This window comes from Chenopodium album, chromosome 26 (assembly GCF_948465745.1).
Source record: "Chenopodium album chromosome 26, dcCheAlbu1.1, whole genome shotgun sequence".
NCBI classification, from domain to species: Eukaryota; Viridiplantae; Streptophyta; class Magnoliopsida; order Caryophyllales; family Amaranthaceae; genus Chenopodium; species Chenopodium album.
In genome coordinates, this window is record NC_137859.1 from 3,671,677 (window position 1) to 3,814,970 (window position 143,294).

The window sequence follows — 143,294 nt, forward strand, 5'->3', positions numbered from 1 at the left end:
AGCTGAAGCTGAAGCTGTTCTCATCGCAACACCATTATTCTGTAAGTTTTTCTGTAAATTTCTCTTTTAATCAAACAGTAACTTGTCTCCAATTTCTCTGAATTTGTCTCCAATTTCTGTAAATTGTTTTAAAATTTTAGCATAAATTTATATGTTAGATCACTGACAAAAAATAATCGACATAATTTTACATATGCCCATGAAATTTGAAATTGAGTAATTTAGGGGATTTATGATTGCTGCTTCGAAATTCCAATCATTGTTATTGTTATTGTTATTGTGTAATATAATAATATATACATGTAATATCTGTAGAATTTCCATGCTTAATTATACCAATGTTGGCGCTAAATTGCAGACTGATCCAACGCCTCCCACTATGGAGGATATCATCTTTGACATTTTTTCTGATGAAGTTATTATCGACTCTAAACCCGAAAAGTGTTCCATTCGTGTTCCCGCTCCCAGAGTGGTGTATGAACACCCTCAGGAGGTCGAATTGCGTAAAATATGCGCCGAAAAGTCCAGGAAGCTTGGAATTATCAGGAAACCTTATACTGCATATGACTTTCATTATCTAGGAACTCCTTTGATTGAATTGTCCTCTCTTTGCATACATCTTGATGACGGGAATCCGTCTTTTGATGTTTATGGTTTTATCTGCCTTGTTGACGATGATCATCATAAGGGTGGAGTGGAACACCTTTTCTTTCACCGTGATTTCAGTGATTCGGTCAATGTTAGTAGCAAGGATAAGCAACCTGCTACCCTTCATAGAACCATACTCCAAGGCCCTTTTCTGTTACCAGACCGTTTTAAGTTGAAATTGAAACTTGTAGACAAGATTCGAGATGTTGTTATCATTGATGCTGTTAACGTGTTTGATAAAGATGACATTGTTTACGACAAAGAACATCAGTTAACGTTTTCTGGGAATGGGAGTGGGATGGTCACTCTGAATTATATTATGCTTAAGTATGGACTCTTAGCTCGTGTGGCATTAACTGTTCTAAAAAACCATGGAAGGAGCATACGTGATAAAAGTGTTATCAATGACGTTGTTAGTGGTTTAAATGTTGGGGGTACCATCTCTGCTACCACTGTCATGGAGAGTGGGGAAGAAATATCACGCGTCATATTTGATCCAGACGACACTGGCATGTTCCTTACTCCGCATACATTGCTGCTTCCTGTGGCAGTACCCACATATTCCTTCCTTCGACTTAAAGCAGATTTAGTGGTTGACGGTCAGCCATCTGTTAGTGACTTTGCTTTGGAATTCATACCCACCAGCACGCTTGGAAGGAAAGAAATTGCAGGGCAGAAATGGCGTATTCTAGTGGTGGTGGATTGGCAATATCCAAATATATTTAATGATATGGACGAATGCTTTAGAAATTTTCAGATGATATCAAGAAGTTTAGTTGACTTTGAACCAGTTCCACCAGGTCTTCTCCAAAAGGACGTATTTTATGACCCTGATAAGTGTAGTACTGATTACCCTCCCGAACAAAGTCTACAACACTTTAGCTGTGGAAAAAAGACTACTGATCACTCCGAGCAAGGTTGCTTTCTTGAGTTGGACACTAAAGAGGATAATTCTGAAGGATCATCCCATGATAATATTGAGGAGCCTCAACGAAAGTGGTCCACGGTTGGTGCATTTGTTTCTTATTGCTGCTTCACCATAATTCCTGTTTTTATGTAATCTTTCAGTGTATGCAAGTCACCTAACCATAGCTTTTTATTCTTTTTTTTTTTTTTGGTTTCAGCTACTTCATGATGAATTACTGTCAGATGAGAGCAATCAGAGGTAAGTGACACTTAAATCCTATTCCAATTTTCTCCAAAACATTTTGTGTTTCTTCAATTAGTCTCTATTATTCATCAAATAAGCAATATAATTATACCGTTTGGTAGTGTAATTTAAACTAGTGGTGTGACAACTATAGTAGTTTTCTAGTTCTAATGGAAATTGGAGGTGGCTCATGCATTTACTGGTAGGAATGAGCTGAAAAAGTGTTATATTTTTTGGATTTAAAGATTTAATATATGAAAACATGGAAGAAATAATATTAGGAGTAAAACATAGAAGCAACGAGGGCCAAGGAGGTAAGGAGTATGTGTAAATATCTTTTGGGATCACTATAATGTGATCTCAAAACCATTGTTAACATTAAATTTGATATAAGAACTTTGAAAAGATCATATTAGGAATTTAGGATGCTTCGTAAAAATGTTTGATTGTTTGTTTAGATTTTTTGATGAGTAGTAAAGTGTGACTAATTGTTTGTTCTTCCTTAATTTTTCAGTATTCAGCACATTTTTAAGATATTGAAATATAATCGAAAGCTTGTGGAGGTTTTCTCGATTTATATTGGTTCTTTTGGTCGTTCTAGCGATGCTTTGCAACTCTGCGGGAAAATCTCAAGTTATGATTATTTTAACGTATATGAGATCTTTAAGAGAGACAAGATGAATCCTGTCAAGTTGCATCCCCATACAAGTGTAGTCCCAGTAGAGCAGCCTCATTGTAATGAAGCCTTTAGTGCACATTTTGGAATGTTTTTTGACCTCAAGGATGTTGAAGGGCGTGAAATTAGCAGAGGTTTTGTGGAATGGAATGCTCATTCGATTTATGGAATGAAAGACCAGCGGATCTGTTCGATTGTACGAGGCAGGCATGGGTTTGCAGCTGTTCATTATACAATCTTTGAGCATGGTGTATCAGCTAATCTGAAGGTTACTTTGCTGTCTGAGAAAAGTAGTGATGTTTGTCGAGTTCATGGGAAGATATGGGGTAGTTATAGCACCTACAAATACAAGAAAGTCTATGAAAAGGAATACTATCGAAGCATGATTTTTGAAAAGGGCAGGGCTGAGTATGTGGAGGTAGAGCCTTTGAAAGAACAGTTTGTGGAGGCAGGTGGTGGTGGAGGAGTACCGTTGTCGAAACGTAAAGTTGCTGTGCCAGTGAATGCTTCCTTCATTGTTGAAGTTGACTTAAATGTTGAAGGTGAGTATGGCGAGGCACTAAGAGGTATAGCAACTTTTAAGTATTTAAAGCCTAAACGTAATAAGATACGTTCTGAGGTGGTTAAAATTGAAGGCTGGAACTATAGCTTATTAGTGTGTGTGGGTTGGCATTGACAATACAATGTTAGTTATGGATATGATGTCTAGTGTTATATTGAGTCTAGAAACAGTTGGGACTAAGTTGTGTATGAGTTATTATTAATATGGATGTCAAGTAGATGGTTTCTTGTGATGCTTTATTTTGTTTGGAACTATTAATAGAAGACACTTTGCATCTTAAGTTAAAATTCACGACAATTATTGGAAAATCTACACATTTTGTGTGGAATCCAGGGTACTAAAGCAACTTTGTTCTGCTCAAAGTTTTAAGCTTCAAATTAGTACGTTATTGCAAATATTAATGATTAAACAGATTTGTTTTGCATCTGTTTGATTTTTTTTAGTCAACAACTAACGTCTTTGCCAAATTATATTTCTCAAAATAAATAAATTATATTTCTAATTTCATGACTGGTAAAATGCTGAACTGAATAGTGCAGTATAACACATGAATGAAGCAAGAAGTTTGCAAATATAGAGTATTTCATTGAATTCGATCATAGTTGTGTATGCTTAGTAATTAATTCGATCATTGTTGCCCTTAAGCAGCTATCAAATTTGATGGATCATGTAAAGGTTTAACCTATGTAGTAGGTGTTGGTAAATTAATCCATAAAGACTAAGTATAATTTTTCTCGACATCTTACCTGTGTAGTATAAGGATAGGTTTTTGTCTTGGATCAAATCAAATGCAAGCATATCTTGTTAACATTCATAAACTAAAATATGGTTGGACCTTCCATCAAAGGCTGTTTTGGCAACCAAACCAATCCCTCTAGTTGGATTCGATTGGCTTTGCCGCTCTCTATGACATGTAAATGTAATTTCCATCGATCGATACGGAGTATAAACAGCTAATCCATCAAATAAACTAATCGTTTTTTTAAATAAAAATATACATGAACGAACTAAGGAGCAAAAGCTATTTCAAGAGCTGCTCCTCGTTAGCCGCCTCATTACAAATTGCATCATATAGAAAAACACCAACATCAGAATTTTGTTGCGATCATAATCCACTTTCCCTAATCAACCGTCAACGAAAGATCGCAAAATGCTCATTGCAGTTTCATCGATACGGTAATCAGTACCTTGTCATAAAAATAATTTAACATCAATGATTTTTTAAATTTTAAAACAAAGTACAATGTAACATTTATATTGTTTATAAAATTACTAACTTACCGTAAAAATCAAAACAGTAAGACAGATCTTGTGAAGCTACATAAAAATCAGAATTTGCAACAATCAATTCGCAAATGTAATCTTCGGGCTCCTTCAAAGCTCTAAATATGTTGTTCCAAACATCTTACAAAAAAAAAAAAAAAAAAAACAGAAATCTTTATAAAATCACATAATATTCAAATAATACGTATGTACGGATCGGAATAGTATAAACCAATCACCTGGTAGACCGCCCGAAAGAATCAACATTTCTTCTATTCGATATTGTTGATCGTATAAATCTTTTTTAAGTCTCATCAAATTATTTTGGAATTGTTTACCCCTTGATGAACTAGTCCCCAATAATATTGGCGGTCTCCTTCTAATTCCTGTCCTTATCTCACCTTCATAACATTTATAAAAACAAAATTAAAATAAGCAAATAAAACAGACAAAATAAATACTAAGCACAGAGTAAGAGACTATGAGACTAATACACTACATAAAATAGAGACAAACACAAATAAATAAAAGCTTACGTTTCCCATAGAAATTTCGAGCGAATTCACTCCTCTTCTTCTCCTTCCACCGTAATTTTGCATTTGGATCTTCCCTTAACAACATTGATATTTTTGCTCTGAAATTGTCCTTATTTATTTGTAAACGTCGTAGATCATGTAAATCTGCCCGTTTAAACTTCATTTTCCTTGAGAAAAATACCACATTTTTCGATAAAGTTTCCCATGTAGTAGGATCTAAAACATGTGATTGAAGAAATTGGGAATCGAAAAACATTTGTTCTGCAATAGCTTGATAGAAATCTGTGAACCTAAGCGGCTCCGCAAACGAATGGCAGATAATCATAAAAACATAATTTTTTTCTTTAACTTCAATATGTATAATGCTCTTAATATACTTTGAGGACCCATATTCTTCCTAAGTTCAGGCAAAACGTCAGTGGTATAATCCACAGTAAACCCAGCCATTTTTACCAGATCTTTATCTGAAAGTGACAACTCTACTCTACTACCATGACAAATAAACCAATCAACTTCTTCGCTTCTTATATCCATACTTATATCATGATGTGCATAACCAGAAAAATAAGAATCGAGTTTATAAACTAGGAAGGAGGTGGTAACGTCAATATTGTTATAACTTCCCACTATTGTCAATATAAATATTGGATGATTAGGATCATGGTAAGTAGAAGGTATGCCCAACACCATAGTGCCACCTCTACAACAAGAGGTTCTAGCTTGATGTATAGCCGATCGGTAATTCGTTAGCCAAGGACCTTCGCCTTGAAGATCCAAATAAACCCGGTCCTCTGCTTTAAGCTTCGTTATATCATATTTTCTACATAAAAAAAAAAATAATAATAAAAATAAAAAACATTTTTAAGTCAAAAACTTTAAAATACCAGTAAAAAAGAATACATCAAATTGAAAACATATTATACAAATCAACAAATTAGAGGAAAAAAAACGGACAAAAAAAGAACTTACATTCTTGTAGACGAGCTTGCCATCTAGTTGAGCAATTTTTTAGTAGAGTTGGATGGAATAAAAAGAGGAGTGAGAAACAAAATGAAAATATATCTTTGAGGTTGTATTTGTTGCTCAGAAGAATAAAGATGTATAGTGTATTCTAATCATAAATCGCTACTCCGTATTTATGAAGGAGGAGGTCTGGGAATCAATTAATTGTGAATGTTGTGTCTTTATGGGTGGTCCAACAACTGTCAATGAGTAGTAATTTTCACTAATTTGTCTTCATCGACTTACTTTGCCAGCGGTACAAAACATATGTATTTGAACAGTTGATAGACAATTGAGTTCTCATAAATAAATGAGTCGCGTGATTAACGAATTATTGTTACAGTTAAAGATAACTCTCCTGTACTCAAACCTACAAGCTAGTCTTACTAGTCTTAGTCATTATTACGAGTAGTGTCTTCCCTTCAGCAATAATAAGGTCCCAAAAGTTTCACAGCCATTGCTAGTACGTAGTAAAAGATTCTTTAACCATAGGTTAAAGACTTGATTTTCAAATACTTATTTTTTTTCTTTTTTTTTGTACTCTATACCGAATTCATATATATGAGTGGTCAATTTTTATTATTATTAAATAGGTGTAGTTATAATAACCACTCATGTTTGACTAAAGGGTCCTAAGTTAAATGACACTTGAAATAAATCCTCGTTTAGCTAAGACTTATGTACTATGAGTTATATTACACATATGTTATATGTATATACCATTATATATGGTTAATTGTAGATTTGTAGCGTCTAGCTTAATGATGTACTCCTATATTAGATTATCTTTCAATTCAACAAGTACTAAATGAATCATAAAAGAACGATTATGTATTCGAGTTAGTAACTGTGTTAACCTAATTATCTCTATCTTGACTTGCTAGCTTGTAATAAAAGAATTATTTATGAAAAGTAGTGCACGAACAACTTAGCTAGAAAATCGCCCAATGATGGAAATGTATATACTTTGAGTAGTTGCATTCTTGCATATGGATGTCTGTCGCTATTAGCATATACTTACCACCATGTCATCTCCATTCACTTCATCAAACTCTCTCTCTCTCTCTCTCTCTCTCTCTCTATGCATATATACCCACACAAACTTAGCTAGAAAATCATAAACATATGTACAAATACAAGTAAAGTCTTCCTTAAATTATTTATTTGGTTTGTTTTTAAAAAACCAATTATCTATTTGGTTTTAATCAGCTTTAATTTAGTACTTAGCATTACTAAATACTAGATGTATAGAATGTACGTACGTGATGTACATCATAATAAAAGTTCACTCACAAAAACCACCTTAGTCATACACTTAATTTGTGTTTTACACACGCTTTACCAATACCATGAAGTCATTAAGCTAAGGCAAAAGCTAGAACGCCCCCAGAATGTTGGTTAAGATGACTAAAAGTAGAAATATTAAATTTAAATAAACACTAATAATAACACCGTCTACGTCATGACATGCATTCTCAAATTAGTATCACTTTAATTTAGGAAGTACTTTAAATTAAATGCTTATTTAACGCCACGGCGATGTTCATTAGCAACGTCCAATTATTAATTAGAAGGGAAAATATAAAATTAACATATGATATCTTTTGTATCTCGTGCATAATAACCTCTCTTGTATCAAAAAAATTAAAAAAAAACCCTCTCAAAATCATGCTATATTATTAGCTTATATAATACAAGTACAAGTAGACGTAATAAATATAAATTAACCTCAGAAACTCTTTGTTAGCAAGACTAATGCCGGTTTTTTTTTTTTTTTTTTTTTTTGAAAGGAGAATAATATACTTCCTCCGTTTCTTTTTAGTTGACACGTTTCTTTAGTCACGTTGTCAATGCACAAATTAAATCATTAATATCTTTAATTATAGATAAGCAAAAATTATGAAAAATTGATATTAGTAAAATATACACTGTGACTAATCTAACAAGATCCCACTTGACTATATTTTTTCTTGCATATAAATCACAAAACATGGTCAAAGGAAGGTGTGTGAATAGTGCTAAAGTCAAAACGTGTTAACTAATTAAAAACGGAGGTAGTAGTTCTTTTTAAAAACTACAAAGCTAAGGGCCTGTTCTCTTACGTTGAAATTCAGTTCAGTTCAATTCAGTTCAATTCAGTTCAGTTCAGTTCAGTTCAATTCAGTTCAGTTCAGTTCAGTTCAGCTCCTAATTTCCTTCTCTTATAAAATATTCATTTCAGTTCAGCTGAGTTCAGTCAATGAGAACAAGCCCTAAGTATATCATTATATGCTTAATCATATCAATTTGGTAATGAGTATCATAAAAATTGATTAAAAAAAATGGATTATAATCTTAATAAGAAGTTTTGAAGCTAATAATGTAAATTTTAGGGTTCAACTTTTCCCCACTACTTAAGATTATGATTATAATACATTGATAAGAATCTGGTGTTAAAATTGCAGTTTAATTATTACTCCAAAGAAAATTATAATACTTTGTTATTACTTATTTATGCTAGTTAAACAAATCTAATGTATTGTGTCTTTATGGGTGGTCCAACAACTGTCAATGAGTAGTAATTTTCACTAATTTGTCTTCATTGACTTACTTTGCCAGCGGTATACAAAACATATGTACTTGAACAGTTGATAGACAATTGAGTTCTAATAAATAAATGAGTCGAGTGATCAACGAAGTATTGTCAGAGTTAAAGATAACTCTCTTGTACTCAAACCTACGAGCTAGTCTCAGTCATTATTAGTGTCTTTCCTTCAGCAATAATAAGGTCCCAAAAGCCTCACAATCATTGATACAAGAGATGTATTAATAGTTTTTTATTAAGATCATCTCCAATAATAAGACTCAAGTTTGAGTATTAAAATACAAAATGAGTTGTTTTTTACCTTTAATGGTGATACCATACCCACTTCTCAATTTAGCAACTTATATGAACTCTAAATTCTCAATGATGAGACTCTCTAAAATATACAAATGTCATTTTCAATATATGACCCATCAATTATTATAAGATTAAAAAATAATTAAAATAAAAGTAAAAACTTAATAAATTACAAAATATATTAGAATATTAATAAGGGTCCACACTTTTTGTCAAATGAGACTCAAAGTTGAGTATTTAAACTTAGCAACTTTCTTTTGGAGTTGCTAAGTTTAGATACCAACTTATTGGTATACATTGCAAAAAATACTCCCTCTTTCCTAAAAATTCTCACTTGAGTCTTACCATTAGAGAGGGTCTAAGATTTTTTAACCATTGGCTAAAGACTTGATTTTCAATTTTTTTTTTTTTTTTTTTTTTTTTTTTTTTTTTGTACTCTATACCGAATTCATAATTTCATACATATGAGTGGTCAATTCATACTCCGTATATATGAGTGGTCAATTTTTTATTATTATTAAATAGGTGTAGTAATTAGTCTAATAACCACTCATGTTTGACTACAGGGTCCTAAGTTAAATGACACTTGAAATAAATCCTCGTTGAGGTAAGACTTATGTACGATGAGTTATACTACGCATATGTATATACCATTATATATGATTAATTGTAGATATGTGCGTCTAGCTTAATGATGTACTCCTATATTAGATTATCTTTCAACAAGTACTAAATTGTTGAAGAATAAACCTCTCAAGTGTCACCACATGTAAGTGTCCCACATTGATTAAAGAAGAGAGAGTTAAACACTTTATAAGGCTAAGGAGCTACTCCTCCTATTGCCATATAGTTTTGGGATGGAACCTCCTTGGACTTGTGAAGTGGACTCTCTCTCTTGGTTTGCGGGTGTGGCTCATGCCCGCGTTTATCATAAATGAATCATAAAAGAACGATTATGTATTCGAGTTAGTAATTGTATTAACCTAATTATCTCTATCTTGACTTGCTAGCTTGTAATAAAAGATTTGTTTATGAGAAGTAGTGGACGAACAACTTAGCTAGAAAATCATAAACATATGTACAAATAAAAGTAAAGTCTTCCTTAAATTTTTTATTTGGTTTTTAGTTTTTTTTTTTTTTTTTTTTTTGAAACCAATTATTTACTCCGTATTTGGTTTAATACAGCTTTTATTTAGTACTTAGCATTACTAAATACTGGATGTATAGAATGTACGTACGTGATGTACATCATAATAAAAGTTCACTCACAAAAACCACCTTAGTCATACACTTAATTTGTTTACACCCGTTTTACCAATAGCATGAAATCATAAGGTAAAGGCTAGAACGTCCCCAAAATGTTGGTTAAAACAACTAAAAGTAAAAGTATTAAATTAAAATAAACACTAATATATAACACCGTCTACGTCATGACATATATTTTCAAATTAATATCACTTTAATTTAGGAAGTACTTTAAATTAAATGCTTATTTAACGCCTTGTAAGTGTTCATTAGCAATGTCCAATTATTAATTAGAAGGGAAAATATGAAATTAATATATGATATCTTTTGTATCTCGTACACAATAACCTCTCAAAATCATGCTATTTTAGCTTAAACAATTAGGTTAAGTAAAAACTATGCGTTGCACGGGACTTAGGTCCTGTTTACTTCAGCTTAAATTCACTTCAGTTCAGTTCATCTCCAATCAATTCAGTTTAGTTCAGTTCAGCTCCTAATTTCCTTCTCTCTTAAAAAAATTCATTTCAGCTCTATTCAAGGCCTGTTCTCATACATTGAAATTCAGTTCATTTCAGTTCAGTTCAGCTCAGCTCAGCTCAGTTCAGTTCAGCTCAGCTCCTAATTTCCTTCTCTTATAAAATATTCAGTTCAGTTCAGTTCTGTTTTGTTCAGTTCAATTCAATTCAGTTCAGTTCAGCTGAGTTCATTCAATGAGAACAGGCCCTCAGCTCAATTCAATTCAGCTCCAATCAGTTCGGTTCAGCTCCAATCAATTCAATTAAGTTCAGTTCAGTTCAATAAATGTGAATAGGCGCTTAAACTAGTTAGGTTATTATAATATTAGAAGAACAAGTCAATGTACATTTAGTTGAAAGACTAGTCTGTAGTCACTATAATGATTTTTTGTAATACATTTCGTAATCTTAAAAGCAAGACAAAGAAATGAAAGATCGGATGCTTCATACGTACATTCATACAAAATTTTAACTAGTTTTTAGGCATGGACAATGCCCCAATTTATTGCATTTTCCTTGATAATTTTTTTTTATTAATATTTAATTATTATTGAATGATATGTAATGTGACAATAGTTTAATACATTTCGTAATCTTAAAGTAAGACAAAGAAATGAAAGATCGGATGCTTCATACGTACATTCACATAAAATTTTAACTAGTTTTTAGGCATGGACGATGCCCCAATTTATTGCATTTTCCTTGATAAATTTTTTTATTAATATTTAATTATTATTGAATGATATGTAATGTGACAATAGTTTAATACATTTCGTAATCTTAAAGCAAGACAGAGAAATGAAAGATCGGATGCTTCATACGTACATTCACATAAAATTTTAACTAGTTTTTAGACATGGACGATGCCCTAATTTATTGCATTTTCCTTGATAAATTTTTTTTATTAATATTTAACTATTATTGAATGATATGTAATGTGACAATAGTTTAATTGCTTACACGTTAGACCTTTAAATTTAAGATTGTGGGTTTTAATCTTACAAGAATTGACTAAAACCCCTAATTAAATAAGAAGAGCATTATGTGGCACCTAAAATTATTTAGTAATGCTTAAATTTCCATAGATGATAATTTGGATCGAGTCATTGCATGTAATATAAAATTAGGGTGTTTTTTTTTCTTTATCCTTATAGGTGGAGATAATAAAAATGTTTGGACAAGAGGCGATAAAATATAGCGGGGTATAGTAGCTTCAGAAAGACTTGCGTGGACCTGATCTACAATAATATTATTGTGGACTCGAGGTCTATAAACACGCAACTGACATTATATTAAACATAGTGACCCTTATTTTTAACATAGTAACCTTATTTTTAACATAGTAACCTTATTTTTAACATAATAACCTTTATTAAAACCAGTACAACGTTTAATAATATTGTGAATTTGAAATACAACGCTATTACCCTAATTTTAACATAGTGGCTTTTATTATTCAATATTGATCAGCATATAAAATATTTCATTAACAAAAAACTAACCACTTAGGCCTATATATTACCAAAATGACTTTTATTTCAACATAGTGACTTTTTTTTTTTATAATTATAATGACCCTTTTTTATTAAAAAAAAAAAAAACAACCATAGTCTCTCTCATATTAATGGTCCACAATAAATTTGTGTGAACTAGGTCCATTTAAGAATTTGTAGCTTATAGTATAGATTAACTACATACAATGTACTATTTGGTTTCAAAATAAAAATGTACTATGTACTGTATAAGTGGGGAAAGTTTGACTAGCTTAGGAAGCATTGAGGTCTGAAACTTCAGATAAATAAATTGACATAAGATATGTATTAATGAGTTTTAAAGAGATTCTTTAACCATTGGTTAAAGACTTGGCTGGTTGGCTTTCTTAGATTTGTACTGTACTAGTTAGAAACACAAAGAAACACAATAACTTAAAACTATTAGACCTCAGTCTGATTAAAACAATGAATTTGTACACCAACTTTACTCCATGAATACATCACAACAAAATAAACAAAAAAAAAAATTAACATCAACAAGAAGAAGAAAATGAAAACCAAAAAGCCCTGTAAATCTATACAGTGGCCAGATGGCTATATCTGAAAACCAAAATATCAATATAAAATTAATGGGACGTATATAATTGAGTCGAAGGGGTACATGATTTGGAATCCATCGGATGTGACAGAAACCTGAATGATGGAGGAAGATGAGGGATTGGCAAGGCTCTTGAATACTGCTGCCATATACTTGCCTTGGTGCTCTGCGAGTGCCAGCTTAGTATCAGTTCTCGAGTGCAAAAACTCCAGCAACATAAGGAGAACCTCCACGTATTGTGTCCAATCTGTCCATCTTAAACATACCAGCACCAAAGGTGTACCCAGCAGGAACAAAGAGCATCACATAGTAATTTCTGTCCAACTGCAAAATCGGATGGTAGAACGAGGTTAAATGGACAAGTAAACACTAAATAACAAGCTAATACAAAGTTCTCACAATACAGCATATGTTCTCACAGTAGAGACACGCATCAGGACCAAACATAAAGTTCTGATAATAACTATGCCGAGAAAAGCAGGATCAAACTACAGGACAACATCTTCATTCTTCAAAGCTATTAGAGACATATTATATGTCGCCTTTGTTTATTTTTCTATTAAAGTGTTCCAACTCATTTTCAAAATTCAAGATGCCCTTAAGATCTCAATATCAATCTGTCTTCTGATCTCTAATTAATCAATTTGCAGCCTTTCTTATTCTCCAATTCTTCTATTATTCAACCCCTCGTCACAATTCAGTATTCGACCCCACAAGTCTCACAGATAAATTCCACCAAGAGTATTAAAATAAATCTTAGTCATTCACAAATAACCAAAGTCATTGACTAGAAGAAGAGCCTGAGTTACAAGAAAGGTCTCTGAAACAGTTATTGGACTTGTTTATGGAGCTTATAAAGTATCAATCAGCATAGAGGGTGCACTTCAGAGAATTTCAGACAATAAAACATTTGGAGCTAGAATTGACTACATCTTCTTGAATACATGTAAATTAGTCCCAGTTGTATGAACAATAAACTTGTCTCTAGCAGCTACGTTAGTGATAAGTCTGGACTTTTCAAACTTCTTTTCACCTAAAGTAGTTGTGTCACATGATATGAGTACAACAGTCTATCATTTTGAAATAAATTCATGCAATAATTTCATATGGTCATGTCTGATCCTTAAGAGTATAAGTCCAAGTAAAAGTATCTAGCATCAAGAAATGTTTAATATACTTCAAAAAAAAACTAGTGCTGCATCCAAACTTTTAGCTAATGGTTGAACTATGTCGGCTAGGTTATTCATGTGTAGGTAGCACTTCAACTTTTGTATTGAGTGATAGTTAGCTACCTAGCTTGCTAATATGAGAGCATGGCTGCATGAGACGAATTTATCATGTCCAATTTCAAGGCAACAAGGAATACATCTAATCTCACAATTCTTGAATTTGAATCACTAACAAATCCCATCTCACTGGGAAGTGGGAACCTGACCCCTACTTGCATCACTTTGTGGTGTGCTAGCATCAGACTAATATGGGTTATATATCTATCTTCAATCACCAAGTATCAAATGCTCATAATCACCAATAAATTACATATATATATATATATATATATATATATATATATATATATATATATATATATATATATTGAGAAAAAATTAGGTTTTTTTCACATTTGCTACCAGGGAAAGCACCCTGCTTCACATTTACTACCCCTTTAATTTTTTATTTTATAAGACTACCACCCAAAACCCAATGTTATAGATATTGCTACCACTTAACGGAATCCGTTAGGATTCCGTTAAGTAGGACCCATTATTTCATTAAATAATAATTTAATTTAATATATGTAATCAAATAACTGCCGGAGTATATGCAATTTAGCAGAACAAAAGAAAAATCAGTAGTAGCAGACAAACTCATCATTCTTTGGCTTCTGATAAAACTAAACCCTTTACTTCATTTTGCAATAAAATGAAGAGGGTCAGGAGAAAAGAAAACCTTTTTTGTGTAACCACAAAATTACCAAGTACAATGTCAGCCAGAAGATACGAGTCACCAAAAGATATAAGTAATGTAAAAGAGTCATTCAATGTGAAATCAGAAATGTAAAGCAATAGCCCACAACACAAGGTTAATTAAAGGCAAGAAGGAATACATCTAATCTCACAATTCTCACACGAAAAAAAAAAAACTGAGGCATGCTGAAAGGGATAGACGATTAGTAATTTGGTATACAAATAGGAGTTTTTATAGGAGTATGATAATATTAGGAGTTTCCTTGATAGTGTGGCGAGCAGATAGGCTTTAGCACCAAAGAAAAGGTATTTGAGAATCCCCTACAGCCCAACACTGCTTTGTTTCCTAGGAACAGGACATCATCTCCATACTGGAAAGGCATGGAGTAGTATTTTGGGACAGCATCTCCATAAAGGATATGTTATTGTAGCAGTAAAGCCAAGCTTATTGATACATAAAGCCTCACATATTAAGGAATCATAGAGAGGCAAAGAAGAAAATGACATATAATACAAACAAAAGATCGAAGTTTTATTCAGGTAACCTTACCAGCCAAATTCATCAAAAGCAGCTTCAGCACAACGTTGCTGGGCTTCCCTTCTGGATATATTAGTTCCTTCAACAAAACAAGGCAAAATAGATTTCAAAACAAAACAGGGCAAGTAGATTTCAACGCAAAGCAGGACGGGCAAAACTAAATAGGCAAAAGTGAACATAATTAAAGCATTAAAATAGGAAAATAAAAACTAATTCGTAGAAAAGTAGAGCTAACTAACGACAACAGCCAACTTAAGTTCTGATTATCGCGGAGTTGGCATTGTTGACGGTGTATAAACAAATTATCAAAGACCTTTTATGATCTCTGAAGTGCTAATTACTACAAGAGAAATTATAACCCTCCTCTCGAATTTGAGCTCAGGAATGATTGGTATTTAATTAAGGATGGATAGAATATTCAATTTATCTTTCAAATTTTTATTTTCATAAAATAAATAAATTAAAAAATTAAAAAAAAATCCATTCGATTAGGATAGCCAGACTCGATAATTCTAGAGGATTTTATCATTGTTTTTTACAAGACAAGACTAAATGGTATTAGTGAAACCAGTCCAACTGTCAAAGGAAAAACTGAACATACTTATTGTACACAATTCAGATGTGCAGAGGTGTAAGGATATAATCACAACCAAAAAAAAAGGGAGGGGGGGGGGGGCAAAACACTGCAAACTTGCATCATGATGAACTCAGGCTAGTTAAATATTTGAGAAGCTGATTGATAAATAAACAAAAATAAAATCCATTTAAATAAAGACTAAGGGTCTCTAATCTGCTGTACCTCCAACACTTTCTGCATATGCTGTGGTGGAGACATGAAGTTTTCCTCATCGCTTCTTGCTGCTTTCTTGAACCATGCGTTTGCATAACATAAGATGGTAAGAACTAGTAGCTACCCTTGTCATACCTAAACAATAATAATATAGAAGATGCCAATAATAGTATGCAAATATAATCAAATGGTATTATTAATGGGAAAATATTACAGCATATTCTAATAAGTTTCATACTTTAAGCTTGTTCAGGATTAATTGACAACATATCTTGTTAGAGTATATAAAGTATACAATACTAAAAATACCTTCTCTCCTTCTGATCATATTTTAAGTCTCTTGGGGGGTTTTTTTTTTACAGTCTATAGTCCATCCAACTTCTAAATTTGCACCATCTTTTCCAAAATAATACCATTTTTCACAGCTTACTAAACTTAGATTAATTTAGAGTAGGATCATGAAAGTTCTAAAAATGCTACAGAATGGTAGAAAAGGGGCATAGTTTTGTGATGGACTGGTTTAGTAGCCCAAGTCAAAGCATAAAAATGAATTCTTAGTTCTTTATAATCCCTTCACAGTTCATCAATTGATTGCAAACACGAAAAACATAACCTTATGTTCTAACATACGCAGTACCTTAGAAAATTAGTACCTTGACAATTTAGCATACTCTCTATAGCTTTGCACATCCCGACTCTCGAGGAATAACAACAAATCTATAAGCATCGATCCCTGCAATAAATATAATATTATCTCCAAATCAATTTATTCTTATAATAATTAATCAAAATGAAATAACAAGCCAAGTCCGAGATTAATTAATTTTGTGATGTGGCATATTTAAAGCAATAATGTTTGACACTAATACGCAAGCAGCAATATATGGACGTGAATGCATGAACATAAATGTCACCCTATAACCTAAGTTATAATGTATAATCACCCGAGTCTCACATTAAACCTAGCTGCTTCAAAGCTTCATCCATAAAACTTGCAGTGTCTAGTATGCTTAAACCTTATGCAAGGATTTTTACTTATGACACTTAGACCTTCTGCACAATCAAAGCAAAGAATCAGTTACGATAAGTTCTTAGTATGCTTAATTGCTTAAATAAAGCAAAACTTTTGTTTTTTTTTTTTTTTTTTTTTTTTTGTTGTTAAACCTAGGGCATTCCTTTCATTGGATGGATTTGAATCATGCAAAAATATATAATACATGTCACATTGAAGGATTCAGACAATATGATAATTAACATCAAACTCCTTCATGTTCAAGCTTAGAGATTCTTTTATCTAAAGCATTGCAATTACCCAAAAAAATATACGAGTAATTAAAATGGACCTTTTACGATGATCAGACAAAATTGGACTCACTCGGCATCCAGATCATAAATCAATTAATACTAACATATTATGTTCAAACGGAAGTAAATTGAGCAGCAAAATCAGTAATTGAGTACTGTAGTAAACTTGAAAATGAGCATATTCCTAAATTACCTGTAATAATTACTCTTCAGAAACGAATCTCTCTCCTCTTCTTTGAAGGAATGAAGAGGTGTTGTGCTCACAAATTATGATTGAATTAGTTTCATAATCGAATTTATTCAAGTCTCTTTCAATGGCTAATTACAAAGCCAACATTACTACCGCCGTCATTAGTAGAGAGAAAGTGGGAGATAGGAAAATGAGCGAAATAAGTGGACGAAGACAGCTAAATTAAAAGAGGGAAAAAAAAAAATTGGGAATTGAAGGAAGGTGTGAAGCAGATCAGCAAATTAATTGGACCATGGCCAAATAAGTATTTTCACGCACTAGTCCACGGCCTAGTCCTTGTTGGGCTTCAGTCCCATTTTAAAACCTCAAAATTAGGGTTAAGATCAACATTCAATATTATTCGTGACAGAACGGTAAAGTTAGGGTTATGGTTTCATGGATCCTTACGCTGGAAGGCTAGGCCTAACGCTGCCGTCAGGAATGGTTCGTGATAGAAACGGTTAAGTTAGGGTTAGGGTTAGGGTTTTGAGGTTCTTTGCTATTTTGGTTTCGGGTCTTAGGTCCGAAAGGTGCTATCCGGTCTGGTCTTCTTATCTAAGTATGTTTTTTCTTGGTATTATTCATTAGCATTTCTTGGTTGTTATCATGTATCTCTAGTTGTATTGGCTATAGTATTTTGGATAGTTGTGTGCAAAGGGAGTTTGGATCCCTTGTTAACGGATTTGGTTTTGTTGTAGTGTTGAGATAGTTAATCATTGTTTGGGGGGTGGCTAAGGTGAAGTGTGTGTTGTGTTGGAATGATTGTTGCCATTGTGTTCCTTTCTTTGTAGTGATCATTGTTATCATTACTCTTGAAATTTTCTATCCGAAGCAGGCGCCCAAACTTTGTTTTGGGGTTTATCGAGCCACAACGTTGTCAAAGCTTTCTTGCCTACCATAACAGCTATGAATGAAAGGTCACATGGTCCAAGTGATCTCCTTGAAGGCCTTACTTGGTGATATGTTGATCCCATCAAGTAAGGTTAACCTAGCCATGATCGAACATTTTATGTACTCTATGCTCTCTTTGTGTTTTGAGGTAGGTATCCACTCTTGCTTTCATAAGAAGGTCTTAATCTGCAACGTATCTGGCTAGCCCCAGTTATGTAACTTTGTTTTTAGTATTAAAAGTTGTAAAGGCTTAAATGTTAAAAGTCATGTAGTGGTAAAATTTAGTGTATATTTCGTAATTTGTAAACTCTGTTTTTATTATTATAATTTACTATTGTAAAAAAATAATAATAATAAAATAAATAAATAATTTTTTTTTTTATGTATATGAGGTACAAGACCAAATAAAGGAAAAACACAAATAAAAATAAACAAACAACAATCTATCAAGGAGGAACAAGGCGTGGGAAAGCAACACCTTGAACGTCCTCACTTAAGATCCTACGAAGCTCCGGGGGAGCACTACTTAAAATAAGAAGATTGTCTGATTGAGCCATACCCCTATTAGCAAGCCAGTCAGCCGCACGATTGCCTTCACGGAAAACATGGACTACCAAGACCTCCCAATCATCCTTACGGATTAGATTGCGGCAAAAAATTGATTAGATGAGCACACTCACCGCTTCCTTGGGTTTCTGAATTCAACGCTTGAACACACGCTAGATTATCGAGTTGGATTTGCAGTTTGCTTATCAGAAAATTCCTAGCAAGCTGTAAGCCACGAGCCAAAGCTCTTACCTCAGCTCTGAAGGCAGAGCAACGCCCATAATTCGCTGAAAAACCAGAGATGAACTGTCCATCTTGGTTGCGAATAATAGCACCACCCCCTACATCACCAGGGGATCCTTTAATTTGGCAGCTCCATCCGTATTCAACGCATACCAGCCATCAGGGGGTTTTAGCCAAGAAATATGCTTCTCAATTTTAGCAACCTTAAGCTCTTGAATGTTGGCAGAAGACATATCATGGATACTCCTCCAAGTTTCATCGAATCTAATCTTCAAAAAGGCACCTACATCAACAGGGATGTCTTTACCATTCTCAAACACTCTTGTGTTCCTCCATCGCCAAAGCCACCACAATGTGATGCCAAATTAAGTCTGCCAACCTTCTTCCTCATCCCTCTCATCCACCTCCAAATTCGAGGACAACCAATTTTTTAATTCACCTTGATAAAACGAAGGAAAGTTGCTGCGACCTCCAAGTCTTCTCCAAACTGATTTAGCTGCAGGACAATCTCGAAGGATATGAATTGAAGATTCATTAGCTTGTCCACATATAAAACACGAAGGATTATTTGTCAAGTTGCGCTTGTAACGATTGAGATTACCCATCAATCTGTCATGACATGCAAGCCACATAAACCCTCTGACCCTTTGTTGAACTGGAGCTGTCCAAACTAAGTCCCAAATGTCCTCATCGAAGCTTGAATTTTCTTTGCGAATGATTTGAATTGCTGATTTTATCGAAAATTTACCCTTCGTGGAACCAGTCCAATATAGCAGATCTTCAACATCTGGATTCTCATTCACTTCATGGGCTTGAATGAGTTTTAGAGTGTCATTATCGAGGTAAGGGCTAAAGGTATCCCACTTCCAACCCAACCCTGGCTCCCACATTTCTTCCACGGTGGCACCCAAAATTGCTTTAGGTATTGGCTGCACAGCAAGATCAACAAGGGGCGTGGCAGTCACCCATCTATGATCCCAAAATAGAGTTTTAGTTCCATTGCCAATAGCAACTCTTATCCCCTCGCAAAGATGCTTAGCATTCTCAGAAATCCCCTTCCAAACATTGGACATGCCTTGACGAGGTTCAAACATATCAGAGTCACAACGACCCTTGCAATACTTGTCACGCAAAACACGAGACCACAAAGCATTAGGATTAGTGAGCAAACGCCATCCTAATTTTGCCAGGAAAGCTGCATTAGCTTGGCTTGGTTTATTTAATAAATAAATAATTGTGGGGGATGATCAAGTCATTTTCTTTTCCTCTCCATTTAATATTTAAAATTTTATTTTATTTATTATTAGCAATATGTTATCATGAGTAGTATAGATATGGCAAATGGCAATTTAATCAACCATAGACTTGTTCCTTGGTCTCAAACCTTTACAATAAGAGTATATTATTGATGCAAGTCTTTATCTTGTACAGTGTAATTTGGACCGTCTAATATTAATAATAATAATAATAATAATTATTATTATTATTATTATAAAAATATCAAAAAAAACCTACAAAGTCAATCAATTTACAAGAAATTAGTGGGAAGCCGAGATACAATCTGGGCCCCCACCCCTCTAGCTATAGGGAACCCGATCCTGCTGAAGATGTGAGCAGCTGCACGAGCACCAATATCCTGAGTCTTAGCGAATGCCTGAACCCGCTTCAGCAACGCAATAGCATCCATCTCTAATTTCCCCAACGAAGAAAAGAAGAAAGGAAGAAAACCGTAGCCAATAGCCCTGCAACGCGCCTAGGGATGGCAACGGGTCGGATCTGGACCGGGTCCAGATGGACCCGGATCCAGATCCGTTTTTGTATCTAGGATCCAGATCCGATCCGGATCCGTCGGGACTGGAAAATGAAGACCCGGATCCAGATCCGACGGGTCCACGGATCCGGGTCCAAAACGGGTCCAATATATTTTGCCTATGTTTTTGCAATAAATGTAATGTTTGGGTCAAAAAATTTATTTTAAACTTCCGTTGGGGGTTATTAATTTCAACCTTAATTAATGTTATACACCTAATCTAAAAACACAAAGTAACTAACTTATACACTTAAATTTTGTAATAAAAATTATAATCAACGGAAAAAATTACGATACTACATATACGATGATATATTCAATATGAGCATTCAAAATTTATCTCTTGAAAGGGCTAATCTTTATTACTACTAACAGCATCAACATTTTAAATAAAGAAACAAACAAATATATATTTTTTTAATATGTAAAATAAAAAACGGGTAAAAGGATCTGGATCCGGGTCTGGGACCAGACCCAGATCCAGATCCGTTTTTGTCGGTAGGATCCGGATCCGACCCGGATCCGTCGGGTCCAAAATTTGAAGATCCAGATCCGTGAAAAACGGATCTGGATCCACGGATCCGGGTCGGGTCCAGATCCATTGCCATCCCTAAACGCGCCCCATACTTGTCCCGCTTTCGCTGAACCGCCGTAGACACAACACGACCAGGAACAAAGTCAGATAACCCCGATAGTGTCAAAGGTGAAGATCCCGTCAAGTCAACACATACATCAAGGCTTCTATCCCAAGAATAAAGCAACATATCTGCTGGTCGAAGAGCCCCGTTATTATTATTATTATTATTATTATTATTATTATTACTATTATTATTATTAATGAGTTTTGACTAATTTACTCTGAATTCATATATATGACTATATGAGTGATCAATTTTAATCATTACTCGTATTAAATATGTATAGTAATAGCCACTCAAGTTTTTGAAATAATTCCTCGATAAATTAAGACTTATGAGGTATATTACACATATATATACCATTATATGGTTGATTGTAGATTTGTACTGTGTAGCTAAAAATCCTAAAATGCTTAGTGATCTATATTAGATTATCTTTCAACAGTTTATAAATGAATCATAAAAGAGCGATTATGCATTCGAGTACGTAATTGTGTTAACCTAATTATCTCAAACTTGACTTACTAGCTTGAAATAAAAGAATAATTTATGGGAAGTATACGAATAACTTAGCTAGAAAATCATAATGGTTGAACATATACACTAATAAAAATAAAGTCTTCCTTGAATTTATTTTTTTATTTTTTTTGGTTTAATTTGTGTTTTACACCCGCGGTTTTACTTAAAGCATGAAATTGTTTATCATAGTGAAAAATATGAAAAATGTCATATCTTTTTTATATTTATGTAATAATTTAAGCATTCAAAATCATGTTATTTTAGCTAATTTAAAACGAGTAATCATAAAAAACTCAACTGCTCCAATAAGATACGGTGGACGTATACCTCTGTTACATGTTGAGTGCAACTCTGTGTTTAGCAAGAAAAATACACTTCTTTTTAAAGCTACAAATTGAAGTACTCCGTATATCAGTATATGTTTATCATATCATTCTGGTAATGAGTATCATTAAAAATTAATAAAACTAAAAAAATAAAAATAAATTACTCCATATTAATTAAAATCCTAAATTCCTAATAATGAAGTAGTTTTTTTTTTTTTTTTTTTTTTTTTTTTTTTTTTTTTTTAATGAAGTTTTGAAGCTAACAATGTACAAGTAAATTTTAGGTTCAACTAATTCCACTACATGTTTCTCAAAAAAAAATTCCACTACATAAGATTATGATTCATTAGTACTCCAAAAGAAAAATACTTCGTATAATACTTTGTTATTACAACTTATGTTAAACAAAAGAAAAATATAGCGTAGTTAAACAAATCCTATTATGACTTGCTAATTTGAACAGGTCGGTCAACCAAAGCAAATGTATTGTGTTTGATGTAATTTTCTCTTTTGTTTCCTAAACTTGTTTGATGCATATAGTATAAATTAATCATTTGAGTATATTTTATTTTTCTCAAAAAATGTTTATTTATACGAAGTATATCATATTGATGGTGACATAATATATGATTCGACAAGGAAACATAAAGTAATTAGGGTATTATAATATTAGACGAACAAGTGAAATTTACATTTTGCTCAAAGACTAGTTAGTAGTCACTATAATAATTTTCTGCAATACATTTCGTGATCTCAAAGCAAGACAAAGAATAGATGTTTCATAAATTCATATAAATTTTTAATTTCGTTCCAAAGGCAATGACTCAAGTCATTGCATGTAATATAAATTTAACGAGTTTTTTTTGCGAGTACTTAGTTGGGGATAATATAGTTTCGGGACAAGAGGCGACAACATTTGTTGGGGGTTGGTAAGGAAAATGGCTCTATTAAGTCGGAATCTCTCACAGGTCCTTCTGATCCGAGTTAGCGAGTTAGGTACTTTGGGAATTTGGGGGGCGGGTGGAGGGTAAGTGAATTCCCACCCCAAAATGTCTTTAGTGGGATCTCATCTCACAACCTCTTGATTGTGTGCAAACTTTTCCACTAAATCAAATTTTACTTAAAAGGCAACAACATTTGATGGGGTATAGTAGCATATGGTATAAGTAACTACATACAATGTACTAAGTACTATGTACTATTTACTATTTATAAGCGAGGAAGGTTTGACTAGCTTAGGTAAACAACCCAATCAACAAAAATGAAAGAGGAAGTATCTACGTAGGAGTGAAACAGATGAGTGATTAGTTAAAAGCAATAATAATCAACTCTTGTTTGTAAGCATTATTCTAAGTAAAGGCGGTGTGCATGCTTCAACTTGATTTGGACTTGGAATAATAGTGCAATTAAACTAATCAAACACAAACTAGACATTTACAAATGGGGTTGTTATCTTTGCATCCATTCGTATTTTGGAATTAATCACCAATTCACCATCCACTAGTTAATTCTTTTTATATTATTTATTTATGATATATTTATGTAATTTGAGATAAATTCAAATAAAATACATTCTAAATCCAAATGTTGTATAAAAATTGTATCATTTGATTAAAATTATGAAAATTGCTTTATTAATATACTCATATAACGATGATTAATATTCCGTATTCAAACATACCAAAGCATATAGATTCGTAATTAATTAATGGCAAACAAATCCTAACATAAAGTCTATATAATCCATTTGAGAAAATGATTTGTTTTCTTGTTTGGGGTTGTTAATTTTGACTAAGTATATATTTTTTTGAAGACAGTATATTTATTTATTCATTTGCTGTCAAATCATCTTAATTTATTTATTAAAATTAATCGTTCATTCTCACACGAGGAGGATTTTAAAGGAGAATTTATTCAATTCATATATAGAAGAATTTGTGTGTTCTAGAGAATTTTTGGACAACATGACCCACCCCTCTTTGCATTGATGTTAATGTTTTTTTCCGTGGCGCATGTCCATCGTTCCCTATCAATATCTACAAGAGCATTACAAGTCGTTCCCCCACCTACACTTTTTATCACCCAAATTATTTTTCTCCGTTTGAAAATAATAATCACATACGAGTATATTAAATTATCGAAATTTTCTAAAATATAAATATATCATGATTAGATTTTCCATTATTATCTTCCTATAAGATGGAATATTGTACGTAAAAAGGAATAAGAGGATGATAATGAAACAAATTCTATGAAGGATATTGTTTTGAAAACTTCATATGCAATAATTTAAGGGCTTAGGGCCTGTTCATATTTACTGAACTGAGCTGAACTGAACTGAACTGAACTGATTGGAGCTGAACTGAACTGAACTGAACTGATTGGAACTGAACTGAACTGAATTGAGCTGAAATGAATATTTTATGTGAGAGGGAAATTAAGAGCTGAACTGAACTGAACTGATTGGAATTGAACTGAACTGAACTGAACTGATTAGAGCTGAATTGAACTGAACTGAACTGAAATTAAGTAAATGTGAACAGGCCCTTATTCACTTCAACTTACTTTCAGTTCAATTCAACTCCAATCAGTTTAGTTCAGTTCAGTTCAGCTCCTAATTTTCGTCTCTCCTAAAATATTCATTTCAGCTCAGTTCAATTCAGTTCCAATAATCAGTTCAATTCAGTTCAGCTCCAATCAGTTCAGTTCAGCTCAGTTTAATAAATGTGAACAGGTCCTAATTATCAAAGGACAAGGCAAGACAAGAACAACGACGACGTGAGTATGTGTCAACTAATTCCGAACTTAGAAATTAGGAAATATAATGAGCTTTGAGTGCAAAAGCGTTTAGTATGCTTGTTGTCTTTTTAATTTGCCATAAGGAATAATTTTTTTGGTTTGTATAATGTGTTTCTTTTTTCTTGACAATCAATTATTTGAGATTATAATTTTTTCAATGAGTAGTACGTACTAAGCTATAAATATAAGGTCTCTTTCAAAAATAAAAAATAAAAAAGCTATAAATATAAGGTCAGAAAATACTCGAATATGTTTATGAGCCTTAAGGCCTTAACCCTCCAATCTCAGAAAAATGTTTACATTGATATTATTAACTGTCATATGAAGCATGAAAGATACCATACAATGATGCAAATATAACCGACTAATTTTTGAAAATAGAAAACCAAAAAGATATTTTGTACTACATTACTCCGTAGAATAATTTCTCAAAATATCATATCACTGGTTATTAATGTCTCCAACTAATTGACACATATTTAAAATTTTGGTACTAATTGATTATTGGTGCAATAGTGATTGAAGCTGCACTTGATAGCGAAGAGCGCGTATTTGATCCCTTTATAAGTCCACAACAATAATTGTGAGGGGAATGAAACCTAACCATCTAGAACTAAACCCCCAATCTTAATTAGCCCAAAGGGTGGATCGGGTGGGAACACCAAAAAATTTAAAATTTTAGTCTTGTATGGAGTATAAAATAAAATAATTCTCAAAGTTAAATTACAAGAAATTTTTTGATACGTCTCCCACTATCGCACTATTTTTTTTTTTTTTTTTTTTAGGAAAAAGATGGGTGAAGAAATTTATCATTGCAATCCCAACATCAAATTTCTTTTTTGAAAAGGCCAAATTTAATCATTATTTTACCGTAAACAAATGGAATATAGGCCATGTACAAGTTAATCAATGATAAGGGTGTGGTAGTGCTGTGTCTCAAATAAGAGTCAGGAGATCTACTAGCAAGTTATTTACTTGAGTTTAATTTGATCAAAATTCATATTGAGTGAGATTGATATTACTTGGTTGAGCTCATACACAGCCCGCCCCGAAATGTTAAGGTAAATAATACAGTAAGTAAAAAAAAAAAAAAAAAGAGAAAAAGAAAAAGAAAAAGTGTTCTACTTCTTAAAGTTGAATGTAAGAAGCATAAATTTTAGTATCCATATACTTTCTCCGTTTCTATTTAGTTGACGCGTTTGATTTAGGCACATATATTAAGGAGAGGAGAGAGAGTAATAGAGAATGGAAAAGCAAGTCGGGTAGCTTATAAATGCAATGTAAAAATTTACCCAAAAAGAAAACGTGTCAACTAAAAAGAAACTTCCTAAAAAGGAATACGTGTCAACTAAAAAGAAACAGAGGTAGTATAATATTTTTATTACACATTATTGCTTGTTATCAAAACTCCCAACTCCTAAAATTAGACTTGAGAGATAAAGCGGATAGAATTTCCTATTCCATTTAAGGTTGAGCTTAATACATAGAGCTCAAAAATATAAGTGATCGAGCTGAGCCATCCTAAGTTCCAAGAACGTGTTGAAATAAATCCATTACCACTAACACATATATGTAGTACTAACAAAAGCTAACCCATTACCATGATCTCACACGTGTCAATATAGTTAGTTATGTTTGGCGTAGATGAAATGTTTATGTTTTACTATGTACTTTTATATCTCATAAACACAAATCCTCCGTAGATGATAAGATTGATGGCTACAACTTACAAGTTTAAAATTTTATTTCTTAAGTTCTTAACCTTAGTCTTCAAAAAAATTTGTAAGGATTAAAGAGTTTTTGCTGGTTAACTCGGTCAAGTATGGCCTTATTGAACTTTATGTCGGGGGATTTGCATAAATTAGCCAGGATTTTTAGCACATACAATAAAAATTAACCCAAACAAAGCTAGACGGTTAAAATTTATCCACGTCATCACGCAAATTCACCGGAAATGCCAAAATGAGAAAAAGCATGATAGTGAGAGAATCCAAAAGCCTGTGACTTTATTAGAAAAAACAACTGACACGTGTCAGTTTTACACTTGTACACACTTAGATATTCATTCACCTTGTGGGTCCCATCTCGAATTTCCTTTTTTCCCTCTGAAATTAAATTCCAATTCCAATTTACATTTACATTTCATTTGCATTTACATTTCAATTTCATTTGCATTTACATTTCAATTTCATTTGCATTTCCACTACGTACTAAAATAGGAATTTTTTTAATAAAAAACTAATCTTTTTTGACCATAGCAAAAGGAGGGAAGAAATTTATCAAAGAAAAACAAATTAAACGAAGAAAAGTCTTCCTTTTTCTCTCCTTTATTTTCTTACAAAAATAAAATAAAATAAAATAAAATAAAATAGAATTATAAAATTAAAAAAAATATAATTGGCGTTTATCTTTTCACTTACCGTCGCTTTCAAATGTGGGTTTGGTCTTCGTCGTTGGGCGGACATAAAAGGGAGAGAGGGGTACTAAGCTTTGAGTTGGTGAATTTGTTATAAAGGTTTTTTTTTTTTGCCCATTTATTTCATTTGCTCAAACTCTCCTAACTAAGTTAACCAACTATACTTCCTTCCTATTTATCAATTTCTTCAGGTATGTTTTTTCATCTTTCTCAATTTTTGGTTTCTTATATTGCTATTTAGTGTTTAATATTTGATGGGTTGTTGTGAATTTCATTAAAGTTTTAATCTTTATGCTTGTTTGTTCATAATCGGGTAGTGATGTAGACGGGATTTAATCCGGATTGGTGGGTCTTGTGTATAACCCGAGACTTGCCAACAAAACTAGCTGTTACTATATTGTACGGAATTTTAGGTTGTGAGATTTTATGGGTGTTGTTTGTTTTCACAAGTTGTCAAGAATCTCAACATGATTTTAGTGTTAATTTTGATTATTAAGTAATGAATTTTTAATTTTTTTGAAGTAATTGAATAATTGCTAACTTTGGTTAGTTATTGTTGTTGTTGCTGCGGTTTATATTGCAATTGGGTTGTTGAGAATGAATGATATGAGCAATAATTTAGTTACTTTTTTGCTGGATTTTCAGTACAATGAATGTTAATTTTTCTTGCTGACTAGGTGGTGTTGTCAGAATTTCTGTATATGATTATATGTTTATGATGTTTGGAAGAGAATCTGAAAAAGGGTTTTTGTCAATTTTTTTAGGATAAAGAGAACTTTCCATGTGCAGTGGCTCAAAGAGTAAAGTTTTAACTGCTGAGGAGGTGATGGAAAGTGAGGATTATAAGAAAGATTCAATTGGGGATCAACAGAAATCTGTACTGTTGCTTGAATTATCAGCAACAAATGATCTAACTAGTTTTAAAGATGCTGTGGAGAAAGAGGGTTATGATGTAGATAAAGCTGGTCTTTGGTATGGGAGGAGAGTTGGGTCTAAGAAGATGGGTTTCGAGGAGAGGACGCCTTTGATGGTTGCTGCCATGTTTGGGAGCAAGGAGGTCTTAAACTATATCCTTCAGACTGGTGGTGTCGATGTCAATCGAGCTAGTGGGTCTGATGGTGCCACCGCCCTTCACTGTGCAGCGGCTGGTGGGTCCCTATATTCACATGAGGTGATCAAGCTCTTGGTTGAATCTTCTGCTGATGTTGACCGAGTTGATGTTAATGGAAATCAACCTTGTGATGTGATTGCTCCTTGCTTCAGTTTCTCCTCGAAACTGAAGAGGAGAACCCTTGATATTTTGTTGAATAAAGGTGATCAGGGTGAAGATGCTTGTGGTGATCAAATAGAAGAGGGGCAACAACAGCAACAGCTTGAGGGTTTGTCACCCAAATCCTCGAGTGATGGGAGTGGATCAGAGCGGAAAGAATATCCTATTGATCCTTCTCTCCCTGACATAAAGAATGGAATTTATGGAACTGATGAGTTCAGGATGTACACCTTCAAGGTGAAGCCTTGCTCAAGGGCTTATTCTCATGATTGGACCGAGTGCCCTTTTGTACATCCCGGGGAGAACGCAAGGAGGAGGGATCCTCGGAAGTACCATTACAGCTGTGTCCCATGCCCTGAATTCCGTAAAGGCTCATGTCCTAAGGGGGATGCTTGTGAGTATGCACATGGCATCTTCGAGTGTTGGTTACATCCAGCCCAATATCGAACCCGTCTTTGCAAAGATGAGACTAGTTGTGCACGACGTGTGTGCTTCTTTGCACACAAACCAGAGGAGCTCCGCCCCCTGTATGCTTCTACTGGCTCAGCTGTTCCTTCTCCAAGGTCATATTCATCGAGTGGCCCTTCTTTTGATATGGGTTCACTGAGCCCCCTTGCCCTTGGTTCCCCTCCTGTGATGATGCCATCTACTTCCACTCCACCAATGACTCCAACCGGGGCTTCTTCTCCCATTGGAGGGGCTGCTGCTTGGCAGAATCACCTTAATATCACACCTCCTCCTGCCTTGCAGCTTCCTGGTAGCAGGTTAAAGGCTGCCCTGAGTGCAAGGGATATGGACATGGAGTCTGGTTTGCGCCGGCAGCAGTTGCTGGATGAGCTTTCTGGCCTTTCTCTATCCTCTCCGACCAGCTGGAATGGGGAGATGGGAAGGCTTGGTGGTTTCTCCCTCTCCTCACCTACTGGGGTGCAGATGCGCCAGAATATGAACCAGCAGCTCCTTTCAAGCTATTCTTCAGGCATGCCTTCCTCTCCTGTGAGGGGTTCATCTTTTGGGATCGAACCCAGTGGCTCACCTGTTTCAAACCCAAGATTGGCTGCTTTTGCTAAGAGGAGTCAGAGCTTTGTCGAAAGGAATGCAGTCAATCGGCTTTCTGGAGGGCTGTCATCACCTGCTTCTAATGCTAGTGTGATGCCTTCTCATCTCTCAGATTGGGGCTCCCCTGACGGTAAAGTGGACTGGGGTGTTCAAGGAGACGAGCTCAATAAGCTGAGAAAATCTGCTTCTTTTGCTTACAGAAGCAATGGCAGTAACACAGCTGGTAACACCAGCTCAATGCGAGCTGCTGGCGATGAGCCTGATGTTTCTTGGGTTCACTCTCTTGTAAAGGATGCTCCTCCTGGGAGCTCAAATCAACTTGGATTTGAAGAGCAGCTGAGAGATCAGTATCATCTTAACAGTGGTATGTCGGAGAGGATCCCGCCTTGGGTGGAGCAACTGTACATGGAGCAGGAACCAATGGCTGCTTAAATACCTGATCTTAACATTCAATTCTAGTATTAAAATTACTGAAGATTTTAGTGCTCATCTCACCAATTAGTAGGTTCAAGAAATCGAAGAACTCACCCGAAGGGGAAGTATAAGCTGAAGCTCAAGCAGAGAATAAAAAGAATTCTGCTGATACATTCAATAGGAATTCCAGGATAATTACAAGTAAAAGTATTCTTTTTCTACATTAATTTTATTGAAGTTATTTATTATTATTTTCTTCTTTTGATATATTGGGAGTCTTGGAGATGGATTATTATCAGAAAAAGGTTTTATGCTCAAGGTAGTGATCAGTATCTGCATCCCTATCTCCCTATGAAGATGGTTGCTAAGAAAAAAAAAAACAGAGATGTACTGATAAATCAATTGATTCTTATAATTGTATTATTATTTTTATTTGTATTATACACATTATATGTATCCTTTCAAGTTGAACTCTAATAAATAAATAAACTTAGTTAATTATTGTCTACTTTCAAATTTTCCTTAGTATCACTGCTAATCCTTTCCATTGCTTATTACTCATGTTAAATTACTCATCATTACTGATTTCAGTCAGTATAATGCACACAGTGTTGATCACAAGGCAGATTCTTGCGCGTTACTCATCTGTTTCCACAGGAAACACCACTTCCCGTTCATTAAAGCATGTCATATCGGAAGCGTTCATCATGAACCAGAATCGAATTCTCGAGCTGGAAAAGTAACACTCTTTAATCTATACAGTCTGTTGCTCAAGAAAATGTTGTTTCAGACAGGATATGCCTGTTTCCTAACTTATAAGTATGACAGTATAAGTTACTTGTTCCATTTGTCTTTCTTGAATTGTTGTTGTTTGATCACTTTATTTATGCAAGTGCCATTAAACATTCCTTATGACACCCAAAAAAGTTTAACTTTGATGTGTAACTTTGTTGTTAAAGGTAAAACATTAGATCATTTAGCACCTAAGGAAAACTTATAGACTTTAACTTTACATGCCCAATTTTTCCTTGTAGTGGGATGATCACTAATTGCACAAATGTTTGGTTGAGATTTTTATTTTTTTTTTTCTTTTTTTTGTTGGTTATGATGTAGTTATGTGGACCAGTAGTTTATCACATAAAAAAATAAAAAAGATTTTAGCAAGTTAGACAAAATTCCTTGGCTAATGGTCATGGTTTTAAGTGGATATATTCAAAGTTGTGATTTGTGACTTATAAAGCATAAAGCAACACTTCGTATTTTATTATACTTTTGCCTTTGTTCATTGGATTAACAATTCTACCCCTGCTTTAGATCTTGCAAATTACAATTAAAGCTGAGTTCAATGGTACTTAGATGTGTATTATATACTTCGTACTTGATTTAGTATTCCGTAGCTCAATTAGGTGATACTCGAACCAAGCTTGGTTTTTAACGAAGTGTGTGTACTTGAGTATTATGCTATAAATGGTTTTAACGAAGTGTGCGTACTTAAACATTGGGATAATTGTGAGCTTAACCATAAATCATGTTCTTACTCATAAGTTTAAACAATCTTGTTATTTTTGGTGCACAGTTTAAACAATCTTGTTAGAAGTTGTTAATCATTAATTGAAAACAAAACATAAACATGGAGTTATTTACTATTGAACATAATCACGCATGCCAACATGAATGAACCATAATCACTCAGTAGCTATAAGTTTGATAGAAATGACGTACAAGAAATTAGGAATTAGATATTGAATGAATAGCACAGACAACTTTTAGTGCTTGTAATTTGATGTATCACCATCACAACAAATACTTGTAACTAATTGTGTTAGTCATAACCTAGATTTTCTACCATGATGTTGTCTCATTGTTAGTTTGTTCAAATTCTTTTTTGAAAAATACATTTTCTACCTAATTTTGTACAATGATTTATTCATTTTTTTTTTATCAACATAAGATGATAATGTTGATAACTAACCTGTAACTAATTTTTTTTTTGTGATAGGTAACTTAGATTAATGAGAAGTGGCTGATTTAGTTTCTCATATCATTTTCAATAACCCAATTAGTTATGATTTTCTAGGTGATTTTGACTGGATATTCTTTGAATGAAATGCTTGATTTATATTCAACGTTTAATTATCAAATTTGGATACTCTTCGGTCTAAGAACACATTTTGACTAACTTAGTATTCAAAATTGGTATCTATAAATAAATTCAACATTTTCCTTCTTCAATTTTTCTATAACTACTTCTATAACATATTTATGTACACGATAGTGAAGGAGCACTAGGATAGGGAAGTAACAGGATGCTCCCCATCTTGAACCCTCGAGTTAGATATCACTAGTACAACAACGATTTTCCCTTTCAAATCCGTCCACCTAACGAAAATTTTACAACGACCAAAAAAAAAATGTATACAAGAGTCAAAATAGTTGAAGAAAAAGAAAATCAAATGTCTTGGCATTCAATTTCTACAAGTTGATCTATTAATTCACTAACCAACTGGTCAAATATTCCTTGACTAAAATCTAACGTAGTATCTTCCAACTCATCATCCTTCAGTAATTTCCTGTACTTCCAATTTGAATTATTTACCTCAGCTTCAGCTAACTTGCATATTCTCTTCAACATTTCTATATTTTCATGTTTCTTGTAATCTCTTCTTTTTAACCCAACAATTCTTTCTGCAAAAATTTCATTACTTTGAGATGAATTATTTCTTCTGACAGATTCAGACTCTCCCGATTTTGCATCTTCTTCTATCAGAAAATGAAAAAGGAAAAAAATTAGAAAAAAATTGCTCAAAATATGAAATATTAAAATTAGAATGCAAATAATATGAATATAAGAATTAATACCTGATGTTGTAACTTCAGGATCACTGATGAAATCAGTAATATGATCAAGAACAGAAACTGGGCTAGAATTATCTGAATCACACTCTACTTCATCTTTACTCTGTCCCAAAAAAGTTTCTTTCTTTTTCTTTTTTCTTGATTTATTTCCATCCAATTCCTCTTTTTTGCTACTGATCGTATCTCTAATTGGAGAAAGATGATAACTTTGCTTGTGAATGTCAAAAATGGTATCAATTTTTGGAGAATTTTGAGGTGATAATTTCAAAGTAAGCCTCTCTTCATTTGAAAATACTCTGTTTTTACTCTGTTCATCTCTGTTTCTTCTCTGTTTCTTCCCACATTTATCTCTTCTCCTTCTACGCTTGTGCCTTTTAACACCCCCTTCTGAATCTTCAACATTGGGATCTTTCTTTTTACATTTACCCCTTTTATCAAAATTCAAGATGAAGAAATCATCGTCTTCGAGCTCGAAGAAATCGGGCGTTTCCCTAAATGAAACAGAAGTCTTAACTCTCCTGTGCTGCCCCTGAATCACCTCTGTTTCTCCTCTGAAATCCTCTGAATCCATTGATTTACTTCTCGGAATCGAGTCCGTAAACTTCTGATGAAATTTTGAACTGAATTCTAATTCCGGCATTGAATCCAAACCCATTAGCCTTGCTACTACATTAGGAGTGACTGCACCATCTACAACGATCGTCTCAATCGTCGAGTAATGTTGTTTCTTGTTAATCTCAATTGGGTCAGAAGGATGAGTTGGGAGACTCTTGGAACATAGAATTCTGCTTAAAACACCAGAAAAACACCCAAAGACATTGCCTTTACTTTTGCAGAAGTTCTCATTGAAAGAAGAAGAAGAAACAGAGGAAGATGAAACAGAGGAAGAAGAAACAGAGGTTGAAGGAGTGAACTTCATTTTCTAGAGAGAGAAAATGATTAGAGAGAGAGAAGAGGAAGAAGTTTTTGCTTAATTAAGGCTTTTGGTGTTGAAATTCAAGTAAAAGGAATGGGAACATGCAGAAAAAAGAAAGATTGATGAGGGAAAAAAGAAGAAATTTGAATGAAATTGTCATCATAAAAAAAGGAGGCAAAGGGTGAAAAAAAGCAAAAAGATTATGTTGGATCAGTAAAAGAATGGTCAAAGTGAATTGGGGATTATTTTTTAATTTTTGTAAAGTTTTTTACTAGGGTTGGCAAAAAGAATAGTGACTAGGCTACCATTCTTATTCTATGATTAGTAGGTAATTATTACTTCCAATAATATTGTACTAATTTTAATTTTTATGGCCACACATTTAAAATTTTGATAGATAATTCTCATAGAAAATACTAAAATATTGTTAAATTTGCCCTAATTTGTAGTTTTTTTTTTTTTTTTTAATAAAGTCATAATTATATTATAATTATTTTTTAATAATGTTTGTTGCTAAATAATCAAATAAGATAGTCAAAGAAACATCTTAAGATTAGTAAATAAATTAATTAAAGTTGAATAAAAATGGAAAAGAGTTTAGAAGAAATTTTGAATGTTGTAATGTAACTTTTTACATGTTTGATAGAAAAACAAAGATGGCGGGTTGATGATTTGAAAAAAGTAATGTGTATAAAAAATTAAGATTCTAAAAATGCCCTTTGAATGTCATTTAATTTGTGGAGAGTTTGACTTTAATGGTAACAAAATAGGGATAATTTAGTAATTCAAAGTTGAATTGTACAGTTTGTACTACCAATTAGGAAGTATTTTGCAACAGGAAGTTGTCTCCTTTGGCTTTATTGGTAGGACCTGGACCAATTATATTCTTGAATTTTCCAACAAGCCCCTTTAAATGGTTTTTGTCTAATGTATGGGTGAGATTAGATGAGGGTTAAGTTTGTCCAATGGCAATCTGGCATGATTATTTACTCATAATCATAACGATTTGTCTAAGTTTATGACATATAGTATAATACATAAAATTTCAAAATTTCCTCAAAAAGCGTGGATTATAGCATTCAATTTTGTAATCTTTTGACTTTTTTTCGCCCGAAAATAAAAATTGCCGAGATATTTACCATGGTCCCTAATACCCTCCGGGAGTCTAATTGGGTCGGTGGAACCATCCAATATACCCTTAAACGGTCATTTTACCCGTTCACAACTTGTAATGATTTCGTAAACTCAGGTCCACCACGGACGTTTATGACAACATATTATGATCATATATGGTTTCAAACGGCATTATATGACAATGATATATATCCCCTAGGGTCTCAATACTTTTCGCCAGCGGGCCTCGAAACCTCAAAATTTCCTCAAAAAACGTGGATTATTGCCTTCAATTTTGTAATTTTCTGACCTTTTTTAGCCCGGGAAAAAAAAATTTGTCGAGATGTTTACCATGGTCCCTAATACCATCCAAGAGTCCATTTGGGTCGGTGGAACCATCCAATATGTCCTGAAACGGTTATTTTACCCGTTCGCAACTTGCACCGATTTCGTAAACTCAAGCCTACCACGGACGCTTATGACAACATATAATGATCATATATGGTTTCAAACGACATTATATGACCCCGAGATGTATCCCTTAGGGTCTCAAAGCTTTTCTTCACCAGGCCCCGAAACCACAAAATTTCCTCAAAAAACGTGGATTATAGCCTTCAATTTTGTGATTTTTTGACCTTTTTTCGCTCGAAAATAAAAATTGCCGAGTTGTTTACCATGGTCCCTAATATCCCCCAGGAGTCCAATTGGGTCATTGGAACCATTCAATAGGCCCTTAAACGGTCATTTTACCCGTTCCCAACTTGTCTTGATTTCGTAAACTCAAGCCTACTACGGACGTTTATGACAATATACAATGATCATATGTGGTTTCAAACGACATTATATGGCTACGAGATGTATCCCGTAAAATCTTAAGCCTTTTCGCCAGCTGGCCCCAAAACCTCAAAATTTCCTCAAAAAACCTGGATTATAGCCTTCAATTTTGTAACTCTTTGATCGTTTTTCGGCCGGAAATAAAAATTGCTGAGATGTTTACCATGGTCCCTAATATCCTTCGGGAGTCCAATTGGGTCGGTGGAACCATCCAATATGTCCTGATACTCCTGAAATGGTCATTTTACCCGTTCGCAAGTTACACCGGTTTCTTAAACTCAAGCCTACCACGCACGTTTATTACAACATATAATGATCATATATTATTTCAAACGGCATTATATGACCCCGAGATGTATCCCTTAGAGTCTCAAAGCTTTTCGTCACCGGGCCCCGAAACCTCAAAATTTCCTCAAAAAGCGTGGATTATAGCCTTCAATTTTGTAATTTTTTGACCTTTTTTCGCTTGGAAATAAAAATTGTCGAGTTTTTTTTACTATGGTCCCTAATATCCCCCGGGAGTCTAATTGGGTCATTGGAACCATCCAATACGCTCTTAAACGGTCATTTTACCCCTTCGCAACTTGTCTTGATTTCGTAAACTCAAGCCTATTACGGACATTTATGACAATATACAATGATCATATGTGGTTTCAAACGGCATTATATGGCCCCGAGACGAATCCCGTAAAGTCTCAAGGCTTTTCGCCAGCAGGCCCCAAAACCACAAAATTTTCTCAAAAAGCGTGGATTATAGCCTTCAATTTTACTTATTGTTTGACCTTTTTTTTCGCCTGGAAATAAAAATTGTCGAGATGTTTACCATGGTCCCTCATACCCTCCGAGAGTCCAATTGGGTCGGTGGAACCATCCAATATGTCTTGAAACGGTAATTTTACCCGTTCGCAACTTGCACCGATTTCGTAAACTCAAGCCTACCACGGACGTTTTTGACAACATATAATGATCATATATGGTTTCAAACGGCATTATATGAATCCGAGATGTATCCCTTAGGGTCTCAAAGCTTTTAATTTCCTCAAAAAGCGTGGATTAGAGCCTTCAATTTTGTGATTTTTTGACCTTTTTTCACACGGAAATAAAAATTGCCGAGTTGTTTACTATGTTTCCTAATATCTTACGGGAGTCCAATTTGGTCATTGGAACCATCCAATACGCCCTTAAACAGTCATTTTATCCGTTCAAAACTTGTCTTGATTTTGTAAACTCAAGCCTACTACGGACGTTTATGACAATATACAATGATCATATGTGGTTTCGAACGGCATTATATGGCCCCGAGATGTATACCTTAAAGTCTTAAGGCTTTTCGCCTAGTGGCCCCAAAACCTCAAAATTTCCTCAAAAAGTGTGGATTATAGCCTTCAATTTTTTAATTTTTTGACCTTTTTTGCCCGGGAAAAAAAAATTGTCGAAATGTTTACCATAGTCCCTAATACCCTCTGGCCTGGGAGTCCAATTAGGTCGGTGGAACCATCCAATATGTCCTAAAACGATCATTTTACCCGTTCGCAACTTGCACCGATATCGTAAACTCAAGCCTACCACGGACGTTTATGATAACATATAATGATCATATATGGTTTCAAAAGGCATTATATGACACCGAGATATATCCCTTAGGGTCTCAATACTTTTCGCCAGCAGGCCCCGAAACCTCAAATTTTCCTTAAAAAAGGTGGATTATTGCCTTTAATTTTGTAATTTTTTGACCTTTTTTCGCCCGAAAAAAAAACTTGTCGAGATGTTTACCATGGTCGCTAATACCATCCAAGAGTCCAATTGGGTTGGTGGGACCATCCAATATGTCCTAAAACGGTTGTTTTACTTGTTCACAACTTGCACCGATTTCGTAAACTCAAGCCTACCACAGACGTTTATGACAACATATAATGATCATTTATGGTTTAAATGGCATTATTTGACCCCGAGATGTATCCCTTAGGGTTTCAAGGCTCTTCGCCAGCTGGCCCCAAAACCTCAAAATTTCCTCAAAAAGCGTGGATTATAGCCTTCAATTTTGTAATTTTTTGACATTTTTTCGCCCGAAAATAAAATTTTTCGAGATGTTTACCATGGTCCATAATATCCTCCGGGAGTCCAATTGGGTCGGTGGAACCATCCAATATGTCCTGAAATGGTCATTTTACCCGTACGCAACTTGCACCGATTTCGTAAACTCAAGCCTACCACCACGTGTATGACATCATATACTGTAATGATCATATATGGTATCAAACGACATTATATGACCCCGAGATGTATCCTTTAGGGTCTCAAGGCTTTCCGTCACCGGGCCCTGAAACCTCAAAATTTCCTCAAAAAGCGTGGATTATATAGCCTTGAATTTTATAATTTTTTGACCTTTTTTCGCTCGAAAATAAAAATAGCCGAGATGTTTACCATGGTTCCTAATACCCTCCGGATGTCCAATTGGGTCGGTGAAACCATCCAATGTGCCCTTAAACGGTCATTTTAGCTGTTCACAACTTGTAGTGATTTCTTAAACTCTAGCCTACCACGTACGTTTATGACAACATATAATGATCATATATGGTTTGAAACGACATTATATGACATCGAGATATATCCCCTACGGTCTCAACACTCTTTGCCACCGGGCCCCGAAACCTTAAAATTTCGTCAAAAAGTGTTGATTATAGGTTAGTATTCAAACTTTTGTATTACTACGAGCCTGTTCTCTTCAGCTTATTTTCAGTTTAGTTAAGCTCCAATCATTTCTGTTCATATCTTAATTTCTTTCTCTCATAAAATATCCAGTTTAATTCAGTTCAGCTCCAATAAGTTCAGCTCAGTTCAGTTAATCAAAACAAGCCGTAGTAATATTTATGGTTTCGTGTTTGGATTGGATTTTGGTCTAATAAGTGAAATATTGAGTTTAATTTGACCTAAATATTGAAATGCTGGTTTAATCTATAAATGATATACGTAGGTTCAGGTTGGTTGAAGATGAATTTAAGTTGTAGTTTAATTATGATTATTATATTAGGCATATATATTAGTACGAGAGTTTTATATTTATTAAATTGATGGATAATTTTAGTGGTCCTACGTATTGTATTTATTAGAAACTAAACAGAATTTTGAAAACATAAAATGATAACAAACACTACCTTAATTCTTTCATTTAAAAATTGTCAAGCTTGGTGCGCAAGCAGATTTCGAATTAGGGCTAATCATTTTGAATTTGGGTCATGCTAGCCACTAGAAGTCTATAGCTATGCAGATCAATTCTAAATTGATGACGCGAGTCTATTAAGGCCCTGTTCTCTTACGTTGAAATTCAGTTCAGTTCAGTTCAACTCAATTCAGTTCAGTTCAGCTCCTAATTTCCTTCTTTTATAAAATATTCATTTCAGTTCAGTTCAGTTTAGTTTAGTTTAATTCAACTGAGTTCAGTCCAGTTCAATTAGTTGAGTTCAGTCAATGAGAACAAGCCTTAAATCACTTCAAATTTGATCAAATCGTATTCAGGTCGAGTCAAATTTTGACTATCATCTTTCATTCTATCATCAGGCCTACTAATATCACTGTGGGCTTTGCAACATATAGTTTATGGGCCGGGCCAGCCGTTAAAATTATCCTCAATCAAAAAGCCCAATAATGGCACTCGATTACTCTGTGTTTTCCTCCTCTTCATGTTTCATCATTCTGCTTCTGTTTCACTCTGTTAAACCCTAAATTGAGGGTTTAAGCCTATTTTCCCCTCTTTTCCTTTCAACAGTTTTAAAGTTCAAATCTTTTATACTTCCTTCCATTTAATTTCTAAGGTATATTACTCAATTCACCTCTTTGAATACCAATTAATCGAATTTAATTCGTACTTTTTTATATAAAAAAAAAATTGAATTTGGATTTTACCCAGAAATCAATAAGTTTCTAATTTGTGCTTGAAATTGTTTTCTTCCTTGCAGCTTATTGATTTGAACATCATGGGTTCAAAGAAAAAGGGTAATTTTAATGCAATTTGTTATCTTTCCCATGTATTAATTCAGCTAAATAAGATGTTCTAAAGCTGGATTTTGTCGTTTGAATGTAAATTGCAGTGAAGAAATCACAAAATGTTGTACCAGATGAAGTGGAGGCTATAATGGAAGCTAAAGAACATAAGAAGCAGTTGGAAAAGCTTAAGGAAACGGTTAGACCTTTTCCTAATTTTCGTTATTGTTAATGAAATTATTCAATTAGCTTAATTTGATTCAAATGAATGTTTAGGGGGTAATTGATCATTAGTTTTACTGCAGCAACCTGAATTTTATGAGTATCTGAAAGAAGTGGACAAAGAGCTCCTAGAGTTTGATGCTGATGATGTGAGTTTTACTTTCTGCTGAATACATTTTCTTGTAAATAACAATTGGTAATGGTTTTTAAAGTAGTGTTATTTGGGTAGGATGATGTTAAAATCGGCGATGATGATGCTGAAACTGATCTTGATGATACTGGGATTGATGATGAGGGGGATTTTGATGATAGTGATGTTGAGAAGGCGGTTGTTGGGTCGAAAAAGGGAGAACAATCGGCTCGAGCTGTTATCACAATGGAAATGGTTGAATCCTGGTGTAAGGGTATTCAGGAAAATGAGAAAATTGCTCCTGTTAGGTCTTTGCTTAAAGCCTTTAGGGTAGCTTGTCATCTTGCAGAAGAAAGTGATGAAAAATCTTCGGAAAGATTAACCACAATGTCTAAGGCTGTTATGAACAAAGTTATGGTAGAAACTTTGACTAATATGGATGGGATTCTTCGTAACTTGATGAATCTTCCGGCTTATGGAGGAAAGAAAGAGAAGTTGATTGAGGTAAAGAGCACAAAAAATTGGAAGAAATATCAACATTTGGTGAAGTCGTATCTTGGAAATACACTGCATGCTTTGAACCAAATGACGGATGCAAAGGATATCTCATTTACTTTGAAGCATTTAACTAGATCATCATTGTTCTTTGCTGCTTTCCCAGCCTTTCTGAGGAAGTATGTTAAGGTATACCTTCCTCATTTTCCTTGTTGCTGTTATATTTGTTTATGCTTTCGCTAGATAAATTATGAATCCGTGGTGCTAATAACAATTATGCTGCTTATCATATTCATGACAAAGGATGCTTATCTTGAAGTATCATTTGACAAATTTGGCATTAATTCAATCTAGAAATCGAATATGTTCCATACCTGAATGTTTATTGCGTTACAAGGAGTTTATTGTTCTTTAGCTTCCCTCCTTTTGGTTTAGATATTTGGAATGCAAATGCAAATTGCTATCTATAGAAAACTCCATTAGATGATGTGATCATTTCCCTTTACACTTGGGCCATCTGATAGAACCTTTTCTGTATTTTAATATAGGAAATTTCATATTCTTCTATTAATTGTTTATTGACCATGTATTTGTGAATTTAATCTTTGCAATTTTTGACAGGTTGCTCTGCATTTTTGGGGCACAGGAAGCCGAGAGCTTTCTTTTGCATCCTTTTGGTTCCTTAGAACTCTATGTGTCCAGCTTGGGTCTGATTGTTTGGATGAGTGCTTCAAAGGGTTATACAAAGCTTATGTCATGAACTGTCAGTTTGTAAATGCAACGAAGTTGCAGCACATCCAATTTTTGAGGCAATTGTTTGTTGAATTTATGTTGGTGGACCTTCCTACAGCATACCAGCATGCTTTTATCTTCATTCGACAATTAGCGATGATTTTACGAGAGGCATTGAACATGAAGACAAAGGTTAGTCTTTGTCCTATTTACTCTTGATTCAGAAGTATTTTCTATTTTTCTTTGATGCTACATGTTTCATTGTTTGTGTATTTTAAACCGTTCATCATTCTTGAACTAATTCGAAATATTTATTTTTGAGATGGATGCTTACACTTGTGTTACTTCTGCTGTTATTTTTTTTTTCTGTAGGAATCTTTTAGGAAGGTTTATGAGTGGAAGTATATCAATTGTCTTGAGCTTTGGACTGTAGCAATCCGCAAATATGGCCTGGAACCTGACTTCAAACCCCTTGCATACCCATTGACTCAAATAATTTCTGGAGTGGCTCGTTTAGTTCCAACTGCCCGGTACTTCCCTCTTCGCATGCGTTGTGTTAGAATGCTCAACTGTATTGCTGCTGCAACTGACACTTTCATACCAGTTTCTATGCTAGTCTTGGATATGTTAGAGATGAAAGAATTGAACTGTCCACCTACTGGAGGTGTTGGCAAGCCTGCTGACTTGCGGACAGTACTTAAGGTACAATATTCTTTTCTTGGGTGCTCCACACTGTGGCATGCAATTTTTTGGGTCTGTTTTAAATTGTGGATTCCGTTTTCATAGGTCAGCAAACAAGCGCTCAAGACTCGGTCATTTCAGGAGGCATGTGTGTCTTCTGTGATAGACGAATTGGGTGAACATTTGGCTCAATGGAGCTATTCTGTAGCTTTCTTTGAATTATCTTTTATACCAGCGGTTAGATTGCGTAATTTTTGCAAAGGCACCAAAGTTGAGAGGTTCCGCAAAGACATGAAAGAGCTTATTCGACAGGTATGTAGTCTGTGAAAAATAATAGTAGTTTGGAAGAGTTGGAACACGGCATATGACTCATAAAACGGAGTAGCATTTATTTTCTTATTAATTTCGGTTTCTTTCATTTTCCTTCTTTCCCTCATGTGCTAACTGTATATGGTTTCACTTTATGCTGCAGATTGAGGCAAACTCAGAATTTACAAACAAAAAACGAGCAACAATCTCTTTCTTGCCAAGTGATCCAGCTACATCATCTTTCCTCGAGGTAAGCTATTGTGTATTCTTTATTTACCTGCAGCCGAATTCATGAATACATCAAATGTAACATATATCGAAGGGCAGACTTGGGCCACTTGGCAGTTGGTAGATATTCCTATATGTTAATATTTTTTACCCTTGGGTTGGTTCAAAGATTATGAAGTAGGTAAAAGAAAGTGTGAAATATCTGAATATAGGGCACTGGGTTATTTTATTTGTCTATTGTGTCCCTTCATTTTCTACCATGAGTTTCCCATGTAATATACGTGGCTTGCTTGGTTCTTTTAGGAGGAGAAGCAGTCTTGTGCTAGCCCCTTGTCGAAATATGTTGCTACATTACGCCAAAAAGCTCAACAGAGGAACGTCTCGCTAACAGAATCCAGGTTCACCACTCTGCTTGTTAAACATGCTTCGTATATTTCTTCCATGAGAACACCACTAATTTGTCGTGTCATCCAGTGTCCTTTATGGTGCCGAGCCGTCCTTATCTGATAAAATTCTAGTAGAAAGTGATGAAGAAGATGAAGGAGATGAAGGTGGAGCAGTCTTTAATTCCTTCTATTTACAACAGAAAGAAACAAGGTATGACCTTGTATGAGTTCATTATTATATGACACATTCTCCTGGACTGTAGTGTTTTTTTTTTTTTCACCATTCATGGTTTGTTTGCATTATCAGGGAGAAGCCTCCTGAGGTAGAGAAAAAGCAGAAAAACAAGAAAAAACCGAAGAGCTTGCAACAAGAAGCAATTGATGAGGACATTGTGGAGGATTTGGTGCTAAGTTCAGATGATGAAGACGAACCCAGGGATGACTCTCCTCTTCCTGAAGAAACTGATGAAATAGAAACGGAGACCCCAAAAAAGAAAAAGAAGAAAAAAACTGCTGCTGATGGTTCAGTGAAGAAAGTACGAGTAAGCAAGAAGGGGGGAAAGAAGAGAAAGCGAGGTCATTAGTCCTGTACTGAGGCAGAGCATATAACATCTCTCAGGTTTTTGTTACTGATTCTGTTATCTTTTTTTTTTCCCTGGATGTTGAGCTTGTGGTTCTTCTGTCATTTAATAATCTACCTAGCTTGATTTATAATTATTTGTGTAAAAAAACATCTTTTACTTTCGACTGTTTAGGAGTAAGTCTGTATATGTGGGTTTCCAGCGTTTTCTTTCTTAGATTCTGTCAATGGCGCTAAAATTCATACTAGGCTGTTGTGGTGGTGCTTCTTGTGGCTTTAGTCAGTAACATTTATTTGAGTATTTTCTTAGGTGAAGGCTACGGCATGCACCATTATTATGGTAGATGGTTGACAATTTGACATGTTTTTGGTGCTGAGGGGATCACTTCCATTTAAAAAGCAATTTACTCTTCTTTATGACTAAGATGAATTTTTTTTTCTTTATCTGCAGAAGTTGGCATTTTTGTCAAGAGAAGAATTGTAAAGCTGACAGTGTTGGATTACTGAGGAAGACATTGGGGACCTGTTCCGAATTTGTGTGAAGTCACAAGCCGAATTAAGAAATTCTGGACAATTGATCGAGGATGCTGCAGTCCAAATTTGGTCTTGGGGATAAAAAACAAGAACAAGTGCTACCACTTTTAACAAGAAAACTAAACACCGGGCGTAACAAGTGCCTGCGGTACACTGGATTTCTACACCTTTAGCCAAATACTGGCATTGAGTTTTGCCTTCATCTTTTACCTGTGTACATGAATTTTGAACTAGTAAAGAGGGAAACTTGAGCAGATGTGATATTTTTTAATGAAGTGTAATTTGTTTGAATTAGTAAAATGATCAATTGATTGTTGAATATATTTCTGAGTTCTGACTTCTATTTTCTGCTGGAAAACTATTTGGCTATGGTTCCATTGCATCGATGTTTCAATCTTTACTTTTTTTCTGTAGGACGTCTTTAGGCAATTAGATTTGGCTCAAAAATAGGGGCCGTATAAGAGAATGAAAGCCACATTGATGTACGGGTCAAAAAAAAAAAAAAAAGAAAGCCACATTGATGTAAGAAGGAAACCTACAACAAATGAACAGATTTCTAGTAATACAATTTACATTGTGTATAGACAACAATTAATTATACAAGCTGTGGGTTTCACTAAAAATACACCCACTAACTAATGTAAAAATACAACAGGATACAATGAACAAAATAGACTACCTCCATGGACGCAAGGGACCGGAAATCTTGCCACTAGCACCAGATAACTGTTTTAAGTTAGTAAGAGCGTCTTGAGCAATTTTTCGTGTGTTAGCATTTCCATGCTTTAAGGCTTCCCCTAATGCCCTGACTAAAGTCTGGTTAAGAGCAAATCTTTGGCTTGTGCTTTCCCCTCTTAACAGCCTCTCCACCATCCATATTGCCTTTTCTTGAAGTTCTCCAGGCCGAACTTCATTGAAAAGAGCAACTACAGCATCTGCCACACCCATGCGATCAAGCTCATCAGCAGCACGCCTAAAACTATAAAATGTATCCGGGATGAGAGAGGAAAGGGCCTCTACAGAAGCAATCTGGACATCTGTGTGCTCATCAACGAGGAGGTCAACCAAGGGTTTGATGCAGTTGCTCTTGAGCAAGCACAGGTCACTGTCTTCTTCACAAGGTGCATTGTGTATTGGACACGTGGAGAGTTCCGGTGATAATCTACCACACATGAATACCATGGAAGAGCAGAATCCTTGTGGAGGTAGTGGGTCTGATTCTCCCTCAGAAACAAGAACTTTGCCAGATTCTGACAAGTGTTTTAATCCAAGAACTGCCAGATGTTTGCATCTTGGGTGTGAAAGGTAACTCAATTGCTCACGAAAGATCGCAATGAGGTGATGCTCCTTAACCCAAGCCAATGTCTGTGCGTTGGTATTCCTGGCAAAGTGGAGTAAAAGACCAAGAAGCCCTTCTAGCATACTTGATGATGACCTAGAAGTTCTTCCATTGGGAGTGTGCTGAATTTCTTTAAGGGTTGTAACTGTCCATTTCAGGAAATTAGCTCCTAACACTGTCCTCACTTCATCACCCGACAGAGTAAAATTTGCAAGTATACAAGCAGCATCAGATCGCTCACTATTTGTTGACTGATTGTCTTGCACTTTCTCTTTTAAAAGGACGACTTTGTTCAAAAGTCTGAGCTGATCAAAAAAATCTCCACCAGAACTTTCCGATAGAATCCTCACAAGTTTGAGAGCATAGATTCTATGTTGCGTTTCAGGGTGTTCAAGATATTCCATAATGCTTTTGATTCCATCCCCAGATTCTATATCACTTGCAACCTGGTCTGATACATGAATACAAAAATGTTAGTGTGTTCGTCTCTATCAAACTACAGGCACAATACAATTCAAAACTTCGTCCAGGAAATGACTAAGTCCAGGGAATGACTATCTATAATCAACAATCAAAGCAACGAGCCAACGATCAGTGCCTCTTACGTAGGCGGTAATATAATGCAAGAACAGCCCCATGCCATACCCATAGTAAAAGAGCTTCATCCCAAGCATGCAGTTATCTTCATAAATTTTCATTGCCACTCAATACCACCTCTGAAGTGGTAATGGAAATTTAGGAAGAAATAGAGGTTTTCCTCCAAAAAAAAAAAAAAAAAGAGAGGTAATTGAGGTGGACAGGGATTATCAAAAGCATTGGTATGAAGCTCTTCTAACTGAATTACTCCTTCCGTCTCATATTATTTGTCAAGCTTTCCTTCATTATAAATCCCAAATCAGTTGTCAAGTTTCCAATAGTAATGTAAATCAATTAAAAGCAAAGCCACAAAACAGGGGAAACACAACAACGATGTTCCCTGATTTTTTTTCATTTCCTAGATAACTAATATATGTTTGGAGCACAACATGGCAGAACAAAGTGCATAAGACTTGAGAATTCTTGACAAATTCTAGATGTAGCAATAATGCCAATTATGGGAACACATTATGAGCAGTACTTCTGTACGTGAATACAATTAACTTTACAAAACAGAAGACATGATAGCAAAACACCATAGCATTAAGCAACCAGAGTGCAAATCCTTGCAATCCTCATTTTGAGGGGAATATTAACCAAAGCACACTTTTTTGTGTATAAGAAGTCAGAAAGAACATACCACATGCCTTGGGGGAAGAAGCAATTCCACAGAGGATACGAAGAATAGACACTTGGCACTGAGGGGTTACTTGAGGTAAAAGTCGCATCAGGTGAGAAACAATGAAGGACGAAAGCATTAAATGTCCGTCCTTGTTTACCTCTGCCAATTCCCAGTGCCCCGGATTTGTCACAATATTGGCAATTATTGCTGCAGCCAGCTCCTTCTGCTCTGAAAGGACATCCTGGGATTCAAGGACAATGTCTGTGACAGCTGGAAGTACAGAAGCTTCAACAAGAATAGTTGCATTGTCATCCAAAGATGAAAGGTTGCACAATGCATGAAGACTTGCTGTCCGAGTTTCTGGTTTATGCAGCATTTCAACAAGAACTTTTCCACTTTGATTTGCAATTTGTTCTTTACTGCAATTTGTCAAAGTCATTTTTCCCAACAAAGATGCCATCTCTATTTGAATGTCACGAGAACCTGCTTCCCACGGGAACAAGATTTAATATCAAGAACAGGAGAGCATAATAGATCTGATAAAGAAAAGGCAGTAATGGAAATTAACATATTGAGCAAAGATATACGCTATCTAAGACAATGAAAGTGTGATTTAAGCAAATTTAAAAGAATACAGGTTATGCAAGGGGTGAACTGATTACAATAAGTAGATCAGGAGAAACATAGTTTCAAGTAGTATATACAGTATTATGTAATGAGGGTTGAAATCTTACAATCATACCCACCTTCACAAAGTCGACTCAGTAGAGGCTCAAATCTTCCTGCTGCAGCCAAATGTTCAACATTCTCATCAATCACTTCTAGACGCTTTAGCATGTCCTCTGCTAAGTTGGACAAAGTGGGACACTCCAAGTTCTCTGCCATGCTTGAAAGAAGCAGAAATGCACCTTTCTCAGATGCAATTTTAGCACAATAAGCCTCATTGTCTGTAAATTCAAGCAGCAACCTCAGGGCATTTTCTTTTTCTTTCTCTTTCTCTGTGCTCCCAGCAAGGCTTTTTATTGCCAATTTTGTTATGCCTTCCTCTATCATAATTGTCTAGAATTATACGATAAGTTAGATATCAGAGAGATTATGGCACAGAGGGTTTACAAATGTAAGAAAGTGAAAGCAGACAGTGAGAAATCTAGAGTTACATTGAATATTATGCCAGAATCTGAGCTCAGACTTACGAAAAATAAACCCACAAGAAGTATCTCCACTAGAAAAAGTGCAAGCACATCACATACATGAATACAGCTTCCCCGCATAGGTCAAATTCAAGCATGAAATTCCCATTCATTAAAAAATTAATAAAAGTTGCTACAAAATCATAGAAGGATTTATAAAATTTCACAAATTTCCTTTCAAATTCACAGTTGCCAAGACTTCCTTGCCAAGTCAAATCATCCAACCATATTAATTTTCTTCTTCATGAGGATATGGTGACATCCATTACTGCAGTATGAAAAGATTTTAAAATAAGACATGATGCAAGGTTTTCAACATAGAATATGTAATTATGTAGCACTCACCTTGCTGTCTTCATCCTTTGCCATACTTAGTAAAACCATAAGAGCTTTGGATTTCAAAGAAGAACTGATGCTCTTGGAGCAATTTTTGAGAAGATTAATGATTAGAAGGACGACACCAGCATTTCTAATTTTATAACAGCTTGATGGATGCTCTTCTGATATCTTATAGATGCTATCCAAAACCCGTTCAACAAAATCCACAGATGGTGGATCCTTGCTAAGATGTTTCACAGCTGACTTGATATGAATGTCAACATTTCTGTTCACCCATTCTTCAATTGCCCCAGCTAAGCCAATATTTGGTTTCTGCTCTAATGACCTAAGTACCTGACCCGTGACAGGGCAAGTGGGATCTCGGCCATCCTCCAAGCAACGCTGAAACCAGTATTCAATTGCAGTCCTCTCATAAGTCTGTGCTGACTCCAAGACCACAGGATCCTTCATAACTTCCTTGGTTAATGGACAAATGAAATTCTTGAAAGGCAAAATCTGAGATTCATCTTCCATATCAAAATCTAAGCTTAGAGCTGATATGTTTGGCTCAGCAGACCAGCTGTCAATAATTCGCTGCAAAGACATAAGAATCCGCCTCTCAGACACTGAATTAGAGCGAGCAAGATCATTCTTCAAGAGCTTAACATGTTCCAATAACTCAGCATGATTAGTGGGGTCAATCCCAAGAGCTCGAGCCAAATCCATAATTATAGCACTCTGAACTGGTTTGGCTATTGGCCTCCCTTGCCCTTCATTCTGTAGTGTGCTGTACACTCTCATTTCATTCTCTGTCACCTAATACAATAATCATATATCCAAGATAAGTTTGAAACCCATCACATAAGTATAAGGGCAAAAAATTATGTACTTGTATATTTTATTGCATGGGAAAGACACGAACAACCTTCATTCGATAAAAAAGGATCAATTTTAAAAGCTGAAGTCACACCCTTGACAACTTCTTCAGCACCCACAGACCCACGGTTCCTCATAACTACAACTTAGCTTTACTAACTTATGGTCAACCATATTCCCTCAATCCCCCCATTCTGTTTTATACAATAAAAGGACCATGTGCTAATATTAACAAGATGCTTGAGTACTCCAGACGACGACACCAAAAGCCGAAGCTTTCTTTACATATATCAGGTGGTAGGGGCAAAAAAAACAATCTTTCAGCTCAAATAATTTCCCATCAACTCAATTGAAACATACTGTCAAGTAAAATGGCAAAATGTTTGACGATTATAATACACAATCATGAAGTCCCGAAGTTCAGTGGATTAAAAAAAAATAATTTGCAACAATTTCGGAATGACTAAATATTAAATTCTGACATATTTCCACAAATATCTATATCAACAATTTAAAAAACGCACACGAGTTCAAATTATACAACAAAAAAGAGTAAACATGTATTAATCAAATCAAATAAAATTGACAGTTTTGAACTTAACATTTTCTAATTTCAGTAGAACACGAAACCTATGTATAGAAAGTTTAATAAAACAAGCATTAAATTCGCGTAATTATCAATATTCTACAAGTAGTATAATAATTGATTAATTCACAAATAAAATGATTAAATTCCAACATAAATCAATGAAATAAATAAATGATCGAAAGAGAGAGAAATTACAGAGAATTGAGCTTGCTTCATATCTCTAGAAAGATCCGAAACCTTTTTCCGAACATCGGTAACATTTTTGAGGCCATTCTCAAGCAACGCAAGCCATCCACCAATCGCAGCCGTTCGTTCCTGAAGAGAAGAACACAACGAACGGCAATTGATGAGGACAAAAATCTTACTCCTCTCCCTATAAACCGACACCGTTTCAACAGCTTTAACAAGGTCACCGGAGATTCCTTTAAGAGCAGTATGAACAGTCGGAGAAGAGAGAATCTCCGGCGAAAGACGGAGGAGGTTTCCGGTAATGCGGTGAAGGCGAGCGGCGTAGGAGGTGAAACGACGAGGAGTTTCCCAAGGAATGGAGTCGTCGGAGTTGCAGAGAGTTTGGAGTTGCCGGTGGATTGATTCCGCCGGAGATGGTGGTGGTTTTGCCGCCATTTTTACATTTGGGGGAGATTTTCTCTCTCCTAGGGTTTAGGCCGTGGTTGACGTGGTGAGCACGTTTTGTGTGGGAATGGAGTTTAGTGTGAATGTGAAAATGGCGTGTGTTTTGAGTTTGAGTATGAGAAAATGGGAGGAGAGAGAAAGTGGAGGAAGGAAGAAGAAGATGAAGAGGAGAGTGAGTCAACATTTGACTTAGTAAGTCTTTTTAAGTTGCATTTTCTATGAAATTATGGTTTTTTTTTTTATAAAAAAAAAGGGATATTATAAGTCAACTTTGGTACTTCTTTCGTTTTTTTTTTTTGGAAAAATTTGTAAATTGTAGCCATTTAAAATTTGTATTTTATTTTTTTAAAAAAAATACTTGTATTTTATAAATTGCAGCCACTAAAAAAACTGCAAATTGCAGTCCAAAATTTGTTATAAATTGTAATTGCAAGTCAATTCAATTTTTTCATCTGTTTTCGTGTCAAAAAATATTCGGTCAAGTTTTAGCAGCAATATTTTTTTAAATGACTGCAATTTACAAAATACTAACTTTAAATGGCTGCAATTTACAAATTTTCCATTTTTTTTTAAAAAAAAATAGGGTCGAGGACATCTTGACTTTTATAGTCTCTAATGTAGAATTTTAACTACGAATAAGTTTAATTAGATATGGATAATCTTTATTGTCAAAAAAAGAAATGGATAATCTTGAAAATATTATTCAAGATGAATATTATGGTAGTTTTTATTGTGGCTATGAGAGTACCTCCTTAACAAGTCTATAAATGTGTTATGGTGGTCAATTTCTATTTTTAGAATCATCTTTCATAGAATCTAATCTAATATATATACATATAAAGGGGAGTTTTTTCCCGCGTTTGTAGAGAGCCACATAGGATTTTGTTAATTTAAAAAAATTATAGAGCGCCACATAAATGTGCGATGTAGGGTTGGGATTTAATGTGTGCCACATAGGTTAAAAAAATATTAAAATATTAAAATTATAAAAGTCAAGGTGAAAAATAACAATATATATCATCTATCTTTATGTACTCAAAAAAAAAAAAAAAAAAAAATATGTGCTATACGTTTCACTGGCCCAAGCAATCAATCATATATCTCACCAAGAAAATAAATAAAGAAATAAAAGTATTGATAATTATCATCTATCTTTACGTACTCAAAAAAAAAAAAAAAAAAAAAAAAAAAAAAAAAAAAAAAAAAAACTTAAAAAATTAATCCTTTTCACCTACATGCATTATCTTTTAACAAACATTACTGACTTTGTTCCTTTAATTATGATAAGCAAATTTAACGTAAGTTAGTTTGCTCATAGTTGATATATTATTAGTCAATATGTTTCAAATATTATTATTTCTAAGGAAAAAAAAATTAATTAGGAAAAAGATAATAATGATTACAATTTTAATAATGATAAAATTTAAGTTAGGAAAAAGATATGAATTGTTTTAATTAGCTTATGATTTGTCATTATTATAAATAGGCATTAATTTAATCCACGCGCCACCAAAGAATCACGCAATACTTCATACAAAGCAATTTACGACTTTATATTGTGGTTTAAGAAAATGTACGTCTAATTCCTTAAACTCAAATTTTTTTATGAATTAACAATGAATATGATGAGGTATTCACAAATAATATTATTTTTAACTACTCCGTATTTTTTTCATTGCATTGTTTTCTTAGGTCTACTTCGTTGATTCGAGAACTTAATTCTTCCAAAAATGATTGGAAAATTAAAGTACGCGTATCAAGGCTTTTTGATATATTGAACTTTCGGAAACATAATAGTTTGATTAGTTTGGACATGGTTTTAATTGACGAAGAGGTATGCCTTTTATTTTATTTTTTTTAATAATAATATATAATTCTTTTTTTGAAAATTTATTGTGTAACTTACCATATTATTTTAACTTACAATATTTTTTGCATATGTAAGGTGATTATGTCCATGCTTCAATCAAAGGAAAATTTGTCCAACAATTTCGTTCTAAACTGGTTGAAGGCAAAGTTTACACAATTCGATATTTTTCTGTTGTACCTAACAAGAATGAATATCGTGTTGTGAGCGATAACAAGATAATGATACAATTTTTTCAAAATACAACTGTCAAGGGCGTTGCAGATAATAATAAAATTCCGTTGCATAGATTTGAATTTGTTCAATTGCAACATTTAGATAAGTTCCGTAGTAATGCTACACTCCCCGGTATATATTTTACAGATTTTCTATTTTTATTTTTAAAAAATTTCTATAGTGTTATCTTTTGCTTAACTATTTTTTATAATTATTTTTTTTGTTTCGTACATCACTTTGTCCTACAAGATGTGGTTATGGTTGTTAACGAAATTGGAGATTCAATTGAAATAGAAGATAAATGGTAATTATTATTTTAATATATTTGTATATATTATTATTATTTTATCAATTACAATTTACTAAGATTTATATTTGATTAATTTTATATTTATTAGTAAATTATTTGTATTTTGATATCATGGTTAGTGGACAACGAATCCAATTAAAGATTTGGGATAATGTATTTCCTGAATATTCAAGACAAAAAGACCTACTTGCTGATTCTACTAAGCCTTTTGGTATAGTTGTTACTTCAACAATGGTCAAATATTTTAATGGTCAGTATCATATATTAGTTATTATAATAAATTTTTTTTAAAATATTTACAAGGAATAACCTAATTTGCCATTGTCATTTTGTTTACAGGAAAAATTAATCTAAATACTTCTGCATCAACCAAAATTTATATTGAGCTTCAAATTTCCGAGGTTGATGAATTGAAATCTTTATGGAGGTATGTTATTTCAATAATTTTATTTTTTTTTTATAATATTCTTTCTAAATAAATATACCTCTTATATATGATCATTATAATGCAGTGAGAAGTTAGATAATGCTACCATTGGAAAACTTGAAATTCAGAGTATTAAGATTGGACCCGAAGAAATCAACTCTAAAAAAGTTGATATTTTAACGCTTATGAATCATGTACAAAAAACTTTAGAAAAGGTATTTTAATACATCACTTTATTATTCTTTTTAAAAAAAATACATCATTTTATTATATTTAATATGAAATATATGATAAATCTTAAATTCAAACCTAATTTTATTTTTAAATCATATAGGATTTGATCTTCTATTGCATGGCTAAAGTGGATGCAATTATGAGTGAATATAGTTGGTATTATATCGCATGTCAAAAACGCATCACTCCAAGAAAAACTGATTTTTGGTGCTTTGCTTGGGAGAAACAAATTGAAAGGCCCATCCCAAGGTTTGTTTCAAATTTCTTCTTTATCCATATTATGATAATAGATTAAATAAATAATAAATCATATACTACCTAATTTTTTCATATATTTTTTTTCCCAATCAGATATCGTTTGGAGCTTAGTGTTATCGATCACAGTGGCTCAACAATATTTGTAGTCTTTGATGAAGACACTAAGAAACTAATAGGACAAGATGCAAGTACTCTTTTTGAGGCTCATACTTATGAAAAGGTTTTCATTATTGTTTTTTTACAATAGTTTAAAGATAAAATTGTTCTATAAATGCTTTTATCAATATTGATAGATCAAAGATCATAAAGATGATGATAATGACAATGAAGATGATGATACACAAATTCCGAAGATGATTGCAAATATCATTGGAAGAGAGTTAGTGTTCAAAGTTAAAATCACCGCTTATAATCGTACAGCAAATCGACAAACTTTTACGGTGATGAGAATTCTTGACAAAAGTGTCATTAAGGTACTAAATAATTGTTACAAGTATTTAATGTTTATTTAGAAGTCATGAATTTTAAATTTTAATTTCTCAAAACTTTACATAAATAATTTTGATGTAGAATAAAGATGTCATAAAAGGTAGTGAAGATGCTTCAAAAGATGAAATTACAGTCATTGAAGAAACCGCAAAACGCCCTTTTGATAGTATCGATTCAACGAAAAAGGATCATGATTCATCCGACCAAATCACATCAAAGAAGATAAAGGTATCTATATTTTAGAATATATATAATTCATTTAGATATTTCTTACTAATTCTAATTTTATCTTATAAATTATTTAATAGTATACTAATATTAACACTTTAATTTTGTGTATGATGCAGGTTTAGTGTTATGAATCAAGGAGACAAGGATTCTCTCGAAATATAATAAAACTCCATGTTCAAGAAATAGAGATTTAGATGATAGGAACAAATAATACTTATGTTAGCCTTTTAATTTAGTTAATCATGTAACAACTTTCGAGATTCTAGAAGATAGTTTTTATTTTATACTTCGTATATGTTTTATTATTAACATAAAATCATTTACTTAATAGTTTTGTTTACCTTTATTTTTGAATTGTTATATCAATTTTAATTTTATTACGCACCCTAATAATTGCTTTTAATACAAGTATAACACCCTTGGTATAATAATAACAAACAAATACATATAAGGAATAAGCAAAGATGATAAATCGTGCCCACATTGATTGATACACATTAATTATTTAGTTTAAAAGTAAAAAATAATTTTTTAACACTACATAATTTTCTTGACACTAATAAGGGAATAAGTAAGATTTTTTAACACTACATCAAGTTTACCAAAAATGCCATGGAATTGGAATCAGTGCATATCCTTATTAAATGATGCTCAACTTTTAGCCGAAAGTTAGTCGTAATTCAATAGTTAGTCAGAACAAAGATCATAAATTATAATACAATATTAAAAAAAAAAAAATAATAGTAACTATAACAAGAGTTTATATATATATTTTTTTTGATGAGAAAAAAAGTTTATAAGATAAGATAAAGTTTTCCGTCAAAAAAAATAATAATAAAGATAAGATAAAGTTGAGAAATTTATAATAGTTAGTCTTCATCCTTTAAATTTTATTATGATAAATTCTACAACATGATACTTATTTATATTTTTTATATCATAATCTTATTGAATATAAGATAAACTTGAGAAATTTACAAATTTAGTCTTCACCCTTATAATTTTTTTTATCATAAATTCTACAACATGAGATAAGACTGATATTTCCACGTGCGTATATGAGTTCATATAGCTAATAAGCTAATTTGGAATTTTTACTTCTTTATATTTATGAATAAGCAAAAATTTGATACACAAAATACAAAACTTGCAACTTTTGTTACAAAAAACTCACAATGAATTCATAAATCAACAAAATAGTTTTGCAAAGAGAAAGAATAAAAAGGAGACGGATGATAATCAATGAAACAACATGATACTTATTTATATTTTTTATATCATAATCTTATTGAATATAAGATAAACTTGAGAAATTTACAAATTTAGTCTTCACCCTTATAATTTTTTTATCATAAATTCTACAACATGAGATAAGACTAGATAACAACTAAAAAAATGATAAAATTTAATATTAACAAGAAAAAACAAATCTTAAAAAATGATATGAATAACAATTAAAAAAGAATAGATTATAAAGAATGATAAAATTTATATAGAGAAGATATGATGGATTGTATTTCCTTATAAATATGCTTTAATTAATTCACAATACATAGAAAAACGTTAATTGTGTTTTTTTTCATAGTCAGATACCCCTCTTGTGCCAGAATTACAAAGAAACAATATACTCTACACACTACATATTTAGGGCTACAAAAGGGAATAGGATAATCCTGTCAGCGTCATTCACAGGAGACCCAAGATACCTAAATCAAAACTACAAAAAAAGAATAGAGTACTCTGTATAGAGGTGTACAAGAGATCATTCTATTTGAACATCACAAATTGTTTTTATTTTAAAAAAATTTTGATAATATAATAATAATTTTTTAATATTGAAATATTTTTATTATTCTTTTTGATTTTTGACATTATTATTATTATTATTATTATTATTATTATTATTATTATTATTATTATTATTATTATTATTATTATTATTATTATTATTATTATTATTATATGCTGATAATTTCTGGTAGCTCTGTGGACTATATAATATAATATACTGTATAATTGGTCATCGGTCCATTAATGAAAGTAATAGAGTTGTGACTTGTGTAGTTGCGTTGGCATGCATGAAACTAATATGTTCCTACGGTTCAAATCAATTGTAACACACATGTAAATTAAAGCGTTCTTTCCTCTTAACAAATTACATCTTTTGCAATCCAAATCCAAAATGAACACAAACCGCAACACTTACCAACTATCCTAATGTCTTCAAATCCTTTTAATAATATTATTATTATTAGTATTAGTATTTAATAAGACACAAATCTTAAATAATTTTAAAAATAAACCCGTGCGTCGCACGGGCTTCACACCTAGTATATATTTAAAGGGGAGTTTGTTCTCGAGTTTTTAGAGAGCCACGTAGGATCTAATTTTCTCAGAGCGCCATGTAGTATTATAAATCTTAGTATTAGCCAATTAAATAAGAGATTATTAATTTCTTTTAGAATTAAATAATTCAAATGCAAAATTGGCGAATGAGATTTTTAAGTTTAAATTATTCAAATATAAAATATTATCTTTTAGTATTAGGAATTTTATGTAAATGTATAACAAATTTTAGCTCATAAATACAAAAAAATAAAAATAAAAAAAATAAATAAATATAAAAATCAAACAAACCGTGCCTCACTGCATCGCACGGGCTTCATCTAGTATGGTTTAAAAATGTATTTTTTTGTTTTTTACTGTATTTGACAAGTAAAAGTGTATATTTATGATTTATGTTTAAGTTTTTAAAAATTGACCACCAAAAGTCAAAATGTTATACTTATAAATACAAAGAAACAAAAGAGTAATACTTTGAAAAGGTGAAGCAAAATACATAGTCATTAAATTTTGCAACATAAAAGTAAAATAAATAAATAAATAAAAATAATCTTGCTGTACTTAACACCAAAGTAAAACTTTGAAAAGAAAGGCTGCTAATTTCAAGCTTGAAACTTTCAGCGGGACAAAGTTCAGCTTTCCAGTTTCACTGGAAAAAAATAAAGAACATTCTACGAAATCGGGCAGCAGTTTCCAAAGAAAAGAAAAGAAAAAATAATAAGAAATTTACAATTATACTTAGAATCATTTGCATACATTGACACATACAGCATCTCTATCCTTCCTCAGTTTCATTTTCATTGGTCATTTGTCAGTCTATAAATGAACTGCTGAAAAATATCAGATATTACAGAAGAAGATAGTGGTAGTAACTTTCAGTAAGTATATCTTTGGTTTTGCTATGCTGTATTTGCAGCTGACTGCTAAAACCCGCGAGCAGAAGGAGAGTCCTGAGATCAATACACGTTGGTAATAGAAGTTAGACAAACAGTGCAACTCACAACATCAACAGACAAATGCATTGCAATTTAAGAGCTGTAAGGCCTGTAATAATGTAATATCCAAGAGCTATTCAATTTAACTTCCAATGTCCGAAATTAGTGCTAGTCACGTCTCAACCTCTCATGATCAAGGAATGTTCATAACTCTTTATTCATTTTAATGAGTTCAGGCATTTATAATATCAAAGAACTCAGACTAAGGGCATATTTAACAAACCTGATCATCCAGACATGTGAACATGTATGCGACGACATTGCATTATGTGAATGTACGCAGAATAAGCTTCATGAAATATATGGCTAAGAAAGGAATCAAGGGCATATTCCGGTCACAAAGCCCAGCAATTCAGAACAGCCAACACCCCCCCCCCCCCCCCCAACTCTCCATCTGAAACAAAAAGGAAAAAAGCCCCTACAAGAAGAAAGCTGCTGGTGCTCATTACACACAACAAAAATTTATTCCTCGGCATGTACACTAGGCCATACTAGCTGGGTGTTATCGTGTATGGACATATGGTGGCTAAACTCAAGTTAAAGAGACTCAATTGTTGTGAAGTTAAGACATAGTTTGAAAGGGCAAAGGGTTGAGGCAACAGAGTCTCAGCACTTTTACAAAAGACAAATGCCAAACATGTACCAGTTGTTTTTCAAAGAAAGGGGACCGCTTTATTACACTATTACCCACTAAGTCCAGACTCCAGATGTATTATTATTATGATACCAATAAACCATGATCAATCACCATCAATAAAGAGGAATCCTTTTATTATCGACCAGTAGGGCCTTCAAGCCCCCAAAGTATGGCGAAATTGTAAATGGCAGCTTGTTTGAAAGATATAATGATACATTGAAAACAAAATCAAGAAATTCATTCGAGTACTTTTTCTAGTGCTTTGATGAAACAAGGCACATGACATAGTCAAAAGACACTCAAGATCCCCTAGAGGCAATCATGCTTAAAGCCTTATGAAACACTTGCAAACATATACATAATTCTTTTGTAACATTTAAAGGACATCAGGTTAATCACCTACACTGATGTTCTATATAGAGTTATGTTCAGGAGCAGATTAGCTATAAGATATATGTATGAGCCTATATGCCTTATGCTTTCCTGAGTTAAGGCATAAGATCTAGTTCACACTCGCTGTAATCAACGAGGTTGGTCCTAACATATGTCAGTTGCTTACAGTTAACAAAAATAAAAAGAAAATATTTTCAAAAAATCAAAGTCACAATAATTTGAAAGAAAAAAAAAAAAAAAAAAAAAGAGAGATGCTCTTACAGTGGCAGGTTCCGCTATGGCAGTTTCTACAATCGGCTTATGTCACGACCAAAGAAAATAGTAGTCAACCAGTTAATGGCAACATAGAGTCGGTTCCTCCAACTAATAACACGAGTAAGATATGCAGATCGCCAGATAAAAAAACTAGGGAAACCTTTCAATGACAAGCCCTTTGCCTCCTGTAGAAAATGAGCTAATATATGAATAATGTGTTCGTAGCTCATACAAGAAATCCTATTTTATTTATACATCAATTGTATCACCTTGCTCTGCCTAAGGTCCACAAGTGCCTTGTATCTACCGATAGTTGCCATTGACCCTAGATGTTTGTATACAAAAGGATCCCCCATATCAACATTTTCTGCCTTATTTGCATGACCTCCACCATCTTTTCCAATCCTGTTCAAACACTTAGCTAAATATTTCCCTTGTCGCTCGGCTACCTGTTGCAAAAAGTTATCATCACATACTTTATAAGGTAAAACATCATGACTGGAAGTTGAAAGAGAAAGCTGGATAAATGATCTTCTTAAGATCAAGTCAAGCTACACAAGCAAAGCAAGAAAATAGCTTAACTTAAAGATGCAATACTTCTACATGGTACTTGCTAACTGTGAGTTATTAATCTAATTTTATGTTCAATCCAAAAAAATTACTGTTATCAGTAGAGAATTTCTTCCATTAGGAGTTCTTTTACTCCCTCAAGTCCCTTCTAATCACGAGTTTTTTGTGATTTAGTTTCTGGATTGACTTCATTGGATTTGGTCTTCTATGGTAGATGGTGAATCTCTTTGGCAAGAAGCTACTTCATATAAGATCAATGGATTTTTATATATATATATATATATGTTTAAAAAAAACAATTATTAAAATCTACTACTTAAAGAGTGGAGGAGCATTACACGTGGAAGCGATTAATTATTGGGAACAAAGAAACCATTTCATATATTAGAGATGAAATTTAATAATCATTACAGATGACTTGTGATGAATTTGGTTCTGATTCACAAGTTCAAACATCAAGATTCATGAGACAACACAAACTACAGTTTGAAATGTGAAGCCTCAATGTTTCTTAGGTTGCCTATGATTAAGGTCTAGTGACTTACTGGCTTGTAGAGCAGCCTTGTGTAGACACTTGATTCACATTATTTACGAGCATAAGATGCTCATAATATTGAGAAGGCATGAACACTTGGCAATTTCTGGACTAAGCAGATGACAAAAGATAGCAAGTTTAGACAAAGTATTTACACACTCAAGTTGAACATTTGTTGACTGTACTTAAAACTAAAATGGAATTTCTAAACCAATATGCAACTAAGATACAGTGTAAGCCATCATCATCCTTCAGTTTATCAAATGCATGACTCATCTTCTCAAAGTTTTTGATACCCAGATAGTAAAAAGAATAAACAAAAGTTTTCTTTTTCGCGCATAAATTTAACTTCTGTACGTTACCTGTGCCAAAGCAGGGAGAACTGGTTTGCCCGTGCTTTCAAGAAAGCCTGCACAATCACCAATTGCATACATATCTTGAACAGAGGGAATACGTAGCCATTCATCGATACCAATCCTGTGAAAATAAACAAATATAATTAGAATACTGAGTAAAATATGAAATCCAACACTCAACAACATGAAATTTCAAACCTTTAAAGGGACCAACTCAACCAAAAGCTAAATGGAGTCAACACCCTAATGGGATTCCGAGATGTTTATTATGGGATTAAAACCATCTCTTATAGCATTTGATTACTACTAGTCTATCACAACAAATTTCCAAAACATCCATATCAATGAATCAAACTTATTCTGAGGACATTATATACCTATTCTTAGGCATGTTAGGGTTCTAAACCAACTTTAATGACCCCGAAAGCAGTCAAGACAGCCTCAACATCCACTTCAATTTTGGAAAAAGAATCCCAAAATTGATCCAAAAAGCATGGATTAGAACCTTCACTTATGAATAACTATGGACTTTTTTGGACCTAAAAAAGAATATAAGAAAAAGTGTTTCCCATGGACACCATGATACCTTGGGAGACCAATTGAGTGTCTGAACTATCCACACTGCCTAGTAACTATCTGTATAGCTGGTTATGGATACGCCTCCCATTAATGACTCAAAGCCACCAAAGGCTTTTATGTGACCGACTAGTGGACGAATATGGATCCACACAACTTTTTGTTATGGTTCAGGGATGCACCCCCAACAATTACTTAGTACATGACACTGGATCCCAAAATTCTCCAGAAATGGTTTGATTTTGTGTATTATAGCCTTCAATTTAGCCTTTGCACAACATTTTGGACCTGACAAGGTTAAGCATCGAGATGCTTCCCATACTTCCCAAGGGACCCTGGGAGGCCTATTTGGTGCCCCAAGCCATCAAAATCATGTGTTAGCTCATGACTTTGTCCCCCTTCAAGATCATGTTTAGTCCCCTACTATGGCCATGTCAAGCCCTACCTCTCCTAAAAATGCCCCTAAGATGAGGACGCTACCCTTTATTGCCATATGTAAGTGTTTTGTTAGGATAAGGTAATTTATGCCTTATCCTTGGCTCATGGCTTTTGCCAAACTGCCATCCCTTGTGCCTTGGGCATCTTTGAGGATCAAAGAGTGATTTCCTAGGTCTTTATACCTTTAAACATTCAGCACTAAAATATACAAAAGACCTTATAATACATATTTGAGGCACATCGAATGAAATTCAAGAGGAAATGTGACTGACCTACCACCAGGCGATTTTTCTACTTCAAGATTTTTGACAAATGATGAAGGGCCAACACCTGTAGACCATACTAAAAGACCATATGGAACCTCTGTATCATCGCTAAGAATTATCTTATCAGGTTGTACATCTTTGACGATTCCACGGACTAGTCGAACTCCTGACTGAGAAATTATTTAATTGAAACACCAGACAGTGATAAAGTAAAATTGCTTCAGTAACATCTATGCTGTAGCAATTATGCATAAAACACTGGATTACTCTGTTTTAAAATTCAGGTATAAATGCCCTAACAAGTAAAATTAATAATCATATATATGGGACAACCAAGAGAAAACAAGATGCAAAAGTAATCATATATATAGGTTTAACTAAGGATGTGCTGATATAACCACTGGTATTCTGAGCATGAACACATGATTAACATCTTTCATAGACATATGTACGAAAGGAAGCAAGCACTTGGGCTTGGAGCAGGTATTTCATCAGATAATTTCTCACCTTAGTCAGCTGTTTTACAGCATAGTGTCTGAGACGGTCATCAAAGGAAGATAGAATTTCGTTTGCCTGCAAAGAAAGGGCAATTCTGCTACTCAGTAAATCATCATATATAAAATGAAATCAAGTTAAATAGCAAGATTGTTAAAAGGATATAAGTAGACCCCTACACCATCAGTTTGAACAGATCTAGCTTAAACTACAGCTTTAACCAAGCACATATAGGAAGCCACTCCATGACAAACAAGAAAATTTAAATTAAAACTCCATAGCAATGTAAAATACAAACCTCAATCAAGGTGACATGGATGTCATCTTTGACATGTGCATATGTTTTACGGACATCCTTCATTATGAAATCACTAAGCTCACCACTAAACTCAACACCAGTAGGACCACCACCCACAACAACGCAGTGCAAGAGCCGTTTTTTCTCCTCCACGGGGACACCTAGCAGCACAAGAATAGCCAGAAAAACTGGTCAGAAATCCCATGAAGAGCTTAAAATCAGCTTACAAAAGTCTGAAAGAAATTAAACAATATACCAGGTATATCAGACAACATCAGATTTAAGAGTAATTTTCTACGGATCTCCTGAGCATGATGAACTTCACGAAGAAAAATTGCATGCTCATGCACCCCATTGATTCCAAACGTTGAGGCTTCAGCCCCAGATGCAACAACCAATTTGTCATATGCTATCTTAAATTTCCACGGTTCCAATACCTGTGCCCCATCTGTGACAGTCTCACAATGTACCTAACATACATATCATCAACCCCAAATTAACTAACGATAAGCTCTTCTGACCACTGAGATATCATATCAGCATAGAAGAAACAAGAATACCTTGATTAGGCACCTAAAGCCAATATGCAATCAATTCAAAGCATGTACAAGTTTGTAACTACAAATGGCATGTAATTGACAAGCTATCTCATTCCCTTACTATTCAACTAAAATCTCACTGTCCAAAATCATCTGAATTAGCTACAGTTTCAACAATGATCATAAAATTTCCAACTTTCACACACTTAGCCACAGCACCACTCAACAAATACTCACAAATGAAGAAATTCTCTCCTTCAGTCCTTGTTCCTATCTCAAATTTTGTTTAGCAGCATGGTAACAACCCAATAGAATGTTCAATTCCCAATTTTCTAAAAATTGTACTCCATATAATTACAGAGGGCCTGTTATGATTTTTTGAGAACAAAACTAAACTGATTGGAGGTGAACTACACTGAGCTGAAATAAATTGTTTATGAGAGAAGGAAATTAGGAACTGAACTGGAGTGAACTTATTGGAGCTGAACTGAACTGAAATTAAGCTAAACAAAACAAGCCCATAGTCTAATAATCCATACTTTCTAAAATTCAAATACAAAATCATTCAAAATCCCAAACTATATGCTCATAACTCTAGATAAGAAAATTTATGAACTAAATGTATTCACATTTGCTAATCTATGAATGTTCCAATCTAATACTCTCACTTCATATTAAACACCCACTAGACTCTTGGGGGGTGGCACGTTACCCATTAATTAAGACCTCGGATCAAATCTCGTCTACATTATGACTACTTTTCTCGTGCTGTATACAAGTACATCATTAATCATTCACTTCACACTTAACAGTCATATTCATGATTTAAAAACCAAAAAAAATCAAAAATTCATATGATTAACATATACTAGAAATTAAAAAAAGGAATTGATCATACCACATGCTCTTTGGTATCAACAGAAGAACAATTAGCAAGAAAAAAATAAGAACCCGGTTCACTAGAAATAGCAGGCTGAATCCTCCCAATTGGTTCAGCAACCGACCTAAACTCAAGAGTCCCAACACAAGTTGAAGCTAACAATGGGGTAAACACCATATGATTCCTAGGTGACACACAAACGATGTCGTATATCTTGGTATCAATCTCCTTGATGAGCCTACACCCGGCCCAACCAGAGCCCAATACAACCAACCTGGGCTTTTGATTGGGCTTCGTGGGCTCAAGCCCACCATACATTTTCCCATTTGTAGTGGAGGTTGAGTAGTAAGAAGAAGAGAAGAGGGAAGTGTAGAGTGTTGAAGATGATGAAATTGGAAAGTGGGGTTTTGTTGATTTAAGAATTGAGGGGTTTAGAATGTTCTTTAAGATTGAATATGACATGATTTTGATTTCTATTTTTAGAAATTTTGTTGTTGTTGTTGAAGATGAAATGCAGGTTTAATGGAGTTGTTGTAGTAGTTGAGAACTTGGAGCGAAAGAAATGGAAGAAAGGAGAGTTTCCATGAAAGTAGGAAGATGCCTGGTAAACCTTGAATATTCTTAGAGCTGGTTGAAATTGTTTTAGTCAAAAAAAAAATGAAATTTATAAATGAATTTTGTTTAAACAAAAAGAAAAACAAAAAGTTTTATATGGTTGGTCCCCGTGGGGGGTTATTCGATCAATCTATAGAGGACAAGAAAATAACAACATTTTTATAAAGGGGTGTGCACTAACAAATTAGACAATGTATGGTTTAACAATTAGCCTCGAACATCAATAATCATTGTGATTATTACATCATTTTGTACATTCAGCTCATCTTCGGATTATCTTTTAATAAAGAGCTAAAGAAGACTATCAGGTCAAATGAGTGCATAAGGATGGCAAGCTTAGATAATCAATTTATACTTCACTAATTGCGATCACAAGACAATAATCTGTTGCAATTACATTAGTTTTTACATTTAAATTATCTCTAACCCACATTCTAATAGAGAAGTCTAACAAGTTAAGAAAGGTGGCTTAACAATTATAGAATACTTCATTCCCCATATCATATAAATTAATTACATTTAAGAAAAATGGAAATTTTAGATTGAATTTTTAAAATTTTCCTCATATTATGGAATGACTTAGTGGCTGATGTAATAAGTGGCGGCTATCTAGATGTACCAGCAGCTGGCCTTAGCCATTCATTGGTTTGATTTTTTATTTACTTTTTTTTTTTTTTTGTGGTTTTGATTTTATATTTTGCATAGTGCTTTTGATATTTTGGTCTTTCTGGATTGTCTAACGAATCTAGGTAAGCTCAAAGATCATGGATTATTTTGATTCATTCACACACTATCCATTTATCCGAAACTTTTACAATCGATAATTAGTTATAGATATGATATCTCAGGAGTCAGGATCGAATTCTTATCAGAATCATCGAGTTTTCTATTACAGTGTACTCCCTCCGTCTCTTTATTAATGTCCACTTTCTCTATATTATGTGAGTAATAATTAATAAATGATAGAAAGTGGACATTAATAAAGAGACGGAGTGAGTACATATAATATATAATACAATGAAGAAAAACTAGCTAGAGGGAACGAAAACATTGAGAAAGGTCTCGACGTAGACAATAGAAGGGACTGATTTACTTGTACATATAACACAACAAAGGATCCATTTCATCTTGTTTATTACATTAGACTATACGAGTAATACATGATCAAATCCAAAATCCATGCATGCTGACAGTGCAAGCTAAGTTTGATCAGTGTATATTATTATTATTTGCAAATAAAATTTGTTAAATTCTCTGCAACATTACTGTCACTGCTCACTGGTACATCACGTCATGCATGTACAATTATTAGATTACAATTATTTAGTCCACGAGATACGTACGTACATATACTTAATTAAGCAAACATTAAACAAAACAAAATTAACAGGCTTAATTAAATAATTAAGATGAAAAGGAATCAAATTAATGAATCAAAAGTTTAATTAGTGTCGTCGGCCACCCCCGTGACCGCCCATACGGTTGCCCGGATCATGCATACGGTTGGCCGATGGCTTATCGTAATCATTTAGGAAAAATGTCCTCAACATTCTTGGCTTTGCTTCTATACCTTCTTCATCTGTTCATTCAACACTAACATAGAGTTAATTTAAATGTTCATTCTTAAACACAACATTTATATAGATGCAACATTCAATTTAAGGGCTCTAGAACATTTATTTAATGTTTTTAATCTCTATTTAATTTCTTTCTTTTTTTTTTATTTGTCAAAATAATATATAAAAATTCTCAAACCCTCAAACAATTAATTATACCAAACAACAAAATGAAACCTTATCTTCTTTTTTTTTTTTTTTTTTTTTTTTTTGATGGAAAAAACCATATCTTCTTAACAGTTCAACTAACAAATGTTTATAAATAAAAAGGGTTAACTAACATTCAAATTGTTTAACTAGTTAGTTTTAACTTCACATCAGTTAATGTTGACAAATATTCCGTACATATAGCCTAAAAACCTTGGTATAAAATCTAAAATGGCTAAGAAGTCAGGTACCCGGCTCGAAATAGACATGACACGACATGACCAAACAATTTGACATATCTAACCCAGTATAATGAGCAATTGGCACACGAGAACGTCTAGAACAAAATTCCTACATGCTACATTGGAACTGTGAATTTGTTACGGTGCAGTGCATTTGCATATGAACCAAACTTGTCTTTTAGTCCCCTTAAAATCAGCTGGCCGCTTAATCAAAGTGACGGTGTTTGTTTTTATACATCAAATATTATCATATAAATAAAAATACTCACTATATTAGAGTTTATAGGGTAATATTAGCATGAATAGGATGTTGAATTTTCCTATACATTTAATGCACCTTCAATAATACTCTCGTGATCATGTAGATTATATTATAGCTCAACAATCTTGGAATTAAATTAATAAGCCCTAATTAATTTCTTCTCTCTTAAACACCTATATTTAAGCATTAAGATCATGCATATGAATTATTTATAAATTGAAGAAAGAGTCCTAAATTTACAATATTTGATATTTTGGCCTTTAAAAAAAAAAAAAATTGCTACTCCTATTATTTCTAAAGAATAAATAACAGTGAGGGAAATGATGAGTTGGAATTTGAAGCATAAGCTTATATGATATGTCAACTAATTTAATATGTATTCTCTTGCGCTTTTTTTTTTTTTTTTTTTTTTGGCAAATAATGTATTCTCCTGCTTTTAAGAGAGATTACTTGCAGAAAGATAAAATGTGATGAAATGATAAACTACTTCTTCTTGTTTAAAGAAATTTAGCTTGCTAAAATTGTTGTTGTTATATCTAACTTTGCTACACACCTAAAAGTAGCAATTTTTATTATTTTACTTTACTACGGAAAATAATATGTACAACCTTTTGCTTGGGGCTATATATAAGGATTAGTATTGAGGTAGAAAAACAATTGCAAATTCTACTAATACCACTCAACACACTTTAAGAATTGCACATATACTTCGTATATCATTACCCTTTTTAGCCTATATTAGTAAAGATAATAGTTTTATTGGTTTGGACAAATTAACAATTACATGTAATTACAATTAATATGACTCTATGTATAAACAATCAGAGTTTTCAGCTATCTTACTTCAATAACTAAACCATCAAATTTGTTAAATGCATTCAACTAATATATCATCATGCAGCTTTTACTGTCCAGAATCTTTTCAATATTTAAATTTTAGCCAACTTATATTCTAAATTTTCTGTAAATGAAGTATGTGACATTACATATATTTAAAAAGTACATTTTATGAAATTATGAAATAAAATACTGTAAATAACAGATGGATGGCATGCATGCAAAATTGCAAAGTAGCCAATGAGCGAGGCTAATAAAGAAACCACAAAATTAGGGCTCGCTATAACGTTGTTTGCAATTTGCAACGATGATTTTGGATATCTTCGAATTTTATTACTCTATCCTATGAATGACCCGTCTAGATACTAAAGAGAATCCCGATCCCATCTAATATTCGATAGATCAATTTTATCATTATAACTAACCCGAAAAGGAAAAAAAACTAATAGTAAGAATATAAAACACATTACCTGAGAGAAAGGAGGGACGAGCAGAAGCACAAAGAACGGTAGAAACCAAGAACAATAAAAACAACAACTTTGTTGCAAATACAACCTTCATCTTTTTTTTGTTATAATTATTTGTTGAAAATAATTAAGTGAATAAATCAGACAACAGCAGTAGAGGTATTAGTAGTAGAGGTTTACGTTGACGTTTAGCTCAAGTTGTTAATTTTTTAAGTTGATGACACGTTTGGGATCCGAGCTTACGGTGATAAATCTCAGCCGTTGGATCTGTTTTCTTTCACATTAGTCAACGCTTTTTTTGCCCTTTTTTCTTCTTATTTTGTTTTTACTCTCTTTTTCCTTTTTTAGATTTTTAGCTTTTAGTAGTTGGTACTCTGTTGAAGCTTCAAAGTCAACGCCTCTATAGGTTGCTCCCATTTCCTTTTCCTTCAAGAGGATATTTTTCTTTAAGTTATCATACACTAATAAAAATAGTACGTGATACATGAAGAGTAGAGATTGAATGTACTCAATATTATCTTAAAACTATGGTCATTTTAGTCGAAATTATCCGTGTATTAACTATTAATAGTATACTCGTATATTTTTGGTCTTACAGAGTAAAATATGTAATTCTTGATTCAAGATTGAGAAATTAAGGGATCAATCCCATTAAGTGCATAAGTGTTGATTTGACCTATATGTTTTACTTTTTAAGATACACTTTAATCTTCTTATTATTACCAACAACAATAAAAATAGCGAAATATAAGTGATGCAATTTTTGAAATTGATAAACTTAAATGTGTTGAATGTTATTTTGTCTAGACTTTATAAGAAAAAACATGTGTTTAGTTTTATTTTGAAGTACATAACCGATATTATTAGGCCTCGGAGTGGAATACAAATGATCTTCAATAATTGAATTGGTTTGATAATTTCCAATTTTGAATGTTATTAATTATAACATGCACAACATATTACATATATCTGTCCACATTTTTTGCTACACCCTTTGGACCTGACATAGATAATTAAAAAAATAAATTCATATCTCAAATATGATTGCATTAGTACCATGAACATAGACATAATAATCTTCTCTAGCTTGATTCAACATTTTAAAGTCATATAATGCACTTTAGGACCTTAGGTCGTCCAACCGTCCAACAAAAGATCAAGAAAAGGCAATGTTATTATGAAGATTATTTAAGCTAATAATTATCAATGAATTACACATTTATTATTTTATGAGATGATGTATTTATCAGAAATATGTTGAAAGTATTACCTTTATTTTTAGAAAAAGTTGAAGGCATTGCTTTAGGTCCACTTTGGAATAATTTTTAAATTAGATATTTTAAAATAAATTTTGTAGTTGACTACTCTATTTCATAAATATTCTAATTAAACTATATTTCAATTTTATCCTTATCCGAAGTATATGATTGCATTTGTGCATAGAAAATATAGATTTCATGTATATATAAATAAATAATACTACACTAATACCAAAATGCAATGTATGACAAAATTAGATGTTGATGAGATAAATCATGTTTGTTTTAAGCTAAACATTTTTGTTTTCAACTCATTATTACATGCAATCTTAGGGGAATTAAAGCTGCATTTAGCATTTTTCAATTTATACACGACAGAATTAAACCTAATATTTATGACATTATTATTATGATATCATATATATTAGGTTAATTATGATATTATTATTGTTCCTCATCAACTAATTAAGCACAAATTAAAGCTGTCTAGCTAATATTTATGCTCTCTATATAAAGACAATATAATTAATCATTATAATGTTCTATCGTTTACATGTATTATGTACGAAGTATAATATTAGTCAGCGCAATTGTTTGACGTCAAATTAAAGAGAATTAAGGCAAATAATAGACCACTAGGTTTAATTGCTAATAAACAGTTAGCCACAAATAAATTTCCGATCTTAATTAAACTATGAAGACAGATGGAGTTCTTCTCATGATTTATGACCATTATTAAGATCATTAACTAGTTGACTATCAATATAAACTAATCAAATTAAAGTCGGTCTAAATATTATTGAATTTGAGTTATAGGTTGAGGATCTTACTCTGAACATATCTTTTGCTATAGTTGTCACAATCTTTTTGTCTCCTTTCCAAGTAGATGCTTCTTCTAAACACATTATACAAGCTTATTCTTTAGGCGTCAAACCTTAATTATTTCAATTTAGTGAATATTCTCGGGTGTATGTGTTATGTGTACTTAATAAAGAAAATACTCCGTATGTAAGTATTTATCATTTTGAATATATTGTGAATTACGTAGTAATTAAGTTGTGATTCAAGAGTAGTATATATAATAAACAAATGATAGACCGAATTAATGAGAATAATTTTTATTTTTGATGGGACTGTGAATATGTATGTACCTTAATTAGGTGAGAATCTTTATGTTTATGATGAATGATTGAATGCCCTACTAATTACATACTTACACTAATAGGTGGTGTAAAAGTATAGTTAATTAATTTTCATTAAAGGTTACTAGTGAGAAGCTTAATAGATAGAACAATTGTAATTAAAGCGTTAGCACATGAAATAATATTCTAACAAGATCAGAAGTTGACTTTATTCTATACGTGAAATTGTATCTAATGAAGAGTAGTATGCGTGTGTTAAGTAGAAAATAGGTTGTTAACAATGTGAACTATTTAACATTCATTTTTGAGCTCTTTGGTTTTTGCTTGCAACATTGTTTTCGATTTTAAAATCCCACTTGTAGAAAGGTTTTATATGGGGGTACAACAAAGTCATGATATATACTTTTTAATTAATTAAATTCGATTATGACTTTATTAACATGTTTTAGTTCAAAAGATAATAGGTTCATGCCATATCATTGATTTCACATTATTCTCACTTATGACTTATACGTTGACATAACATGTTAGTCGAAAAGTAAGGATTATTGATACTCCATTCTTTGCTTGTATAAACTGTTAGAATGTTAAGGTTTAAATTGAATTTTCACCCTCTTTAATAACTACTTCGTACATTTTGTTTTACAAGCAATACTTTGTACATTTGAAATAACACCCTTTTATAAAAGTTTCGTCATTGATTATTTAATTAGATTCACAACAAGTTCATTAAATCAATTTTATAGAACAATACCTACTTTCATTCATAAATTCATTCCATTTCCTCTAATTGATAAAAGTATTTCGACAACATGCAAGTACACCTTGTACAAGAGTACAACATACATTTACTTCGATCGATGGCAAGTACAAGAGCATTATCAATTTGTCATTATTTATACGTACATGTAACATTCTGTTGCAATTAATTTTTAGTCATAATTCCACGTTAAGCCACACTTTGCATGGATTAATTAATGTATAATTGTATAAAAATGATGCTATATAGACAAAATAGTATATTGTTATAGTATAGTATAGTCGTCTACCACCGACCTCTTCTGAACTTTTGATTAGTTGGCCGTTATATATGAGTTACAGCATACTTCATAGTTCATACTACGTACTATGTATTTGTGTTAATTACTTAATTGTGATATAATATAAAGTTCAAGTAAAGTTTAAGTAGACCAAATTATCTTCCTTTAAAAAGTAAAAAGGGTGAGCAAAAATAGTCAAAACGTATAATCATATAAAAAAAAACAGAATCTTCATTAAGTTGAAGACGTACAAAAACCAATTAAATTGGAATTGCATGCAGCTGATGAGTTGAATATTTATAGAGCAGCAAAGTTTGCGGCTTTCATACGTACATACAGATTTTGAAACATAATTAAAACAAGTTTATTTTCTCAAGTTTAGTCAGCTAATTTTATGGGTAAGTCAAAAGTTTTTTTTAGTAGTTTTTTACTCAATGCTATGCTCACTTAAGTAACCAGATAATACAAACATAAGTAATACAATTAAATATGATCATTTTTGGCTTATATAGTTTATAAAAAGTTCACACTTTATTAAGAACGTAGATCTAGAATAAAAACAACCTAGGATTTGTGTCAAAAAAAAAAAAAAAAAAAAGGATTTGACTTTTCGATCATGTCAATATTTATCTTTTTTTTTTTTTTTTGGACGAGCAATATTTATCAATTTATCCGTGTACCTATTCTAATAAACAACACTAGTAACCAATTCCCGATGAGGTTAGAAGGTTGGCAATGGAACGGATCAATGATCACAAAATCAGCACAAATATACAATGTATGCCCATAGCCATACATTTATCTTCAGCTAAGATGTGCACAAACCAAATTGGCTACGTAGACGAAATCAAACTCCATAACTGAGCAAAATTTGCGGCTTAATCAACCAAGCTTTCCTAGCAGCATATAAAACAGCATTATATCTAGCACTCATACAAATTCAAGTTTTGTCAGCTAATTTGATGGGTAAGGCATAGTAACATAGTGACTACAACTTATACCAGAAGTATCAGAAGTAAACTGATTATACAAACTTGCAAGTTCAATCTTAAATGGCAGTCTGATAGAAGCAAAGTGATTAATCCTCTTATCATCTTTTCTTGAAACCATATTTCTTCCGTTCATAGAACAGATCTGTTTTGGCACTTCCTAGATTGACAATTTTCGGACACCCATCTCTATCCTTCTCCTGCTGAGTACATTCCTTGCAGTAATAGGCATCTGAAATGCCGACACCTCCACAGATCACACATCTACCCTGAAACGACCCGTAATTGCATTCATCGCAGACTCGCACAAGTGTGCATGGACGAACATATGAATCACAAATCACACATTTTCCATCACACTTCTCACAAAGCCGTCCAATAGCAATGCCTGGCTGCTTCCGGCACATGATAAGATCAGGATGATGCTTTGCCATGGCTTCTGCAAAGACCTTAGTATCTCAAATAGTTCTGCCAGAACCACACCCACTGTCAAAATTAGAATTGAAACCTGAAGCTAATAATCATAGGAAAATAGAGATTTGGGGATGCTGTTAAAAAACAAAACATTCAAGAAACACAAAATGTAATAATCTAAACGGTACTCCAGGCACTTGTTATAAACTCCAATATGACAGATTATATGAAACAGATCAACTACTGGGCCTCAGGCCAAAAATTAATTGCCCCTTATATATGAAGTACATACTAACAAAAAGAGCAAAACCTCCGTTTGGCATCGTTGTGGTTTTCTGTTTTTTGGTTTTTTGTTTTTTAAAAGTATATTACATATGTTACATAATGGATCAAAAAATATTTAAACTTATTAAAATCATGATAATTTTGAAAACTGACAACAAAAAAGTGAAAACACATTTTTCTTGTTTCCTGTTTTTGGTTTTTAGTTTTCAAAAAAACAGGAAACTGAAAACCAAAAATGATGCCAAACAAGCCCTTAACTATTGGTTTAAAGCACTATAAAGCTAAAATTTAACGTGTTCATCACAAGAAGGCCTCTTGATAACAAAGGTATAGATCTCCAATTTTAAGAGCTAAAAACTCTTTTCAAAAACATTGTGCTAGCATAACTTCTAATAGAATACGGAGTAGATGTGAATTACAGAGTGACATATGAATGCTAAGTTATATGAAGCAACAAATTTAAATGCAGGGTAGCAGGCTGGCAGCTTCAGAACTTATAATACCACCCTGAAGAACAAGAACAAAATCACAGGAACACAAGTACTCAAGACCACAAGTTTTTCAGACAAACATCAGAAACACTATATGTACTTATACAAGAACATGTGATACAAATTCATACAATACATCATATTCTAATCATAATATCACCCCGAATGAACAGCAAAATAGATCCTTTTACATCAGTTCCACCACCACCTGAATAAGCTTCAAGCCTTCAGAAACAGTAACATTACAACATATTGATGAGGGAAGGTTCATGATTTACAAGTTGAACAACAAAAACACATTAGTCCTTCAGCACAACTACGAAAGACTTGCAATTATTCTCCACAAGAAATGATCACTTAAACCAAAAACACAAAGCAAATTCAGTTTAACAGGGAACTAAATTACTATCATTACAGACCCGTAAAGGTGTCCTCAACTCCTCAAGATTTACAGTAACCCATAAGTCCATAACACAACTTATCACTGCCGCTATTGAACCTTTAAAACAGTAGGTCATTAGTTATTGTCTCTATTTCTATAAATGAAGCATTGTAACTCGCTCTACAACAACCCACGTCCCCACCCCGCAAGTAACAGACTATCATGATAATTCACTCACCTTAAGACTAACGATAGATAACTCACACAGTCACATGGTCCTGCAGGAAGAGGATGTTTATCTAAAGGGATCGTTGCAATCAGCTAATGGCTCAAAGGATACCTCTTCGAGCTTTGACTGGCTCATAGAAAGCAGCCTTCCTCATCATAGGTAAACATTCTAAATGAGCTAGCTATGACTCCAAAGCACATTCAGGGATTTCAGTCTGACGGGGAGCTAAATAACTCTCATTACAACCCGTCAAGATGTCCTCAAGATTAAAGTTCGCTCCACAACACAACTTATCATTCAAATATCAATCAAATCTCTTCGAGCTTTGACTGGCTTATGGAAAGTAGCCTTCCTCATCATAGGTAAACATTCTAAATGAGCTAGCTAGGACTCCAAAGCACATTCAGGGATTTCAGTCTGACGGGGAGCTAAATAACTCTCATTACAACCCTTCAAGATGTCCTCAAGATTAAAGTTCGCTCCACAACACAACTTATCATTCAAATATCAATCAAATCTGAATCAAATGACCAACTAATCAACTACTCAAGACTACAAAGTACCAATAGTACCAAATACAGTGAAATTCAATTCTCTCATATTCACAGCTAAGGAAATTTCAAGAAAACTCAAGAGAAATTACTTTATTTTACTTAATTACATAAAAATTACACAGTAATCAATTTTTCGATGAAATTAGGATAAAATTAACACTTGTAAGAAGAATCAAACTACCAATAATTAAGGCAACTCCAAGATTCAAAACAACATACCCACTCATTCATTTCAATGAACCAAATTCAATATAAAAACATTGAATTAAACTTTCATCCAAAATTCATATAAAAATAAACAGTAACTGAAGAATTCCCAAATGACTATGAAATTATAAGACTGAAATTATAATTAATTAACACAATAATGAACAACAAATCAACAATTTAATCAATTAAATGACCAAAATCATAATAAACAAAACAAATTTAAAGGTATAAATACCTTGAAGTCGAGTTGTTGGCGTCGAACGAAGAAGGTACTGGAGAATGGAGAATGGAGAATGGAGATGGAATAGATACTCTTAAAGTCTAAACCGACTTTCTAACCCGTATTTGATTTTTGAGGTCTTAAGCCCATTTTATTAATTTTAACCTATGTTTATTACGTGGGCTTTTTCATACCAAATTTCATGACTTGTACAGTTACTAATCTAATTAATTATGGATTTATTCATTTATCTATTATTTTATCATAAAAAATAAAAAAAAAAATACTCTACTTTGTATGAAGCATATGTAGTCTAAAACTTTATGTACCCATAAAAAATCTACTCAGCCACTCAGGGTTAAGGATGTCTATAATGCCTTGTCAAAAAAAAAAAGGATGTCTATAATGCAAGATAATTATGTTATGGAAAAGGATTCATCTTTAGGCTACTATAGAAGTAAAATTTAAAGGATGAAAACAACGAAAAAAAAAATTTTGAGGAATTGGTTAACAATCAACGTCATTATTGCATGTGTTTGTCACTTTTCAGAACATGATTTTCACAACAGCGCTGAAAATCATGACTTAGGTTGGATAGTGTAAAATCAATCTGTAGTTGATCATAGATATCTTCAAGAGATCCATAGATTTGTGTTTACATAAAGAGACACTAATTCCGAATAAAAAATAATCTAAGCACAAATGACTAATAGAAACATTTTGTTGTCTTATTCGTATCATGAATGTTTTAACATTTTTACAATAACAAGTGTTGTTTAGATGATTTTTACTTCAAATAATATAGCAAAGGTTATCCAGTGTATTAACTGATTTTGTCTTTATAAGTTAAAAATCTGAGATTCGATAGGTATGAAATTAGATTATTATAATTACACCGCCTAATAAGATACAATATGTATATACAGCGCCCGATAAGATTATCATAATTACATACTACTCATAAAGAGCACATAATACTATCCACATGACTCAACTCCATTACTTAATTTGGGAACCAAACTACTTATAAAGCTAGTTGATGTATTGAAAGTATTGGCACATTGAATTCATGTAAATCTCATCTCAAAAGATCAACATAACATTGTTAGGTTCCAAAAACCTTATTGGGGGCCCCACCTTAATCTCATGTCTCTATCATGGACCCAAACATTATTGCTGCCTCTTCAACCTCAGATATTCAATCCCTCTCAAATACACACAACTTTGACATTATTTTCCAACTTGTTATAAGTCTCTCAAAACAATAACCAACACTTTACACCATCACCATAGCAACAAACAGTGAAATTCCTCAGCAATCAAAAACCCAAATACACCCAATCTCTCTTCATAATATTCCCTCAAAATTAGTCATGTCAGAATCCAATATTATTAGATCCTACCCACCTATATTCCGCTCATCATCCAATGACACGACTCGAAAACTCGACCTGAAAGATGGGCAGGTACTAGTAGGGGCAGGGGATTTGGACCCCCCACACCCACCCCTGCCCCTACCCTTACCCCTGCCTATAATCGATATGCAGTGTTTGGATTTTGAAAAACTCGACATGGCATGTAGGGAGTGGGGAATATTTAGATTGGAAAATCATGGGGTTCCAAGTAATCTTCTAAGGCAACTACAGGAGCATGCCAAAACATTATTTGAGCTACCCTTTGAAACCAAACAAAGCCTTGATAAAAACTGCCCTATGAAATATTTTTGGGGTACTCCTGCTCTTAATTCTTCAGGAGTTGCCCTTCCAAGAACAACTGATGCCCTTAACATGGATTGGGTTGAAGGTCTTAATTTTCCTGTTAATCAACTTCATCAACATCAACACTTTCATCATAATCCCTTGATTAATGATTTCAGGTTCGTATTACTAATATTTTAATCATTTTTCTTTAATTACATATTTCTCCTTCTAAGGTTTGAATTAACAATAATTTAATCTTAGATGATTAGTTTGATTATTATTATTATACTACGTATCATGTTATGTTAATGATACTTTAATCTGTACGTACATGTCCACCCTGTTTGTTTACAACTTTGTTACCTACTACAGTTTTTATTTCCTTGGTAATTTGTTTTTAAGTATGTACTTCGTATATGTATATACCCCCTTCAAAAAAAAAAAAGTATATTATATAGTCAATTAACTGAACATTAGGTAGAATCTTACATTCTTAATAGTGTTATTACTCTACGTATTGTAGTTTAAACTAACTAGTATTATGAAAGGAACGTACATATGAGCCATAAAGATGTTATAAAATTTGAGTTGTGTACGGACTTGATCAACTTGATATAAATTATTAGAGATATATATAATCTATGAGGTTCTGAATCATATTTGCCGTCACAAATCATTACGAAAAGCTAATTAAATTTAATATTTGGTGATATGGAAATATCTCGTATATTATATTATAGAGACCAAGTTTTGATCTCAGCTCATATGAAAATGAGTGGTCTTTATGCCTTGACATAAAATAGACGAGGGCAATGAAACTTCATAAAAAGTTATGATTGATGAGATATTACACAGAACCTGTATTGTGAAACCGTTAACTCAATTAGTAATAACGTAAATTGGAGAATTAATGGGTAAGATTAGAGCATTGGTAAAACAATAGAACCAATTAGGCTAGCCTGGCTTAAATTTAGCTATTTAACATGAGTTCAATCATGTATTATTGGACCATGTCGGTAACAGGTAACTACATTTGTGGTGGGGCATTCTAACTATCAATATGGAAGTTAACTAAATCTTACGAGTAGAGACATTAAAAGCTTTCATTGTTGCAAATTGCAAGTGGACACTTGCAAAGTTACAAATAGACTAGACTCGTAGACTGTACTGTCTTGGCCTCGTGTCGAATGAAGGTTTGTGGTTTAACTATTGTTGACATCCAATCTTGAATTATTATCAATTTATTAGATGCATCAGTTTGACTAAAACACGTTAGTAATGATAAGGGATTGTTTTGAAAAGTTACTCTTTTAAAAAGTTGCTCCTCGACGAGTAAATTTTGTGGATGTATAATTCAATGATCTAAAATCATGCATACAAATTTAGTATAGTTGGATGGCTAATCACTTCGATGTAAGTATAGATGTTGTGTACTACAAGTATATGTTTAAAAACATGTTAAATTGAATGGTGTTAGGTAGAATTTAACTAAAGTTGAGTTTAGTTTGATACAAAGTACTTATTAAATTTAGGTCATTTTTGTCATAAGCAGCCAAGTAGAATAATTAGACTTACCATATAGAAGTCTAAAGTCTTGTTATACACTTATACATGCATAACAGTTTTCTATTTGTACAAATTCATTATTTATCATGTAGCGTTGCAAATGTACATGACTTGACATCACACAATAATCATGTGGTATTCGTGTTTAAACAACTCTTAATTTACCAATTCTTGTATTGCACTAGGAAGTTATTGGAGGACTATAGAGGACATCTAACGAGAATCGCCTCGACAATATTTGAAGCCATGATAGAAAACCTCAAACTCGATTTACAAGTACTTAAACCATGTTTAGATGAATCAACGGGAATAATCCGAGTTTATCGCTACCCTCGACGTACCATTACAGAGCATGTTAGGGGTTTGCATGAGCACACAGATAGCTCTATTATCTCAATACTGAGCGAAGATCAAGTGGGTGGCCTTCAATTTTTCAAGGATGACCGGTGGTTCAAAGTGACGCCTATCCCTAGCACATTGGTTGTTAATCTCGGAGATATGATGCAGGTACAATAACTTAATTTTGCACCTTTTCTTATTTTAATTTTATATCCGTTTGGTATCTTAAAGGATGTTCCTTTGTTCAAGTAGATTTTATAAAGACACTGCTATCAATCTAAAGATGTAAAAAACTGAGTCGACCAACTAGACTTGCCTAATTTGAAAGTGATACAATATAGAATTTGATATGCATGGGCACATTTAACATCAATCCCGACTAACGTGACCCGAACCTCACCCAGTGATCTTAAGGGCCTGTTCACATTTCTTAATTTCAGTTCAGCTCTTAATTTCCCTCTCACATAAAATATTCATTTCAACTCAATTCAGTTCAGTTCAGCTCAGTCCCATCAGTTCAGTTCAGCTCCAATCAGTTCAGTTCAGTTCAGTAAATATGAACAAGCCCTAATTCACCAATTATTCCATGTCACACTTAAAGTACTCCGGACTTAATAAAAAAAAAAAAGACAATAGAATGCCCTCCTCGTGAGGAATAGAAGTACTTCGCACTACAGTTGTAGAGATCAAGTTAAATGTTTCTTGATATTGGGCTATCATTTTCATTCTTTGGGATGCGACTTTGTCTATATAGCATCATGTGACCATTTTGGTACGATACATAGAAAATGAGGCCCAACTTCAAAAATATAAAATACCTTTAATCATCAATAGACATTAGAAATTTAGAATACTGAGGAAAAACTCAAGCGATTAGAGTTTCTTTGTCGATTTTAGGAGATCCTATAAAATTCCATATAAAATACGGAGTATAAATAATGTTAAGTATGATATCAAAATATTTGGCTATATGGAATCTTGAAAAATAAAGAAGAATTTTGCTAGTGTGATAAAAATGTAAATATTATGTCACTGAGTTGACATATATTTGATGAATCCTCTTTATTTTCCTATATCAAGACAACTGTCAAATATATTCTACAAGAATGGCGGTGAACCAAATATGGTAAATTCAATAATTCAGCCTTTATAATCGAGATTCGAGTAATTGATTTACTTTTACAGTTTTACCAATTAAATCAAACTCAATCTTTGATATTAAATTATTAATGTATAGTTTGGTTGATATTAAAGCTAAGTTTCTATAAGCATTATTTGTATTTTATTAAAATTAATTCAAATATCAAATTTCATAAAAAGCGACTAAGGGCCTGTTCACATTTACTTAATTTCAGTTCAGCTCCAATCAGTTCAGTTCAGTTCTAATCAGTTCAGTTCAGCTCTTGGGGCCTGTTCACATTTACTTAATTTTAGTTCAACTCCAATCAGTTTAGTTCAGTTCAGTTCCAATCAGTTCAATTCAGTTCAACTCTTAATTTCCCTCTCACATAAAATATTCATTTCAGCTCAGTTCAGTTCCAATCAGTTCAGTTCAGTTCAGCTCCAATCAGTTCAGTTCAGTTCAGCCCAGTTCAGTAAATATGAACAGGCCCTTAATTTCCCTCTCACATAAAATATTCATTTCAGCTCAATTCAATTCAGTTCAGTTCAGTTCCAATCAGTTCAGTTTAGTTCAATCTAGCTCACTTCAATAAATATGAACAGGCCCTAAACTCGTTTGGTTGATACGACTATACGAGTACTATACATGAAGATGAATTTGAAACCAAAATCTCTATTGCGCATTTGAATGTAAATACTACTAGTACATAGGCACACTTACGCAACTAACCATAAAGTTTTACATAGTTGATATTTATGTTCATTTGGAATATACCTACGTCTAACCAAATGACCACTTAAATACGTCGCATTTTATGAAGTTGATTTGATGTTATATATGTAGGTTTTGAGTAATGACGGATACAAGAGCGTGAAACACAAGGTGGAGCTAAACAAGAACAAGGAGAGAGTGTCAATATGCTATTTTGTGTTTCCAGAGAATAACACTTTGATAAATAGCTCAAATTACAAGCCTTTCACTTACAACGAATTTCGAGCTCAAGTTCAACAGGATTTAAAATTACATGGTTGGAAAATTGGTCTCCAAAACTTCAAGCTTTAACAACTTACTTAGGACCTTAGTTTAGATATTAAGAACAATATTAATTCAGTGTACTATTTTAAGCAATACCACATACATGATACAGTACTTAGCTTTAATCAAGAAAACAATAGTCTTGTGTTACCAATAGTATTCTTCTTTACTTCCATCATTAGTTTTGTTAGTTCCATGTGAAAATAATGCAAGTGATTTTACTTTGTCTATGATAAGTAAAAATAAAATAGGAGTACTCTGTAATACTTTTGTTGTGTCATAAATATCTGTAATGTCTTAATTTTTGCACTATTCACATAATTTACTTTGATTGTTATTTTGTAATTTATACATTATGGAAAAACATAATTAACGACTTCTTTAGTTATATCAATGCATATTTTTCAAAATGTCTACATTAATCTTTGTGGCTTTCACAGATATAAGGTTAAAAGTAATTGAATGATATGCGTAAAAGTTAAAGTGTTACAAGTATTTTACAACAAAAAAAGTATCTAAGAAAATATTTGAATAGCAAAGGGATATTAAAAGTGATAATGAAATAGCGAAATGAAATTAATAATTACATTGATGAATTGGGGGTACTAAGGACTTTGTAGGACTTCAACTATCGTAATTGCGTTCTTTTATTAGTAATATTTAAATTAATATACTTTATATTATCTTATTTAAACTTATTCGAACTATCCTGATTGGCTGAAATTAATGTGGATCACGAATGTAATATTATAGATAGTGTAATAAGGTGGGTGATTGTAAAAAATTAAATATGCATAAAAGGATAAGTTGAAGCATATGTAGTAAAAGATATTGCCAAAAAAATAGGATAACTGAAAATGTTAAGAACGTTATATAAATAACAAAAAAGCAAAGTGTTAAGAACATTATGAAACAACAATAATATGCGTTTTTAAAAATTACCTTAAAGTTTAAAATCTTAACAATATTTTGTTATCACTTAAAATGAACTAGTCGAAAACAAGAGCTAGTTACCTTAATTACAATATATGAAAAGTAGTTTTTCTAAGCAATTAAGGGTTTGTTCAGTTCAGCTTAATTTCAATTCAGTTCCGAATTTTCTTCTCTCATAAATAATTCATTTAAGCTCTATTCAATTCAATTTCCAATCAATTTAGTTCAGTTATTTTCAGTATATATGAACAAGCAACTTGATAGTTTTGATTTTTATAGTATGTATTATGTGCTTCATATATGACACTTTAAAATTTAATATAAATTATGGATGTTAGATTTCTTTTTAATTTCTTTTGAAAAAGACAACAAAAACTTAATTGAAATGACGTTGTTCACTTTTATAGTACTCCATTATATAATAATTCTTCGACATAAATTTCGCGCGAAACCGAATTTGTCCCCTTAACGTCCAATCCTTTTTTCTTTGCCATTAAAATAAACTCAAAGCAATTTATATATCTTAATTCTTAACTAACACGGAGACACCTTAAAAATATACACGGAGTACTTCTTAACATAATAACTCAATTATATAATTATTGCTATGTTAAAACAGAGACTCCCATAATATGCACTTAATAGCCGTTTTAAATGTCGCCATTAACAACTTTTTAAACCATAATAATGGGCATGTCCTACTATATAAAATCACTACTTGTACAATTCCTAGTATCTAATCTTCACCAATTTTAGACAGAAAAGTTTACAACTATCAAACAAAAGTAACAAGTTTCCTTCATCAACACATGTAACAATCTTAGCTCAAAAGAAATTCTCTAAAAAAAAAAAAAATCAAAATTAAAAATTTGAGCTTGGGGCACAAGGACTAAAATTAATTTTAGTTTTTTTTTTTTTTACAGTACAATACTGTAATTAAATTAAAAAAAATATAATTAAAAAATAAATAAATAAAAACCCTTGGGAAGCTGAGTCTGTTGAGGGTGAATTATATCTCTCCTCTGCTGCTGACTGAATAGCCGTACCATCACTTCAATGGCGGACTCTGCAAACCACAGAAAGAGAAGGCGATTACTCTCTCAAAAAAAGCTTCAATTAGGTGATCATGTCGAGGTATTTTCCATTCTAAATTTTCTTTCTTTATGTTTTTTAGATTTTCATCCTCAATTCGGTTTTTTTTTGATGAATTTTGGTTTATTTTTTAATTTTTATTTTTCTCTGTTTTTTGATACATTGGAGATAATTCTTGGGTTTTTCATTTGTTTTTTGGATGATTGTTTTTGATGATCGAATACCCTTTTGTCTAATCTTTGATGGGTTTTCTCTGAATTTTGGTTTTTCTTTATTTATTTTATTTTGATCAGATTTTTATTTTTCGGGTGAAATTATCATGCATTGCTTGGAATTGGGGTTTTTTTGTTTGTGCGTGTTGATTAATAATGTTGCATTGATGATCAGAATTTTTTCGTTGGCAATTTGATTTTTACATGCATTGCCCAATTTGAGTTATATTATCAATTTTGGCTTAATCCAATTTGATTTATATTTTTATCTGATTTACTGTTCTTGAATTTGCAATATAAAACTAGGGTTTGTGGTGAATTTTGTTTTTCTTTTTAATTATCATGGGCTCATGGCCTCATGGGATAACTTTTGATTCTGCTTGTTTAGTGAATGCTGTTGTTTGATTAGTCTATTTCTGGGTTTCATTTTATGAATTTGACAGATATATCAAATATTAACATAATATCTGGTGTATTGGTGAAGTTTGTAGATCAGAAGTGTTGCTTAGGATAATAAATAGTTCTGTGGTTCTGTCAACTGTAATTGTAGAATTCATGGTGTCTGTTCAGTGGAGAATGCAGACTGAGGTTATATGGATTTTATGTAATTTCGATTGGTATTTTTGGTTTGTTTGTTGATAATACTAGAAAGTAGTGGTATTGGAATGACGGAATGAATGAGGATCCCTATCAATATAAAAATATTGAAAGATGTTGATCATGGTCGGAGTTTGTTTTTTTTTTTTTTTTGTTTTTTTTTTTTAAATTTTTTTTTTAAAATTTTTAAAATTTTTTTTTTATGAAACCTGGTCGGAGTTTGCTTGAATGTTCTTGTTAATTGCTTTGTCTGGTTCAATTTTTGGCTTTGAAAGTAATTGTGTAACTATTAATGCAGGTTAGGAGTATAGAAGATGGATTCCAAGGATCGTGGCATGCTGGAGAAATCATTGGTTTTGAGGATGGATGTCGAGAAGTAAAATATCTACATCTTCTTCATGATAATGAGGTTGACTTTTTAACGGAAGCTGTGGAAGTTTCTAGTTCAATTGACCGAACCTCCACCACATCAGAAAAATGTGACCGAGGTAGGATTAGACCAATACCCCCCACATTTGGTAAATTGGCAAAAGAGAATCTGAATTATGGCCTTTGTGTTGATTGTTGGTACCAAGACGCGTGGTGGGAAGGTGTGGTTTTTGACTATAAACATGGTTCCAGTGAAAGGAAGATATTCTTTCCTGATTTAGGCGATGAAATAAGTAGTGATGTTGCAGACTTACGATTAACTCATGACTGGGATGAGATTTCAGGTGAATGGAATGGTCGAGGGAACTGGTTGTTTCTGGAGATCATTGAGGAGTATGAGAGGGATAGATATATCCCTGTTTCCCTGAAGCAAATATGGTACGATATGAGAGGAAGAAAAGAATATGGTGACATTGGGGAGTGGCCTTTTCCTGTGAAGGATAAGCTGGAAGACCTGGTAGCGCAGATCATTGATGAGAATTTAAGGGTAACTATAGATGCATTTCTGAAAGGGTGTATCTCTTCTGAAGCCATGTCAGAATTTCGTGAAGCCTTGTCTGGTGCTGTTGTTCCTTCTTCAGATATTAGCCTTCAAGATGTTACAAAACAGAATGATGCTGCCTTTACAATGATTGGCGAATTGTGCAAAAATGCTGAACTGGCTATGGATTTACAGGATTCTACCCCCACCAACAATCAAGTGGTTCCTGTACAACCCAAGGCTCTGTCAATTATATGTTCAGATCAGAACGAGCTTAATGTTAACAAGAAGCCTTCTGCAGAGTCCCAGTTCAGCAATAGGTCTAAAACTGATGAGAAAAAACAGCTGCGGATAAAAATTAAGCGGAGCTTGCAGCCTGATCATAGTGAAATGAACATCGAACCTGAGTGCTGCCCTCAGTCCATGTATGATTATGCTCAACATGATAGGCCGGGAGGCAATTTGACTACAAAAGCCAGGGGCTATCTCAGTTTTTTGGGTTATAAAATGGAACCGGTTGATAAACTGAGAGCCGTACGTTACTCCTCTCCCGGAGGAGGAAGAACGTTCTATAATCTTCGCCAATGTATTGACTATGAGAAAAAAAAGGCAGAGAATTCCTCCCTAGCAGTGGAAGATATTCGGAGTGGAAATCTTTTATCTTCTGGTAGTCTGAAGTGCACTCCACCGCTTAAGGTATCAAAAATCAGTAAAAAAGGCAGTAAAAACGGAAGGAGAAAAGTGTTAAATCTTAATGTTGAACCTAGATATTGCCCAGAAGCTGTACTCAAGTATGTGAGATCATTGAAGAAAAGATCATCGAAGACAAAGGACCCTTTAAGCAAGAGTCGTAGTGAATTGCAGGATGAAGCTAGGGGGCATTTATCAGCTATTGGCTGGAGCTTCTGGCCTAAAATAAAGCAAGGAGTGGAGGAGTGGCGCTATGATTCCCCTACTACTGATAAAACATATTATTCACTATTGTCTGCTTGTAAGGCGATTGTAAAAGGTACAGAGATGCTTAGCTCTGGTCCAACGGTAGATGTACAAAGTGAAAACTCCAAAGGGCACTCTGGTGAACTTTCATTATCTGATAAAGAGAACCATGGGCGAATCATTTCTCAAAGATGGTCCAAAAATTTTCCTCAGGCTCTCAGGAAGTACAAGGCCGGGAAAGTCCAGAGGAGGAAGCAGAATGGTTTTGTGAACACAATGCCCTCTTTACTGGAAAGTGAAAGGGCTGAACAGGAAGTTGGAGATAATGGGTTTGCAAAGAGACGTTCTATCAGAAAATTGAGTACCAGTTTCTTATCCAAGAAAAAGAAAGCCTTGGGTAAAGTAAGGATCAGTTCGGATAGCTGTAACCCATCTCGGGTGCTGCGATCAAGCAAAAGAGTACGGCAGGCTGGGACTTGTAAATCATCAAAGGCCCCTCGGACAGTACTTTCATGGCTGATAGACAATGGTGTGGTGTTGGGAAGGGAAAAAGTCCAATACTATCGGCAATCGGATGATAAGCCTATAGCTGCAGGAAGAGTTACTTATAATGGGATAAGCTGCAGTTGTTGCTCAAATATTTTTTCTCTTAGTGGCTTTGAAGCTCATGCTGGTGGCAACTCCCTCCGACCTGCTGCGAATATATATTTTACTAATGATGGGAAATCTTTGGCTGAACGTCAGTTGAAGATGATGAGTCAAAAAATCAAAAACATACCTAGGGAACCACTGGAAAGGAGTAAAGGGAAACGACATAAAAGCTGGAATGACCACATCTGTTCACTTTGTCACTATGGTGGTAAATTACTTTTATGTGATCGATGTCCATCATCATTCCATAAAGAATGCCTTCATTTGCAGGTTGGCTGCCCCCTCCCTCTTACTTGGCTTTAATACTTCGTCTTATCTCATCTTAATTCTAATTCTTATCTTTCTTTCCAGGATAAGGACATTCCTGAAGGTAATTGGTTCTGTCCATCATGCTGCTGTGGACTTTGTGGTGAGAGCTACTTTGATATGAATGCAGAAACCTCTACTAACAAAAGCGTGCTATCTTGTCATCAATGCGAGCGGCAATGTAGGTTTTTCTGCTATCTTTCCTTTTCCTTTAATCGTGTCTATCTCTATAGGCTATAGGTATATGAAAACAGTTTGGTTATTGGTTTTCTGTGTACCCTGCAGATCATGCTCACTGTGTAAGAGAAAGAGTGGAAGATAAAATGGATGTTCATCCTACGGAAAATTGGTTTTGCTGTACAATGTGCGAAAAGGTACTTGTCATTCTGCAATTTCTGTTGAATTTGTGCACACATTTTGCAGTCATGCATAACACTTGCCGATTATTTAGATCAGTATAAATTTAATATTTGAGATGTTTTATCAAATCTTATCCATCCTCCCTGCAAAGGAAATACAAAGAGAATAAAAGTATTATATATAAAGGTTATCTTACAAAATATCATCCTCCCTGCAATGGAAATACAAAGAGAAAATATTAATAAACATGGAATGATTCTTTGCTTAATGTGCTCCAGTTTTATATTTGAAAGGCTTTTGATTATTATTAAGATATTAGTAATTGTTGATCAAAAAAAAATTTATTACTTTTGGTATTATGATTTCCGTGGATATGTAACTGTGTATTCAGAATTCCTTTACAACGTATTTGGGTCTCAAAAGAATCTGAAGGAAAGGAGATGATGGTTTCAATTTCTTTTATATGGATTGGAAGAAGAGAAGAATTCAATTGCCTTTACTTATTAAAAATCCTTTAAAATCCGCCATTGCTAAAAGACACTTTTGATATTTGTAAATAAGGTTTATGTGTACACATACAAATTAAAACTTGCTTATATTGTCACTATGTTTTACTCTAGATCCTTCATTCCTTCTGATTTCTTTGTCCATGTCATCCTTTAAATTGTAATAGATAATTGTCTATAACTAGCTAAAAATTTAGTGTGTAGTGAGTAGAGCTAACAATGTAGGGGTGAGTGTGAAATAGATATAATCTTGACTAACTTATAGTAATGAAGACTTAAAATTTCTTTACTGTATAGAATCATTACATTTACTTGTGTGTAATTGTTGTTTCATGAAGACCTTCGCCGCCTATCTTTTCTGGACTTGATCTGATTATATGTTGAATTTTTTAGGTGCACTATGGTCTCCAGCAGCTTCTTGGCAAACCCATACTTGTTGGTCATAATAATTTAACATGGACATTGATCAAACCCATGAATTACCTGGCCTATGAGCATGATGATTGTGATGTTGCTGCCATCACAGAAAATTACAGCAAGCTTGGTGTCGCTCTTGAAGTGATGCATGAATGTTTTGAACCTGTGAAAGAGCCTCGAACTAGGCGAGATCTTGTTGAAGATGTTATCTTCTGCAGGGGGTGAGTATCTTAGATCTTCTAGAATGAGTGAATGACTGCAAATGCAACTATTGTTTTATGCTGTCTCTTATCCATCCTGTTCTCATAACTCATATTATCCATGTTTTTGGAATTCAGGTCTCCCCTCAATAGGCTGAACTTTAGAGGATTCTATACAGTGCTGCTGGAAAGAAATGATGAGTTGATTACTGTGGCAATTTTAAGGTATATACTGTTATTGATTCCCGATCGTGTATATACAGTTTCTTTGATTATTAATACTTGAGCCTGAAATCAGTTTCCACATGTAAATGTGAAGGGTGTATGGTGACAAGGTGGCGGAAATTCCACTTATTGGTACCCGCTTTAAGCATCGCCGGCACGGAATGTGTCGCATTGTTATGCAAGAACTTGAGAAGGTACTTTGCCTCCTTGCATATTAATTTCTGCTTATGTTATACATCAGTTATCTTGTAAGATCTTGATTAACACATTTCATCAGGAGCATGTTTTGATCTGAACTTGAACCGCTCCCCCTTCCTTTTTGTTTTTTTTTTTTTTTTTTTATTTGACATGAATATTGTACGACTCTTTTTATTCCTGGGAAACCCTCTGTGTCATTTTTATTTGGCCATGACCCTGATGACAGGTTTCCAATGCAGCCTAGGAATAAACTTGTAGTTTCATGATTTTTCCATCACTGCAGCATAATAATAAGATTGATGCATTTCAAAATTGTAACTAGTCATTTCTTTCTCTTTTTTAAAAATCCAGAACCTAATCGATCTAGGAGTGAAGAGGCTGGTTCTTCCTGCCGCTGCAAGTGTGTTAAACACATGGACAACTGCATTTGGTTTTATTCCAATTTCCGATGACGAGAGACGTGAATTTCTGAGTTACAGCTTCTTGGATTTCCAAGACACAGTTATGTGCCAAAAACTTTTGAGAAAGCTTCCTTCACCTCTACTCCTCATGTCTAGGGATATGTCTGGTAAGCATTTTTTTTCATTTTGATTTCTGAATGATAAAATGATACTCAGATGAGTTGTCATTCATATTTTATAATTATCTTTTGGGCTGCTGCAGGTGTCCATCATCAAACTCCGCGCAATGTAGAAGGAACCAGTGTTATTGATGATCTTGAAGGGAACAGTCCCATATCTGAAGTTTCCCAAGAACACCAACTTGAAGGAGAATTAGCAAAGTATGTCTTCCTTGCTTAATAAATCAATAGATCTCTCCATATAGAACCTAATTATAAAAGGATCGAAGTAGGATTAAATATTTTTAGATCTAAGTCAACTAGAATGTATGATTAAAATGTCATTGCTTCCATACCCTTTTACCTGTGTGCAGAATTGTAATTATTTCCTTATGATAAACCTGCCAGGGTGCACATACATGGATAGTAAAAGCTTGGCAAAAATTCAACTTCATTGTCCTGTAACAACATCCAAAGAGAAACATCAGCAAAAATGAAAAATGATAAGCTATTCATCTTGCATATCATCGTCATGAGTATTCGGGTCATGGAGACTTTTCCTTATGGAGTGACTTACTAAATTCCTAGTTAATTAGCATCATCAGTACAAAATACTGTGAACCAGCTAGATACTGCTAAGATCCGTTGAACTGGTAAAGCTAGGTTCAACTCCCAAGATTAGTTAAATTCACCCCCCCCCCCTCCCCCTCTACACACACACACACACACACAAAAAAAAAAAAAAAACAAAAAAACAAAAAAAAGTATAGGAAGCATATGAAATATCCTAATTAGAGTATTGGAATCCAGAAATTTTGTGTTTCTTTGCTTCTGACGCCTGACTAGTCTGTTTGTTATTTGTATTTTTTGATATGCCAGTGACCAGTATGAGGAATCAAATGGTGGTGATAATGGTCAAGACACCCCTGTTGCTATGGTAGAACTTGATTTTCCTTCTTTCGGATTTGTTAAACCTTTGTCCATGGGATGTTTTTACACAGTTTTGTGCTTACAGGTGACTGATCCGACCAATGAAGGAGGTGAACCATGCAACTCCTTGGAGTTTAAGGAGCAGAAAATTGAACGCGATAGATGTGAAGGAAATTTAAAGTTTTACACAAGAAAGAAGGCTGTTGAACTAAGACCTCCAGTGCCTCAAGCTAACTGCTCCAAGGTAGAAGTAAGTTGTAGATAGTTTGGACTTCTGGAGACTGCTAGTCCTCAAATGCTTGTGCCTTACACAGGTTTCAGTAAAACCCCAAGAGGCATAATCCGGTAAGAGTGTATTGTGATGCCGGGATTTTGCTATAAACCCAATTTTGTAACCTCTCTATGTATTAGGATAGTTTATCAAGGCGAAGCTGAATCAGAGGCATTAGGGGTACCTTTTTTGAATAGTTTCTTGTACAGCTTCTGTTTGTTTTTCTGACAAAATCCATAAGAGCTTATTTTGGTTAATCTTCTGTCTGTAAAATGCTCTTAATGGAAATTAATTCTACAGTGTAATTGGAATGCTATCTATAATATTTATTCGTAATTCATCTCCATATGTTTTGCCCCTTATTCAACATCAAGTACCATCTTAGAGGACACGCCCAGTTTCGGGCTGCCAATTTCTGGCCGAATGTTGACCTGACCTTATTTCATCGGATTCCGCCTGATATGTTTTTGACTCTAGCAATGCGCCACCGGCTAATCGGCTATCCCGTCCTTGATCAGGTTTAAATAAGTGATGTTTTTAGCATGCAGAACAAGAAAAGTAGGAATTCCACATTTGTGGCTCATTGATATACAAAGGGGTAAAACACTAATCATTTCCTAAGCATGTAGGTGAAGGAAAGTAAAGAACATCTATAATTAAATTCCCCAAAATTACCTTCAAAAGTAATCCTTTACTTTCTTCAACAATCCAGCAGCTGTTGTTCCTCGGATCACATTTTGTGCCTAAGTTGAGATTCTTATTATGCATACCATTGCAGAATCTAGAAAAACAACATTGGATATAATAAATTGAATGGTTTACTATGGCCCTGTTTTCAACTTATTAATTTGGATTATAATATTTAATAAACAAAAAAAAAAAATTTGTAAAAGAGAAAAAATAAAATAAGATAATTAAGTGCAGCAAAAATGAGCAAATTCAAAGAATATAATAGCAAATATGTAAAATTAAGCTTTAAATTAACTTATATTGTCATACACCAATGTAAAGTTCAAAAATCACTTTTCCATTTTAATTTTTTGATGCAACTCTAAGGAAAAGGTTAGATACTCAACACATGGACAACTCTATACTATAACGTTTAAATAATTTAATTTAATTTCATTAAATATAATATTCAATATAATTTAAGTTTTAATAACAATCAGGTAAAATGAACAGAGTCTATGATAAATTTTAATAAAAAATTAAGAGGTTGTTCTCCTAATATTTTTTTTACCCTAAAAGTAAGGTGAATTTAGTAAATCTTTAGCAAAAATAAGGTAAGCATTTTTCATAAATTTAAAATTTAGCAACATCAAATTTATCTCAACAAAAATAAAGCATAAGTTCAACAAATAACGACTCAAGAAAATAAAGCATAAATTCAACAAAAAACGGCTCAAGAAAATAAAGCATAATTTCCTTTGCTACACACACCTATCACAATTTTCATTTGTTATGACTAGTGAGTCAGTTTCCGAAACACTACCCATCTGTTATCATCTAATCACGTTCTATTTGTGATAGTCAAATTTTCACCCAAAATCGTACTTCGTATTTAAATTCTTAAAACTCTTTTATTGATTAATCGAGTTCGTTCTCCTTAACTTACATCGTACCATTAGATTACTCGGAGAATCCAAAATCAACCTTTTTGGGACAACTAAAAGAAACAAGTGAACATAACATAACTTGATAAGCAAACATCTCTTGCAATCCTTCCTTGTTCCTCACGTGTACCTTTATATTGTGACATGCACAAACATTTTCTTCTATTCCTTCCCTTTCATTACACTCACTAATCTCATAAAATTCTCTCCATCTTTTTTTCCAAAGTATCTTTTTTCTTTTTTTCTTTTTCTTTTTCTTACTAATTTCCACCTCTTAAAAAGCTCTCAACAAATCTCATTAACCAAGAAAAAGCCTCTCCAAATGGCTTTTTCTTCATCTTCATACTCTGTTTTTCCCCTGTTTTTGTGTATAATTCTAACACTTACCCTCCATTTTAGGCCAAATTCTTCAGCTTTATTAGTGAAATTAAGACACCATTATAGAAATCATCACAGATTACAAAACCCAGTTGTTCAAACTAATCAAACTTATTCATGCAATCTTTTTGTAGGAAGTTGGGTTTATGATAGTTCTTACCCACTTTATCAATTTCATAAATGTCCCTTAATTGACCCTGAATTTAATTGCAAATTATTTGGTCGACCTGATTCTAATTACCTCAAGTATCGTTGGCAACCTGCTTCTTGTACCCTCCCTAGGTACACTTTTTACCTCGGTCTGTCCGAGGGAACTTTATTTGAACTAGTAATGTGACAACTAAATTCAGACAATCGGGTTTTGTTTTAATGGTGTTTTTGGGATTTCAGGTTTGATGGGGTGGAATTTTTGGAGCGAATGAGAGGAAGAACAGTGATGTTTGTAGGAGATTCATTAGGTAGAAATCAATGGGAGTCTTTGATTTGTATGATTTCATCTGCATTGCCAAGAAGATCTTCTCCTACTCATATTATCAGAGGGGACCCACTTACCTCCTTCAAATTCTTGGTAAGCATTTTGATTAAGAAATTTTTAATTATTTTTTCTTAGAAATTTAGCTAGATAAATCCTAATTATAATTAAAATGCAACGTTTACACTAATAATACTTCCTAGTTCCTACATTAGTTCCTTGTTATCTACTCGTATAAAGTGTTAAAATTACCCCGTAATTGACTCGTGTCCTTATTCATACATTAATATGATTATACGAGTACTCATATAGTCATATGCACTTTGTGGTCACACAATATTGTGATTTTATGTATTAGGGCAAAAAATGTTAATGTGAGGTTCAATAATTTTATTTTATTTTTTGGACACAAAGGTTCAATATTTTTGTATATTACTAAAGTTTGTAAAAAATTGATTTTTATTTGGAACAAAGTTCGAAAAATTTGTGAGCTCGGAGTCAAATTTGGTTCAAAAAATATCCTAGAAGGCTAAAATAGTTGGGGGCCAGCTTGAGTGTTTTTATGGATGATTGTGATCATGAAAAGCACAATATTTTTAACCCTTTTTGACGTGAATACTTGTATTAACAAATTTTCTTCATTTTGGGGCACTAAATGGACCCACTAAAACTAGTGATAATCAATTTTGTTGTAGTACATGAATAATTAATGTGTCAAGGGAGAAAGATGACAGTACTCCATTCATTGAGTTTGTTTCATACTTTCATGGAATTATTACTTGGCAATTATTTGCCATTTACATTATTAATACCAATAATAATAAGGCATAATTCTAATTTTAAGTTCTTTGCGTATGTTAAATTTGCCTCAATTATAAAGGGAGTATTATTGTATTAAAAACTTTTGTTTAGTTATTTATATGTAGGTCGAATTCATACGAGATTACTACTTGATTCTAAACAATAATATTTGGAAAATTATTTTAATAAATATTATTGATATTGTTAGAAATTGAACACAACGAAATGCTTAAACTTTGTGCTTTGAGCCAGCATGGAGTGTTGGTGTAACATGTTTTCCTAGGTTAACTTAACGATGTATTCCCATAAGTCAAACATTAATGTGATAAATGTATCTAATCTTCCACTATTAATTATTGTTTATTTGGTCCTGTTCAATTTAAGGAGACAATAATATTGAATTAAAGTAGAATTTATGTCAAAAGATTCTTATATTATGGTTTATGATGCAGGAATATGGCGTGACAATATCATATTATAAAGCAACATATCTAGTGGACATAGATATAGTTCAAGGCAAGAGAATTCTAAAGCTTGATGAAATTTCAGGCAATGGAAATGCTTGGCTAGATGTTGATGTGCTCATTTTTAACACTGGTCATTGGTGGACTCACACCGGATCTCTTCAAGGGTCAGTCTCAATGCATTTGTTTAATATAAACCGATAAATTTTTCGAGTTATATGTTAAATCCCAATTTTAAAAGGTCTAATGAATTTCGGAATCCAAGAAGTTTCAGTCTACGTACTTTCTTTGTCCTAAATTTCAAAGCATTGTTCCCGTTCTTATTCTATGTTGAAATGGTTTTAGGCTAAAAACTACTCCGTTGTAAGATGTTAGATGCTTCGTGAAATATTTTGAATAATACTACTCGCCAATGAGGCTTACGCGCGCATTGTGCGCATAATACACTCATTGGTGGATTATTATAGGTACTCCTAGGTCATCAGCCAAGAGCACTGTATGTCTGTATATAATTTGAAAAATGCCCTCCACAATGTGAACAAGCTATGGCTTGTTAGTGATACAGCTAAGTTGTCAGTATTGGTGTGTTTGTTCAGAGGGAAGACAACTAATAGTACAAACAATAAGTTGAATAAATACAAACTTGTATAGTTTCTGAATGTGAAAATGTTATGGTGGCAGATGGGATTATATGGAATCAGGAGGAATGATGTATCAGGATATGGATCGGTTGGCAGCCTTACAACAAGGCTTGACGACGTGGGCTAGATGGGTCGACACCAATGTGGATACTACAAGGACCCGGGTTTTCTTTCAATCCGTCTCTCCGACCCATTACAAGTAATATATCCTCAATCTCTCTGTTTTTCCCACATGAACCTTGAAAAAACTATCATATGCCAAATGACTGTTTTTTGAATGTATGTGGCAGCCCAACAGAATTGAGTTCTGGATCACTGGCAATGACGAGAAACTGCTACGGGGAGAAGTCTCCGGCTAATGGAATCGTGTATGCCACTGACAGGTATCCAGCAGATGATGCAGATCAAATGAGAGTGATAGATACAGTGCTTAGCGAAATGAGCATCCCCGTGTATCTGCTTGACATTACAATGCTGTCAGCTATGAGAAAGGATGCACACCCTTCCATATACAGCGGCGATCTCACCCCACAACAGAGAGCTAACCCTCAAAGATCTGCTGATTGTAGCCACTGGTGTCTCCCTGGCTTGCCTGATACTTGGAATCAAATATTTTACACTGCACTGTTGTATTAGTTCTATTTTTTTCCCCTGCTAATATTAGCACTAATTTGTTTATACATTAGCCAATTAACCCAGAAAAGGGAATGAATTTATAGTTTTAACTGTAAATTTTACAGTAGCACTACAGAATGAAAAGTAGACTTGACAATTCTGTTTAACTATACAAGAAATGTAGTATAAAAATTTACTTACTCTGCAAGTGAAAATGAAATCCAGTATTCTCTAGAAAAGGCACAGAAGAAAAGCCAAATATATTGATCAAACTCAACTTTACAAACTGTTAGAGATGCATCCACATCTGATCGACGAGGAACCAATTGAGCTGAGTAAAAAAATACTTTCTCAAAAGAAAAATTCCTCTATGGGTGAAAGAATATTGGCATGTTACAAGTATCTATTGAGTATACACCTCTCTTAATACATTTAAATTCAAGTAAGTTGAACCTTGGACTCAGCATGACTTCTGAACCTTCCCAAAATTCTACAGGTTCAAATCTACGAAGACATCCTCTTCAGAAAATTGATAAACCACTTTTGTAATCACAAAAGGCCTGTTTAGAGCTCCAGCCCCCTTGATTCAATCTTGATGATATACAAAAATCTCACTATTCCTACACCACATTCAAACCATGTACGTCATGCCTACTTGCATTAGATGAGAATGAGGCACACTCAAGTTTGCAGTTCCTCTGCGGCTGTTCTTCCGTAAGAAGGCGTAAAAGTAATTTACAACAAGCTTTTTGACAAACCAAGAATCTTTTCTTGCCCTAATATCACCATGACCTAGCAGATAAACAACCCCGGATTCCTTAGCCTGATGAATGAAGGACAGCTCCCTCTCAAGACTTTGTTCTGGATCAGATGTGTCTGATGGAGTGTCTGGCTTCATCCCTCCAGAAGTGCTTGGCTCTGAAATGCGCACATTTGTGTCATTGAAATCTGTTAGAAGAGGAACGCCAAGTGAAAAGGCACTTCCATTTTGGGCAACAAGGAAATTTGAAAAAGATTCTTCCTCGTAATCTGTATAGTCATCGCCGTCACCATCACTTTCTAGAGATCGTTCTTGCGCTTCTCGGCGAATAAATTTCTCAAGGCTGTCAATAAGTAACTGCTCGAAAATCTGATGAGTCTCTTTGCGAACATCTTTATACCCATACCTGTCCATTATCAAACCATTTTAACTCAAACTCCAATGACATAGCAGCATCTGACCATACTTTTATAAATGAAAATGCAAGAGAACATATCTTCATGAAAATGCAAGAAGCATATGTTCAACTAAAAAAAAACCTTACCGGGCAATGCAACGAAACATGTGATAGCTCTTTGAGCACACACGTCGGAAGAGGAATCTTTCATTCTGTGGCACCATCGACACTGGGACATACTTGATGCAGACAAAAATAATCATGGAGTGAATAGCAGGAAGGGTGGTTATAAAATGACCAAATATGGCTGGTATTCCTCTTACTAGCTCATTGTAAACCAAGCCTATACCCGGAGCTCTAATGGTCCCAAGATTAGGGCCCAGCTGTCGGAGAAGATCCATAGACATCTTTTGCTTGACTTCAGTCTCATATTTCAGTTTACTCCCATAGTTCCATACACACATCATAAGAAACATAACTACAGCAAATAGCAGTATGATCCAACTTCCATCACCCACAAACCATAAAACTGAGGAGAAGAAAGTTAATTCTATCCCCATGAAGACAACAAGAAAGGCCACAACAGTAACGATATTTATCTGCCAAATAAGAAGCATAACAAGGGTTACCAAAATTGTGGTCATCATCATAACTCCCAGCTCAGCAATGCCTGCCATAAAAAAAATAAAACATAAATAAAATGAAACACTATTAGAATAGAATTCGCAAATTGGATTTAAATGGAGCTAAAAAACTTAAACTTGAACACTTAGAGATAAAATAAGCATAGATACAGTTCATCTTCATTGATTGCTGAACCAAGATGAAATGGAATTCCAACGAATTGAAGTATACATAAAATGGAGAAATAGTAGAATAAACAAAGATGCAAGCACTACTAATATGAATTATGACATTTAATCATGATTCTGCTCCATCAACAAGATCTTGTATAATTCTTGTAGAAATGTCAAAAAAAACAAACAGCTACTTGTGCCCACTTATATTTTCAAAAGGTAAGACAAACAAAATAGGGACAATTTTAGAGAAGAAAATATTATTTTTTAAAACGTCACTGGAACCACAATTGAATCCACCTTCTGTACACTTAAGGAGTAAACGCTATGCCACATAAATTCTATTGAGACATACACTGATTATGTCGGGGGAGGAAACATTATCAGAAGGAAAAAATAAATAAATAAAAAAATAAAAAAATCTGTACAAACTACAATCAAACCAAGACTGAAGGGAAACATTACTTGAAACAATTTTTTTTGCTGACTTTATATTCAGGGAAATTAAATTTTAGAAGCAAACTGTTCCAACAACCAAGCATACAAATAAAGCAAGTGAAAGCTCACAGCTTGGCTAAGGTCCATACAAATCTACAATAACAGTCCCATTAGGATGACACTTATTAGGCCCTAATCATTAGCAAAGCAAAGGATACAACAAAATTCAAATCAGAATATTAAAAGTTAAAAAAAAAAAAAAAACACATAATTACAAAAATATACCACCATAACAAGGCGTGCAAAATAGAAGCAAATGACATGCATTTCCCCTTTCCATAGAAAATTCAAACAAAGATGGAAACAATTGGCTTTCTCTCAGACCAAATCATTTATGGAACTATTAATTTAGGAGACACATGAAGTAACAAACTTATTCTACATTGCTGTCTCTACCAAAGCAACATAAGCTCCAAAAAAAGCATCATACCATGCCACCAAATAAATGACTCGTCCACCTAATTACCATGACCTAGACCACTGAGTAACTGGTCAGCCCAACGATAGATGGGACTCTCAATACTACTGATCTATTCATTGCATCCTTTCTGAAAACAAGAATAATTCACATGACCCCTTACCAATCTTTGGGTTACAAAAGGTTGTGAAAGAAGGAACAGGTACTTCTTTTCAGTTGATAGCACATATAACAGGCTTGATCAGCTTTTAAGTAATAGAAACTACATATAAATAACACAAAATCAAAACACCAACCGTGAACCCCTTATTCTCACTCGATAGGCTCAACCAGACAACCTATTCTACCCTATTCCAACATGACTTCTTACAAGAATCAAACTAAGATATCAATAAAACAAGCACTTTTTCTCAGTTGATCAAGTTTCACTCTCAGTTCAGCTCTTTGTCAGCTTTCCTCCATTGCCCAACTTTTCTACAATTACCTAAATATCTGAACTTTGGTGCACATTACTTGTATTTTATTTTTTAAATGTTTAATCAGCAAATATATTATCATTTCTACAGTTACATTCACAAAGACATTTTTAAACCAGTGCCAGAGAAAACATATATAGCAGGCCCTAATACCCATAGCTATTTCATCACTTTTTCAGCTCAAAGAAAGACAAATAACAAAAGGAAAGCAATTTGAGAGACCATGGAGTAAGAAATTACCATATGAATTCCCAATCTCTGTAATACTTGGAACAGAGCAGACCAACACCACACTGGCTGCAAGCAAAAACCAGTTCAGAACAGGAATGTAGATCTGGCCCATGAACTTTCGTGATGTATGGATGATTTTAAGTCGAGGAAAGCAGCCAAGTGCAGTTGATTGCTTTATACACGAAAATGTAGCAGTAGTCATATCTCGACTAGCAATCAGTGCAGCAATGTTAGCAATAATGAAAACAGGCCAAAAGGCGCCACCTGAAAAAGCAAATGAAACATTTTTAGTTAGTGTTTCTTTTCCCAGTAATATGGATAGAACAAAAGAAAGTGCTTTCTAGTTTACAGATAACACCCTCACCCTTCATCCAATCCCAAGTGCATAAAAAGAACCTACATTGTTCCAACTATCCCATGCTATCAAAAGGTACCTAGGGTAGTATAGTCCTAGTGAAAGCTTACATATTGAGTTGCTAATCAGCTGCAAAGAAGTAAGAATGGAAAGAACAACCAAAGGGACAAAAAAACAGTTTCACACACGCGCGCGCGCGCACACACACACACATATACAACACTAGCGCCAGCTGATAGGAGCATTGGGACAACAATAGCTTCTCCACCTATAAAGTTCATCGAATGAAAATTTACCAAGACCATTCTTGCTAACAAAGGCCATAGAATTTGTATTTCTAACTAACAAAGGCCATGGAATTTGTATTTTAGTTGCTCAAATTGAGCAAACACAGGCAAACTTACTAAGGAGTAATATTGTAACACCCCAATAATTCTCTCTTTAAACCTCTGAGGACCCTGAACAATATTCAAGAGAATTACTGGCGTGCTACCGCCACGTGTTCAAACGTTAAGGCTTTATCAGAAAATAGCAGCGGAAAAACTAAATCAGTTATAAATAAGTTTCAAAACCAACGAATGAAACCAAATTAAGTCATACAACTTGGAACCATTAAGGCCCTTATTCAAAACCCAATAAAAGTAGTAAGTGATTAAATTCAGTGTTCAAATAAATTCAAACCCAAAAGAAATAGTGTCGAATAAAATCGAATTAAAATAAATTCAAACTTGCAAAAGAAATAAAATGAAACAAAGGAGGATGGAAATAAGACTAACCTTTTTGTGTGGGAAATTTTTTGGAGATTCATGGGATATTTATAGGAGAGAATTATTGTAGGGTAAAAAGAAAGATTGGGCCTCATAAAAATAATGGGTCGATTAAGTAAACAAATGGGTTAGGCTTGTATGATTGGACATAAATTGTAGAATAAAGGTGCATAAAATAATTTGTTCAAATAATTTTCGACCCAGATTAATAATTTGAAACTTTTGAAATTAAATTATGAAAAATAACAAATAAATATTATAAATAAAATAAATTTTCATTTATAAAATATTTAAAAATACGGGGGATTACAATCTACCCCTCTTAAAAGAAGTTTCGCCCTCGAAACTTAACCCAAAAGCCATAAATTTTTCAAAACCATTCAAACTTTTGTGTTTTATATTGCTGTAAATTGATTGATTCTCAACATGCACACTCAACAAACTGAACTTTATGCTTAATAGACTCATACTTGGCCAAAGTTTACATACTTTAATTGCATGTAAATACAACAATAGTGCATATTAATAAGCAAAATAATGCAAACTCAAGCAATAAATAGCATAATTGAGGTAAAAAGCGCGAAATTACATCGCATTCTACCCCTCTTAAAGAAAAGAGTTACGCCCCCGTAACTCACCTCAATAATATCATTAGGCATTTCTTTTTCATTTCTTCTTTCTGTAATAATTTATCCATAACTTGTTATTCTATAATTTCCTCAAATTTGAATAGTTCAATTCATAGGCACTCAATAGTCCCTTTAGTTCTCCTTAGCTAACAACTGAAGGCTATTAAGAGCTGTAAAAATCTTACAGGTGACACTGTATTTCAAATGAATCTCCAATGTAAACAATATATACGCAATCTCAAGATCATGGTAGGGTAATTGGTCTCATAAGATTTGCCTTGGCAAGAAGCATTATCATTTTTTTTCCATTTTGTTGCAACACACATCCATTAAGTAAAAACTTCAAGGCCACCACTCCTATTAGGCAAGACTAAAACAAGTGCAACGATTAAATGTTCTTTAAGAGTTAAAAGGCTTGTTTACACTTCTCATCTCATTCAAACTAACTCTCTTTCATCAATGTATATACAACAATCCTCAAAAGTCCTTTACAGCCCTCTTTAAACATCTAATCCCAATAAAAAACTTATATCGGTCACATTGTTAGGTGTAGACCACTTACTCACCACTTGAATTTTTTTGTCCCAAAATGAAACTTACTTTCATTAATAAAAATTCACACTTTGAAAACTGAGCATATTACAAGTCGTCCCTAAAATGTCACAGAATCCTCAAATGTCTATTATAATTCTCCTCACTCTTCAAGTATAGCAAGATATCATTAATAAAGCCATACATATATCGAATTACTGTACTCATGGAAATACTCGATTCATTAAATCCATAATGATTGTTAATACATTATTAACCCAAAAGGCCTGATTTATATTTCCATGTTTATGAATCCATGGGCTCCTCAAAATTTTTTTCTCTCCAGCTTGGTTTTCAAATTCTCCTAACGAAAGTCAATTGTCTTACGAATCGTATCCCTATTCTCTTTCCACCAAAGTTATGCTCCTCAAATTCTCATGGCAATTCAAAACAACAAAAACTCATCTTTCACTACCTAGTTCTACAAAAAAGCAGGGTCTCCACTCTCCTTAAAGTATGCGGCTTGACCAAAGCAAAATTCATACACTCCTCTCGCGTAGTTTATCATCACCAAATATATATATTCATCAATTCTCCAAGTACATTCCTAATTTGATCATAAGGTTTCTCAAATAAACACTCATTGGTTGCAAAAATTGAAGGAGATATTAAATAATAAAAATATAGATCTTACCAATAACCTAAAGCACCAAATAAATAATAAATAACATCATTAAATAAGCATAACCAAATAGTCACATAATTACATGCTTCATATAATGATCATCCATACATACACATTACATTGCACAAATCATCACAAATTAATCTATATTGTATTCTTTAATCCTTACACATGATTCTAGGTGATCACAACACCCAAATTTGCATGATTATATAAAACATATACAATTAAATATAACTTGCATAAAAACTACATTCAAAATAAATGGCACCAAGAATTAAATTATAATGCACATAGAAAGAAATCATCTGTCCTATATGCCCTTATTAAGACTACCCAAATCTCACACATAAAATAAAATAAATAATACTAAGGATCAAAGAATAAAATAAGTACGTAGATTCAACTAATTTCAAAAATAATTCATAACATAGTAATTTATAAAAATACATATATTTTTATTTAAACTGCCGAATTATTTTAATTAAAATAAAATAATTTTTTTGAAATTAAAGTTTAACCTTAAATCATGTCATAAAATCCAGAATCATAAGATTTAAAACATTAGGCGCCCAAAAACTTTTAAAGTAACTTTAGTGGTAATTAAATCGAACCAAAGCTCTGATACCACTTTGTAACACCCCAATAATTCTCTCTTTAAACCTCTGAGGACCCTGAACAATATTCAAGAGAATTACTGGCGTGCTACCGCCACGTGTTCAAACGTTAAGGCTTTATCAGAAAATAGCAGCGGAAAAACTAAATCAGTTATAAATAAGTTTCAAAACCAACGAATGAAACCAAATTAAGTCATACAACTTGGAACCATTAAGGCCCTTATTCAAAACCCAATAAAAGTAGTAAGTGATTAAATTCAGTGTTCAAATAAATTCAAACCCAAAAGAAATAGTGTCGAATAAAATCGAATTAAAATAAATTCAAACTTGCAAAAGAAATAAAATGAAACAAAGGAGGATGGAAATAAGACTAACCTTTTTGTGTGGGAAATTTTTTGGAGATTCATGGGATATTTATAGGAGAGAATTATTGTAGGGTAAAAAGAAAGATTGGGCCTCATAAAAATAATGGGTCGATTAAGTAAACAAATGGGTTAGGCTTGTATGATTGGACATAAATTGTAGAATAAAGGTGCATAAAATAATTTGTTCAAATAATTTTCGACCCAGATTAATAATTTGAAACTTTTGAAATTAAATTATGAAAAATAACAAATAAATATTATAAATAAAATAAATTTTCATTTATAAAATATTTAAAAATACGGGGGATTACAAATATAAATGAACAGATTTCCCATCCTCCCAGGTGGTAAAAAAAGGAGCCCATATGGAAAACAAATGCTTAATCCAAGGTAAGAACAGGAGGCTAGAACATGCACAAGACAAAAAGTATTAAAGTAGTAAAACAAATAAAGCTAAGGCTTCTTTCACATCTCTAAAATAGTCAAATCTTCATTCTATGCGAGAAAGGTTGCTGTTTAAGTTTGAAGTGCAATAGAAGCCTGAGTTGAAAGGCTAATGATGCAGTACCCAGAATATGATTATGCCCAATGTACTTGAATGAACAGTGAAGTTACGGTACAAGGATAAAACTTACTAGGTACAGATGAGTAAAATGCTTGGGCGCAATCTCCTGGATTCTGCATGAGATAAGCTGCCTGGCCAAGGTATCCCAAAAGGAGGCATGGAAATACAAGAAACACAAAAGTGAGCTGCAAACAACCAACAAAAAATCAGTGAGATATTTATGATTCAATTTTATATTCTTATAAAACCAATAAAGCACAGAAAGTGGTTAGTAGCCCAAGTCACTTTACCTGAACTGATCTCACTGAAAAGTAGCAAAGGTCAGCAAACATAGCTTCAGAACCTGAACAGCAATTTTCAAGTATATAAAGTGATTTTGAACAAGGGTCAATAAATTCAATAGCACTGCAAAATTTAGATATTTTCACACTTGCAACTCCTCAACTTTCTAACAGCAAGCCACTCATGGATGTCAAGAAATCAAAATGCTAGGTAGTCTAAGTTCTAAGTTTGTGATACCCTAACATCAAGCAACGACAAGAGGAGCATATTTGACCTATTCTGCTATAATACATTGAAAATTCTATTCAAATCCAGTCTAAAAGTTAAAAAAAAAAAAAAAAAAAAAAAAAAAAAAAAAAAAAAAAAAAAAAAAAAAAAAAAAGACCATAGGAGCAAATTTCAGATCATAGGAGCAAATTTCAAGTGAGTAACTTTAAAAGACCATAGGAGCAAATTTCAGATCTGCCCCTTTGAAAAGGGTAAAGACATTTAAAATCAAGCGACAACAATAATAGGAAGAAGTCAATAGTTAGCTAAACAAGAACCAAATTTAACAGTTTGTATGTGAGTGGGTAGGGTGTGTGTGTGTGGGGGGAGGGGGGGGGGTGGTTGTAATACAAATAACCAGTGCAATTTAATCATCTCATCAACAATATACTAAATGTGTACCTGTTGCACATAGGAGACAACCCCCAAGAGCATACCAAGCCTGTATTTTGTTCCTTTTGAAATAGAAGTAGATGTGGATAGGGTTAAAAGCCTTCCAGACATCTCGATCATACTTCAGCAAGTTGTGGATTCCAATACCAGCCAGACAGCAGAACCATATAAATAAAGCAGGGCCAACTATGAATCCCATTTTACTGGTACCATAACGCTGCAGGCTGAACAGGAGTATGAGAAGTGCCACTGCAACCATCACAACTTCCTCTGCACAAAGAAAGATTATAAATGATTATTGCAGGATTTAAGATTGGTTTAAGCCTAAAACACACCATTCAAGCCGGGCAGATGTAACAAACTACGAGAAGTAGATCCGAGCAAGGATACCATTACAAGTAGTGTACAATAGTATGAATGCAACTGAACAAATGATAGGGGAAATGCTTGCAATTCGAAACGAATAAAGAAAGGCCTTATCATGGCTTTCATATTTGCCATTACAAGGAAAATAGAAATACCAAGAACCGCATAGCCACCAACAGAGGTGACTATACAACATACAGGTACTAGACTACAAAAATGAAGTACAAAATATGGGCAAGACTGTTAAATAATAATTGTTACAATTTATCTTTCCGAGAAAGAATTATACGTTAATAAGGACATACCATGCTTTATGGCAGATATTCCAACCTTCAAACCGTCAACAGCTGACATCACTGCAAAGGAGGAAATGAAACAAAATCGGTAAAATTAGATGTCTCATAAAGCAAATACCCACATGACAAAGCAAACAAAAAAGCACAAAGGGAAGCACAAGGAGCAGCATAAGCACCTGACATTGCCGGGGTAACAATCCCATCAGCTATGACCATGGAGGTACCAGCAAGAACCAACATTAAAAGAAGCTTCTTCAAGCCTAAGGAATTCTCCAGACGCTCCTTGATCTTAAGAGATCTCTCAAGCTCTGGAGATGGTACCTTTAGCCTGAAGCTTGATATACGAGCATCTGATGGAAGTTGATTAGGAATGAGACTAACCCTAGCATGTCTACAGATCAATGAATATAAAGCGAATGTACCACCTGCAGTATTACAGGCCAATAAAGGAAAGGAAGTCTGGATTAGTCAATGAAGAAATTAGCAAAATGAAGCTTGAAACAGAGTAAAAATCCAAAAAGATTTGGCTAGAAACAAAAAGATATACCTTCACCATCATCATTTGCCCATAAAACAACAAGTATATACTTGACTAGAGGAATTAGGATTAAGGTGTACAAAACAAGCGATAAAGCACCAAGCACATCCTCTTTTCCTTTGATAGGGGCTTTGTCAAACATCACACTGAAGGTGTATAATTGACTTGTTCCAACATCACCAAACACAAACCCAAGTGTCTGGAAAATAAGTACAATATCCCTCCAAGCACCAAATTCCTGCAGATAAGACTTTCAAAGATCAATTTCACTTTCTAATATTCAATGTCATTAATCACTCAAGGGTTGGTTTCATCGTAACGTATTAACAGAAGACATGCCTTCATTCACCCTAGGAATAATTGTCCAACTATCAAGTTCAATACGCATGATAAAAATACCATTTTACAAGTACCCTAGAGCCTGAATGAAGCACCTGCCCACAGTGGAATAAGGGGAGGGGCAAACGCATTGTTACCTCTATGGAGTATGGGGAACCGGCTAGCACTTTGAAGCCTACATTGTCTTTTAAGGCTCAATATAATGTAATAGTATAGGCTTAAGTGCGTGGAAAAATGAGAATCAAGACAGATCCCTCTACATGGACCACACCAATTTCTCTAATCTCTAATTCTCTACAAACAATAAAATATACATAGAACATTCAGCAAGCATCAGACAACACTTATCTTAAAGGATCACTTGATATATTCATAAACGGAGGTGACTAGCCCCCAGAAAGCATCATGCTAATGATTTCCCATTCAAATCGGCGGCAGACAGACATATACCTCAGCATATCTTAAGATCATTTGATTACGGAGTATATTATACTCTATAGCCTATAGGTTCCCCAAAGATTGCCCCATAGCCCATGTTCACTTTATTAAGGGGAAGGCAAAGTTGAAGCATGTGAGTTGGTGAAAGAGAAAATTGGTGGGACCAAAATCAAGTTTGTGAGATTAAAGTAGTGGTTACTTATACCCACTTATGGTATGTGACAAATTCAAAAGGACGTCCGAAAATGGATTATGGGAAAATATTTGAGGGACGGAGCACAGAGGAAATAAAACATATAATTGGCAGTAGACTGAAAATAAGAGAAAGAACAAGAAGGGAATCAAACATAACAGGATTTAAACCTACGAATCCTACATTCTAACGAGTAAAACTAACAAGGCTTTTGTTTTTTTTTTTTTTTTTTAATCATAATAGATAAGACAATCATGCCAATGTGCCTGAATACCAGTAATACAACTCCTCATGTTACTTTGCATCAGCAAACGAATAGAATCATTAGTACAGCTTCACTAAAAATCCAAAAAAATATAATGACTTAATTCATTGCTTTGCTGATTTTTATTATAAAAAATCCTGAAATCAATTAGCGGATTTTCTGTTTAATTCAATTCCTACATTTGATCAGAAAATATTGAGATTTCTAACATTGGGGCCAGAGCAGGTCACCTATTACAGTCTAATTGTATCTCTACAAACTTATGGCAAGGCAATGACTACAAGTGCTTCAGTTGTTTCTCTAACTTAGGTATAGTGAAAGAGCTGCATAACTAATCAAGTAACTTGATGTTATCTTCGTCTCTTTGCACTGTGATGAGGAAACCAGGCAATGGGAGCATAATAGCTTCGTTTCATGTGAATCACCTATCTGGCTCCAAGAAAAAATGCCCTGAAGTGACCTTATAGTCAATATATTGCTTAATCTTCTACTTACTCCACAACATGGCCAATATCAATATATATACTTCGTAAATATATTACTTCTTTACTACTCACCCTCCCTCAACAGTCATCGACTACTATTTTCCCAAACTCTGCTTTGTGCAACAATTTTAAGTACTCCATAGCTCTCTTGAAACAGCCTATGTACAAGTTGAGTCACAGACATGGCTGTACGACCCTCCAAAGACTTTTTATGTTGGATGAAATTGCATGTCTTAATGAATATCCCCCTGTTTTAGTTTGCCGGAAAGTGGCAATCCAAAAATGCTTTTCCAATTTAAATTCTAGCAGAGATAGCCTCCCTCCAATAGCTTGTGCAACTAAGGAGAAAATGTTATTTATTTTGTGTTTTATTTGGACAAGTTACATGCTTCTTTACAAGAAAAACCTTCATGAAAGTGATTGAACAATTGTTCTTCTCACCTAGAATTGGAATTCCGTTTGCTTTTATTGAGGTTTAGTTTGGTTTTGTCTGACCTAATGAGAGAAGGTAACAGGACAAGGGACAGTTTCAATTTCCTACCTTGTTAATAAACCACAACCTTCCAAAGTTTTAACAAATTTTGAGGTAAAATGCATTTCTCCTTCTCCTTTGACCACCCCTTCCTTCCCCTTTCCTTACCTCCCTTCCCTTTCCTTCTCTCCCTCATTGCTATCCTAACTCATTTTAAAGATGATCTACATTAGGTTCTTTAGCTTTTTGAAATTAAGAGGAGCATCAATAATCTACTGACTTGCCGAGGAAAAGCATGATTCAGCTTTACTAAAATTTATTATCCTGATACAGACAAAATTTAGCTTTATGGGGAAGGATTATCAACTATCGATTCACTCTTGGATCTTTTTCCTTCTGTTCCGAAATCTAATTTGATAAAAATGCCAGATTGAATTGCTTTCTAAAACAATCCCAAAGTATAACTCTATCGCAATACCAGCCACAACATCCAAGGATAAAACAATCTAATTCCCATCCATCATTACTCACTAACACCCACACGGATATGGAGTCGACGTAAACAGCATTACCCCTATATGCCTATGACCGAAAACCAAAGTTACTTGCAACTAATATACCTTAATGAAACAACTAATATACCTTAATGAAACAACAGCAACAATCGTCTTCTACTCCAAATTAAGAGAAGCACATAAAAATCACTTAATCATCTAAATTACAGTTCATTCTAATGTATTCCAATATTTATAGTATGATTTGAAACATTCAAACGAAAAAACAGGAAAATTAATCCTAAATTCTTCACAAAACCTCGAAAAGTATGATCACAAGCAAAACAAAAACACTAAACATCAATTATAATCGCAAAAAACATTGAAAAGAGAGAAAGTGAAGAACCTCAAAATCATGTCGATGAGTACCAGGAACTTCAAGAGCTTCAACATCGAAAGAATCAACCCTAGGACCAGTACGAATCAATCTATGCGTAACACCATCTTCTTCATCTTCAGAATCTTCGCCATTCTTCGATCCTGAATCATCTCCATCATCTTCCTCATCATCATCATCAACTCCGATCTCTGATTCATCGTCGAATTGATACACCCAACGAGACTCCATTGAATCAGTTTTCACGAGACTTTCTCTCTCCTCGCCATCTTCCTCCGCCATTGAACGATGAATCGATTCAATTTCCGACGTGATTTCACGAAATTGGTGCAACTGCAAACCCTAGGGATTTAGCGGGATTTGGGGATCGAAAAAATGAGTTTGAATTGAAGAGTTGATGCTTCAATTGAGCTTAAGGTATAAAAATGGTGGAATTGAATTGCTGGGAAAAAACTGTAGGAAGAAGAAGAGAGAGAAAATGTTATTTCTTACTTAACTGTTCTAACGTCGACAGGTCCAAAATCTGGGTTTGGATTTGTAACATGGACAGGTGGTTGTAATGTTACCTTGGTATGTCTTTGATTTCTTCTACTACTAATAGTCTAATACACACTACTACTAGTCTACTCCCTACTACTTCTTCCTAGTAGAGATTGGCCATATGTGGGGTTCGGGTTCGGGGTTTGGGGTTTGGATTGGTTTAATCTCGAAATGGGATAGTTAGAGCATTGTAAATGGCTCGGATTTATAGGCTAGATTGTTTAGGGGGAGGGGAATAGGGTATGCATAAAGAGCATTTGTGAAGGGCTCAGATTTATAGGCCACGCAGTTTAGGGAGGTATCAAGGTATGGTATGCATAGGGAGCATTGTGAAGGGCTTGGATTTATAGGCTAGACAGTTTTGGAGGATAGGGTTTGGATAGAGTTTATGACTTAGCAAAGTTGAAACTGATATTATTTGAGGCTGAAAGAAACCGTGGGCGCACATTGAATGTTGATTTCTTACCTTACTTAAGGATCGTCTTAATTGTAGAAGAATAAGTGAGAGAAATGTGGATAATTGTGGTTACCATATTTCAAAATTTCATTTAACTGCGGTTAATAGATATTTGATCGTAAGGGATGCAGGAAGTTTCTTTTTGTGGATGACTATACGGATTTATAGGCCAAGCAATTTAGGGGAATATTGTATGGATAGAGCATTGGGAAGGGCTCGAATTAATAAGGATCGTCTTAATTATAGTAGGATAAGTAGGAGAAACGTTATAAATTGTGGTTACTCTATTTAAAAATTCCATTGGTATTTGATCATAAGAGATGGAGGAAGATTTTTTTTGGATTAGTCGACGAAAGTATCACATTTGGTTCATGTAGCCGACCTCACTTATGAGATTAAGGCTTTGATTGATTGATTTTTGAGGAAGTTCAAACAACCATGTGACACAGAGGTTGATAATTAAATTAGTTAATAATTATATTTTGGAAAAATTGCCCAGAATAATCCGACCTTTGCCTCATCCGCCTAAAATAATCCCACCTTTCGATTATTTTTTAATAATCTGACCTTTTATACCAATCTGCTTCGAATGGTCCCAAGTGACCTGCAACCGGTAGACTAGGTAATTTTTTTTTCTTATTAAGTTTAATATACACTTGTCACAACATGATTGATTAAAATTATAACTTTTAATTTTAATTTTGTTTAAGGAAAGATTATTACTAATTAATTTTAATTAACAAATTTAAAACTAACTTTTTTAAAAAATAATTAAAATCTAACACCACCACCAGCTTGAGCCAGAAACCTCCCCGCCCATCATCGTTCCAGACCCCAGCTCCGGCGCCCAGATCGGTCATCAGCCCAGCGCCGATCGACGCCCCTACCCCAGCTCCTTTCGTCAATTCTAAGCCACCAAACGTCCAATCCAAGGCGCACGTAAAAAGAAGGGGTGGTCCTCGAAAACAAAACTAGGGCATGGGAAGGGGAGGGGGGCCAAAATCGGGGTGAGGGGAAGGGGAAAGGGCCGGAAAAGGGAATGGAGTCAGAAAAGGGATAGGGGAAGGAGGGAATGAAGGTCGGAATTGGGAGGAAGGGTTTTTTCGATGGTGGTTGGTTGTTTAGGGGGAGGGGGACATGAGTCGGCGGTTCAAAGGGGAGAGGGGAGAGAAGTCGGCGCGACACTCCGGAGTCGGGCGACAGGCAGAGAGGAGGGTTGGTGGGGGTGGACAACCGTGGATGGTGGGTGGGCTGGTGGCCGTGGTGGGGGTGATTTTTTTTTTTTTAATATTTAGTTTTATGAAACAAGTGGTTTTTTAATTAATTATTAATTATAAATTTTTAATTTTTTCTTTTATTTTTTTTAAACCAATCAAGTGCCGACACGTGTCATGTAACTTGCTATAACAAGCTAAATGACCGGTTGGGACCATTTAAAGCGGATTGGTATCAAAGGTCGGATTATTAAAAAATACGAAGTAATAGAAAAGTGGGATTATTTTAGGCAGATGAGGCAAAGGTCGGATTATTCCGGACAATTTTTCCTTATATTTTTGCTTGACTTTCCCAAATAATAGTTTATTATGTACACTATTGTAAATTTTAATAAGCTATATGATACCACTCTAAATTTGTATGACCAAATTAGAGCCAACTGAACCGTAAAACATTATGGTTGTTAAGTTGTCATTTATTTACATGGATAAACAATTAGATTTTTAACTAATTAGTTTTTTAACAATTAAAATATGCATTTACAAAAGTACAATAACTCTATATAAGTTGTTTAAAAATGAACTATCAAAATTGTCCACATTTGACTCAATGCTGTGATCTCATTCAAAGTAAAATTAAGGCATGTTCACATTTACTGAACTGAGCTGAACTGAACTGAATTGAACTGATTGGAGCTGAGCTGAACTGAACTAAACTGATTAAAGCTAAACTGAACTGAACTGATTAGAGCTGAACTGAACTGAACTGTAATGAATATTTTATGAGAGAGGGATATTAGGAGCTGAACAGAACAGAACTGAATTAATTGGAGCTGAACTGAACTGAACAGAACTGAAATTAAGTAAATGTGAACAGACACTAAGTTATACTCCACATGATACTTTAATAGGCACAAAAGAAAGGATGTGTTCCTTCAACGTAATTTGATTAACTTAAAGTAAATGAAGTCGATCAACTTATGTTGTTTAGCTAGAGAGTATGTTTGAAATAATTTTTTGATACACCCAACGAGACTCCAATGAATTAGTTTTCACAAAACTTTCTCTCTCCTCGCCATCTTCCTCCGTCATTGAACGATGAATCGATTCAATTTCCCGACGTGATTTAACGAATTTGGTGCAACTGCAAACCCTAGGGATTTTTCGAAATTTAGGGATCGAAAAAATGAGTTCAATTTCAAGAGTTATGCTTCAATTGAACTTAAGATATAAAAGTGGTGGAATTGAATTACTGGAAAATAACTATAGGAAAAAAGAAGAGGAGAGAAAAGATGTTATTTCTTATTTAATTATTCTAATGCCGACTGGTGGATATGTAATGTTACCCCTTTTATTAGTACTGTCAAATTTCAAACCAAAGTCGTTTAACTACCCAAAACCAACCTACTTAAATGAGAACCGAGCCGATTAAAAAAATAATTTTTTTTTAAAACGAAAACCGACCAGAACCGTGTTTTAGTAAACCCGAAACCTAACTGATCCGAATAAAATAAAACCGTATAAGAACCAAACCAGTTCTAAACCGAATTGAAATCAAACCGAACCGTTTCTTACCCGAAAATGTTTAAATCGGGGTAAAAACCGTTTATACCAAATCATTAATAAACCATGACCCGTTTGAACCGAACCGTTATTTCTTATTTGTTGCTTGTGTTTTTTCCTTTCTTTGTTCTCACCATAAAAAAAACTAATCCTCCGTAATACTAAGTTGACAAAAAGATCACATAGTAAATAAAAAAATAAAAATTCACGCTAAAATTATAGCGTCAAAACCATTATAAATATTATAGTGTATCCAAAACTATTGAACATGCATCATTCACCATTTTCAACAAAAACTCCATGTCCCCTCTCATCCTTCTGCATTTTCTTTCAGCTCTAATGGCTAACAATCAAGCAGTGATGAATCTAGCATCTTTTATAAGTGGTTCAAATTATAAATATTAACTTGATTCAACTAAAATATTATATGAATCATTAAAAAAACATTTAAATGCATCTTTCTAATGACTTACAAAACAAATATAATTAAATGAGAAACAACAATGTATTTTGATGTGAAAATGAAAGCACAATTTTGTTTTATTAAAAATTTCTTCGATGTAGAAAAAAGATTTCTATGTTTATATAATTTATACGGTAACTCTAATATACTTATATAAAATTATATATATTTAATTTAAGCTAGTGTAATCCATCAGTACTAATGCTGAAATAAAATTATTTTATGTAACTGTATAAATATTATATCTTGCATAATTTGCAATTGTTTCAATACTCAGATAAATATTCACGAAGTGCCCTTCTAGTTTGTTCTGGTTGAGGTTGATGAAATATGATGGTTTTGTCAATGTTGAGGTTGTGAATGTGATACCCTCAAATGTTGATCAGATTCCATATGGTTGATGACCATCAGGAGCCAGCCCAGAGGTATTCAATGATATAGTTTGTGCTTTTTTGAATTTTCTCTACCACAGTTCTTGTTTAGTATAATTGTAGATAATAATGGTTGATAAATACTCTATATGATTAGTATAATGGTTGATGTTTAATAGAGTGGTTATGATACTATATGCTATTGTCACAGTTGTATCACTCTAATCTTGCAAATGTTCTATTTTCTATGTTGAATATTTGTAATACTTTTGTAGGATTTTTTGTTATCAATCTTTACGGTTGATGAAACTATCACTCAATTGGTAATTTAGTTTAATACTTTAATTCTCTGCCAAGCTTGACCATAGAGTTTCAAGGTCTCGAGAAACCTAGTGTGCTCCTGTTCTGTCCATCGTTCATAGTGCTTGGTTGGTTTTCGAGTCTTTAACAGCCAAAAAAAAAAAAATAGCAAGGCATAAGTCAATATTTTGAGCTTCATTCGATTCTTTTACGCATTCTCCCCCAAATACACATGAGCCTCCTATGAAACAGAATTAAGGCCTATGGGATTAAGACTTCAATTGATTTATTTATAAGGGATGGAGGAGGAAGATTTTTTAGATCACTAGACGGAAGTATCACTTTTGGTTCAGGTAACCGGCCTTACTTATGGGATTAAAGCTTTGATTGATTTATTTTTGAGGAATTTTAAACAACCACGTGACATGGAGGTTGATAATTAAATTAGTTATTAATTTTTTCTTGACTTTCCCAAATAATAATTTATTATGTACACTATAGTAAAGTTTAATAAGCTAGATGCTACCACTCTTAGTGTGACTGATTAAGGCCAACTGAAATGTAAAACATTATGGTTTTTAAGTAGTCATTTAATTACATGGCTAAACAATTAGATTTTAACTAACTAGATTTTTACATGGCTAAACAATTAGTTTTTTAACAATTAAAATATGCATTTTATAAAAGTACAACTCTATAAAGTAGTTTAAAACGAACTTTAAAAATTGTCCACATTTGACTCAAGGTTGTGATCCCATTTGAAGATAAAATTAACTTATACTCCATATGATTCTTCAACAGACACAAAAGGAATAACTTATCTAAATTAGAGAACGTGTTCTCTTCAACGTAATTTGATTTAACTGAAATTTAATGAAGTTAATCAACTTATGTTGTTTGAGCTAGAGAGTATGTTAGAAACTTAGAACTAATTTTTTTTTTCAATTAAATAGTCAAAAAAAATCAAATCTTTTATGTATATACGCATTTTAACAAAAAATTGAAATTGAGGCAGAATTGAGAATTCTTTCGCAATCAATTGAAAATTTGAGCTTTTAACAGATTAACATACGAAGTACTTTATTTGTTTCACATGCTCAAACACAAACATTTATTCAAATACTGCTAAAAAGTTTATCCAATATGTACATAAAGTACATTCACTAGACACTACAACATAAATTTGTTCACAAAGCAAAATAAGCCAAATATACATATGTTACTAATAAAATTAGGGTTTTTCTACATAGTAACCCTGTAGTATCGGGTTTTCTAAGCTGTGCCCACCCTTTTGAGAAGTTCCACACTGTAGCCCTATGGTACAGTTAGTAACTCTACGGTAGCCTTGCTGTTAGTTTATCTTTAACGGCGTTATGTTTTTATGCTCTTCCAGGCTGCCAGCATGCATTTCACTTGGTTGTTAGTTTTGGTGGGAATTTTTCCTTCCCTCCTTCCTCGTATTTAAGTCCTACTTCCCCTTGCTTTAATCCCCCATCCTTTTGTAATATTAATATATTACAGCTCCATTATAGTGTTCTTCAATTCATTCACCAACTATCATGTAAAGTTTTTGTTGTTCGTTCTCCTCAAATTCGACTTGTGCGTTGGAATTTTTAGGCCCATGATGCAATTTCTCACCTTCCAAACTTGCGAAGCTTACGATATCAAGAACATGTCGCACCCCAAATTAAAGAAAGCTTTTTTCAATTGCAATGAATACGGTTCTTCAAGTGGCTAGATGCAGAGTTACACCGTCATCACCTTGCTCTCCTCCGTCTAATGCTAATGTCGCCCTTCAATAAACCATGCTCCTCTAGATACAGTTAAAAGTGTAGATTAGGTGACGGAGTACATGCTCCTCTAACGTTCGTCTTAAATGTCGCTGACGCCTGACGCGGGTTACCGTAGAGTTACTAACTATACCATGGGGTTACAGTGTGGAACTTCTCAAAAGGGTGGGCACACCTTAGAAAACCCGATACTACAGGGTTACTATATAGAAAAACCCATAAAATTAACATGTTCAATATAATCAACTAACTCTTAATGGCATGCTCCGAAGCACTAACACCATTCATCTGTGGCCTGCCATCAATAATCTTAGGCTTCTTAGCCGGGATACTATTCTTTGAGGTAACAGGTTGTTGCTCATAAGCTGCATTGTGGACTCCGAGGGCAGCCCTACCGGATGGATCAAGGTTCATCGACCAAGCTTGGTCCCACTCGATGGCCTTGGCTGTGCTGCATGCCACACTAGGGCCTCCAGGAACTGTCATCCTAGCAGAGTTCTGCAACAATATAACACAGTACACTCAATTTAATGAAGCAATATAGCATATTTTGTACAAGCATATACTAAAACAGAGAAGATAACAGATTTTTTAGGCACAAAAGTTATCACCTGTGGGAATAACCTCTCAAAGATCATCCTATAGTAATAAGCTTCTTTTGTGTCTGGTGTGTTATGTGGGAAAATATATTCAGCAAGCTGCATCATCTTATCTGTCACCTGCACGAACCATTTTCGATTGCAAAATTTATCATTATTCATTTGACAACATTGTTAATTTGATGATTTGATCAAATCAGAAATTAAATTGACTGTGTATAATGGACTTCTAGGAAATGTACATGTTGTTCAGCATGTGCTTTGAGTCCGTCGATCCAACTGTATCCTACACCATCACTGAATTGCTCCTTCTGACGGTACAAAATGTGCTGCATCAAAAATGCCTCAAAGGTGTAAGCAGAAAAAATCCACAATCTTGTAGCCATTTTTAGCTTTGAATTAAAATAAATGGTCAATTACCTTTGGCAAATATGGCTGCTTCTCATCATCAAAAGCTTTTCTAAGAATCCATTTCTCCATACGTCGTTCCTCTGGCTTGATCTTAAACAAGAGCAATAAAAAAAAAAAAATTAGAATCCGAAATTTCAAAAAAGGTTGCTTTAGTCATGCTCTCATATTAGTAATTCCATTCTTCGACAGTAACAAATAGTTGTAATCATTAAAATCAAGTCTTGTAGCTTATATGTAAAGTGCTAAGACATGGCCACATCGATGAATTCTTTATCAAGGAAAGGAACGCGAGCCTCCAAACCCCAAGCAGAGGTCGACTTGTTGGCTCTTAAGCAATCATATAGGTGAAGGGCTTTTATCTGCAAAAATTATATAGTAGCAGAAGTACTGTTAGATAGGAACTCTGCATGCACAAAATATTTCCATTAAGCTTATTCCTAAGGAAATTTGATGTAAGTTGGAGTACAAATTGTGATTACTTTGCGGCATGTTTCGTGGTGAAACTCATCCTTGTTAGGTGCCTTATGAAAGTAGAGGTACCCGCCGAAGATCTCATCAGACCCTTCCCCTGAAATAACCATTTTGACCCCAAGCGACTTGATCTTTCGTGACATGAGGAACATAGGTGTGCTAGCTCTAATGGTTGTGACATCGTAAGTCTCAACGTGGTAGATTACATCGTCAATAGCATCAATACCATCCTGCCATTCATTAGTACTTAATCTAAGAATCTTTGTAACAGCTTGTACTACTAAAATTAATTTCTGAAGTATAAACTAATTAATTTACATTAATTTTACCTGAACAGTGAAATGAAATTCATGATGGACAGTACCCAAGTAATCAGCCACCTCTCGAGCAGCCATCAAATCGGGTGATCCCTCTAGGCCAACACAGAAGGAATGGAGTTGTGATCCCCATTGCCTAGCAGCCTTCGAGCTGGCTAAGTGACGTGAAGTAATCGAGGCAACCAACGATGAATCTAAGCCTCCAGATAACAGCACTCCAAAGGGCACGTCAGTCATCAGTCTCTTGATAACAGCCTGCATACATAGTAGGAAAAAGCCACACAAACATATTGTAATAAACCATTTATGTAAGCAAACATCACTAATAAAACTTGGTAAAATGTCTCATGACAAGTACAGAAATCAAGCTAAAAACAAACTTACATCTTCAAAGGCGCGTCTAAGGACAAGAGGGTCATATGGGGTGGAAGGAATAGCCTCGGAGAACCAAAGAGGGTTATACCAACGACGAAAACTACCAGTTTTGCTAGAGTACAGATGACCAGGAGGAAATGTTTCAAAATGTTCACATTCATCATGCAAGCCTTTCAGCTCTGATGAAATCCAAACTGACCCTGAAAGCCCAAAAACAAGGCTCAAATTTACTGAAAACATAGACATAAAAATAATTTGATTTTTGTATATTCGGAGAAAACAAATGCATTACCATCAAGACCCTAACCAATATATAGGGATGTAACACCAATAGCATCGCGAGCTGCAATATAACTGTTGTCTCGCGTGTCCAACAACACGAAAGAAAATACTCCATCCAACATGTCAATGAAGTTTTCTCCATACTCCTCGTACTAATCACACATAAATATATATAGCAAAATTTAAACTTATGTTAGTATTACTCTGTATGATATTCATACAAACAAGAACAAAAGGAGCATTAATTATATGAAATATAAGGAATCAAATATACAATAAAAATTAAAGTTGTTACGCGACTCACCAGATGTGCAATAACATCACAATCACTCCCAGTTCGGAATTTGTGATTTGGAAGAAGCTTCCTTAGTTTCTCATGGTTGTAAATTTCACCATTAACCTGTTTGATCAAAATAATAATTCATTTCTAAGTACTAATAATTTTTTTAAAGTCCGAAAAATGATATTAGGACACCATCTAAGGAAGACACCTAATGAAACACTAAGGACTAACATTAGCTATCCAATAAGCTCCGTATATATAATTGGCTAGTACTCGTATGTACATTATAATTAAGTTGATGGACTTACAGTTACAACAATAGTTTTATCGTGATTGTAAAGAGGCTGATCACCGGAAGCAGGGTCAATAATAGCAAGGCGTTGATGAGATAAATAATAACCTCCATTTTGATAGATCCCGCTCCAGTCAGGACCACGATGCTTCAATCTAACACATTTTCGTAACCAAATATACACGTACTATATATTAGTTATTTCACCTTTTGTACAAGTACCAACTATATGAAATTAGCTGCTTAAATAAATCAGTGAATATGCTAGATATTAATAATGTTAATAACTACTACTTTATGAATGCAATGCAAAGATAATAATTAGAGTACTAGTACTCTATATGTGGATAGATTTTCAAAGCTAATTAAAATAAGTTACTCATTAACTCATATACATAATTTTTTACAACAAACATAAAAGTTTCTTAATCTTTTTCGAAAGCACTGTTCTGCTTTGCCATGCAGGTCCTGATAAAAGGTTATCACCTAGAAATGATATATGCGACAACTAATTTTAACGGGGATGGTTCTGAGCATGTGCAAGGTGATCGATTGAACAGAGCCCTTAAGTGAAACTATCATAAAAGGGTCCGATTTTTTAATTTAGTAACATATTTTTTCTTAAAAAAGTGAATTTAGGGTCTAATTTAACAAAATTGTAGACTAGTTTCAGTGTTAGCATTTGTAGCCCCACCTCTAAATTCTAAATGAGAGTACTGACAACCTCAATGCATAACATGAATGCATTAAAGGAAATGAAAGAAATGACATACTTTACAATAAACTAATTTAACATAAGAGTATTACCTGCGAGAAAGCTCAAGAACACGGCATCTCTTAGCCTGAGAATCATCAGAACAACCAAGAACTGCAAGTATTCCACACATTTTATAAATGTACTAGTATTAAGAAATGTCGATGAATTGATGATATGATTCAAGGATTTTTTGATGAATAAGTTTGTTGGAATAAGGTACGTATTTATAAGAACTTGTCTTGGGATGACGTGGTTCCCATAGTGAAGGAGATCACTATCACCAACCGAATACTGGTTTTTTTATGGATAATGTCATGAATTTGGTACAGTATACTCGTACAAATTTCACTTTCGCAAAAACCCCGTTTAAAAAATTATCAAAACAACCTTCTTCAATTACTTCCAACCCTCATATTGAAAATAAAGATTAAGATAAAAATCTATACAGTACGGAGTACATTTATTACTTCTTTGCTTTATGCTTGGTATATATCCCACTCGGAATTATTTTTATACGTGCATATTTTATAAAAAAAATCCGATCCTTAGATTAATTAGTGTGTTTTCACTGACTTCTAAGAAAGTCTTCTTTTTCTTATTCTTTTGATGTGAACTAATGAACTTAGTGTGTTACTCTTATACTCTAAGGCTTGGCCTTTAGATGCACATATTTGTTAATTGTTACTACGAAATTTTGATCAATGCCCCCTTTCGGTGTTTATGTAACTAATGATAATGACATTTTAAGTGAGCCTCAAAACATTATTCTTATACTTCATATATATATCAATATTCACTTCTTAGTTAACTAATCAATCAATCTCTGGCAAAATCTCATTGCTTAAAAAAAAAAAAAAAGACTATCTAATTTAAGCGACTTTCTCATTAACATATCAATGTTAATATGTTGAATAAAGAATTGGACATGCAATATCATGCCCAATATTATTAAAACTATGTCCTAATCTCTTTTAAGCCCTTTAATCACTATTCACATTCATCAACAAATAAAATAGGCAAAAAAAAAAAATTAAAAACTTAACTACAAATCTAGGGGCTATAGACATTTTAGTAACCATATGTATATGTAAACTTAATTTTTTTTTTTTTTATAAAACCTAGTAATCATATACTCTGCAATTTAATCTGTATATACTAGATTTGTATAGGTATGGCCGTATGAGTAATAGGTAGGTAGTGAATTTAAAAATGTTCGTTTAAGTGGATACGAGAACTTATCCAATATCATTATTGGCCTGATCATTTTATTAAAGTTTAGTATAGTTTGATCTAATTCTTTCTAATTTGGTTTACTCTGACATGATGTAGTAATCAAACTTTTAATTGTACAATAATAGAAATAACGTAATCAAATGAGGTCTAGTTATGTACTATTATACTTTATTGAGATATAATAAGGGGCTAATAGGCTATAGCATTTGACTAGCTTTCGGTCTTCTAGACCTGAGCTGAGGTAAGGGTTTAAATCTGACGAAGCTCAAGTTAGAACAAGTTTCTTCTAGTAACTCTTTATCTGATAACACTTACACGCAAGAACGACTTGTTTATCTTATAACGAACATTAAAAGGAAAGTGATTGAGCTCGTGACTCATGATTCGTCATACGACATAGAGTATGTAGATCTTGGACCATACCAATATTGCCAAACTTTCCTGCCTAAAAACGTTCATGCGACAAGCTAATCAAGGAACTCATCACTCACTGCTGCCAAATAGGAAGCACACAATGTTAGAGCGTTAGAGGTCGTATTAAACGCCTTTTGTCCGGAAACTAACAAAGTAATAATGCTGCCAAAATAGTTGAATCAATAATATTTCATCTCCATACTTGTTTCGATAAATAATTCTCCTTTAGCTACAATGAAAGGGACTTTGTGCTTATCATTCAACATCTACGTAGTAATTTGGATATGTAATCTTCTTGTAACATTTTGGTTGTCCTTTCAAAACGAGTGTAATTGAATAAAAATAAAAAAAACCATATCGCGAGGGTGAGAATCAATCCCAGGACCTCCTAGAAATGAAAGAAAAACTCTAACCACTTGAGCTATCCCTCACTTGATGAGAAGTCTAATTTTCTTCTCACTTCTTTGTTTTGGCCACTAGGAGGAGTAGTGGTGGCCGTTCGGTGGATTGCGAGCCGAGGCGGCTTGATGTTGCAATCGAGTTTTGTTTAGTTCACCTTTGTCCGCCACATTCATCCAAGCCTTGTAGAAAGAAGATAATACAATAGTCGCTGTAGAATTTTGCACTAGTAGTAGACTAGTAGTTGCCTAGTTGGATTATAGAGTATTGAGATATTTGTGATGGAAATTTTCAATTGGACCTTCTTATAATCGAGAAAGAACTCGTGGATTGGGCCATTTTAGATAGGTCAGCCCAAACCAACGTAATGAACCTCCAAATCCCAATCTCCCAAACCCAGCAACAATCCCTCCATTTTCAACTTCCAGGTTTATGCAGGGTTTTAGGGAGGAGAGAGAAAGTAGAGAGAGAAAGAACAATCAACAATGGCGATTTACTCTCACAGACGCTTAATTCTCTCTCTTCGTCAACCATTTCATTCCAATTTCAATTTCAATTCCTCCGTTTTTCGTTTCAATTCATCTTCTCCTCATACTTTAAACCTAAATTTTCGATCATCTCCATTTTCTTCAACCTCGGTACTTCGGAAATTCCTGTCGTCCTTCAATTCGTCTCCATTGATAAACAAATTGAGCTTCAGAAGTAGCTTTAATGGCGGCGTTCGAAGCTTTTCCACTCGATTTTCTGAGTCGTCTTCGAGAAATAATGGACCGCCGAAGGAGACGATTATGCTCGAAGGTTGCGATTTTGAGCATTGGCTTGTTGTTGTGGAACCTCCTGATCCTCAGCTCACTCGTGATGATATTATTGATGGTTATATCAAAACCCTAGCTCAAATTATTGGAAGGTTTCTCTTCAATCTCTTTTTCTTTAATTTGATTTCTGTGTAATGCGTTGAATTTAGGTTTAAATTTCTGGAAAATTGATTGATTTTTTGTTGGTGCAGTGAAGAAGAAGCTAGAATGAAGATTTATTCGGTTTCTACACGCCATTACTTTGCTTTTGGTGCTTTAGTTTCAGAGGAGCTTAGTTATAAGCTTAAAGGTGTGCCAAATTATATTATTTGTACTGATGATATCGTAATTGTTTAACCTTTGTCTGATTAAGTACACAACTATTACTTTGTACGAGTAATGTATAAAGTGTATGATATTGTGATCAATTGATCATGGTCAAATGCTTGAAAATGACTAAATGAGTGTGATGTGGTTTACATTATCAGTTACACATTCTTTGATAAGTTCGTATTTTATAATTTCTTATGTCACCTGATGCTCGGAAATGAGGATGATTTGTCTCATTATAGTAAAAAATAAAGAGTGAATTATATAGCTTTGTTTTGCTATTTTCATTATTGGTTTATCCGCTGTTATGTACTTTTCAAATATACATCTGTTTGACAAGTGACAACCTGATAAGTTTCACCATTACATGCTTTGGGTTATGTTTCTCATGCAGATATATGGTTATTCTATTGCATTCAATGGTACATTGATGGAAACCAACTTGTATTCAGTTATATTGGAGGCTACTCTTTTAATTGCACATCCTTTTGATTATTTCACTTTTGTAGCTTTTTTTGGCACCTGACAATGCAATTGGAGTTATGTTTGCGCTTCTTTGAAATATCTAGTGTGTGTGTGTGTGTGTGTGTGTGTGTGTGTGTGTGTGTGTGTGTGTGATTTGTATGATTGCTAAATGCTAATGATGTTTTGAATTTCATTTGGATCAGAACTACCAAATGTTCGATGGGTTCTCCCAGATTCCTACATGGATGTTAAGAACAAAACCTATGCTGGTAAGATCAGATTTTGTTGTCGTGGAGTTTTATGTTATGTGATGGTTCCTGGCTGTACTAATTGCACCTTATTTAGCTAGGTTATTGTATTTAATCTTTCTGTCTACAACTATGTCATGACAGTATCTTATTTCTTGTTTTCAATGTTTCTTTTATTGCTTCTTTGCTTGTTGTTTAGAATGTAGGGCTATATGTTGTGGTGTTGCCCTAGGAAGTTTGCTTGATCAAATTGTTTTGAAATACCAGCCAACTGTAAACTGGTGTGTAGAATTATTGGTGGCAGTTGATGCATTACGAGGTCGTTTATATCCACTGCATATGCCACTGTATATCTGCCTTGTAACTCACTCGTTGCCTGGGATGCTGGGAGGCCTAGGACCTTGGGCCATTCTTTGATCCCTGGTTCTGTAATATTTTCTCATTGGAAGGTCTCTGTTTCCTACCTCAGTTTCTATGTTGTTCCTGTAGACAATGTCTGTTTTCCACCCCCATATGCAACTCCAGGCCTCCGGGGGCCTAGTTTAATGCCATGATAAACTTATGATTCCACATGGTAACAACTTCCCTAACCCTGTTCCCCACAAAACCAAACCAAAAGGCCCAAAACAAGGGGAAGCAGTGGAGTTTGTTGCTCTAGAGATGAAGTCATTAGTATCTTATATGTTACTGTATATGGTTTGTCCCCTTTCTTTCTCTTCTGATTTGCTATTTACAGGCGAGCCTTTCATCAATGGACAGCCAGTTCCATATGACCCAAAATATCATGCGATATGGGTTCAAAACCACGCAGAATCCCAGAGAAGTAGAAACAGAAGTTCAAGAAGGCAAAAGGATCCAAACTCACGATCAAGACCACCTACATCTACATCGGTACGTAATGATTCGAATCAAAACTGGATATCTGCACCTGATCATCTTAATCCGGCCATACAGACATCAACCACACAATACCAGACTTCTCAGCCTTCATCTTTATCAGATCCTGATTACAAGCAGAGTCAGATACGTTCTGCTGATTCTTTAAATGGAGCTGTACAATCCTCTCAAGTGGAGATCCCTTACCACTTGCGAAACCAGGATCAGGCTCCTCCAGCATATTCTCAGGAACAGGCTCCCCCAAACTATACTCAGAAAAATGCTTCTCCAGCCTATAATCAGAATCAGACTCTACCAACTTATTCTCAGATTCATACTCCTCCATCCTCTACTCAGGTACAGCCTCCTCCAACCTACACTCAAAATCAAGCTCCTCCAAGCTACTCTCAGAATCAGGCTCATCCAAACTACTCTCAAAATCATGCTTCTCCAACCTATTCTCATAATCAAGGTCCTCCAACCTACTCACAAAATCAAGCTCCTCCAAACTATTTTCAAAATCAGGCTCCTCCAGGGGCTCTAACCTATTCTCAGAATCAGGCTCCTCCAACCTACTCTCAAAATCAAGCGCGTCCAAGCTATTCTCAAAATCAAGCTCCTCCAACCTACTCTCATAATCAGGCTCCTCCAACCTACTCACAAAATCAAATGTGTCCAAACTATTATCAAAATCAAGCTCCTCCAACCTACTCTCTGAGTCAGGCTCCTCCAGCATACTCACAAAACCAAGCTCCTCCAACCTTCTCTCAGAATCAGGCTCCCTCATCCTACTCTCAAAATCAATCGCATCCATATTACTCTCGAAATCAATCACATCCAACCTACTTTCAAAATCAAGCACGTCCAAACGATTATCAAAATCAAGCTTCTCCAACCTGCTCTCAGAATCAGGCTCCTCAACCCCCCCTCATGCAAAGCCACTCAATACCCAGGACCCCACCTCCTCCTCCTCAAACTCCACCTCAACATTGTACAATGGATCCAAGTTCCCAAGACTGGGGAAGCCGAAGCCATAGCTGGCCGCCTCCTAGAGGATCTGACAATCAAGCCCATCCTCCACCTGCAACCCCAAACAACAATTTTTCTTATAACTATATGCCACCTTCAGCTCCTATAAGTAATGCTCCATACCAAGGCCAGGCCTGGGGACCTTCCTCACAATACCAAAGTCGGCCCTCACATCCCCAAATTTCAAATGATTATGCACACGGCAATTTTCAACCCTCAGCCCCAGCTAGGGACATGCCATCGCACCTGCAAAACACGAACTTCCATGGAGGAAGCATGCCATCTCACGCTCAACAAAATGAGTACCTTCACAAGGATAGTCCACAGCATGCTCAGGACATGGCCTCTCACATGTGTGACCCAAATTCCTCAAGACGGGATAATGCAGCTGGAGTTCAGCAGGATAGTTACCCTAAAAATATTCCATATCATGCGAAGTATACACCATATAATACATATGAAAATCAATTTTATCAGGACAGCACTAGAAAACTGCAAAGTTCAAGTGCCGCAGAAATACCTCAAAATTGGAACCACCAGAGCATACAGGGGTCCATGCAGAACAGCATCTCCCCTGACATGCTGATGTCTCGTGGAGTTCTGAGTCATCAGTACCAGGATAAAGATATTGCTAGGGTAAACCAGAATAGGGAATCTCAGCATAACATGGGATCAGCTTCTCAAAATGTTGATCACAATGGTGGAAGGAAAATGCCTAATGACACAAACATGGACATTGTGCAGACTAGAGACTACCAGGAGCGTGACAATCCCGCTGATGATTATAATTATGCATCAAACAGGTAGAAAAATGTCGGTTGCTATTTGGTGGACAACAAACATCGACAGAAATAGAGTATTGATGTAAATTTATTGTGTGTGATATGAAAGTGCTTTTTTGTTTACTTGTATAAAGGTGTATTTTCATTGAGGCTTTACTAAGCTGCCTTATTCATCACTCATCAGTACTAAATGCAGATTCCGGTTGTTTATCCTCACCTTCGAAATAGGATAAACACTTAACAGTGTACGGGAAAAATTAGATTAAGAATGTGATATCAGAAAGAAATAAAAATCTCTATGCAATGCCTTCAAGTTGGCTTTTTAATTTACTTTCCCGTTTTATGTCAATTTCTTTCTCTTATTTAATATGTTTTGAGGTTTATTGTTTTTCTCTAGTAAAGTATGAAGTTAATTCTTTGAAGTTTGAACTTATATATTGATGTGATAAGAAAGTAGTCTTGGTTGTAGGATGGTAGTAATAAGAAATAATCAAAAAAAAAAAAAAAAAAAAATGGATTGTTGTTACTCTATGTCTCTAAGAAGGATTATTGCTAAACGGAAAGAGCAACTTACACATGTTATGTGTTTTCTTTCCTTTTTTTTTTTTTTTTTTGACGGGAGGGGTTTTCTTTACCTTCCCAATTTGAGTACAATTTTTTTTTAGAATTTCTAAAACTCATTCAAAATTAGGTATAAAAAAAATTAAAAAAAAAAAATAAAAAAACAAAACAAAAACAAAAAACCCTACAGTAATAATTTATCACTATGGAAGAGGTAGTATTTGTAACATGAATTCAAAACATCTCTCTTTGTACTTAAATAAACACCAAGTAGTGACTAGTTTAGTGGTAAACATTTGGATCAAATAACCTTCAAATCTCAATTCATCTCAATTCCCCATTTTGTACTACTCAGAAGGGAGCTACTTATATTACTTCCTCATTTTTTATTTTATTAATTTAATTTGTATTCAATTGACTTGGCAAACTTTTCACAATTATGAAAATGCAAATCAAAACAAATATCACAACTCATAAATTTATGTTGTTTCATATTAAAATCAATCAAAAAAGTCAAAATAAAAAATGTGAGTAAGGGTCTGTTCTGACTTACTAAACTGAGCTAAACAGATTAGAGTTGAGCTGAGCTGAACTGAAAAGTTTATGAGAGAACGAAATTAGAAACAGAACTGAACTGAATTGAACATAACTGAAATCAAGCAGAAGAGGATAAACCCTAAATCCAAAATCAATATAACACAATTACACACACACACAAAAGAGGAAAAAAAAACCAAATAAACAGAGGAATTTACAATTTTTTAGCGCAATTCTTGTTACATTAGATTTCTTATCAATGTTATCATACCATATCTTAGGGAAAAATAAATAAATAAATAAATAAAATAAAAATAAAAAAAATAAATAAAGGTTTTTGAATCTGGATTGGACTTGATTGACAAAGGCCCTTTTGTAGCCCAACTCATAAACCCAATAACCTAATTGATTTAGAAGCGGCGATCCAACTCAACTTAAAACCCCTAATTTCCAACCTTATATAAACTCAACTAATCTGCTTCTTTCTTTCATCAGTCGTTTTTCTCTCTCCTCCCTTCACCAGTTTCCAATCTAGGGTTTATCTTTATCCCTAATTCCCCTAATTTGTTTATTTTTATTTTTTTTTTCTGAAAATTTCTTGAAAAATTAATCTGAAATTTGAAGGCTTCATTTGTTGGTTGATGCGGATAATATATATTCCCTTTGACTCGTTCCCTTGAAGCAACATCAATTTGTGCTGTTTTCTCTTTTTTTTCTTCTTCGATTTTTTTCAGCGATGAAGATTTAACTGAGAACAGCTAAATTTCTTATATTATTTTTATTTAATTTTATTAATTTTTTTGGCAAGAGAATTTGCGGTGATGAGTCAATACAGACCTGTAATGATATGCGGAAATGATCGCAATTCATTGAACATCTAAGGGACTGAGTTTTTTTCTTGCCTTTTTATTTTGTCGATAAAAATATCATTCTTTTTTTTTTATTTTTTTTGTGAAAGGATAAATCAATTAATTAATTATATAATTTATATTATTAATTTGGGTTCACTTTGATTAGGCCTAAAAATGGTGCTAATTATATAAATGGGCATTGTTTTGAAAATGTGAATCCTAAATTAATTTGTTCCCCTCGCTATCCGGTGTAGATTTTTCCATGCTACATTTGGACGTTGGGTAACTACATTATTTTTAACCAATCTATATATTTTATAACAAAAAATTGAATTTTGTCAAAAAAAAAAAACAAAAAATTGAATTTAAAGAAAATGGTATTTATGAAAATGAATTTGTAATTAATAGTAGATTTAGTTAAAATTTAGGTTTTTCTGTAAAGGCCTCAAACTGTGGCCCAGTAGATAAATATGTTTTGGCCCATATATATGTCGACTGTTTTAGCCATCATAGCGAATAGCGATATAAGATTGGACACTTGATCATTTCAACATTATATAGTGAAACGTTAATTTTAATTCAATCATAAATTAATATTAATAAATTTATTTTATACTACCATTAATAATATGGTTAGAGACTTGATTAAAACCATTGATGATGCATGTCACACTTCTACTCTATTAGTCTAAACTCTAATGTACTCGTATAAAGTTTACCAAAAGTTATTGGTGTATTTTGATTGATTTTAGTTTAATACTATGCCATGTCAAATTACAATGCTATGTGTTTGCGAGAGGTTTCGGCTTAGTAGGACTTGTTTATGAAAAACGGAGGACCCGAACATTATGGTGGTGCCACATTGTGGCTGGCCTTGTAGAGTAAAATCACTAAACTTGTGCTCCAACACTTGAATCTTATGAATTATGAGTTATGACAATGGGAATACATGACTATTGACTACCACATCGACTCGATTTGAACTTGCTCAGTTTATTAGGTAAATTAACATAGGTCAACTCCAAATTTATCAGTTTTGCAAAAGTTGGTGAGATGGGCCTGAACTAAGGTCTCTAACCACTTGAAAAAAAAAAATTCTCAAGTAATTGATGGGGCCATAAATAATGAAATTTTTTACTAAAACATTGCGGCCCAATATCTTATTTTAATCTTGAGTTGAACAAATTTATACATTTATGATTTTAATCTTAACTATTTGATACTTAAGTACTTAACAGCTAACATGCTATAGCCAAGAAATTTCCTATGCAATTAAGACCTTAGTCCTTGCTCCTTAGCTACCAAGTACGGAGTACTAAGTCTTAGTATGTCAAATACAATTTGTACACTTTAGTTAATTATATTATTGTATTTCATTAGATTATAAATCTATGATTATAGATAATTATTAGTGCTTGACTTGACCTAAAATTCATTTGAACCTTTAATCATTATTTCAAAATTCTTACTTGTTTGTCTATGTTATTAGGTCTAGTTAATTACCACAATATCAAATTAAGCTTAATTGGCACCTACATGGCTCATTTTATTCATAAAAAAAAAAAAAAAAAAAAAAAATAAAGTGAAAAGTCTATTTCCTATTTAAAACTCCAAGAGACGGAGTGAGTATGTTTGAAATTAAAATCCGAATATTGAACTACAAATCCAAATAATTCTAACCATATTATATGATTGAATCGCTAAGGGCCTGTTCATATTTACTGAGCTGAACTGAACTGATTGGAGCTGAACTGAACTGATTGGAATTGAATTGAGCTGAAATGAACATTTTATGTGAGAGGGAAATTAAGAGCTGAACTGAACTGAACAGATTGGAACTGAACTGAACTGATTGGAGCTGAACTGAACTGAAATTAAATAAATATGAACAGGCCCTAAGTATAGATTTCAAATAATGCATATAAAAAAGACAAACTTTTAGATAAATCGGATGTATAATAAATATTGAACATCCGTTATAAAGTTACCCCTAAAATGAACAAAAGTTACCCTAATATGAATAAAAGTTACCCTGGCATAAATAAAAGTTACGAAGTATTTATGCTTTACTGATAAAAGTTACCCAAAAAATTGTAAAAGTGACCCTAAACTTAATAAAAAGTGACCCCCGATGTACAGTAAATTACTTTACACCGGATGTATACAAAAGTTATTATATAAAAAATACTTAAGAAAGTACGTTATACGGAGTAAGTTTGGATGTATGAATGTATCTTAGTGATTACAAATTCACTCGTTTACCATTCTTCAAATAATTAGTCTAAAAAGTCCTAGTTATACCAACTAATCCCGTGTTAGGGGTTAAGCCCAAATACAAAGACAAATTAGCAGAGATGTAAACGCAACGGTCAATAAAATATCAAGCCAAAAAGGACAACACAAAAGAAAGTCCTGAATTTATAACGGTAAGTTCGTAGCAATTTCTAGGATTTAGTCCAATCATAATCATGGAGGAATCTAATCAAACAAAAAACATAAATTTGACAACAGGTTTTTGCCAGCAAACAAACAATAATTTGTTTATATTCTCTCTCATACGATAACGAGTATTATTCTTACTCGTATTTGTATAACTTCACTCTTTCCTTGAGACTTTAGTTTCCTAGGATAGGATGTGTGTTCACTACACTATTTAACGTGTTTGACCCTCTTTTTTAGCCGTTGCTTTCAAAGTGTTGTCATTTAACTACCTTCTTTTTGTTTTTATTATTATTCCTCTCCTCTTTTTTACCTTGTTTTAAGTTTGTTTATGATATTATGAGAAATTGGCTTTGTTTGATTAAATTATTTTGAAGGCAGAGAAAATCAAGATTCGACTGTGATTTTTAGTTTCAATATATAAAAAGAAATTAATTAGTAATTGTCGACTTATTGTGACTATTGAAGATAATTTAAACAATGAAGCTGGTTATTTGCCACTTGATAGAAGGACAATTTACAAAGTTGTACGACCATTTGCATCCAAGTATGATTCTTAAAGATGTTTAACATTTCATATAAACATAAGATTTGTGAAATTGATCTCTTAAATTGCTAGGTTTTGATGGTATTTTTCTTTTACCAAATCTCAAATCTAACTTGATATGAAATTACATTGTCGACTCCATTATAAAGGGCCTGTTATCATTGACTAAACTCAGCTGAACTGAAATGAATATTATATAAGAGAAGGAAATTAGGAGCTGAACTGAACTGAATTTCAACGTATGAGAACAGACCCTAATTGTTAATTGATGAATCTAAACCTAAGGGAATCATACAATGACATAAGGCAATCTGAGATGTCGATTTTGCAAGTAGGGGAAATAGTTTGTGACAAAGCAATCTATAAAGATATCGAATTCGAACACATTCAACAATAAAAACAATTTATAAAATACACTTTAAATTCAAATAACTTGAAAAGTTGTCCAAGTAATTTAGTACAGGCATATACAACATCAAAAGATTCACTTAATCTAACTAAATCCATATATATATAAAGAGGATCGAGTTCACACTTCCAAAACACCATCCACAATATAATGTTAAATACTACCATTGCTCATCATCATAGAAGTCAATTACCAAAGATACACTTCACAAAAATACCAATCTTCTCCTCAATCCTTAAACCCCATTATACACTTTCCTAAGTTATTAAAGAACAAATAGAGGAAACTTCATACACCCAAACACCCAAACAAAATAGGTGTTGATATTAAATTAATCAATCAATGAATTTTGGTCAAATTTTCAAAATCAGCATCTCATAACACACCGTCAACACGGACACAATTACAACTTGACCCCACTATTGACTTCCTTTATTCTTATTTCCCTTAAATACACCCTTAATTCTCTCACTTCTTTTTCTCTCACAAACAATAACATTCATTTTCTCTATCATACAAAAACAACAATTTCACAATTTTACAACAATTGTTATCAATCCGAACAACAAAGAAATTAAAACCCCAATTTAAATCAAATTCCAAAAAAACTAAAAAAAAATAAAATCAATAATGTCAGTAGTAGTGTCAAATTCCCCTGTTTTTTCACCATCTCATCACAAATCAATCTTCTCAAGTTCAACACTTTCTCCTCGATCTCGAGTTTCTCCATCATCGAACAGTTTCCGGCAGAGTTACGGCGGAGATGGGGCGGCATCGACGTCGGGATCTTCGCCGGCGACGGCTGTGAAGAGAAAAAGGCCGGCGAGATTGGATATTCCGATGATGAATATGGGTTTTGGAGCTCCGGCAACGCCGAGACCTGTGCAGGAATCAATGGTGGAAGATGATTTTGATGGGTTTTACTCTGTTTGTTGTAAGAAAGGTAGGAGAGCTGTTATGGAGGATCGATTTTCTGCTGTGCTTGATATTAAGGGTGATTCTAAACAGGTAATTATTTGATTTAATTTGTGGGTTTTTTTTTGGGATTAATTGGGATTTTGTCGATTTTGTTTTGATTTCTTAAAATAATGATTAATTGGTATGAAGTGCTTTGTTATGGAACTTGATTGGGGAATTCTGGGTTTACATGATTTTGGGTGGAAATTTCTTATCATAAAAGGATTTTTGGACTTGTATGCTCAATAGATTTAAATTTTATTGGTATTGTGGAACTTAATTGAAATCTGGGTTTAAATGATTTTGGGTGAAAAACCCGAAAATTTGGATTTTTATTGATTAAACATATGAAAGTTTGTGACTTATTAAAAATTGGGTGTTGGGTGTGGAATTTGGGAAAGTTTTTGAGGAAAAATATGGAAGAAAAACTCAGTTTGTAATTTTGATGATAAATTAAGGAGAATAGGAATTTATGAAATTTTGATGGTTTATGCACAGAAATTAATTACTTGAAATAATGATTCTTAAAAGTATAATACAGTTCCTTGATAATTATGGTAGATTGTAATCTTTTAGATGGATGTTAAGCTATTTTTTTGAATCATAGCTTGTTATTAAGTTCTTGAATTAGTTATTGAGTAAATTCTGACATATTTTGCTGCATTTTTTGTGTTGTGTAGGCATTCTTTGGTGTATTTGATGGTCATGGTGGTGTTAAAGCTGCTGAATATGTAGCAGAAAACCTGAATAAAAATATAATGGCAGAAGTAGTTAGGAAGGATGAGGAGAACACCGTTGAGGAGGCTGTTAAACACGGCTACTTGAAAACTGATTCCGACTTTTTGGAACAAGAGTTACTTGGTGGTTCATGCTGTGTTACAGCCTTGATCACTGAAGGTGACCTTGTTGTGTCTAATGCTGGTGATTGTCGGGCTGTCTTAAGCCGGGGTGGTGTGGCTGAGGCGCTCACAACTGACCATAGACCCTCGAGGCAAGACGAGAAGGATAGAATTGAAGCCTTGGTAAGAATTCTTACTCCATTCATTCATAAATTTGCTGGGATTTATCTCTTTGGCACTAAATTGGTGCTTTTTATGTGAATAATTGACTTATGGATGTGAAATTGATTGTGATTGATAGGGTGGATACATTGATTCTTACAATGGTGTTTGGAGAATCCAAGGATCCCTTGCCGTGTCTAGAGGAATTGGAGACAGGCAGCTCAAGCAATGGGTGATTGCTGAACCTGAAACGAAGGTTCTCAAGATCAAACCCGATGATGAGTTCTTGATCCTAGCATCCGATGGTTTATGGGATAAGGTTACTAATCAAGAAGCTGTTGACCTTGCCCGACCTTCGTGCACTGCAAGTGAAAAGATTCAGCCACTAGCAGCTTGTAAGAAACTGATTGAGTTATCTGTTTCGCGAGGCTCTTTAGATGACATTAGCGTAATGATAATCCAATTGCCGCAGTACATGCAGTAGTAGCACACTAGCTCACCCTGACTAGAATGACAAGGCAAGCAAAGATGAGACAACCATACAAAATAGCTGGATTATACATTGTTGGTAGTATAGCTTGTAGCATGATTTCGCAATCTGTTTCTCTGTTGAAATGATATAGATATTACATTTGTAAGTGATCAGTAGGTAGGAAATTCATAGTTAATCTAATTACTAGTAGTATTCTTTTGGGTAATTCATGCCCCTCCAGATGTAGGTATAATGACCATATTCTTTGCATAATTCATTGTAATAACTACTCAATAAAGTTGCACTAACAGATTCTTTTGACACATACAAAATTCTGTTTCTGAACTATCTTATACTTGTAATTATGTTCTGCCCTTATATATATACAGGTCTCTACTCTCTAGCATCCATACATGCACTTCAATGGATTACCTATGCCAAATCGAGGTTTTTTCTATATTACGATGGATTGTACCATAAAATCCCGAGGTGTTTCTCAAACAAAAATATAACATACTGTCGAGTGTAAGTCGACACTCTTGCATTGTTCTTCCATGGTTTTCTACCCTGCAAAGTGTTTCTGTAAGGTGTATATATTTTGACAGCTTACCTGTGTTGTTAAGCTCCCAATCAAATTTTTCCAGCCCGAAAAAAATATATTATATGACCCTTTTTTTTCCTGTAATAAAGGATTGTTGTAAGCAAATTTATGTAAGGAAATATTTTTCGGCAAGATCTGAAATAATAAGTTGGTATAAGAAAAATTAAAAGCAGTAAAAGAGGAACAACAGGTTCTGGTAATTTCATGCGCTCTTTGGACGCCTGCTGTACTGACTTTGAGAGTAATGCATGAGTGAAGAAGTCCAGATAATGAAGTCTTTATATATTGAATCGTCCCACTTACTTTGTTTGTCTATGTTGTTGATGCTGCTACATACACCTGCAGTAACTGAGCTGAATTGGTTGAATCAACATGGATAACAATATAAGATAAAACACATTCGCTATTCGCTGTGGAAGAAAATGTGTTGATCCGAGCACAAGTGAAATGAGGTGATGCAGTACAGAGAGCAGGACTAAAGAGCTGGCTAAAACTCAAAAGGTAACTTCACCTCTTGTTCTCTTAGTTTAGACTCTACCCCCTGTATTCTTCAAATTCCTAGCATGCTGTAGATGTCTGTAACAGTTTTTACCTTATTATACAGTATGGAGTTGGAGTAAGTAATGTGGAAGTGGTATGACTATCGTCAGGGCCGTCTTAAGCAATTTAGAGACCCTATTCTAATTGTAAAAATTGGGCCCTAAAAATAAAATTTTGATTTAAAAAACATATTCCAATAATCTTCTAGTCGGTGCAAATGTAAAGTACCAAAAATGTAAATTGCTTTACACAATAGTCACAAAGTGGGAGTTAGGGATATTTCAAGTGGTTAGAGCTTGCCGATTCTCATCATTTACCCTATGACTCTCTACACAACAAAAAAAATAGAGTCACAAGGTGATTTTGACTCTAAACTCCAAACTAATATTTTAAGTGAAACTAATTATTGAAAAAAAAGACCAAATTAAAACACATTAACTTTGATCAGTCTGATATGGCTAGACATTATTATTAGGGTAATAAGTCTAGACATATTTTCATTCTCCTTAAAAAAAAAAACACACACACACACACACACACACACACAATTACCTAGAAAATAGCCCACTGGCGACAATTGAAGAAAAGAAATCAAACACAAACTCAATTGAGAAGAAACAGAATTGTATTCTTCCATGGATGCATGATGGTTCAAAGATCAAGAATATTATCAATATGCCATTGTTGATTTATACCATGAGGTAAAAATGAGTGTTTGATGGATTTTTTTTTTTTTAAACAACCCAGTTAATATTAATGCCTTTTGGGAATTGCAATATTAATGGGGAGAGTGATTAGAGGATGGATCATGAATATAATTGCTGGTTTAATGGAGGTGAGAGAGGAAGAGAGGATTAGAGGAATCAACGTTTTTTACAAAATAAATAAATAAATAAATAATTGGGCTCATATTTGGGGGCCCTAACACCTTGGAGGCCCTGTGATGAGGGGCTGGTTGCACAGCCTCTTAGCCGGCACTGACTATCGTATATGTTTTTATCTTGCTCGAAGAGATCATGGATATGCTGCACCACACAATTATCTATAATGTGCAAGCTGAATTGTGAGTTTTGCACAATAGGATTGATAATGCTTTGAACTTGTCCATCAAATGTTACGAAGTTTTGTCACTTAGTATAGCAGCCTTGAGTACTCAACTTCTTATGATAAGAGATTATATCAGACTGTAATTTTATGAGATTGGTTCAGATGATCCATTGATGCTGACAGAAGATGGTTCCTTAACTCTGTCAAAATTTCTGGTTTTTGTTCCTGTAATATGCTCTATGATTATCGAGTACACTTTAATTGTTGATGCAACCCAATTCCCAAGTGTTACTGTGTTAGTGTTGACGCTTTGCAGGGTAGCATATAGTTTGAGGCTGATGGTGGTAAATCCTCTAAGAAAGATTTTAGGACATAAATTCTTGATTGCTGTATCGGTTACATGGCAGACTAGCTTTACCTAGTTCCCTTGTTTGTTTAGAAATGGGTGAATCTATTATCATGGAACTATGCCCAAACTATGTAATTGTCAAATTTTCCAAAGTTTAGTTCTAGACTTCTAGCTATCTTTATTCTTTAGTATATGTTTCAAATCTATGATGTTCTATATGTTAATCATGTATTCATGTCTATACACATTTTGTTGTCAAAATCTCTCGTAGTTGTCCAAGAAAGACCTCCCTAATTATCAAATAAAAGCAGAATTAGCTGCTGTTGATGATTCGAGACAACTTACTTCTACAAGGCATTGTTGTAGCTGAGTTGCAGGGTAATGGCCGAGTTTAATGATTATGGCAGTCAAACTTCTAAGGTAATAATTCGAGTAGATAATTATTGTTACATCATGTAACTGATAGTCTGATACATGGCTTAGGCTTTAGTGTTCTACTGAGCTCAGTCTTTGGTACTACCTCTTTAAGCCGATTGAATGGTTTTCTCGATTATTTACTTTGTTGTCATCATGTACATGTTCATATCTTGTCAGTAATGTTGAGAGAATGTGGTAGTCGATCTAACAAAGCAATGAAACAGGACGGCTGCTGATCAGGTTATGGGATGAGTAATGACCAGAAACAGACCAATTGGTTTCTGTTATACAGGTAACTCTTCATTCTTTTTGGTTGTTTTGCCATCTTTTATTGCTACCTAAAATTCAGCATGTATGTGCACAAGGGCAACCAGGCAAAAGTTATGTTGCACTCAGTATAAATATGAGTTCGAGTCATCGAACACAGTAGGTTGTTGGTTAGAATGAAATCATAAACCATGTCCCTGGATATAGCCACCAAATGTCTAATTAGGCTTTAAAATGAAATCTTATTACAAACGTATTGAAATTACAATGAAGCCGATAGATTAAGTTAGAGTACTCGCTTGGCTGATAATGAACAATCACGGAGTATATTATCGAGTATGAATATATATGTAGTAACGTTTTCCATCATCCTACCCTCGGGCATAATTTTCATTTCTATTAGTTCTTAATTTAAAAAATAATAATTTTATATGGAGTATTAGCTTTGATGTTGTTTCTGTCTGATCCCAACTCTTCCAGGAACTCGGACCTGAGATTCTGATACCCCTATCGGCAAGCTGAGAACCTACACAATGAGAAGAAGTTAGCTAACCCCGGGGTGATCCGGGGATAACCACTCCGATGATAAAGTCAGAAAGTGTTTGAGAAGAGAAGATAAGTAAGAGAGATAAAGTAGAGAGAGATTAGAGAGTGAGTGAAATTAATGTCCTCATTAATGAGGTCTTACCTACTTATTTATAGTAATCTACCTTGACAGGTGGCTTTCACCCATGCACAACCTTTTGTGCCAAGTGTCGAGTTTCTGTTGCCACGTGTTAAATTGCGGCAGGCCGACATGTCCTCTTTCTGCAACATATCAGCATCTCCTTGCGATCTGGTCATGCCCAGATATCATCCCATACAATTAGCCCCCCAAGTGAGGACGTATGATCATCCATCATCGTGCTCAGTTAATCATGGGAGACAAGCTGATCCTAACAAAACAAACTTTGGGTTCCACATCTCATTCTTCCGACTCTTCCCTAAATTGGAAATTTTATTGTAACAACGTTTCTTGTACGTTGTCAAGTACTGCTTACTAACAAAGTGTCATTACCAATGTTGTCGTTTTCATGATCCATCTTAATCGCTTGGCCTGTATCCAGGCAAATTAGCTTCTACATATTCATATATTTTTAAGCTCTATGTCCTTTTGCTGAGAAGTGTTATGCTAATTTGCTACTTGTAGTACTTTTATTATTACTATTTGCTGAGAAGTTATGTTTTCCTCCCCAAGTGACCTTGTATGCCGATAGCTTACAAGGTCAATTCATTACAAAAAACCTGGGAGCGAAAAACTCCGTTTTCCTCCCCAAGTGACCTTGTATGCCGATAGCTTACAAGGTCAATTCATTACAAAAAACCTGGGAGCGAAAAACTCCGTTTTCCTCCCCAAGTGACCTTGTATGCCGATAGCTTACAAGGTCAATTCATTACAAAAAACCTGGGAGCGAAAAACTCCGTTTTCCTCCCCAAGTGACCTTGTATGCCGATAGCTTACAAGGTCAATTCATTACAAAAAACCTGGGAGCGAAAAACTCCGTTTTCCTCCCCAAGTGACCTTGTATGCCGATAGCTTACAAGGTCAATTCATTACAAAAGACCTAGGAGCGAAAAACTCCGTTTTCCTCCCCAAGTGACCTTGTATGCCGATAGCTTACAAGGTCAATTCATTACAAAGGGTACGTTATGGTAGTGTAACCGTTTTTCTTCTTTCCCCCCCCCCCCTTTTTTTTTTTTTTTTTTTTTTTTTTTGCTTGGGCGGGAAAATTTTTACACGTGTCACAAATCCTGCCGCTGCTTTTTGAAAAGGTTTGCCAATTAACAGCCGTCGGATCTCTGAACCGCCTTTCACTTCAATTGGCCATTCAGCTTCCCCTTTTTTAGATCAAAATTCCGCCATTTTCTTACTACTTTGCATTCCCTCCCAGTTTTCTCTCGAAAAAGTTTAAGTGGCTGACCACAGTTCTGTCCTTTCTTATCTTCCTCGCGTTCGGTTTGTGCATTCCGTCTCCTCGGGCGTACCTTCTCTTTCTTCGTCGTTTCTTTATCAGTTAGAGGTGTTAAATCCGCGATTTTCATTGAAGGTATTTTCGTACCCTAACCCCTGATTTTTCATGCTGTTTTTATTTCCTTATATTCAATTAAATGTCTGAAGATAGTGTCGAAGAGAATTTTCCTAACCTTAGTACTGCTAGGCGCCGTTTAATTAGACAATCTTTAGGCAAAGAAATCGGTAGTAATCAAGGTAATTCGTCTTCCCTTTCTGATAACATTGACTATCCTTTTGAGACGTTAACTTCTGAAGAAGAAAAACGTGCTTTTATGATACATAGGACCATTGCCCACCGTGAAAGCGCCCTTCACCCTACTAACCCTGATATCCCTGCCGATACTGAAATTCTTGACGTTGAACCTGTTAATGTCCGTTATCACTTACGCAGCTTTACTGGGAGACGATATTTTAATCAATACGGCACTAACGTTGGCAATATAGGTATAAACACTATGCCAAGGGTAAAGAGTACAAGTTATCAACCCCGAGCTGCCGCCCGTGAAGCCGCTGAGGCCGCCAAAGCAGCTAAAGCAGCTGAGGCCGCCAAGGCAGCGGAATCTAGTAAAAGACCTGGACAAGTTCAGGTTGTAAGTTCTTCTGAAGAAGAACTTGAGGATGACATCCCTTTGACCCCTGAAGAAGGTCCGTCATCTCCTGTTCATGATTCTGCCGTCAACTCAGTTTTAAGAGATGACGACGCTCAGGAAGACAGTGTAAATAATGAGAGTAGGGACGACATTGTTGACTTAACGGCCGAGGTTATCCAGGAAGAGAATTTGGATGAGGGGTATAATTCTGAAACTGATAGGGCTGAGTTCCGACAACCTATAGCTCTTGCCAACGACGGAAAAGTTGCAAAGGAAAAGATAAGTGAAGCTTTTAGGAAAACGGCAATTACAAAGGACTATTGCCGTCGTGCGAAAAAGTTCTTTAACTTACCTGATGGGTACGAGTTGTCTCTCCCTCCATCTGGAGCTTCAGTGTTGGATTGTCCAGCTGGTTCCGTGGCTGTTTACATGAAGCACTTAGATTTTGGCCTCCGTTTTCCTCTGCATCCCTTTGTTGCTAAAATCTTGAAGGCCTGGAACGTTTGCCTGGTTCAGTTAACCCCTCAAACTATTCGTGCCGTTATTGCTACAGTTTGGGTTATGCTATATCGGAACTTCCCTCTAACCCTTAATGTATTCAGACGGCTTATTACCCTAAAGAGAGATGGTCAATCAGATGGGTGGTGGTCTTTATATACCCAACCCCACAAATATACCGTCCATCCTAAACTATCCAGCTGCAAAGGTTGGAAGGATAAGTTTTTCTTTATTTCAGTCCCAGAGGATTTTCCTTTGAGGAGAACTTTTTTCAAGCCTCATCCCCATTTTGATTCAATCCCCGAGAGAGATCTCGGGAAGCATGAAGAAAGGGTTGTCAATCACTTTGACATCTCTGAGCATGATGAAGGCGACGGCAAGGTCCGTCTAATTCCTGCGGTGTGGGTGCCGAATGTGAGTTACATTCTGGGCAACGCGCCGCTATCTCGTGTCGGTCTTTGTTGGACTGACCAGCATGGTATAGCTTATCCTTCTTGGTTTTATTACTCTTATTCATGTTCTTATTTTCATAATGAAAACGGCGTAGTTTACTTGTTTAGTGTTACCTTCCTTACCCTTTTATTATTATTATTTATTTATTTATTTATTTATTTATTTATTTTTTTTTAACTTATTGAATTTACATTCCTTTTTACCAGGTATTGATAAGTTGGATAATAGACAACTCGGCCTATCTTCTGACGGGACAAGGGTTATCAGGCGCTGCCCCAAAGCTTCCGACCCCTACGATACTCTTGCTTCCGTCTGTGGGCGTGCTCCAGCTATTAGTGCCAAGAGAAGAGCTGAGATCATGGCCGATGATAATGCCAAGAAGAGAAAGCTAACACCTCTAGCCAATCGGCGAGGTGGCATTGTGATCTCCAGCCCCAGGCAACCTGAAGGGCGTGCCGAAAAGAAAAAAGATCAATCGGCGCCCGAGAAGAAGAAGGACCAGTCGGTGCCTGAAAAGACCCCGACTGCCAACAAAGCTAAAAGCCCTGAGGCCGTTGTGAAGAAGGTTATTCAGGGTATTGAGATCGAAGATCTCACTTCTGCTGAATCTCCCCGTCAACCTCAGGCAACCACCGCAATTGCTCCTACAACGGCTGGGTCGGATTCCAGCATCCCAGCCTTGACTTATCGGTCCAATCAATGGATTGAGCGTGTTTCTGGAAGGTTTCCAGATGAGGTTCTGAAGGGGTTTGCTGTCCCTCCCGGCCATTCCGGCGACCGTTGGCAGCCTGCTATGGATGTCGGCCGGAACGAATCTATGATAACCGATGACCCAATGCAAGGTGGAAATCTCGGTTACCGGCTGTTGAGCAATTTGACACTGCCAATGGACAGACCTGCTGGTCCAATCGGCCCCCTTGCTGCTACCCACATGCACAACATGATGAAGGTACGTATACATATTATTATTTCACATCTTTTTATATATATATTTTTATGTAGCATTCTCGGCTTCCCTACTTCTACTTAAATACACATTTCTGTAGGCCGTCATGTCTGGCACAGAGCTGGTTGAGATGTATCGTTACTACCAAGAGAAACATCATCAAGCGTCTGCCAGCGAAAGTGCCATGCAGGAGGTCATCAAAAATGCTGAAAAGGCCCTCGATGATTTGAGGAAAATAAAAGAAAAGGATGACAGGGAGATGTCGGAGCTGAAGGTCAAGGCTGAGAGGGTTGCCAACCTCGAGCTAGAGGTGCAAAGTTTGAAGACTCAGATCACTGAGAAAAACAAGGTCGTTGAGCGGCTTCCCTCAATTGAAAAAGATCTCCGGGATGTCAGGATTAAAATTAAGAGCCTTGAAGAAAAGGTTCAAAAAATGGAAGCCGACAAACCTGGTATCCGTCGGAGAGCGGTCGGCCGTTATCTAGCCTCTGATGAGTTCTGCTCCAAACTCCAAGATCGTTTTGATGGAGGTTGGACCGCTGCTCAGAGATGTATTGCTCACGCCGCCGGTTGGAAGAAGGATGATTGGGCAAAAATTGAAAAGGCTTTCGGCGAGGAAGCCTACAAGATCCCTTCTGGCTTTGAGGCGCAGCAATTTTCTGATGAGGACTTGTATAACCTGGCGCCAACTGTTGATGACGGCCCCAGCAATCCCAACATTTTGGATTCCCCAGTGCCTGAGAATGCTCAATCTTGAAGGGGCGGGCAGTCATCACCGACATCCTCTTGTGGGTCTTGTATCATTGGGCCTTACCAGCCGTAACTCTTTTATTGTTTTTGTATGTATGAACATGTTTTGGCAGTGCTGTTTTATCGGCATATACCCCTCTTTTGTGGTGATGCCTGTCGGCTGTTAATTTTATCTGTTGTGTAAACTTATTTTTATTTTTACCGGCTGCCGTTTGCCTTCAAAATTCTATACTTTTATCATAACTGTGTTGTTCTTTACTTATCATTTTCTAGTTTGCCTGTTTTTAAACAAGGTTATGATAATCATGTTGCCTCGCCTTGCTAGTTTTCAACGCATAAAAAATTGCAAAAAATAGTTACTTACCTAATGCTTTGTCTAAAATCCGAAAACTTCCAGTTATAAACCTTTTTAAAGACGTCAGCTTCCGAAGATACCAGACCTAAAACCTGGCTCGAGAAATTGCATATAAAAATTACCAACATACTTTAAAAACTTATCAGCATACTATGGATATCACAACGCATATGAACTTATCAGCATACTATGGATATCATTCCTTGTCCCCCCCAGTGTACATAGTTCACGCTAGAGCTATGCACACTGAGCTGCGAACATAAAAGCGAACGGTTGTTGCTGGTTCAGATTATAACACTGGTCACCTACTGCAGTGTTGTTTTAGCCAGTTAGGTACCCTCTCGGCGATCATTTTCTGAGCTACGCCTCATGTTGGCGTATACTCGAATTGATTTGGCCGGTATTTATATTTTGAACCAGCAACCTCATGAGTTAACATATACAACTGATCAGGTTGTATAACTGTTATCTTCATGGAAGCGGTTTTTAGCTGTCCATCCCACTTAACGATGTTCTGTTAAATGGAGGATGCCTATTTCAATGCGTATTGTCTGAATACTTCTTCATTCATTACCGATATCTTTTTTGATATCAGTTTCAAAAAATAAGGATTTGTTCATTACACATAGTATTTTTTCAATACAGCGGAGTTCCATACATTTTTTAGAGGTGTCCCATCCGGGGTTTCTAGATAAAAT

General features: G+C 34.1%; 14 protein-coding genes, 2 non-coding genes and 1 pseudogene across 18 annotated transcripts; 10 read left to right on the forward strand and 7 right to left on the reverse strand.

Annotated features, from left to right (window-relative positions):
• Positions 1-3,983: 3,983 nt before the first annotated feature.
• Positions 3,984-5,944, reverse strand: LOC145618473 (uncharacterized). The gene is made up of 4 exons (XM_081673244.1): positions 5,805-5,944; positions 4,539-5,655; positions 4,318-4,440; positions 3,984-4,223 (listed from the first exon to the last, which is right to left on the reverse strand). Exons 1-2 carry the CDS (start codon positions 5,825-5,827, stop codon positions 5,157-5,159), a joined length of 522 nt encoding a protein of 173 aa, XP_081529370.1. The 5' UTR covers positions 5,828-5,944; the 3' UTR covers positions 3,984-4,223; positions 4,318-4,440; positions 4,539-5,156.
• A 6,542-nt stretch (positions 5,945-12,486) lies between these two features.
• Positions 12,487-17,554, reverse strand: LOC145618162 (uncharacterized). The gene is made up of 7 exons (XM_081672952.1): positions 17,363-17,554; positions 16,820-16,917; positions 16,518-16,597; positions 15,874-15,932; positions 15,087-15,153; positions 14,799-14,942; positions 12,487-12,893 (listed from the first exon to the last, which is right to left on the reverse strand). The coding sequence occupies exons 3-7, from the start codon at positions 16,552-16,554 to the stop codon at positions 12,826-12,828; spliced, it is 375 nt and encodes a 124-aa protein (XP_081529078.1). The 5' UTR covers positions 16,555-16,597; positions 16,820-16,917; positions 17,363-17,554; the 3' UTR covers positions 12,487-12,825.
• Positions 17,555-27,635: 10,081 nt separating this feature from the next.
• LOC145617775 (zinc finger CCCH domain-containing protein 66-like) lies at positions 27,636-30,834 on the forward strand. The gene is made up of 2 exons (XM_081672525.1): positions 27,636-27,777; positions 28,351-30,834. Exon 2 carries the CDS (start codon positions 28,368-28,370, stop codon positions 30,342-30,344), a length of 1,977 nt encoding a protein of 658 aa, XP_081528651.1. The 5' UTR covers positions 27,636-27,777; positions 28,351-28,367; the 3' UTR covers positions 30,345-30,834.
• Positions 30,835-32,553: 1,719 nt separating this feature from the next.
• Positions 32,554-34,228, reverse strand: LOC145618441 (uncharacterized). The gene is made up of 2 exons (XM_081673209.1): positions 33,186-34,228; positions 32,554-33,086 (listed from the first exon to the last, which is right to left on the reverse strand). Exons 1-2 carry the CDS (start codon positions 34,099-34,101, stop codon positions 32,776-32,778), a joined length of 1,227 nt encoding a protein of 408 aa, XP_081529335.1. The 5' UTR covers positions 34,102-34,228; the 3' UTR covers positions 32,554-32,775.
• Positions 34,229-39,738: 5,510 nt separating this feature from the next.
• Positions 39,739-44,660, forward strand: LOC145617442 (nucleolar complex-associated protein 2-like). Its single transcript, XM_081672146.1, has 13 exons — positions 39,739-39,857; positions 40,002-40,038; positions 40,134-40,225; positions 40,332-40,397; positions 40,478-41,062; positions 41,495-41,797; positions 41,978-42,307; positions 42,392-42,598; positions 42,759-42,845; positions 43,127-43,221; positions 43,298-43,420; positions 43,517-43,828; positions 44,241-44,660. Exons 2-12 carry the CDS (start codon positions 40,020-40,022, stop codon positions 43,791-43,793), a joined length of 2,184 nt encoding a protein of 727 aa, XP_081528272.1. The 5' UTR covers positions 39,739-39,857; positions 40,002-40,019; the 3' UTR covers positions 43,794-43,828; positions 44,241-44,660.
• A 180-nt stretch (positions 44,661-44,840) lies between these two features.
• Positions 44,841-50,679, reverse strand: LOC145618450 (U-box domain-containing protein 44-like). Of its 2 annotated transcripts, none has more exons than XM_081673219.1 (5): positions 50,089-50,679; positions 48,456-49,244; positions 47,667-47,979; positions 46,939-47,403; positions 44,841-46,113 (listed from the first exon to the last, which is right to left on the reverse strand). In XM_081673219.1, the coding sequence occupies exons 1-5, from the start codon at positions 50,515-50,517 to the stop codon at positions 44,999-45,001; spliced, it is 3,111 nt and encodes a 1,036-aa protein (XP_081529345.1). In that variant the 5' UTR covers positions 50,518-50,679; the 3' UTR covers positions 44,841-44,998. The 2 variants fall into 2 exon arrangements, with proteins under 2 accessions (XP_081529345.1, XP_081529344.1); XM_081673218.1 differs by having other exon boundaries at positions 47,655-47,979.
• Positions 50,680-53,030: 2,351 nt separating this feature from the next.
• Positions 53,031-54,680, forward strand: LOC145616182 (replication protein A 70 kDa DNA-binding subunit D-like). The gene is made up of 8 exons (XM_081670872.1): positions 53,031-53,169; positions 53,259-53,346; positions 53,432-53,561; positions 53,681-53,829; positions 53,932-54,058; positions 54,132-54,311; positions 54,409-54,555; positions 54,675-54,680. The coding sequence occupies exons 1-8, from the start codon at positions 53,031-53,033 to the stop codon at positions 54,678-54,680; spliced, it is 966 nt and encodes a 321-aa protein (XP_081526998.1).
• Positions 54,681-57,608: 2,928 nt separating this feature from the next.
• LOC145616397 (internal alternative NAD(P)H-ubiquinone oxidoreductase A1, mitochondrial-like) lies at positions 57,609-64,797 on the reverse strand. Its single transcript, XM_081671105.1, has 9 exons — positions 64,153-64,797; positions 62,972-63,185; positions 62,716-62,876; positions 62,430-62,495; positions 61,929-62,092; positions 60,649-60,763; positions 59,451-59,630; positions 59,188-59,366; positions 57,609-57,851 (listed from the first exon to the last, which is right to left on the reverse strand). The coding sequence occupies exons 1-8, from the start codon at positions 64,594-64,596 to the stop codon at positions 59,214-59,216; spliced, it is 1,497 nt and encodes a 498-aa protein (XP_081527231.1). The 5' UTR covers positions 64,597-64,797; the 3' UTR covers positions 57,609-57,851; positions 59,188-59,213.
• Positions 64,798-76,791: 11,994 nt separating this feature from the next.
• Positions 76,792-81,554, forward strand: LOC145618388 (gibberellin 2-beta-dioxygenase 8-like). Its single transcript, XM_081673161.1, has 3 exons — positions 76,792-77,411; positions 78,987-79,308; positions 81,107-81,554. The coding sequence occupies exons 1-3, from the start codon at positions 76,909-76,911 to the stop codon at positions 81,323-81,325; spliced, it is 1,044 nt and encodes a 347-aa protein (XP_081529287.1). The 5' UTR covers positions 76,792-76,908; the 3' UTR covers positions 81,326-81,554.
• A 1,692-nt stretch (positions 81,555-83,246) lies between these two features.
• On the forward strand, positions 83,247-90,935 carry LOC145617729 (uncharacterized). 2 transcript variants are annotated; one of them, XM_081672479.1, is made up of 11 exons: positions 83,247-83,365; positions 84,431-86,899; positions 86,981-87,116; positions 87,221-87,309; positions 88,195-88,439; positions 88,557-88,643; positions 88,738-88,837; positions 89,193-89,409; positions 89,505-89,622; positions 90,280-90,337; positions 90,416-90,935. In XM_081672479.1, exons 1-11 carry the CDS (start codon positions 83,288-83,290, stop codon positions 90,593-90,595), a joined length of 3,777 nt encoding a protein of 1,258 aa, XP_081528605.1. In that variant the 5' UTR covers positions 83,247-83,287; the 3' UTR covers positions 90,596-90,935. The 2 variants fall into 2 exon arrangements, with proteins under 2 accessions (XP_081528605.1, XP_081528604.1); XM_081672478.1 differs by having other exon boundaries at positions 90,280-90,935.
• A 1,509-nt stretch (positions 90,936-92,444) lies between these two features.
• LOC145616438 (protein PMR5-like) lies at positions 92,445-95,785 on the forward strand. The gene is made up of 5 exons (XM_081671152.1): positions 92,445-92,874; positions 92,983-93,160; positions 94,318-94,496; positions 95,011-95,169; positions 95,261-95,785. Exons 1-5 carry the CDS (start codon positions 92,537-92,539, stop codon positions 95,604-95,606), a joined length of 1,200 nt encoding a protein of 399 aa, XP_081527278.1. The 5' UTR covers positions 92,445-92,536; the 3' UTR covers positions 95,607-95,785.
• A 40-nt stretch (positions 95,786-95,825) lies between these two features.
• LOC145616439 (potassium transporter 7-like) lies at positions 95,826-109,459 on the reverse strand. Its single transcript, XM_081671153.1, has 10 exons — positions 108,911-109,459; positions 105,828-106,056; positions 105,457-105,705; positions 105,290-105,340; positions 104,628-104,888; positions 103,967-104,019; positions 103,747-103,861; positions 99,172-99,426; positions 96,890-97,412; positions 95,826-96,751 (listed from the first exon to the last, which is right to left on the reverse strand). Exons 1-10 carry the CDS (start codon positions 109,181-109,183, stop codon positions 96,217-96,219), a joined length of 2,544 nt encoding a protein of 847 aa, XP_081527279.1. The 5' UTR covers positions 109,184-109,459; the 3' UTR covers positions 95,826-96,216.
• A 6,386-nt stretch (positions 109,460-115,845) lies between these two features.
• Positions 115,846-119,516, reverse strand: LOC145616419 (asparagine synthetase [glutamine-hydrolyzing]-like; annotated as a pseudogene).
• Positions 119,517-121,865: 2,349 nt separating this feature from the next.
• On the forward strand, positions 121,866-126,184 carry LOC145616183 (uncharacterized). Its single transcript, XM_081670873.1, has 7 exons — positions 121,866-122,339; positions 122,439-122,536; positions 123,225-123,290; positions 124,006-124,384; positions 124,691-124,895; positions 125,058-125,977; positions 126,091-126,184. The coding sequence occupies exons 1-7, from the start codon at positions 121,918-121,920 to the stop codon at positions 126,182-126,184; spliced, it is 2,184 nt and encodes a 727-aa protein (XP_081526999.1). The 5' UTR covers positions 121,866-121,917.
• Positions 126,185-127,865: 1,681 nt separating this feature from the next.
• On the forward strand, positions 127,866-127,949 carry LOC145618817 (small nucleolar RNA SNORD25). Its single transcript, XR_014108055.1, has one exon. It is a non-coding gene; the product is annotated as a small nucleolar RNA SNORD25 (small nucleolar RNA).
• A 103-nt stretch (positions 127,950-128,052) lies between these two features.
• Positions 128,053-128,199, forward strand: LOC145618788 (small nucleolar RNA snoR136). The gene has a single exon (XR_014108036.1). It is a non-coding gene; the product is annotated as a small nucleolar RNA snoR136 (small nucleolar RNA).
• A 3,594-nt stretch (positions 128,200-131,793) lies between these two features.
• Positions 131,794-134,056, forward strand: LOC145617202 (putative protein phosphatase 2C 25). Its single transcript, XM_081671890.1, has 3 exons — positions 131,794-132,308; positions 132,938-133,279; positions 133,398-134,056. The coding sequence occupies exons 1-3, from the start codon at positions 131,931-131,933 to the stop codon at positions 133,740-133,742; spliced, it is 1,065 nt and encodes a 354-aa protein (XP_081528016.1). The 5' UTR covers positions 131,794-131,930; the 3' UTR covers positions 133,743-134,056.
• The last annotated feature ends 9,238 nt before the right edge of the window (positions 134,057-143,294 follow it).

Coding starts and splice junctions, on each gene's coding strand:
- LOC145618473 (XM_081673244.1), bottom strand. CDS start 5,827: ATGGCAAGCTCGTCTACAAGAAT. Junction 5,656..5,804: donor GCAAGCTCGTCTACAAGAAT/GTAAGTTCTTTT, acceptor TTTTTTATGTAG/AAAATATGATATAACGAAGC.
- LOC145618162 (XM_081672952.1), bottom strand. CDS start 16,554: ATGTGCAAAGCTATAGAGAGTATGCTAAATTGTCAAG. Junction 15,933..16,517: donor GAGTATGCTAAATTGTCAAG/GTACTAATTTTC, acceptor TCAAGAAAGCAG/CAAGAAGCGATGAGGAAAAC. Junction 15,154..15,873: donor ATATGCAGAAAGTGTTGGAG/GTACAGCAGATT, acceptor GTTTTGTTGAAG/GAACTAATATATCCAGAAGG.
- LOC145617775 (XM_081672525.1), top strand. CDS start 28,368: ATGTGCAGTGGCTCAAAGAGTAAAGTTTTAACTGCTGAGGAGGTGATG.
- LOC145618441 (XM_081673209.1), bottom strand. CDS start 34,101: ATGAAGTTCACTCCTTCAACCTCTGTTTCTTCTTCCTCTGTTTCATCT. Junction 33,087..33,185: donor TCCTGAAGTTACAACATCAG/GTATTAATTCTT, acceptor ATTTTCTGATAG/AAGAAGATGCAAAATCGGGA.
- LOC145617442 (XM_081672146.1), top strand. Junction 42,599..42,758: donor TGAAAGAGCTTATTCGACAG/GTATGTAGTCTG, acceptor TTTATGCTGCAG/ATTGAGGCAAACTCAGAATT. Junction 43,421..43,516: donor TTACAACAGAAAGAAACAAG/GTATGACCTTGT, acceptor TTGCATTATCAG/GGAGAAGCCTCCTGAGGTAG.
- LOC145618450 (XM_081673218.1), bottom strand. CDS start 50,517: ATGGCGGCAAAACCACCACCATCTCCGGCGGAATCAATCCACCGGCAA. Junction 49,245..50,088: donor TGAAGCAAGCTCAATTCTCT/GTAATTTCTCTC, acceptor TTATTGTATTAG/GTGACAGAGAATGAAATGAG. Junction 47,404..47,654: donor TTGTGAAGGTGGGTATGATT/GTAAGATTTCAA, acceptor CGTGGGAAGCAG/GTTCTCGTGACATTCAAATA.
- LOC145616182 (XM_081670872.1), top strand. CDS start 53,031: ATGGTTAGTGGACAACGAATCCAATTAAAGATTTGGGATAATGTATTT. Junction 54,059..54,131: donor AGGCTCATACTTATGAAAAG/GTTTTCATTATT, acceptor CAATATTGATAG/ATCAAAGATCATAAAGATGA. Junction 54,312..54,408: donor TTGACAAAAGTGTCATTAAG/GTACTAAATAAT, acceptor ATTTTGATGTAG/AATAAAGATGTCATAAAAGG.
- LOC145616397 (XM_081671105.1), bottom strand. CDS start 64,596: ATGTCATATTCAATCTTAAAGAACATTCTAAACCCCTCAATTCTTAAA. Junction 60,764..61,928: donor GAAAAATCGCCTGGTGGTAG/GTCAGTCACATT, acceptor TTATTTTCACAG/GATTGGTATCGATGAATGGC. Junction 59,631..60,648: donor TTCTCCCTGCTTTGGCACAG/GTAACGTACAGA, acceptor TTTTTGCAACAG/GTAGCCGAGCGACAAGGGAA.
- LOC145618388 (XM_081673161.1), top strand. CDS start 76,909: ATGTCAGAATCCAATATTATTAGATCCTACCCACCTATATTCCGCTCA. Junction 77,412..78,986: donor CCCTTGATTAATGATTTCAG/GTTCGTATTACT, acceptor GTATTGCACTAG/GAAGTTATTGGAGGACTATA. Junction 79,309..81,106: donor ATCTCGGAGATATGATGCAG/GTACAATAACTT, acceptor TTATATATGTAG/GTTTTGAGTAATGACGGATA.
- LOC145617729 (XM_081672478.1), top strand. CDS start 83,288: ATGGCGGACTCTGCAAACCACAGAAAGAGAAGGCGATTACTCTCTCAA. Junction 86,900..86,980: donor AAGAATGCCTTCATTTGCAG/GTTGGCTGCCCC, acceptor CTTTCTTTCCAG/GATAAGGACATTCCTGAAGG. Junction 89,623..90,279: donor CTTGAAGGAGAATTAGCAAA/GTATGTCTTCCT, acceptor TTGATATGCCAG/TGACCAGTATGAGGAATCAA.
- LOC145616438 (XM_081671152.1), top strand. CDS start 92,537: ATGGCTTTTTCTTCATCTTCATACTCTGTTTTTCCCCTGTTTTTGTGT. Junction 93,161..94,317: donor TTACCTCCTTCAAATTCTTG/GTAAGCATTTTG, acceptor TTTATGATGCAG/GAATATGGCGTGACAATATC. Junction 94,497..95,010: donor CACACCGGATCTCTTCAAGG/GTCAGTCTCAAT, acceptor TTATGGTGGCAG/ATGGGATTATATGGAATCAG.
- LOC145616439 (XM_081671153.1), bottom strand. CDS start 109,183: ATGGCGGAGGAAGATGGCGAGGAGAGAGAAAGTCTCGTGAAAACTGAT. Junction 103,862..103,966: donor TTTCAGTGAGATCAGTTCAG/GTAAAGTGACTT, acceptor GGTTGTTTGCAG/CTCACTTTTGTGTTTCTTGT. Junction 96,752..96,889: donor ATGTTTCGTTGCATTGCCCG/GTAAGGTTTTTT, acceptor GATAATGGACAG/GTATGGGTATAAAGATGTTC.
- LOC145616183 (XM_081670873.1), top strand. CDS start 121,918: ATGGCGATTTACTCTCACAGACGCTTAATTCTCTCTCTTCGTCAACCA. Junction 122,340..122,438: donor CTAGCTCAAATTATTGGAAG/GTTTCTCTTCAA, acceptor TTGTTGGTGCAG/TGAAGAAGAAGCTAGAATGA. Junction 124,896..125,057: donor CAGCATACTCACAAAACCAA/GCTCCTCCAACC, acceptor TCTCAGAATCAG/GCTCCTCAACCCCCCCTCAT.
- LOC145617202 (XM_081671890.1), top strand. CDS start 131,931: ATGTCAGTAGTAGTGTCAAATTCCCCTGTTTTTTCACCATCTCATCAC. Junction 132,309..132,937: donor TTAAGGGTGATTCTAAACAG/GTAATTATTTGA, acceptor TGTGTTGTGTAG/GCATTCTTTGGTGTATTTGA. Junction 133,280..133,397: donor AGGATAGAATTGAAGCCTTG/GTAAGAATTCTT, acceptor TGTGATTGATAG/GGTGGATACATTGATTCTTA.